Here is a 139,811-nt window from a genome sequence, read left to right as displayed (position 1 = left end):
GCCTGTCACTGCGGTAAATTGCAAGACAACAGTTAGAGATTAATATCTGGCGGATAAATTAGGCTTTTACCGTAAAAAACCCAGTTTGTTATTGTGGTGACCTATTACATAAGTGGGAACACAATCAAATGAGAAGAAAATATGGATGTTCCTGTCCACAAGTTAGTGTCTGCGGGGATGTCAGCTTAGATCCTTCATGGAAAGAATCCTCTCACTGGCAGACCTGATTATCCTGAAACCAGACAGACTTGGAGAGGTTTTTATGTCACTGAAAAATTGAAATTAGTAAGGAGGTTGGATTTTGGGTTGGATTGATCTGTCTACAGCATGCTGTTAAACCAAAAAGCCCTTGCTTTTTCACTTTCGCTGAAAAGAAGATTATGTATCAACTGTCAGTGACTGAAATTAAATAACCGAGAAACCATTAACGATAAATGAAAATTATCATTAGTGGGCAAAGTGACTTATAGTTGGTGCTATGTGCTGGATATGTTACATGCAACATCATATCCTGGATAAGTCCTTATCCACAAGCACTCTGATAGAGACCAGCGTACTGTGGCATGTAAACACCTGATCCAGGTTTCTGAACAGTTCCTGTTGGTAGAGATATCTGAAGCTGAGACGTTGGGGATTCAATGCACATCTGTCATACAGTTGGTAATAAATACAGGATAGTGGGGTTAGATCAGGGGGATATATATATTTTTTTGGATTTGATTATTTCTGTGTATTTGTGGGCCCAATGTTTTAATAAAGTAGGTTAAAGTGAAAAAATAACAAAGATACCAAGCATGGGCATTTTTCATGTGATAAAGTATTCAGACACGAAATAGGCTCAGGGTTAAATATAGTGTTTCTGTTATATAAAGCTCTGTAGTAGAAATGTAAAAAAAAATTAAGTAAAATGTTCTTTATAGGGCAACTGACTGTAATTTCCGAACCTTAGCAACAATAAGCTACTGGGTTTATAGAGCTGCAAAGTGGGAGGTTTTCAGTTTTCTCAACGCTGCAATCTTTCGCTCTCGCCCTGTGGTTAAGTGCGTCACATGAGTTTTAACCTCTGTGATTGGATGCTTCTTGTCAAAATGCACTTTAGAAGTCATAGCTAACTTCTTTTCACCCGGAAATGTTATGTCAACAATGTGCAGAATTCAAGGATGTATTTTTCCCCTTCGACTTCGCCAACATGTTGCCAAGGCAAAAAACAATAAGCTAATAGCTCTGCACAGGCTAACCAGCTTGAAATCCTACACTGTACTGTGTGATCCTCAGTGGGCTTTTTAAAACCATGCTGTGATAACACAGACACGTACTTACTGTTCTGCCGAGTCGGCTGCTGGGGACCAATTGGAACAGTTTACCCAGCGAGCAACAGCCAGAGAATAAGCTTGACATAACACAGTTAATTGCCGGCAGCCTCGCTTTAAACTAAACAGCAGTTGGTGCAGTGGGGAGTTTGAGGGGCTGAGGGGGTGGAGGGGGTGTGTGTGTGTTTGTGTGAACTGTGTGTGTGTCTATGTGCCTGTGTGTGGTAGTAATGGCCGGGCGTGTGTGTGTTGTCAGAGACTCGGGGCTCCGAGGGGTCATATCCCATTAAGTGAAAGTTACAGGGTTGAGCCTAATCAACCCCAAGGGAGAACCTATCACTTCCAACATTACCTCACACTACGCCTTTAAGACCCTGTTAAGAGGGGTTTGCCTCAGTTTCCCCCTCAATGACGACCGTAAACCGAGTCAGACTGTACAGCGAGGGCAAGGATTATCAAACCAAGTCCAATTCCTAATGAAATGACTTACAACTGTCTGAGCAGACTGTGCGCTGTGCTCCGTTAAGTTAAAAAACATCCCTGAACTATTCTGCGGCTCTGACATTCAATAGGGCTCTGTGAGTCTCTGCTGCTGCTACACGCTGCTTAAAATTTTAAGAAACACAAGAGCAGTGTCACCACTTCTGAAGCAAAAAACAGTCTCGTATGTCCTGAAGGATCCTCGTCGTTACTGACGGCAAACTTTCACATCGCCGCAATGTCCCCACATGTCAGACTTTGTTTAACACAGTGCATTGAGATGTTACCAAATGAAATCCATTCATTGTCGACAAACGTCTGACACATCTCTGCTAACTTATCTCAGGGTTCATCTTGTAATCATTATCTCACATCACAAGACATTCTGTATATCTGATCTTTATTGTCCACCTCCTAGCACACTGCTACCTATTAAGGCCTAGGGTTGGGATTCAATATTATTTTACCTAATTCAAAGTCAGAATCTGGTCCTTTCAAATCTCAAATTTAATTTTCATTATTTGCAAGTGACTAGGGTTTCAAATATCTGCATCTTAACAATTACGTTTATCTTTTATGATCACCTGTTGCTGGGTTAAGAAATATTACAGTTTTTTGTGCTAGAGTTTAAATTAATCTACATTAATATTTATTAAGCTGGCATGTGGGGATGATACAGATACTCATCAACTATGACTGACATCGGCTGACCGACAGGCAATAACAAAAACAGTTTTTATTAGTGGTAGGAAATCACCAGAGGTACATCATGCGATATGATGTTATCAAGATACTTGTGTCTCAACACAATATTATTGCGATATTAAAAATATTTCCATATGCTGCCATATACTGCGATTGATTCGTTTTTTTTCAACGGCAAATGATGACTTGAAAACTTGAAATAAAAACTTTGTTAAGATCTCTTTTCGCATTTGTATATTAATACAATATCACCATGCAAAATATTGTGACACTGTGCTGTATGGATTTATTCCCCCACCCCTCGTATTTATACATTGCAGATACCAACTCTTAGCACATAGCACACCACCCTCCCACTGCCCCTGCACTTGTGGCACTAATAAACATCTTCATGCTTGTACTAATACACAATACAAACAATACAATGAAAACATGCTCTCTAGTGACCACACACTCTACATGGTCACTTAAATGTCCAAGTCACATTCAGTTGAACACACTCTGTAACGTCCCGCCAACAACTTAGACCAGTTAAATAAATGTGACAAAAAAACAGCACGTCAAAGGGCACTTAGACACTTTATCATGTAAGTTATTATTAAACTGCAGGAGTTTGAAACAGCAGCAGAGCAATTTCCTCTAAAAGTCCGATAGCAAACATGAGAGATTAATTGTGACATCTGATTTACACTTTAATTTTCTGGTGTAAGATATTGGGGAAACTTTACAAGCTTAAAAAGTCAGTTACAGTGTAATGAATCATTCTGTGCCATGTCTGATTGAATTAGACATTGATTTAAATTTTACAGCACAAGTGGCCAATAAAACAAAATGACTGGCGGGAATTTATGTGAAGCATTTAAATGACTGAGTCCAACTGGTTTACATGACCTGGAGTGAGCTCGTAAACACTGGGGGTTTTGAAATATGAAGGGTGTGACGAGTCTCTACCTGTATTAAAATATGGACTGCATGATCAAAATGAAAACAATAACTACTATCTCCTATCCTTTTTATATATATAAAAAAAGTAGTGGCTTCTCCCCAGCTTTTTTATTCAGGAATACAGTATCATACAGAAGTGCCTCTGTTGTGTTTTCTTTACTCTTCAGACACTATGCAGTCATTCAGAAGTCGGGTAACTATGCAAACGGCACTCTTGCACATTTAATTAGACCTTAACAGTGTAGATATTGTTTACAGTAGGCAACGTTTATTTTCTGAGGCTTGGAACATCTATATTTAATGCAAAAGTACCTGAAACTTAAAATTATTTTAATATTACCCTTGGCTTTGACAGAACATACTTCCTGCATCGGTGCAGTTGCACAATATTGCAGCAATCTGTTGCCAGTTGTGTACGGCTGTTAATGACTATGGGCATTGTACAACTTGACCTAAACTGGCGGTGGGATAATTAGAAATAATAATCAGGATATTAAAAGTTTGAAGGTAAATTATTAATATTATTATGACTCGACTTTTTCTGAGTGAGTACAGACAGATGAAGTGCTGTTAGTAGCCGGGTGTTGTCGAGGTGAGCAGGGCCCGTGCAGGAGACCTCGGGGGAATCCTGACAGAGACAGAGCGCTCTTTGTGCGGCGGCGCCCCTGCCCCGGTGGCCTGAAATGGGCTGGGACCATCAGGGGACTCGCTTTCCACCAGGGCAGAAGTGTTCTGTCGACAGCTCATTGATCACAGCTCATCTTGTCATTTGATCGTTCCTTCAAGAAGCGACGTGCAAGAAACACACACGCACGCACACGCGCGTTCACACTTTCAAACATAATCAGATACTCTGCAGCGGCTAGTAAAACAATGTGGTCTTCCTCTTCTGGTCAAGGAATGTAAAACAGTGACAGTGTCCAGCAGTAGCTCTGCAGCAGGCGGAGAGGGAGCTGTGAGCTGTGAGCTGCTGCGAGTGCGGGGCCGTCGCTGCTACAGTTAAACACGGGGGCCGAGGGCCTTGCAGGCTCGGTTAACAGGCTCCCCGGACTCATGAAAAGTGAACAAAAGACCCAGTTCTGAGCCGACCGCACAAGACGCTGCCCGGGGTTTCACTGGCCATGTCCTCCAAGCTCTCCTGTCGCTGTTAAACTAAGTGGACTTTTATGGGCGAGCAGTAATACATGCCTCTGTGAGACGGCAGCGTAACTACGGGCTATAATACTTACACGGACACACAGGGGAACGTTCGGGATTGTATGCATCGCATCACGATAAGTCTACTTATAATTATAAAGTCTTCCTATGAGCAATGATGGGTTGAACTGGCCGACATATTCGACAGCAGCCAGAGCAGTGAACTGTGACATGGAAAAGAGTGCTCTGCTCATGACTGCCTGAGCAAACATCGACCGAGTTGAAAACCTGAAGCGAGAGGGAGCAGGGTGCAGAGGCGGTGACGTAATATTTCGCACCACAAAAAAAAGGAAAAAAAAGTAGATTTCGCAAAAAATAGTGGTTCTATGTTCATATTTCGCATACGTTTATAATATATGCCCGACGTGGATCCAGATCAATCGGTTATTTACCCAACCCTGTGTCAGCAAAGGCCCCTTCCAGGAATTCCTCCATATCAATGTTGTGGAGCAGCAGAGAAATATAAAGTACAGCCTGAGCATGATGAGGCTTCCAGGCTGCATTCAGGTCAGGTGGCTAAGCTGTGCTGTGCAACTCAAATGGCCCATGACTTACCACACAAGAAGGTATTCGAAGACTGATCATCTACTGCATGTGCAACAATATTTGCTTTATGGATGACTAAAATGAATGAGGACTTTCCATGTTTCGACAGGCATGAGAGTCAAGAGAGATGAGTGCAGCAGCCGTCGGAGCGAGCTGGGTCAAACAGTTGTTACAATTAAATCTAAGCATTTTTGTTCGTTTAGCATTTAGGAGCACCAGGTTTGGCGTCCGATGTGGTAAAGACCACCTATCAGCCACCTGGGCAGGCTTAAATAAACCCTTCAATGTATTTCTTAATCGCAGCTGGACACACGTGTCGGCATAGCAGCTGCAGATTTTTACAGTGACTTATCAGCCACAGTGTAATACAGCTGTAATTCCTCTTTCATCCCCTTTTATCCATTGTTGTAACCTGAATCTCCATTTCCCATCTTTTCCAGACTTTACAGAAAGACAGCAGGGCCACAGTCACTGCGGTTACCGAGACAATTTGATACACACGTCGAGGCTGACCCTTTACCTTAAATAAAAATGTGAAGAGAAACAGGAAACGCTGGATTTTGCTGTAAACTGTAAACATTCCTGGTCTTTACCCGACCATACACCGTGCCTTACTAGGTCTATATACTGTATATATAATGTTTAACAGTGTTGAACCTGTGGTCGCGCTACCCACAGTGCAACACAGACACTGCTGACGTGTTCATCTCTTCTATCTGGGGAGGGGTGAGGGTGCTGGGGTAAGAGTACTGGGCTTTTGTCCCACCACATGTCTATTGTGGCTAAACCTTTCCCTTGGGGGCAATTAGGACCTTTTAGTTTGTTGTAAGAGGACCTAAGTAGGAGTGGGTTGAGCCAGGAAAAACATTTTTGAGCTAAACCAAAAACAGAAGCACATTGAGCTCCTCTGCGCTCCTGGACTTCTGAGCATCTCTCTATTAAGAAATGTGCAGGCCTACACTGAACAGACAGGAACTGTGGCAGCTTTACAGGGGCAGGGAGGTGACGGGGGTGAGAGAGTGAGGGGAGGGGGGAGGAGGGGTGGAGAGGGCTTCAACTGCACCCGGGGCCTTGCCAAGAGGGCAAACAACTCAAGACCAACAATGTTGGTGGTAAAGACATGCTTCAGGAGAATCGAGAGTTAGGGGGAGATCCGTGTTTCGCTTTTAGCTTTCACATGGATGGATGGAAAACTGGGGAGAGAGAGAGAAGTGCGACGGGTAACGGTATGCGGCGAGATCTGCTGTAGCGTGCAGAAAGCAAACACACGCATGTTGTTTGACACAACAGGGACGCGGAGCCAATGAAAAGACATTACTGTAAGTAAAAGGCGGCTACAGCAGAAGTGTTAGTCTACACATGTGAGAGATAAGACTTAAGAGTCGGTGTAAGTGCGTGATTGAAAGAGTTAGTGTTTGCACAGGGATGAAAATGAATGCGCAAGTATGTTTGAGAGATGGTGCGAGAAGATAGGGCAAGGGAAGAAAAGAAAAAGGGGGGGACAAAACAGAGCAGAAGAGAAAAGGCAGGTAAGACATAATTAAGTGCACATAATGTCCCGATGCGGGGACCGTCCTTATCTCCCCCTGCTGAAGGAAACATTTCCCATGGCAGGCCTGAGTGGATCGGCAGTGAACGGTGTTGGAACCTCTAAAAAGCCATGAGTGATGAGGAGGGGTTAAGAGAACTGAACCCATTTAAGTCACCCAAATAAGGGCTGTACGAGCCCATGATGGATGCTCTGGAGTTCCTGAGGGAGAGAGCGCTGGAAACGGGGAAGGGTGATGGGTGGGGAGCAAGCAGGGGTCCTGCGATCTCCACTTAATAAAAACAAATTGGTTTGATAAACGACGCAGGCTTAATGTCTACTGAGAAATATGTGCGCTAATTTTCAAACGGTAATTTTAAAATGATGATGGTCCTGTTCAATCATAACACAAAGATTCAAAATAGGGATTGTAGCTGTTGCCAGTGTGCCATATTTTTCACATCAGCGTCTTAACACCATCACTAACAGGCCACATGCAGCTGTTGTTAGGCGAAGAGCAACAGAATTTATCGTTTGGATGTCTTTCAAAACACACATCACTTATTAGTCTACTAAAAATGAAACACTCGAGTGGTGGTGGAGGAGATGACTGCGCAACAAGCCAACATCTCTCTTGAGAGGTTCCTGTGTACCATACGGTGTTACACTGGGCTGCACTATAATAAACAGTTATAGTATGTTTAAACAGAGCAAGAGCTTAGCATTCTTCCATTACCCATGTGTTCCCAGAAACTCCACAAGTGTGTCACTTTACCTAAGTGCATGTTTCTGTGCACAGCTGTGAATGTCTGTGTGTGTGTGTGCATGCCGCTGCATAAATAATTGTGCGCACATATGTGTGTGTGCCCCTCAATAAAACATTTCATTGGCTTCCTCTCTGAATTGTTACAAGTGGTGCCATTATTTAACACAAGGCTCTGGGCAGCAGCGTGTAGAGGGCATTGGGGGTGCAGCACACTGGCGCTTAACAAGCACACTTAACCCCAGCCGGCCATGCAAAGCCAAAGAAAGGAAAGGTTGTTCCCCCGGCAGTGACATGGCACAGGAGGGCAGTCAGGGCAGAGTAAGTAAGGAGAGGAGGGGACAGCATCATTAATGAACCAGTCTGGTCCATAGGCTCAATTACACGTACACTGTGTAAAGAAGACAGTGTTCAAATTAATCTGGAAGGGAAGCACCGGGTAATTCAGGGAGGGGGGGGGGGCTCAATGCATGCAGCAGCACATGTACAGACCCACATGTTAAATCTACATCAAAAAGTACAAACCTACCTGCTCTGACCAGTATCTACAGCTACAGTTCTCACCTTAGATTTATCATAGTGGAAACACTAAACATTTTAAGTGGTGAAACACCACAACCTCCCCTAAGACGAGCCCTCACAGAGACATAAATCTGTAGTGTTTTTATAAGCTCCTTGTTATGTCTGTACTTCTATTTCGGTTGTCACAAACATGCTGCCTCACTCGGTCCGGCATCATGGGAACCATTTAAAAGAACTTCGCTCCCTGAAGAATGCAGTATATTCATGCATTCGACTTATTGTTATCGTGTGCCAAGTACTCATGGTGGAGGGGAAAAAAAAAAAGGAAAATACTATGATACTTAAAAAAGATAGAAACTCTAAACTGAAGCAAAAAAGAAAAAACTGCATGTGGAGACGAAAAAGTGAAACAAAATGTACGGTAGGTGTGGACATTTCTAACTAGATAGCTGGACTAACTTTCTTCAGCCTCCCTGTAAAAACGGAGTCAATGGGAGGGTCCTGGGATCCATAAAGTCTCACAAGGTAATTGATTGCTCCTCACGGGGCAATCTGTGTGGGATCCTGTTTTCTTTTTTTCAGCCTATAGGAACAGAAAAAACACACATGGGCCATTCTCAGCAATAGAGCCATTAGGGGGAGAGTGACTGTGTGAGTGTGGGGGTGAGGAGCCTGACAGCGGGATGTACACTACTTAAATATTACAGTACACACACTCACCCGCGCACCCAAAAAAACCTAGCCTAAATACAGAGGCGCCCACCGTTAAAGCCGGGGGCATTAGGAGAGATGCAACGGATGCGAAGACAAGAGAATCTGCTCTAGACAGGCGAATTAAATCGTGACCTATGGTCCCCGTTGAGTAACATTAGCGAGAGCTTCCTGTGTGCAGGCACCAGTCTGTTGACCGTTCATCATCGCCCAGGAAGGTGGACAGTCACCATTACACACACACACTCTGACGCCTCGCTTTACAATAACACGGCGGCGGCGGCGGCCATGACTCCACATCTGTCAAGGGGGATGTTTAAAAAGAGTCATCATTATTACTCTTTATTTTGGAGATGGGTGGATGGGTGCAGGCTGATAGGAGGAGAGCCGTCTGGTTAACGTCGAGCTCCTCTCCTTAACCAACGACTCTGGACAGGAGCACAGGCTCGGACTGGTTGGGAGGGGGGAGGGGGGCGGGGCAGACGGGTACTGACTGGGAGGGAGAGAGAGAGGGAGGGAGGGGGGGGCGCAGATAAGCAGTGCCCTGCGTCCACTGGCCCGGGGATCTTAAATCATCCTCCGTCACTCCCAAGAGTTCACAAACATCAGCTCTCCCATCGCTCCCAAACGCTCACCTCTTATCAACTGGCTTATCACGCAGATCAGTTATCTGGTGGTCCAACAAACACGTCTGCTACCATCAAACACTCACTCCCCCACACACATACACACACACATGCAAAAAGAAAAATGCTTAAAAGGTGAAATGAATAGAGGATAACACTCTACATTTGCTGCTACTCAGCAGAAATTGAGATAAAGTTCTTTCTAAACCTACTTTTTTTTTTTCAAAGTACAGCCCTGCTCCTTTCCTGCTGAAAAAGGAGCAACTTCTGTGTGTTTGTGTATTCATGTATTCATATTCTCTAACACGCTCCATCCCTCCTTTGCTGATTTTAAATGTATCGGGTCTTGATTTTTGTAGACTCTGCAATTGTTTTTCATTGTAATTGTATTTATACACTGTTGTTGCTGTTTGTAAACTCGTCATCCCTGTAAATGAGGGAAACCTCAGTGACCAACGAGTTAAAGCAAAGTTTTAAATAAAATGTACGTCTAATACTCACTTTTGTTCCCAACCAGGGAGACAACCGGCTGAGTGTCAGACTCCTCGTTGGCTTTCTTCAGCATGCTGAACCAATCCTCCAGATTCTCAAAGCTCTGGTAGTTGGTTATGTCGTACACCAGGAGGACACCCTACGGGACAAAAAGGGCCAGAGGGACAATGATTAAACGTCACCACACTCTTCATTTGAAAAGGGATGGATGTGAGTACACAGCTTAATTTCATACTCCCTCCCCTCATTTTCATTCATAGCAACATGAGTATTGAGTGAGCATGGGAACAGTAGGTGGCACTGCTCCTCTTTTTAGAGTAGGGGACAGACTCCTGTAGAAGGGGACACACGTACTTACTAACACATAACCTGGGTTAGGTTTAGTACTATTAAGATCTAAGTACGACTGTGAATCCACCATGGATCCGTCTTTAAATGAAAACAGCGGATTTGTGTATGAACAATTCCCAGTTTTTGTAGGCACGCTCCAATTTCATTGCAGAATAGAGGTCAGGTTTGGTTATCTACTGTCTGAGCTAATGAATGAACGTTGTCTGCCCAGAGACATTTTCCTCCTCCCTAAGTAATCCCCAGCACTGTATGCATGCACTGCAGGAACAGTCATGCAACAACCAGACCATGTTTGAGCAAACACTCGGACCAGAAGAAGCTGTTTACATGAACACATAAATTAATCAAAGAGTAAACACAGATAGATACAAGGACTGCTGGCATGATTCAAGACAAATCATCTCATAGCTCAACTATCTGCTATCGCTACTTTAAACTGCATGCTGCTCTTTTTCCTAAAGGGCTGGAAATGAGCGTGAGCCGTGGCGGTGAATGTCTCTACTTTTTACTGCATGATGCAACACGACTGGAGGGGTGTCTGTTGCTTTTTTTTTTTTTTTGTTCGTCAGACACGCACTGTCACAACACGCGAGGCCCCGGCGACGACAGCTTACGGCTCTGACAATTACCGCGAGTGTCTCCGAAGCGGCCCATGATTGATTACAGGACGCACAGTGGCGAACAATAGGTGTGAAAGTTCCTATACGGCGCTGATGAGAAACTCCCTGAGCAAAGTGTCGTAATGTGGCATTGATGTACGACATTTTGCTTGTGAGAGGAGAGAGAGAGAGACAGCGAGTAGAGGAAGTGCCGCAGACATGGATAATATACACACTACCAGGGCACAGTGAAGGAGCTGGGCACAGAAAACATGTCACTTTAACTATTTTTAAAGCCTCAAGTTTATTTGCGGAATGGAAAAGAACCTCCGACTAATGTCTGGTGAGCTCCTATAGACAAACATGACAAATGACTTGCATATAGCTCCTATATGGTGACGAGCCTCCTCCCTGCCTTGGGCTGCAGTATGAGGCTGCGGATTAGACAAACCGTGGTCGTTAAGTAGCCCTCTTCAATCGAGAGGCGTCCTGGAGGTGACAGATAGCACTCGTGTAGAGAAAGACAGCTACGTGTGGACGCTGATGTCGCTGGCACGTTCAGGAACTGGTCCGCACTGACAATAATTATAGTGTTTGCATAAAGCTCAGCTGTCACTTTAGTTCTGTTTTCCAAAGGACAAGCGTGAAATAAGAAGTGAGGGTAAATAGTCTTTTAGTAGGAATCTTTCAGTACCTATTTTATCCTTTTATAGTACGAGCTGAGACCTATCAAACTGTTTAAAGTTGAATTTATATAGGATGCATTTACAAATCAGAAATAAAAACACTGTATTGGCCTACGTTGTGCAGCAATATCAACATCTGTTCAGTCAGACGGTAGCAAGTCTGTAAAAAGTAGGAATGCACTGATTTTTTTTAAAGCTCCTTTTACCTTCTACACCCACTGTCAATCCAGATGACAGCCAGGTTATATTATTTGGCTCCATAGGTAAGGAGTGGCAGGCTCTGAATGAAGCTGCCAGAGCTGTAATAATAAGTCTGACCAGAGTCCTGTGACTTTTTCACCATAGTGACAAGCATCTGTAACATATGTCTGTACATTTGTTTCTTCCAATCATTCCTGAAGCTGATGAAGTCAGATACATTTGTCTTTGGGTTAAAGGAATCAAATACAAAGGAGATAAGAAAAATAAACAGTAGAATGATGTTTGAGTTTCTGTGAACTTACATGAGCTCCATATACGTATTTATCCAGCATTTTCCCTCCTAACGTTTGGCCTCCGATGTCCCACACCTGCAGGGTCACATTCAAATTGCCTACAGTGGAGGAAAAAGACAGAAATCCTTCTTTAATATCAAAAAGGACCAACACATAAATGTATAAATATCAGCATAAAGTGGCTGTGGATGTTTCGCAGTTTTCTTTCTTTTATAAATGACATTAAAATAATTTATAGAAGCAAAAAAGTGATAATGGGGCAATTTGTGGGTTTCCATTTCGGATGCTTTTGTCCTATTTAATCATGAACTCCTTCGTTTTTCCAAATCTTATAATCCCAATGGAAGAACTAGTCAAGCTGTAACTATTTAGGTGAGTTATTTTTATAATAAAAGCTCATGTTGTTGATATACATAATGGAAACAATAAATCAGCGATTAATCTTTAATGCTAGGCGCTTTTGCCTGGCATGTCACCCACACCTCACATCCAAGAATATCCCGCCTGGAGATTGTGTGTGGGAGAGGTGAATAGGTACGCTTACCCTCTAATTTAAACATCCTCAATACTCTGGCAGTTAAAAATGACTTCTTATTAGCCTGTGAAGAGCTGTTTGCATTGTGCCGTTTCCTGCCAAGTTAGGAAAGTGAGGAGAATTATGTGCTGTTAAGGAAAATAGCAATAATTAAACACAAAATAAGAGGAAAAGAAGACTCTTGTCCTCATGCCTATGGAAAGAGAAGTGAATGAGAAGGGGAGAGAGAGAGAGAAAGACAGGCACAAAAACCAAATCCAAATAAATATTTTCTTCCTCTGGAAAATGAAAGGGGTGGTTGAAAAAAAAAAAAAAAAGGCCAAAAAAGAGGAGGAGGAGGGAGGACCAGACAGCGAGGAGTTTATGTTGGTGTGATGAGGGCCCTGCGCTGGGCTGGAGCGGCGATGGGGAGCAGAGCGTACACTGTGGACACGGCTGGACGACTCAACCCCTTCATGAGTCCCCTCTTTTTTTTTTTTAAAGAAAGGAAAGGAAACGCTGAGGTTCACAGTCACTACATCTAGACTATACAGTGTCAATGTAAAGCTACGCTGAAGAGTGCGATGAATAACGGTCAAAGAGCCATCCCCACCCCACCCATCCTCAGACACTGGCTTTATTTATGTTTCGGAGATTCACGCTGACTCGACAGTACTGACATTTTTTTCTGCTTACGCTTCGTAAGACGCAGAAAGTGCACTTTCAGATGAACCTGAATGCTGATAATAAGGTCAGAAAAGGAGCGTACTGAGAAGATATTTGTCTTTTTTTTTGGTGGGGGGGGGGTGAAAGTTGATGCAGACACAGCTTCACAACTTCCGAAAGACAGAATTTATCAAGTAAATTTCACCTCTAGTCAGTTGCCTTCACCGCCTTTACCTCATTGGTTTGGCAGTGACATCTGGAAGAGGTATTGTTATAAAAAGCGCACACAGTGGAGACTGTTGTGTGCCAGTCGGCCTCGCCTCACCTCTCCGTGCGTTTGGAAAATGTACATTAACTTTGACAAGCTGGGCCTTCATGGAGAAAGAGGCCAAGGCTGGCTATAGGCTACTCTCCCCCCCGCTGCAATAGACCCTTACGGCCCCATAGAGACCCAGAGAGCCACACAACCTCTGCACTACAAGGCAGTGTGGTGGTGGTGGGGGGGGTCCTGACGAAGTTTGGGACCACCCAGCTCGCAGAGCCACCCTCCTCTTCATCAGCTCATCAACACCCAATTCCCCAGAAAATGGGCCATTTAACAACTCCAGCGTTTGGACCTTGTGTGTTGTTGCTGCTGCCCTGCCGGTGATGCAGACGTTATGTACAGGACCTTTTTTTAAAACAAAGCTTACAGTTTTACACTTGAGGGAGATCAATGATTATTTCAGGAAAAAGAAAGTTACTGGAAAAAGAAGTCAAACGATTAACAGCATTTGTTCAAGTTCGTTTCGAAGAGTTGAGCCCAGCCTGTGCTTTTAGTTGGCTCTTTCATTCTGACTTCACCACAACATTTTTGGGGGTTTAGTTCTCCTAAGTCTCATAAGCTGAAACTGACACAAAATCAAAATAGAATCCTTCAGCCAACTCACAAATCAGCATAACTTTTACTTTTAGCACTTAATTTGCCCTTGCTTAATGTTGTTTTATTAGTAATGAAAGAATGGAGCCACTTTGCAGATTTCTGGAGCTTAGGCTTTGGCAGAGTTTGAGAAATGCCATTTAAAATAGTGAAAATTCCCATTTCACATGGTAGGAAGTAAAAATGGAGCCTAAATATAGCATTAGTCAATAAACATTTATTTTACAGATCTAAGGGGGATACAGAGTGAGGCTTTATTTCTGTGGGTTCAACATAAACAAATAAGAACATGAATGTTTTATGTGGTACAGGACAAAGATCAGTTGAACTCGGCGATCAGCGATATGGATATAAAATGTTAATGTATTTACTCTGTACTGTGCCCACAGAATTATGAGCCAGGCTCGCCCTGTTTGGACATAAGCTGTCCATTGGCCTTGTGGAGTCCAAAAAAAAAAGAAGTGTACTGTTTGCTCTGGAGAGAAGAGCTTTCAGAGTGAATAACCCTGAGAAGTGGCAGACACTCTACAATGAGGAGCTACCAGAAAAGACACATTCAACTCTTTGCCTGGAAGTGGAGGGACAAGAAAATATGAGAAATAAAAATATGACAGAAAAAGTGATGGCGGGAAACAACAGCGCTCTTTGTTCGACTTTCAATGAATATTCTGGGCTTAACACCGATAATGTTAAGTACACACAAACATCCAAAACCTGAGGGTTGATATTACAGTATTACAAACAACCACTAACAGACAAGCCAGTCTGTCTGAAGACAACCCCTGCCAAAAACTTATCCTCTGTATTTTATTGAATTCACAAGCGTGCAGTCTTCCGCTACGTGCTTCTGCAACACGCGTGTCAGACGTGTCGAGTCTTCGAACAAGTGAACACTCCCTGAAGATTATGAAGGTGTCTCACCTGGAAGGCTTATTCTCTTCAGAAAGAAATCCAGGCCGATGGTTTGTTTGTACTGCTTCCCAAAGGCCTCCTGTGCAAACCTGGTGGCGAGTGATGTCTGAAACAGAGAGACAAAAGGGAGAGACGCAGAGAATGAGTGCCAGAAAACCTCCGCAGCAATCAACACGACTGGAGATGCCATTTAGAGTTAAAGTGTTTTGAAAAGAAAATGCTTTCGGGATAAAGGAGAGACCTCGATGCTTTGCATAGTATTGCACAGTAAAAACAATATCACATATTACTTAAAAACCAAATGAAAATCATAGCATGGCCCGGAGCAAAATGCAAGATGCAGCAAAACTACGTCCAGAGAAAATATACAGTATATTAAAGAACTTCCTGAAAAAGTGATATTTCAGTGGTGAGCAGAAGTAGAGAAACTTTGATTTCATTCACAGTGACCAAGTGCCAAACTAAGCTTTTTACAATAGTTCAATTTTTAATATTTCTAAAAATACAAGGGTATAATTTATCATATCACAACACTCCTATGTGATTCTTTCCCAGAACAGCGGACAGCCATAATTCCTTGGCAATGTAACCTTGAAGTCTGCTGCTCTGTCAGCCGGACGTTCGCTTCATTATTACAAATCCATTTTAAGCACCTTCAGGAACGATGTGATGGACTTGAAGGTATACGCTGAGGTAATTGTCTGCCTCCTCTGCTGTCTCACTGCTCCGCCACAGTTGTGACAGTGAAAATCAACGTGAATTACAAAAACAGGTGTCAGGGTATGTGTCATGTCTCCAGACTGCAGACCTAATAATTGCCACAAATTATAAAACCTCCATCACTGTCACTGTTGTGTGTGTGTGTGTGAGGAGTAAAGAAATAGCATGTTAGGGGCACTCCTGAAATCCATGGGAATTCATAGCACAGGCTTGACATGCCAAGTTTAATTCATTTTGATGGATGAGGATAGGAAAAAAGTGAAGTGCTGAACGTCTATTAGCTATCTTTAGAGCAGTGTGCTTACATAAACACAACAGAGAAGTGAAGCAATGGGATTCCCTAAGTGTTCATGTGGCAGCAAATGCATTTTAATGTGGTACTTGACAATCACTGAGGGTTAGAGGATTTAAAACTAAATTCTTTCTTTCAGTCCACTAAGCTTTCACTTGAGCCTGTGCCCTTATCTACCTCCATTCATGCTCACAAGTTTTAGCTTTAGCCAAATTATTTTTCAAATGTGATATAATTAGGAAACCCCTTTCCGACAGTTTATCCAAATCCTGTTCAAGTAAACAATCTGGTTAATATAAAATCACTTATGTTTATCCCAGCTGGGATTTTTAAATGTAATATTTAAGTTAAACCCTATTGAATGTGTAATCCTGACCTTTACCTATGCCCTTCTTGATTAACACGTCCCCTGAGGTTCAGAATAATGCTCTACCCACCTAATTCTTTTAAAAGTTCGCTAACCTGCAGATTTTTTTAATCACAGCCTGCGGAGCATGTCACGGGCTCAAGAGTGACTGAGAAATTACTAGAGGTGACTGACGCAACAAGGAGAAAATCGGCCATTTAAGTAGCCCAAACAATCACTGACAACACAGGAATAACAAGCTCGGACAGCAAAAATGTATTCCACATGCTCGCGTTGGCCTAGTCGGCCATTTGTCTTGGCATTCCAGTAGCTTGGCTCTCCTCCCTCAACGTAGACCTTTTTTTTCCACCGTACAACTGGAACTAACCAGCGAATGTAAAAGCTGGCGTAATCCTGACACTCCAACAGAGAACAGCACAGGGTCACCAATGATACCAGTGCCGGGAAATGGGGGAAGTTCTACTGAAACAAGAAACTGAGAGAGAGAGAGAGAGAGAGAGAGAAGGAAAAAATATGGCAAGCTGACTATGTCCATGTGATGCAACTCTTATGAGAGAGGCAGTGCATTTTTGCTGCATGGTATCAAAACTGGCCCTTTATTCTCCTTAAACAGTCAAGACAGATACTGTTGTTATTCGGATGAAGAACTCAAGTGGAGAGAAAATTGCTGGGATACAGTATCCGTTAATGTACAGGACATGTAGCCCACCTGAAGCTTTTTTTTCTTTTATCGTATCGGTCAGAGAAAAGGCAAATACTAAAAAAAAAAAAACAGCGGCTTATAAGTGAGGTTGAAAAATAGACCTGTGTATAAGTTAGGCCCAGTGCCTTAAGAGCCCGGCTAAATGTGAGCCTCCATATTTTAAAAACATCTCGCTCAGGTGGACAAGCCGTCCCACATCTCCCTATATTTCTGAATGGACAACCAACCACAAGCAAAAATACCACCGAAAACGCTGTCCAAGAAAAACTGATCCCATTGCAATTTGCTGAGCAAATTGACATTAATAAGGGGGGAAACGGCATTCAAGATGTCAGTCAGTGGTGCCTACTCAAAATGGGGGGCAGGGCTCCTGTTTTCTGCCCAAAACAGACAAGCAGGTAAGTCATTCAGACAGTGACGAGCTGACACCTGGCAGCAGTGTGAGGAGGGTTATTAATGTAGCGTATCTACTGGGAACTGAGTTGTGTGTGTTCTCTGCACCCCCCCGCCCCAAAAAGAAAATGTCGACTTTCCAGAATGAGAACATTCATTTTTCTCACTGGGTCTCACCATTACTGCTACATTCATTTTCTTTCTCCCAGAGGAAGGAGAGATTAGTTACGAAAGGGGATGTGTAGCTGAAAAGCACTTGACGTCTCTCCCTTACATTCACACTCATTCACTTGGGGATTTGAAATGCAGTGAAGAAGAAACGCGGCTGAATTGTCATGACAACCTCCTTGCTTTGCTGCAAATAATTGCTCGGTGCGACTAGGAAAAATTCCACTGTTGTGGATGTGAGTTAGACCTTTTTAATCTACATCTTTGAAATTATTTTAATGAACATACTGAACGATTCAGTGGTTTTGAAAAGGGAAGTGGGACGAACGCCGATCCATGAGACCACCCTAGGGCTTTGAGTGGATTTAGACAAACACAATGCACTAAAGAAAGGTGTATTTGCTTTCAGTTCAGACATTTACAAAAAAAAAAAAAAGGAGAAAAAAAAGCATTGCACAAGACTTCATTCCCAGTGTTAATTTACTCTAATTGCAACATGTCTTGAAAGTGTCCAGACATCATTTTCATGAATGTAGCCTCACTCTGGAGCCAAAACAGGGGTGGCCGGGAGAAGATAGGTGTACTGACAGAAAACAAAACCACCCACTGCAAGAGCCTGGCTGAGCAAACTGCTGCCTGCCTTCATCAACTATCATACTCTGTAATTCTGCACAGGGCTGTGTGTAACTTTCACCCCAGGTTCATTGAGCAGTAGCAGCAGTCACGAGGTGTAATATAAATTTAAGGGCCTGTGAAAATTCGTCATCCAGCTGTGCTTCCTATTCAAAACATTTAGAATGAGAATTTTTGCTTCAAACTAGATTTTCTAAGACAGAAAACTGAAGTTGATGTTGTTTCTCCTGTAAATGTGTTACTTATTATCTGCACAGTTTGTACACAGAAGGCATGGCTGTGTGGGAAGATATTGAAAATCATTAAGTTTACCTGTTATAATAAGCTTACCCAATACATACATGGGCCAAGCCAATAATTAAATTTTAATGAGTAACAAAAATTACTACAAAATCATCATATATCACTTCTTCACAGTAAGTGTGTGGGCTTAGTTACTATAAAACACGACACTACAGGCACGCAGCCTACAACTACATTCAATAGCACATGCAACGTGGATTAACGGCTGGGTAGACTTAATAGGTTTAGAACAACGGATTTGTGCCAGATTTAAATCCATTATGCTATCTTTGAGACTGAATCAAAACTGCAGATGTCCATCAACTTCTCTAAACAGGCCACTGAGTTTAAAGGACTAACTTTGAAAATGAGAAAGTTTTTAAGGTTTAACTTGTTCATACAATTGATATTACAGAATTAGAACTAAGGAGAAAATGTGAAATAAAATACCTAATTACGCTGCAACCACGACAAACACAAAATCAGTGTGGATGTGCAACCGCAGGAAATCTATATTATGTAATATTTACATAAATGTAAATCACTAGTTTCAGAAGACTTACCAGCAGCTCAGACATAATGTATGCCTTAGTGTCAATGGCACACATTATGACAATAAAGATTTTTGTAAATATGTCTCTCACTGTAAACATCTGATATCAAGTGAGCTGCAAATTTTTAAATGAAATCTTGTCATGTGGACTTTTACTCACAATCTTATTTCTTCAGTCTGTGTGTCTTCCTCTCATGAAAGTACAACTTAAACAATGTTAATTACAGCAGGAGGCCCTACAAAAGAAAGGTCTTTCGTACAACTAAGCACAGTTTGAATTACTATAATGATCCATAACTGACCTACTTAACAACTGTTAGGCTAATGAGTATTATAGGATTAAATTGCTGAGGAAGAAAATGTGAAATGTAGATGTTCAGAGGAAGAATGGTTTTCACTAAATATCATCTTCTTGATGCAGTTGAACAAAAAATACAATAACAACAGAACAATGAATTAATTTTAAGAAATTCAAGCTAAAGCTATTTAACCCTCAAGAAAACAAAATGATAGAAACTGAATTTCTCTTGTGTATGTCTGACACTGGAGTTAGCAGTCAATTTGTTGCCTAATTAACTGACAATTTAGTAATAATATGTAAAAATGACTACAGCAGAAGCTTGAACCTCCAGCTCCTAAATGATGGATAGACAACATTTGATTTCTGCTGGGTGAAAAGGAAAGGACGGCGTTGTACTTCATTGTTTACTGCTACAGAGTCTGTTTGAACTCTTTTCACCTCCAAAAAGCAACAAAAATGTGGAGCTATAGCTACATCAGTCACAGAGGCCAGTTTACTACAGGACGTGTACTGGCACTTTTTACAGGCGAACGCAAACAGTGAAGTAGTAGCTAGTGGACAGCAGTTTGGACCAAAATATATTCTAGATTTATTAAATCCATATGAAGCATCCAGACCCCTCAGATCGTCTGGGACAGGTCTACTGCCTGTTCCCAGAACCAGAACCAAACAAGGCGAAGCAGCATTGAGTTATTATGCTCCTCATCTGTGGAACAGTCTGCCTGCTGCACACCTGAGGTCTGCACAAACTGTCAATTCATTATTTGCTCCAGCTTTTAGCTGAATGCAATATAGCATTTTAATGATTTTAATCATTCTATCAGGCTTTTATTGTCTTATTTCTTTCTTTTCTTTTAAATTTATTTTTCTGTTTTTGATTTCAATGTATTACTATGCCTCTGTAAAGCACTTTGAATTGCCTGGTGTATGAATTGTGCTATAGCTACAAATACATTTACTTAGTGGGTTTTAATGCAGGTCTTCAAATGAAAAGTTCATGCAATGTCGTGTTTGTTTGTATTGACACAGATGTCCTGGTACATGTAGCTATTAAAGTGACGGCTCTGACAGTTTCCTCCACCACTAGGCTACTGTCTTGCTGTGTTGTTAGCACGTTAGCCAACTTAGCTGTATCAGCGTCGGTCGCCATGGTGACTGAGGAGAGGTTGCACGCGTCAGGACGGCGAGCACCGAGCAGGACAAATAAATAAATAAATGAATGAAACAGATAACACAACACTATCTGCTTTTACGTTGAAGCTTTATACTCGTCTCTTGTCTCTTCTTCAGTGGCATTGTGTTTATGGAAGCAGTGTGTGTGTGTGTGTGTGTGTGTGATGGTCTCACCTTCCCACTGGCTCCGTCTCCAATCACTACAATCTTCAGCTGCCTGTCCTGGCTGTCCTCCTCCGAGTCCGACATGACGCTAAATGTGTTGCTGGGTTGTAACCAAAAAGCAGGAAAGGACAGCAGGAAAAAAAAGTAGCCACCGGTTGCTGTTATCTGGTTATCAAGATAATCACAGATGGATTAAACGGGCGTTGAGTGGGCACACGGACGCCATTTTGACTCTGCTAACACAACAGGCTGCTGCTGCTGCTGCTGCTGCTCCGCTCGGCGTGATCCACTCACACAACCGCTGATAACCGCAACGTAGCGCTGATTTGTTTTCGGTTAAACACGAGGGTCCGACAGCTACCAAACTACGAGATGTGGGTCACGCGTTAGCATTTCAGTTCGTAAATGTGTTTCATTATCGCTCGCCCCCCCCGATCACGGTTCTGCTGCTAACGGGGGTTAAAAACAGCAGAACCGGAAACCCACCAGGCAGTCACCGCGGCTGTGTGGTGGTTGCGTCCTGTGTGTGACGCGCTGCAGTTGCCTTGGTAACGGAGGTCAGAGTTTGAGTCCATAAGAAAACCATAAGAGCAAAATAAAAACCTAAAAAATATATACATTTTATAGATAGGAGAAGAATAACCCTAAAAACTTTTTTTTTTCAAAGGGCAAAGTTTGAAATAATTATTTACTGTCAGGAAATGGATACTATGTCCTTCATGTTATTTTTGAATGGTCTCTCTTTTTAAGACCTGGCACTGTTATACTTTTTAATACTTTATTCAGAAGCTGGTTATGCCTCTCTCATGCTTGCCTTTTTTTAATGACTGTCTCCTGCTCTTCTCTAACTCTAACTGTTGCTGTTTCAGCCTGAATTTCCCTATGGAGATAAATAAAGGTTTTTTTTTTTAGTAGCCTATTTAACAGCTGTAGTCACATTGCTGTTTACATCTTAGACTACACAAAAAACAACAAGTATAGTGCATGCACAGTAGCTCCACATCAACCAGCTACAACATTATAATACCCTATATTTTTAATACAGCATTAACAACAACTTAATAAAAGGATATAGGCCTACGCCTACCAGCCAAACTTACATGTGCTAAAGGAGTTTTTTTTTTTTATATTTCATACTAAAGCCATATACCTTTTGCTAATTGCATGGCCGGACTTACCTCCTAAGCAGCCCCAGGGCAATAAATGTTTTGTTGGGCCCCTAAGGCCCCCCCTCCCCCCACATTGCATGACAGTTTGATTATTTACCCAGATACCCCAAAACATCCAGTACAGAGCAGAAATTAAATAAATAAATAAATGAGTCAACTGGAAGAAATAAAATGGCTATATATTTTTTATTCAGAATTAATTTCTACGTAATTTTGAAGGCAAAGATGCCAAAAGAAAATCAACCTCACTGGTTCCAAAAATGTAAATATTTGTTATTTTCCTGGCATGGGATAGAAAATTCTGTTATTTGTAGCTTAAGTTAACCTCGGCTTCAATAAATAATAATGTACATTTTGCTGTTTTATACACTGCATAATCAATTGATTATCAAAGAAAATAATTGTCATGTTAGTTTACATCATTTGATAGTGAAAGTAATGTTTGTTTGAAGCCTTAAAGTCTTACTACGATGTTTATAACTCTACCTTGTTCACACTTTATGTTAATTAACGACATAGAAATAGATGGAAACCTAAACGATGAGGGTCTTAAAGCAGGGTCCCTCTTCAAGACAAGACAGGGCATGGGGGACCAGTAACAGTTAATACTGGTTCTTCAGTGGAGCAAATTTTGTGTTCAGCGATATTATATGGAGCAAACGTGGGTCTTTAAGGGGGGCTCTGGTCAGTTGCCCGTTTAGCCTGGTTGGTTATCTGGCTTATGGTCCTATCCAAACAAAATCCTGAGCCCGGCATCTTCATATGTAATGGAGTATTTTTATAATGTGGTGTTACTACATTGGTCAGAATACCGCTTCTACAAATGTCCTGTTTAAAATTTAAAGGAACATTATTTGAGCTATTAAACTATCATCCTTCTCTCTGTCTGTTTTTCCTCTCGCTCTCTCTGTCTCCCATCCACACACAGACACACACTTGCACAGAACATCTTTTCATTTTAACCTAAATATAGGCGTATGTGTGTGCATGTGCACTGTCTGCCCATTGCAAGGAATCCTCTTTGAGTAGCCATGAAGAGACTAATAGCCTATAACTAAGTATACATATTTAATATATTAGTAGCCTGTGTGTTAATTTTGTATTAATATTGATTATTCTTATTTTTAGGAAACTCATTTTGACAATTATCATAGATATCAATGATATAAATAATGTTGTAATGTTGCTCTTTCAGTCCACACACATGCACATGTACACATAAAGGTTATTCTTTGACGATGATGACTATATGGCTTTGCTTCACCTAAATGAAACACAAATCTCAGCATGAAGCATCAAGCATGAATAGACACTGCTAAAAAATGTTGTGCATTAACGACTGTAAACCATCAGATGTAGAGAATTATTCAAATGTTAGCGTTATTCCAGAGGCTTCCTGTTCATAGATAGACTTATTTCTTTCTCCTTTTTTTCCACCACTTTGTTCACAGCTGAACTCAGTCCACCACAGTTTAGAGAAATACCTTTCCAGCTGTGTAATGTGATTGCTCTGGATGACACACTGATGTATTTACCAAATGAAGTATGACTATTATTGGCTAATTTAACACCAGACTTGGGTAAAGTGACAAAATAGAACATTTTAATACAATTATTTTGTGACATTTGTCCAGTATATTTGTAAATTACCCCCAAATTGGTTGACATCAGCAAAATGTATTTTGGTCTTAACTTTTTAAATGATCGAGCATGTGTTCATGAGGCTAAATGTAAATTGAACCAGAAATAAAAATGTAAATAAAATGATTAACAAGAAGGCATGTGTTATAGTCTAATTAAATGTGTATTTGTCAAAACGGATTTTATATATATAATTTACCATTAAAAAGCTGCAACCATGTGGATCTGGAAAGATATTTCCAAGGAGAGTATTCTCAGCTTTGTGGTGTATAACTTCAGTGTGATGTTATTGGCAGCTTATGAACACAGTATGATGTTGTCCACTCAGATCTACATGCTGTGTGCAGAAAAAAAAATATATAGCCTATATATTTCAAGTCCATTGATGCCCATGCAGATAAAGTTTGGTTTCAGACCTTTGGCACTAATTTAAGTCTTCATTTTCTATTTGTTGTCATATTTCCACAGAAAATGACCTGTAGTGTTTTATAAACCACAGGCTGAATCACGGTGCTCGTCTTTCACACTTGCTTTTCACTGCGGGGGAAGGATGGCGCACTAACATGGGGGACGAAGAGGAATTTGCACCTGGGCCACTTTGAAGCAGGTGGCAGCGACTGTCAGGTCGGTGTATAGCGACTGCAAAAAAAAAAAAAAAAAATGCGCATGAGGGTGTGATTGACAGCTTCCCAACCGGAAGCCTAATTGTTTAAAAAAAAAAATGTTATTATGAAGACAGGTGGGTTAGGGTTTGGGAGAGGGGAGAAGACTTTTGCACAGGTAGCCTGAAATACATTTGTGGAGTTAAATTCATTTTTGAGCTGTGATCAGTGAAGCCAGTGATCAGTTGTCGCCTGAATGCGTGAGTGTGGAGTGTGTTTGAGCTCTTCAACAGCAACGAGTCTTTAACATACAAGGCCAAATGGATAAAATACAAATGAATGAACTCAGAAGCACAGAGAGAAGGACGTGCCGGTCAATTAGGTTATACCCTGTGATAAATACATGCGTCCCGCTACATTTGCTTCACGGACATGCACCGAGAGGGAGAACATTAGGTGAAAAATCCAAGTGTGATTTATAACTTCCGTGATTGCTTTAATCTAGAGACAATAAAGTCATTAAAATGAACCGAGACCCAGTGGTTTTTCAGTTTGAAGAGCGGCGTCCTTGAAGAGTTGACACTCATGCGCATAAAAACAGGCCATGCTTCAACATGTAAATACGTAATGACAGTTATGCAAAATAGATAAGACACAAGTCAGATAGATATAACTTGGAGATATAACTTAAAACGTATTTATTATTATTATTACATACAACCAAGCTGATAAAACGTCACGTGACAGGACTTTAAATATTATGCTTTTTTGGGTCAGGCTACTACTTCCATAATAAAAAAAAATATTAAACTTAATGGTCCTGTTAGTTGTGTCCTGATTGTTTGATTATGGACATTGTTGGAGGCTCACTAACAAAAAGCCTCTGTGGAGCCTGTTGTGTCACCTGTTTACAGTTTGACTTGTTTAACAAAGTGCAGCTTCATCCACAAGTTGATTCGCAGCTTGTTAAAAACAGACTGTTTCCTAGAGGGGAAGAGATTTAAGACTTTTGTTAAGTGGATATTTATTCGCAGTGTAATTTGGTGGTAAACCGTCAACTCCCTCTCTATTGTGGCATTTAAAGGAAACATCAGGGCATTTTATAACTCCATTCACTCTCCCGCAGTTGCGTCTTTTTTGTGGTTTCTTTGCCACAAAAAAGACTACAATCCGACCTATTATGTGATAAAAGAGGAGCTGGGCAGGGAGCAGTGCTGCCTCACATCCAGACCTTTAATCCTAAATAGTCCCCAGTTAATTTCAGTCGAGCCAAATGAAGCGCAACGTGTGCAACGTGTCTAATAATGCCTATTAAAATGTATTAGAATCAATTTTCTATCACCAGTAGCTGTTGTAACTCGATATAAAGCAGCAGCTGCAGAGTCTCTGCAAAAGAAAAGAAAAGTAGAGCTCGGTCCAAAAGTCAAGAGCGAGCGGCTCATCTGTCCCTGACCGGCGACGTGTCGAAGCTCAGTTTAGACCACACCTCGTTTACACAGCAAAATAAATGTATAAATATTTACAAGAAAAAAAAAAGCAAATGACATAATTCTAAAATGGCAAAATGGCTTGTTTGGACTTTTGTCCAGTTAGGTCAAAGTCCAGATTTTAGCTATTGAAATTCCAGATTTTCCTTTTTCCAGAGCTGTTTTTTTTTAAGTCCAAAATTGCATCTTTTCATCCTCACACTGAAAAATTAATTTTCCTCTTTTGTGAATAATTTGAGAAAATGGTTCGTCCTACTTTATGTGTAAACTTCCTTGTATATGCGCAATGTAGTTTTTAAGCCAGTAGAAATACAACAGGCAACATACAGGTGATACTGGTCCCCATTCATTTTTCCAGTTAACAGAGCCTTTATAAAATCCCAATTAAGAAACACATGAAGTTGCCTATACGTTTCCCACGCAATACACGTAAACTATGAGGAAATAACGGGGAGACACTGAGGGGGGGGGTTAATGTACACCGATGGGGGTGTTTGCATTTCAACGATCGCAGGTTGAAAGGAAGAACAGCCGCGATATGTCCCTCTATATCAGATATCTTCACATGCAGGTATGAAAGGAAGCCATGTGGGACGGTCCACTCCTCTGTATCCCTCTCTGTCCTTTAAGCTCCGGAGCAGCCAATGAGGAGCATCATTGCCGCTGGAGATGAGATGGCCTCGGGTGGCGAATGTACCTGCATCAAGGAGATCAGATTTTAGGACATACAGGCGCCGTGACTGGTTTTTTTTTTTCCTTCTTCTTCTTTTCTTGATTTTTTTTTTTTTTTTACCATAGAGGGTTAAAGACGATGAGGCACTGATCAACCAAAACCGTGCGTTTACCCCGGCGTTGGTACGTGCGTAAAACTGTCCGTGCGTAAAAAGCACAGAGGGATTACGCATTGCTGTCAGCTTTGAGACAGAGATTTTCCTGTTCGTGTCCCAATAAGTGACACTTGTGTGACTCATGGTCTCGTGTCATCTTATTGAAGTGTCACATAAATCACTTATTAATCCGTGGGTGTGTTCAAGAAATCAGGAAATCTAGATTTGTTTGGCCTCGTCTTTAGCCTGACCATCAGTTAGAGAATAAACCCACACAGCTTTTTGTCCATGTTGCACAGTAGGCTATCATCTCTCTCTTACACACACACACACACACACACACACACACACACATTATGTAAGTGTGTGTGAGGGATGTAGGTGTTTTATCCTTTAAGGCCAGATGGATGGCTGATGTGCGGCAGCTCCCTACTGACCCCGACTTAACACCCAGGCTGCTACTGGAGACAAGAACCACTGCTTAAACCTCCTCCCGTATCATACCTCATCTCCATCTCCACATCTCCAGTGTGAGGCCGGAAATCATAAAGACGGGGTTTAAATATTTTCACGTTTGAATAAAGATCCCTGCTCTCTGCAAACAACCTAAAATGAACCTCCACTTTTTTTTCTTTTTTTTCTTTTTTTTTTACCCCTCTCCTCCTTCTTTGACTTAAATTTAGACGCAGTGACACGGGCCTTCTTAACCCCGGAATACTCCTCTCCATGTGTTGACATGCAGCCCTAAAGGTAGCTGTCAGTTCGCCCTGTCCGGGAATCACAGAGCTATTCATCATTGTTTGGCAGGTGTGTTTGGGAAGAAAGTCATGGTGGCCCACATTGACATCTATAGGTTCGAGGTCCCATGGTGAAGAAGATTGGAAGAGTAAAATTAAACACAGTCTTTCAGCCAAAATGAGACGTTTACACCGCGCAGGAAAAGATTAAAATGTAGAATAATTCTGTAGATGAACCAGTTTCCTGTTTATTGCTTGAGAGCCAATAAAGCTGTAATAGTCTGTTATTCCTGTTTAAAAAGGTGCGCGTGTGCTTTCAAAAATACTGGAAACTGTCCTGACGACGATAAAACGACACTTCAGTTTGAATATATTTTAAAATAAGAAGATTTTTAATCTGAAAAATTACGCAATATATAGGATTTATTATCAATTTCAGCCTGTAACCATCCGGGCTATAGGCTGTAATGTCGAGAATAAGTTATATTATTGGTAAGTGGGGTGTGTATTTGTGGACATTAAGTGGTCAAATAAAAGTTAATTTATAAACCAGCGCTGCCTGAGAAAATATCTGCGTTAAATTTGTTATAATCATCGATCAATTCTGAGTGTTTTATTCTGATTATCAAAAATATTCCTCTCTGTCCCAATGTTACACTTCCTAAAAAACGTATAATAAAATTGCATCCAAAGTGAAAGTAATGCCTGATATGTTTTAATGTTTTTTTTTTTTCGATCTAAACAGTCATTTAACACAAATAACACATGTACATTTCATTTGGAAGTCGGTGTGTTTTAGTCCTGCATGCTTCCTGCCACACCATCACTCTCAGGCCATGGGGACACAGCAAACCGCCTCCTTTTTCTGTACATGTCCACACTATAATGCATCCTTTTTTTTCTTACATTGAAATAATGTAACGTATATGCTCAAAAGTGCTGAAATATCTTACCTTTACAAACACAGCAAGAGAAAAAAAACAAAAAACAAAAAAACAACCTGTAACAGAGACAGTTATTTGAAAAGTCAATGGAATATGCCTATTTTTCCAATCACTGCAGAGGTAGGAAGGCGCATGTAAAATAGAAAACCAACATAAGGTGACATGTTCAGTCTGTTCAGGCCTCCGGGTCCCAAACTGGGGTCCGGGGGGCTTCAGAGGTCCTTGGGGGGCTCCCGAGCGAAGAGAGGAATACTTTAATGTCATTACAGTCAGTCCTCAGAGGTTAATATAGTGACATTTTATGAGGAGGTCCAGTCTCCCCGCTCTCCCCCCACACACACACTTCAGACACTTCTGGTTTTACCCTAAATCATTGGAAATGTCTTCGTTCCTCTGGACATAATCTTACAAATAAGATGGAGTCGTTTTAAAGTTTTTTTTTTTTTTTTTTTTTTGAGGAAGTGGCGGGGGGAAAGGACGTGGACAAAAGGTCTGGGAACCCCCCTGGTGAGGCCTGGACAACAACACGATGAGGCAGTTCGGTCAGAGACGCTGAGCTGACTGACTCTCCCCCTCAGGTCTCCTCCTCTTGTCAGGAAAAATAAAAAAAAGTTTAGATAGTTTGATTTCCTGGGAGCAAAAATAACAAAAAAAGGAATAAATACAGTCACTGAGCTCTCACTGGTTCCCCGCACACGCAGAGAGTGTCCAGGCGGGGAGGCAGTAGGCGTAGGGGTAGTAGTAGGACGGCTGCAGCGAGAGCAGCGGCGGCCGCAGGATCTCCCCCGGGCTGTACTGTCTCTGGTCGTCCCGCACCAAAACCTTCACCGCCACCTTCTTGGCCGCCGGGGTCGACGCCATCAGGTCGGCGGCCATCTGGCGGCGTTTCGTCTTGTAGCGGCGGTTCTGAAACCAGATCTTGACCTGGGTCTCTGTGAGCTTCAGGGAGGCCGCCAGGTCCGCGCGCTCCGGCCCGGACAGGTACCGCTGGTGGTTGAAGCGCCGCTCCAGCTCGAAGACCTGCGCGTGGGAAAAGGCGGCCCGGGAGCGCTTCTTCCTCTGCTTGGGCTGGTCCAGACTCTTCTCGTCCAGGGTGCTGGAGTCTGGGAGAAGGAGGAGGAGGAGGAGGAGAGGGGGGGGGGGGGGGGACCTGTCTGTTATTGTGATAGCTACAACTGATTGAACGCATCTGCTGATTAGATGGTGAGAAGAAGTTTTGGTTTGTGACTCGTTTATTACGCAAAAAAAAAAGCTAAATTGAAAGGAGTGTGCACACATGCAGGAGGGGGGATTTAAATGTTCACTTTACTTCCGTTGTCACAAATGAACTGTGTTTAATTTTTCCCCAGGTCGCAGGATGCTGTTTTCAGATGTAAACACTGTGAACCATGTCTGATCTGCTGTTGGCTCAGGCCCGAGTATGATAACGTTTTAACAAAGTTTACTCTGTGAAACCTTCCTGTGTTTATGATGTTTTCTAGCCAATGTGCACAGTTAAATTGTGCCAAAATAGCACGGATTAACAATGGCTATAGTAAAGGCCCATAAACACTGATGATATAGCGACAAAACGTGAAGATGGGCCACAGTGTCCACTTAGAATTGTGCGTAAAAGTTGGACAGTTTGTGCGTAAAAGTTGTCAGAATGAGGAGAAGTTTTGCAAACAGGCCTGATATCCTACAATAACACAATCACAGCGCTCGTTGTGAGTCCACACAAGTGTAACACCCGTACAAACATCGCTATTAAAGAATAAGAGGCTCTTTATAAATCAGACTTTGACCGGTTTCAGTCCGTCAGAGGTAAACACTTCATTTTTGTTCTGTGCACAGTTGTTTATACAGTTTTTGCTCTTTGTGTCCTTACTCACCCGTGGCGTTATTGGGCTCGCTGTCACTCTTTGCGTTTTCCGCAGCTGCAGACTCGTGGTCCGTCTCCTCCTGCAGGCTTTCCTCGGGCACATCCGACGCGGGGTCTACGTCCTTCTCCGACTTGCACACGGCCGGAGTTTTGCTGTCGTTGTCGTCGCTCAGTCCCGAGTCCGAGTCGTAGCCTTTCTGGTCCGTCGGCTCACAAGTCTCCCCATCCTCATCTCTCCTCGAGCCGCCGTTCATCTCCCCAAATATTTTCCAGCACGCCGTCTTGGAGAAGCACATGTCTAAATCTGGCAAGTGTCGACTGTCGTCCTTTTTGTTCAGGATGGCTTGGATTGAGAAAGGCATCAGCGAGTTGCCTCGAACGGCCATTTTCACAAAAGAGCACCAAAAAAAAAAAAAAAAAAAGAGAGAGAGAAAGAAAAGAAAAAGTTTGCTCGGTTGCTGCAAGTTGGATAATTAACCGGGCCGGAAAGTGTCGTAAATATCAGTTCATCCACATTTTAGGCTGCTCCCTCCGCGGAGCTGTGCTGTCGCTGGACGGTTTTCCCTCCTCTGTTGGTTCCTGGTCGCATCCCCGCGGGAGAAGCCGTGGAAACGTTTCTGCTACATCCGCAGGCACGATGCTGCTCCTCCGTATAGCTCTGCCATCAGCCCGCGCTGCCTCCAGTCTCTGGCTCTTTTCACCCAACTTTTTTACCATCCACCCTCACCTGTGACTGACAGGCACTCCTCGTCGCCTCCCATTGGTCCGGAGAGCAGGAAAGCTGCTCCACGATTGGCCACTGTAAACGACGTCATGCTGCTTTCAACCGGGGTGGGAAAAAAAGTTGCAGACAGTTTGGTCGACGCTTTTTGCACAGGAGCTAAAACTTGACATGAATGTTTCAGCTGCACTCTTGTTTCACCTGAAACTTCACCCAAAACACGAGAGAAAACTTTATTGATGCGTGGATTGTGGGGGGGGGGTAAAAATGTTTGTTAATTTTGTTTAATTAATCTTTAAGGATTCGGGGACTCATTTCGATGAAGTGCAGATTTATCTCTGGTTGTAATGTTGGAAATTCCTGCAGTCAGAAAAAGCAACGTCCCGTGCGTAAAAGTCAGAGATCACAGTGAAGCAGCAAATCACATCCGTTGAAAACAAAACAGAGAAAAGCCAATTCTCCCATTTCCTCTGCATCACCCAAATGCAGCATCAGGACAATAAATTTGCAGGATAAGTGTGTCAACCTTTTTTTTTTTTTCTTTTTTTTTTCAAACTTAACCCTTAATCATCCAAACATGTCTGTTGGAGTCCGGCGCGAGATGCGTATAACGTGAGTGTGTTGTTTGTTTTTCTTCTGTAACTTTTGCACTCTTGTATCAGCGCGTGTCACACTGTCACCGGTTCACCCAGCTTGTTGTGTTTTATTAAATCTTTAATAAACTCGTCCAAGTGCTCGTGCCTGTCGCTCCCCGGGCAGCCAGCCTGCACCACGGGTCGCCATGAGCAGGTAGGCCTCAGCTCGTGCGTAAACGTCCTGCCTGGGCATACCCATCAGACAAAAAATAATGAACCATTCATTACATGAAGGGTAAAACAGTGTTCAATTAAACGGGGACAAATGTTTGTTATAATAGATTAGAGGATATTTACATACAATTTCGTTTTCAGTGGCAGCAGCTCGTGCAACGTCCAATGAACACTGACATGGAAAATCCTGAATCAACTGACAAAAGAAAACTTGAATGAATCTCGTTACAAGCAGAAATAAATCCGAATAAATTCTCAGACCGACATTGTTTTGAGTGAATCTGGTTTGTTTTTCCTTCCTTCCCTGTGCTGATGCAGCTCCAGACTGCGTCGTTATCACGGCCGTTGTTCAGCAGCTGTATTGAACGTGAAGAAGACGCGTCTCTCTGCGGTTAAGTGGACAAACATCTGTCGCTGCAGATCCGGATCATGACCTCTGTCCTTCTTCACGTCTCCTGTCCACAAACAAAACAAACCTCACAGGCTCCTGTCAGTCAGTCAGTCAGTCAGTCACATTTCTGTACACTGCACAACAACAACTATCTGATTCTGATTTCCCCCCCTGTGTTTAAACAGGGAGTGGAGTGAAGCACACGCGGCGTTATATAACAGACTAATAAAGTTTTCATTTTTTGATTGATTGAATTTAGCAATGTCTCTGTCTGCTCTATTGACCTTATTAATTTCACCAGCCTTAACAAACAGACCAAAGCTTAGTTAAACAGAACAGGCTGCTATAGTAATGAATGAATGAATGAATGAATGAATGAATGACTCTACTGCTGCATCAAAACTATATTATATTTATATTCTCTAATAAGATAAGGAAACAAATTAGCTATTATTATTATTATTATTAAGCTATTATTATTATTATTAAATAGATATTAAAAACTGACATGAAAAATGTATCTGTGCTTATTTATGATTTTCAGAATTTAAAACTAGTGATGGCGCAGACAGTACGTGAGCTGCTACGACGCGCTTTCCTTTTGTTTGTAAGGGATATTTGTAAATTGCTTATTATAACTCCTTTGCGTCCTGGTGTATATACTGTAGGTGTGTTTACTTGTTGTATGTTTTCGCGCAGAGTTGATGAGTTTTTATAGACGTGATGGAAATGTCTTGACTGACCTTCAGATTAAATTAGTTTGGAAAACATCAAATAAATTCGTCTTTTTTTCCCTCTTTGCACATCTTTTGGTGAACTGCTTGTTTTTTTTTTATTATTATTTAAAGAGAATTAAATCACTGTGCGTTTCAGATATTCTGCAGTGGCTCTCGATCTTTATTTTTGAAATGTGCTGAAAACACCTTATGTAGATCTAAAAAAAAAAAAATAATAATAATAATAAAAACGCGCGCAGCTCTGCAGCGTGGTGTGAATAATGAAAAGGATCAAACTGGCTGTAAGTCCAGTCTTTACTCCTCAGCAGGCTGGTTCAGGAGGAGAGTGGATCGGTGCTGCTGCTGTCACCTCGTGAAAAAGCCTTTGCGTGCATATATTATACCATCTAGTGGCCGCTGGAAATACTCTTCATCTTGACTTTTTGACATCTGCTGCCTCAGGGGTCAGATCAGTGAGAGGCGCGTTGAACTTCACCCTGCGCAGCGGTGCTTCTGTTTCCGCTTCAACTCTTATTATGTCAGGATATTTCATTGTAAAAATAAATAAATAAAATAAAATAATAATAATAATGGTAATATTCATAAAATTTGGATTTAAAACATTTTCCTCCAACAACACAGTCCGGTGCTTCTGCTGCAACATGTGACCGTGTCGTGTCCCGCTGCGTGGAAACGAGCCTAAATGCTGCAGAGTGAAATTACGCGGCATTGTCTCGTGGGCTGGATGTGACCTTGAGGATAAAAGTCCGTATCACCGCAAGCAATGAAAACACAACTGGAAAAGGGGAGAAAGGCACAAACCGCTGACACCGTCTGGATATTTTCACACACCCTGCCCTTGTTCTTTTAGAAACTGCTCATTTCACCCAAGGCCAGTTAGTACACAAGTGGTGCAGGCTGCATCACATAGTTTTTATTGTATAGTAGAACAAGATGGAGGTTTTTTTTTTCTGCCTCAGTGTCCTTCGCGCATTTTTGTTGGCGTTTCTCCTAAAACCAGCCCCGCTGACCCGTACACAGGGCTTTACCCTGGGAAAATGGAAAATAAATAGAAGCGTCTGCCAATTCTCCAACAGAGAGAGCCAGTGTGCGCCTATCAGTGTGATGTCCAGCAGAGCTCCGTGGGTTACACTGCGCTTTGGTAGCCACGCTGCGAGCAGCAGTAATAAGCAGTAAGTAGCTGTAAGTGGCAGGAAATGTAAACAGCAGCAGCAGCGTCACGGTTTTTCATTCAGGACGATCTGCAGAAGATGCTGCAGCTGCTTTGTTGTGATTCACAGATGAGCATGGGAGCGACTGAAGCTGCATTAGTGGCACGAAAGAACAACTCACAAATACTAAAGACGAGCCGTGGTGGAAGATGTATTGGGAAAAAAAAAATAATCTAAATTCCACTTCTGTAAAATGGTTTTCAATTAAGCCAAATTAGTCTTATCCAAATTCCCTTTAGGCTTTATATTATTTAATTATTAATAACCACAATTTGGCTATTATAATTAACATCTACAGTACATGTTATATTTTATATAATAATACTGTTGGTTATGTGACTCTGTAATAATGAAATCGTGTCAGCAGACATGAGATATAAAGTAGTATAAAATGGAAACACTCAAGTAAAAGTACTGTGCTTAAGAGCAGCACTTGAGTCAGTGTATTAAGTTACTTTCCATCATTGTAAATAAATAAATGAAGAACAGGTTTGAACAGGAATCACTGAATGAATTGTACTGAATGTAAATTCGAAAATGAGACTGATGTGGCACATTAACAGGCTGTGTGTGGTCTGTTCAGTTTATAACAAAGATCAGATATTAGTAACAAACAAAGTCGGGCAGGTGACATAAAAAAAACATGCACTGGAGACAAGTTGTGGATGAAGAACATGAGGAATAATTTGGTGAATGTAAATGTAACAGCACCACATCATGAAAGTACTAGAAAGATACAGAATGAATAAGTCCTGCATTTTAAATCAACTGTGTTAAAGTACAGAATGTGTCCCTCATCATGTTGATCAAATATGATATTATTCAGTTATTCCTAAAGAGATCTATTTATTTGAATCTAATCATGAGATGCAACATTTCCATCTGAAATGTAACTAGGAGCTACAGGTGTTTTTTAATGCAGTGTAACAGAAGCATAACAAGTAGGCTAAATGTTAAAATATCAAAAAGTACAAACTCCTAAAAAAACAAAAACAAAAAGTGCAGTTAACAGCAGCACAGCTCAACTGAGTGAGGTGTCGAGTGGTACACATGATGTATTGTTTTCATTATGAATTGAATTATTAATATGATTATTATTAGCAGGGGGAGGAGTAACATGAGGAAGGACAGTGTCCAAGAGAAGAAAAATAATTGTATCGCCATTTTTTTTGTGTGTCTGTGTCAAATCATATCTGCCAAAAACATTACAGTACTGCATATTAATGGGGGGAAAAAAGTGAAATGGAAAACTATTGATTACAGAACATGGAAGGATAAAGAGAAGATGCTCAGTTTGACATTTTTGGAAGATGTTTTTACACAGACTCTGGATGCTGTCCTTCATCTCCTACAATGAAAACACATCAACAGTGGATCTGAGTTTATTAAAGTGTCGCAACATGGTGAGAAATAATCTGTTTATACCTCGAGCTCTAGGTGACATCATCCTGTTTCCTCTTCTGTCCAACCAACAGTCTGACAGCCAAAGATTTGCTAGTTTACAAAGAAAAAAAACCAAAGAAAAAGCCTCAAATCTTGACAGTGAAGAAGCTGAAATCAGTTTTCTGGTCATATTTGTATCAATAAATGTTTCAAACTCATCAATCAGTTATGAAAACAACTCACATGTCTTGGGAATATCTAAATAAAATAAGTAAGAAGTTGACATTAAAAAAAAGACATTTTGCCTACCTGTGTGTTTAAACTCAACCTGAGGCTGGATGTGTGTGTGTGTGTGTGTGTGTGTGTGTGTGTGTGTGTGTGTGTGAACAGGACGGCTCCCTCTGCTGGTGCAGACGCGCTGCTGCTGCTGCTGCTGCTGCTCCCAGACGGAGAGAGCAGAGCAGAGCAGAGCAGAGCTGATATGGAAAGATGAGATGTTCAGTGTGTAATCGTGGTGCCGGGAAGAGGTCGGCCTGCGTGTTGGGCCTCTTTTTCTATTTAGTCTGACATGATTCCTTAATGTGCCCAGACTCTTTGTCTGCTCTCCTCCACTGTAACACCACCGTTCCAGTAAAGAAATAAACTTTAATGGCACATTAGGCTGTTACATTTGCCTCCACCCTGCAGCCCCCTGACCCCCCCCCCCCTCCACTGCCTCTTCTTGTGACTTTAATCTGGTGCTTTACACAGAAATCTCGCTTGATGCAGCAACACGCCAGTAACCAGGGCAACATCTCTGTTTCCCCTCCTCTCCAGGGTGTGTTTATGACAGGTCTTGGATTTTTTTTTAACTTTCCTTCTTCTTGCGTGCTGGTATGAAGAAGGAGGCTCACAGCACGCCATGCCACCCCCTTCACCCCCTCCCTCTCTCTCTCTCTAGCCGTCTTCCTCCTCCTTATGTGAGAATAGCTGCCAAATTGTGTTCAGGTGGAGCAACACATGAGAGGGCACTGCCAAGAGTCATTTGCAGTAAATGCTCCCAAAACGCCCTGTAGATTTCTCACCAAATATCAGATCCACCATGATAGCAGCCTTAATCAACCTCAACACTGGAAAGTGGAAGGAGAGGGACGTGACGGGGGGGTTTACTGCCAGCTTTAAGTATGCTTTTAGTCGCCTCAGTTACAACTGAACCCTCTTTCCCTAGGAGAAATTATCCTTGCATGCGATGGAGCACTAAATGGAAGAGCCCTTGGGACACAATACTTAATACAGTAAATGGAACCAAGAGACGAGCAGAGAGAAGTTCCTCCGTCTCTTGGAAGAAATTCAAAACATCTCAGCAGCGGCGGCGGCTACATTACTGCAGACACAGGAGCAGAAGTAGAGACAGGGGTGGGTGGTGGTGGGGGGGGGCAGCCCGCTGTTACAGTCCAATTAATGTGTGTAGATAGTGCAGACGTGATTTATAGTTTATTTTCGGGCTCTGCTGTGCTGACAAACGAGCTTCCATCCGCTTCTGGCACGCAACAGATAATGCATCAGCTCAAGCACATCATGAAAGGCTTCTCAGGTCTAAAGGGGGCTGTGACCGACTCCTTTCTCCTCCAGCTCACGCCTAAATAAAGACGTCCTTCAAAAAAAGCAGCACAGGGCCTTTCACTGGTTTCGTGTCACATGTAAAAAATACCACTTTTGAACACGGGAGTTGATCTAGTTATGAAAACTTTAAGGACCATTGAGAAATTCTTGAGATATTATGGGGCCTTTTCTTTTCAGACAGTGAAGTGGGTGTCAGGCTGCTGCAGCTGCAGACGACTCTGGCTGCTGGAGACAAGCTCTGCACTTTGGGTATGTGGAGATAACAGACCGGCCTCTGTGACAGGTGTTTTAAGTTGAGAGAGGAGAAGCAGGTCTTTGTCAACTATTAATCTGTTGATCAGTTTTTGGGCGAATCGCTAAAGTTTTCAAATCCTCAGGTCTGAGAAACTGGAACCAACTTTTTTTAGTTGATAAAGTGCTCTAATAGATCAATTAATCAACTAATCCTTCATCACTGAGGTGTAGTATAAGGCTGCCATTATATGCTATTCTTTTGTCGCAACCAAATTAACCAACTACTCATTCTGTCTACATCCAATATACAAGCCAGTATCATTTCCTTTAACAGGTGACAACTGTAGTTTTTTACCAAATGCTCCTAAAAAGTGATGTATAAATTAGTTTGGGACTATTCTAATTGGTGGATTAATAGGAGACTTGGCTCTGTAGCAGCGCAGCAGTAACTTTGAATAAAATGAGCTACAGAGCCCGTGTTTATTAATCCCATTTCAGGAACATGTGACTTAGTGGTTTAATGACTAATTCATATGTTTTTGTACAATTGTCAAAGACAAGGAAAAATTAAATTACGTTCTGAGACGACAAAAATAAACATGGAGTTTTATCTATAGAAATTTGCTTAAACAAGGTCCAACATGAGCATTTAAAAGAAAAAATTACATCCAAAGTCTTTGAATCTTAAATTTCCTCGTATTGTGTTTTTGTTTGTTACTTCTCACTCATTTGAAGTCATTGGAGTAAAACGCTGATGTCTCATGTCCGATTTTGGTCATTGTTGTCAATCAAATGTGACCAAACCACAAACACACTTAGAACTGAAACTAAGCATTATTAACCATTTATCATTAATTATCTTTTTTTTAAAATTTTTTATGTAATGTCATAACAGTGAAAAATGCCTGTTTTAATGTTTGGCAGTAACAGGTGACATTTTCATATATTTTAAATGTTTAGTTTTTCAGCTTTACACATCATGTCTTTACATTTAGATTTAATATTAATGTTTGACTTTTCTGTAACTTCTGTCAGTCAAACTAATTGATTAATTGACAAATAGCTGCAGCTTTATACTGACAGTCTGGATAAAGTGTGAGTTTTTGAGAACTTGACAGAAGCTCAGGCAGCAGAAACGCACTGTTAAACGCCTACAACTGATAAAAAATGACTCTGAGAATCAGTTTAGAAAGCTTCTTCTTTAAAAGTCCAAACATATGGTACGCTGTTTTCATAATTGAGGAATATTTCTCCACTCTGGTGTGTATTTGTTGCAGCGTCGGATGCCAGGAATTGATGCAAATCTTGACTCAACTGCAGAACTATTTCAATACTGCAGAAGAATGAAAAAAAAAAAATCTTTAAGACTGTAAGCCTCCGCCCCTCCCTGCTGCCTGTCACTGGTTATTTCTATGACTCTCATATGAAGCACTTCTGACGTTAAACACCTGTTAACTTTTATGGCTTGAGAGAGGAGTGGCTGAATGGGAGAGCATTATATTCAGTGCCAGTCGGCCTGGCCAAATCCCCAGTAGAGGAAAGACCACTCCCAGTGCAGGGAGGCAGCAGCAGGAGTGAGTGAGTGAGTGAGTGAGCCCCCTTATCCCTGCAGCAGCCCACGAGGATCCCCTCCGCTCACAACCAACAGTTACCTCTATTCCAGTTGACAGCTGCGTGAAACCACCATCTTTCCTCAGCTCTCTGCCGGATAAACGGCACCGCACGACCCGACCCGACCAGCTCAGCTCAGCTCAGCTCGCAACCCAAAGAAGGAGCTGTAGGGCTCTCGTCTAGATGTTAACTTGTCGGTGTCTTGTATCACAGTCAAAAAGATGCCAGAGCTGTCGAAGTTAAAGTGGTGCAGTGCCAGAAGCCAAATAAGCAGACCCGCCCGCCCGTCGTGAGGGTTTCTGGAGGTCTGAGAAGTGTTAAAAAGATCTGAATCCACTTTCCTGAAACAAAAAAAAGCCTGAGATGGCGTCAAATAAACTTCTTGTGTTGCTTACAAAATGTTTCTTGTATCTGATAACAGGCTGTATCCGATGGCACGTGATAACACAACATGTGGGATTGTTGCAAAAGTGGATTCTGCACTTTTCTTCTGTGAGGATTCATCAGACCTGCAGCAAACACTCAATAATAATTAACCCCTGAACGCCCTGAAATACATCGTCAATATGAGTTACTGTACATGCTTCAGGTCACATACATAGGAAGAGACACAAACAAGTACAAAGATATGGAGGTTAAAGTCAGATAAACATGGTTGTATTGATAAAAACTATTCCACTGCCAGTAGAGCTGACTAATATTTAAGGTGGTGTTAAGGTGGTATGACAGGGCTGATCGTTTCAGAGAACCATGTAGATGTGGAGAGGGGTTTGGGTTTCCTCGTCATGACTATGCACTTTATAGCAAAATGTAAAATATAGTCAACTAGAAAAAGCATTTCCAAGAATGGAAATGGTGTGACTGCTGATAGCAACTGAACGCTGTTGCAGAATTAGCAAATAGTGCAAGCTGTGATCACCATACAAATGTTTGACCAAGGTCAGAATCGAACCCACATCCTCATGGTCATTAGACTTCCACTCTGCCTCTAGGCCACAGTGCACACACAGTTGCAGAGACTGTTGTCTGTTAATGATCTGCACACTGTCAACATCAAGAAAGCTTGAGAGTCAAGCTTGAATGACTTAGAATGAAAATGTCTGTGAATTTCAGGCTGAGCACTAACCATATGGCCACAGAGAACCTGAGTTACAATGAGCTTTATACTATGAGGAATCAAAGACTGTCCAATGACAGCTGAATAATTGGAATCAAAAGTCAAGCAATGAAGTGAAAAGACTGAGGCGGGAATCGAACCCATGACCATAAGATCACTAAACCTTTACTCTGCCACTCGGCTACAGAGAGCACACTGCTTTCAAAACTGTTGTCATTCATTGTAATGTGATGATGTGCTGCAAACTGGTATGAGTAATCAAGGAGATAACAAACACCTGTAACCAATTGAAGGCGGGGGAGGAGAGCAGAATTCAACATAACATAACAAGAGTTCTTCCCTTGGATTCGAACCAGTGACCTTAGGGTTGGCAAGCATCCACCCTAACCCCTACACTACAATGGAGTTGTGAAGAAGAGAGGTTGAGACTTTGATGAATGTGAGATTTTTTGTGAAAAAGTTAAATATTTTAAAAAGTATAAATAGTTAAAAAGAGAAAAGTAATGCCGATAAAGTTCAAAAAAAGCTGCACGTTTTGATATATGAATTGTTGAAATAGCACAAAGTATGAAGGACTAGAAGAAGACCGTAAAAAGGCGGAAGAAAATGGCCAAACAGAAGAACAATAGTGTGACTGCTTCAGCAGTCACACTAATTATTAATTCCTGTGGTTTTTGTCCTTGTTGTGTGTTGCAGATATTCTCATGTCAGAGTCTGGACTTTCATCAGTGGTGGAAGGAGGTGAGTTCTTGTACTTTTAGAGTTTTTTTTTCCATCTTAACTATGTCTTTAACTGTGATAATAATTTCAGTCATTTTTTAATGTAAAAACAAAATCTAACACAAATGTTCAGGTTTTCCTCTAGTTGTTTTTTTCAATTGTAACACTTTTTCTTTAAAAAAAAAAAAAATTTCATTTGGACTAAACAAAGCTTAGTGGGGGTGTCACTTTGTGCGCTGTCTAATCCAACATAACGGACATTTTTTCTTAGTTTTCTGAATTTTAGAAAATAAAACAATAAATGTATTCATTCATAGTGCTTGATTAATATACAGTACATGTAGATATATATTTTTAAAGGGATCAATAAGTCCTTGGTCTTTCAGATCTGGGATGAATAAATCTATAAATGATCATAATGTCTACAGTAATAATGTATATTTAAGCGTCACAGTTACAGGAGCCACTGTGTACTAACAGTGTGGTATTAGTACTGAAGTACAGGCGCTGACTACTTCCTCCACCACTGACTTTTTAAACACACAACCAAGATCAGTTTGTCGACGGTGCCACATGTGAACCACATCTCTTATAATCCAGGTGGGGGGTTCTGTAACTGATGAGGGAAGCTGTAATGTAGCCTACACGTCTGCATCTAGTTATTAGTAACAGCTGACACAGTGTCCTGACACAGGCCTGGCTGGAGTAACATAAACCCAGAGGGAGAGGGAAACCTCTATTAGAAAAATATATTTGATGTAGATTTATATTTGAATGACTTTAAAAGCTAATTTTAGGTCCCAGGATCGTTCAAAGGCAACAAACCTCAATGTTACGTTTTTGTTAAAACAGTATTTTGTGTGTTGTGTTTTGCATTTCTTTTCTTTTTTTTTAATGGATAATCTGAAGTAATTTCTGAGTCAGAGAGCTCTTTTATTTAAAACTGCAGATGGTAACTTGTTTTTCTTTTGACAGTAATGATATTTTGTTAAACTGGTATCTATGGTGATCTATAAATATGGATTAATAGGACTGAGGGAAGTTCACACACCACTCGTCATATATATGCGAGTTATTGAGTTTACTTGGTGAAATAAGTCCAGGTGCAGTTGTTTGAAAACACCTTGAGGTTTTGTGGAGCAGGAGTTAAATAAGCAGATGTATATTTTTGTCATTAGTGTGACTGCTGAAGCAGTCACACTATTGTTCTTCTGTTTGGCCATTTTCTTCCGCCTTTTTACGGTCTTCTTCTAGTCCTTCATACTTTGTGCTATTTCAACAATTCATATATCAAAACGTGCAGCTTTTTTTGAACTTTATCGGCATTACTTTTCTCTTTTTAACTATTTATACTTTTTCAAATATTTAACTTTTTCACAAAAAATCTCACATTCATCAAAGTCTCAACCTCTCTTCTTCACAACTCCACTGTAGTGTAGGGGTTAGGGTAACTGCCTGCCAACCCTAAGGTCACTGGTTCGAATCCAAGGGAAGAATTCTTGTTATGTTATGTTCAATTCTGCTCTCCTCCCCCGCCTTCAATTGGTTACAGGTGTTTGTTATCTCCTTGATTACTCATACCAGTTTGCAGCACATCATCACATTACAATGAATGACAACAGATTTGAAAGCAGTGTGCTCTCTGTAGCCGAGTGGCAGAGTAAAGGTTTAGTGATCATATGGTCATGGGTTCGATTCCTGCCTCAGTCTTTTCACTTCATTGCTTGACTTTTGATTCCAATTATTCAGCTGTCATTGGACAGTCTTTGATTCCTCATAGTATAAAGCTCATTGTAACTCAGGTTATCTGTGGCCATATGGTTAGTGTGTTAGGTGTTGTGCTATTTCAACAATTCATATATCAAAACGTGCAGCTTTTTTTGAACTTTATCGGCATTACTTTTCTCTTTTTAACTATTTATACTTTTTCAAATATTTAACTTTTTCTGCAAATTAAACTCTAGACAAATTATTTTCTCCAGTTTTGTAGCCACACTTGTCTTCTGGCTAAAATTCTGGTCAAAAATGCAAAGAGACTTAGATAATAATTTTAAATATTTTTTAAATGCAGCCAGGGAGCTCTCTGCTCTCATTCAGCCCAATGCTGAGAATTCTCCACAACTCTGTCTGAAACATGCTTATGTCTGTGCTCTCTGTGGCGAAGTGGCAGAGTAAAGGTTTATTGATCATGAGGTCATGGGTTCGATTCCTTACTTTTTTTTTTAAGCAGAAGCCAGTGATCCTCTTATCAAAGGTTTTCTTTACCCCTCACATACTGTCTCTGTCTGTAGCCTAGTGGTTAGCTTGCTGGTCTGGAGACCTGAAGGTTGCTGGTTCAAATCTTGCCTCAACAACAATTATAGTGAATTATTTTCCCAGTTGTCCTCTGTTGACTTCTGATAACTTGCTTCATGTTGAAACTGCTGCTCTCAGCCTGAAATTCACAGAAATTTTCATTCTAAGTCATTCAAGCTTGACTCTCAAGCTTTCTTGATGTCAGAGTGAGACAGTGTGCAGATCATTAACAGACAACAGTCTCTGCAACTGTGTGTGCACTGTGGCCTAGAGGCAGAGTGGAAGTCTAATGACCATGAGGTTGTGGGTTCGATTCTGACCTTGGTCAAACATTTGTATGGTGATCACTGCTTGCACTATTTGCTAATTCTGCAACAGCGTTCAGTTGCTATCAGCAGTCACACCATTTCCATTCTTGGAAATGCTTTTTCTAGTTTTGTTTGCTGCCTTCTTCACCTTTTCAAAAAATCTTGATGTGAGGTCCCTGCTGAGCTGAACTCGGCACCCCTCCCTCTCACATACAATAAAACCTGCTGCCTGTAAATCTGTCTAACGTGACTCAAACCACTGATGCTCAGAGGTGGAGTCCTGCTCGGCAAATTGAGGAATCATTTTCGACTACAATGCAAACGACTATAATAAAAATGACGTCTCGAGTCGCTCCAGTGGCATCGGCGAGTGAAAGGAGCGCTGTTTGTCTGCCAGGCCTGGTGGCTAAATGTAAGCTAATCCAAACCTTTAAATGAGACGTGCTGGGCTAATATTTTAAGGCTTGGATTGCAGCACCAGGAAATACCTGAGAGAGGTACACCTTGAAGGAATCAAATTTAGCAATCCGCAGGAATGGTTGGAAAACTTGAGCCGGAGAAGTCAGGCTTTCCGTAACCTCTCCCCATGCTCTCTGAATCCCGCAACGTTCAGGTGCAGCGATTAAAGCCTCCTAACGTGTTAATGATGGGGGAATATTTCATTCTCAGTTTGTCAGTTTTATCCCCCATTAGCAGGCAGGAATGTCCTCTCCTCTTCTCCACACGGAGGCGATTGGTTAATGTCTTTGGCTATTTACACGTTACAGACAGCACATCCATTCAGGAAACAGAGGAGATAACGGTTGAGACATAATATGGGTGAATTAACACAAATCTGTATATTCTGCTCTGTGCACTGTTTTATCTTTTCATAAACACAGATCTCCTCTTTCCAAAAGTGCTAAATTTTTGAAAAACAGAAGCAGCACCAGCAGCAGGTTATGTCAAAGAAAAGCTTAAAACTAGTCTACGTTTGTTGTAAAGAAAGGAATATATTTCAATCACAAGAGATGCACAAAAAACTTCCATTATGAGTTTTTAGTATAAAAAATAAAAACTTATAAAAATAGAGGGTGAAAGGCAAAATTAGAGATCATGACTGTCGAGCACAAGTAAGAATCTGAAGTGATTTATACTTGAACCAATGAAAAAAAAAAAAAGGAAGCAGTTTTCTGTATATTTACATTCATGAAACAACTGACAGGTCGGCCAGATCTCTAATGCTGTTAAGGTTGATATTCATTGAAGTCTGAAGCAGTAGAAACATCTAGATAACCTCTATAAGATACAGTACTTTGCAGTGGGTGTTGTTACAAATATGTATGAAGAGTAACAGTTCATGTTCTGTCATGTTCTTTCTGTCCGTGACTAATACTGCTGTTATTTCCACAGTGAAATACACATTCAAAAAGAAAGAAAGAAAAACTCACCTTACCTGCTAAATTTTATGTGTAAAAATTACTTAAAAAAAAAGATGGAGAAAATCTTCTCCTTTCATTCACAGAATGAATATAAAATAATAAAATTCACAGGGAATACTAGACGCTTCACTGTGGTTTCCATCTCTACAGGTGTTTGGATGAACAAATCAGAAACAACATGAATGTGTAACGGTGATGTCTGTCGAAGTCTCTGACTGGCGGCTACTTTCACTTCACCCTCTTTATCTCAAAGCGCGCTTCAGCTGCACATTAAGGCCTTTGATTGGCCTGAAATACTCTGGTTTACTGGGCATTACTGAATAAACGCAGGAATGATGAAGTCTGATCCAAACCATATGGGCGTAGTGCGGTAGAAAGTATTCTAAGGGATTCCTACACAGATCCTCAGGTTTACACTCGACCATCAGAAGAAGAGTGTATAATACTATCCAGAGCTTTTCAATATCTACAGTCAATGAAGCAGAAACAGCTTTATGTGCTAACTGAGTGTAGAGGCTCTCTGACCCCCAACAGTAAAACTGACTTGAGTGTGGAGTGCAGAGAAAACACTGCTGGGGCAAACGGGTCCACCGCTGTCAGAGGTTTCAGCGTTTGGCTCTCTTGGAAGGGGGCTCCTCTGATTTCTGTCCTCCCCGCGTTCGCACCGCAGGAGGGCTGGCCTCCCGTTTACGGCCCCCCTTCACTGCTGCTGCTGCCGCCGCCGCCGCTGCTGCCTGGCCCCTCGTTCCGCTGCAGGAGGGAAACAAGCAGCAAGTCAGCGCGTTTGTCTACAGTGTCATATTAAGTGCTGTAAAAGTTTGTCTTTGTGAATTCATAAGTTATTCGGTATTACAGTGTTGCAATAACAGCTACGTGCACAAAGACCCGAGCCTGGCGTGTCCGCACAACCCCTGCTGAGGAAAAACTGTGCGGGAGACAGATTTCAAAAGGACTTTTGTGACGTGAAGTTTAATTCAGAGTTCAAAAGAGGTGAACATTTCAGACTGCTCTGAAACAGATTTAAAATAAACAGAACTCATGAAAATGAACAATGCAGTCTCCCGAGGAGGACGTACGTTTGTTTAGGGAGACGCTCAGACAGAAGAGGGAAGCTGGATAAAAACTGAGAGGGTTAAATAATACTAACAACAATAAACTTGAAGCGCAGTGATCAATTCATAAATAGAATAATTGCCACACTAGTCAATATTAGAAATAATACGTATTAATAGCACATTTGACTCACCTGAGAGTATATATTGGGGTAAGACTTTATAATAAGTACACACTATTAAGCATTAGTTAAGGATTAAATACTGAATTCATCATTTATATCACATAAATACTCATTAGTACCGTATGTAGTTTATAAACACAGTTTAAAATGTTTTACTCCTCATTGATAAGCACTAACTGTATTAATAAACTATATACTAATGAGTATTCATGCGTTATGAATGAAGAATTCAGTATTTATTAATGCTTAATAGTGTGTATTTATTATAAAGTGTTGTACTGGGACCTGCTGCAGTATTAAACCTGCTTTGTTGACAGAGCGGTGCATTTAAACCAGGATGAAACCCCCCCCCACCACTTTTAATGTAGCAAATGATGGTAATTTATTATTATTTATTGTAAAATGAATTAATCTGTCAAGTTTTCTGAAGTCCCTGGATATGTAATGAAATTAGAGACAAATGCATTGTCTTCCACCTAAGATATAATAATAAATAATAAAGACATGAAAATGAAATGAGTCACATTTTAATTTTGTTGATCCTGTACTTGTAGTGCATGTCAAGATATTTAAAGTCCCTTCCTTTCATAGCTCGGGCCATATAAAATGATTTCTTATTTTCACTTTGGGTGCTAATAACTCATAAACATTTTGAAATTCCGGGAAAACCTTTGGTCAGAGACCCAGCAGTCAGATTTGGTCGGATTCCCCTTTAAGCTCGTTCGTTCTGCTCAACCTCAGTGAAACAAACTCACCGTGTGCCAGCTGCGGTCTCCTCTTTACCACTCTGTCGACTTGCCCGGGTGGATGGTTTACTTGGCTTGTTTCTGAGAAGCAATAAAAACAAATATGAAACAACAGTTGTTACTTTAGTACTAAATCTCACCAGCTTTCCCTTAATAGGAAGAGACAGTGATGATGCCCTCTGGGTGCTTCAGCATGTAAACACTCAGCGCTAAAACAATTAGAGGCTCATTCACCCTCACTGACTTTAGAGGATGACACAGCGAGGACGGAGATGATCTGTGACACAATACAACATAGAGAGTTGTCGTGGTGCTTTCAGCAGGTGCTCTGACAGTTTGTTGTGCTGCATAAGTTTCTGACTCTCTCCCTTTATTGGAGGTTTTTACTATGAATCCTGTTGAAATACTGTTTAGGGACCTTGTTGCTGTTGTTGTGAACGTTGTTCATTGGTCATTTGTCCACGAGCTGTTAAATTACCTTTCAGCCTCCAGGCGAGAGGCCGACCGTGTGGTTGCTCTGGTTGCAGTCCCTTTTCCGTCCTCACCCTCCTCCTCTTCCTCCTCTTCATCGTTCTGTTCAGTTTCTTCTGTCATTTTCTCCTTTTTATCTGTGCGGAAGATGAAAAAATGTTGTGAAACACTGGGGGTTTATTCTGCTAAATTAGTTTCCTTACAACAGAAGTAAAAATGTATTCTTACTGTGGATTTTAAAGTTACTTGTGCAATACCTATTTTTAACCTTTTTTTTTCTTTAACTTGTATTCCACTTCTTTCTAACTTCTTGAGTATATGATTATATATCCAGTGCACCACGCAAACAGCTCTGCAAAATATACCCTGAGTAACTGTGTGAATGAGATGTCATGTGTTAGTCGGTCTGTGGAAACTAAATTGCTCTCCGGGGATAAATAAACTATTCTGAATCTGAATCTGAAAACATTTTTAGATTTGACACAACCTTTTTTTCAAATATTACTTTAGCTGTAATATTACAAGCTGCAAGTTTCCCTACCTGAATCCTCTGTGGCTGTTGTTGTTGCTGCTGCTGCCGCCTTCGGGGGCCGTCCTCTCCGAGTGTTTTTCTTTGGAGTCATTTCTTGATCCTCTTGCTGTTGCTCCTCCTCAGCCTGGGAACATTAAAAAACATGGTTTTATTATGATATATGAGTACCTATGAGTTATGCCTCCCTGAAGTTTTAAAAGGAAATGCCTAAAATTAATATTAATATTATTTTGCAATCCAAATCAATGGATGCATCATATTTAAATATCTTTTACACCAACTTACATCGTCTGGCTTGTTCTCACTGCAGCTCTCCTCATTCAGCTCCTCTTGTCCCTCTGACTGACTCACTGAGGGGGATCCAGCTGGAAAAAGATAAACAGTACAATAGAGACTGTAACAATCGGGGTATGTCCTTTTTTTTTGAGTGTTTGTTTGCCCGTCCTCTCACCAGTGTCATTTTCAGGCTGTTCGGGCTTGCTTTGCTCCTGCTGACTGTTGTCCTCCTTCTCCTCATCAGCCTGAGTTTCCTGTGGAGTATTTTAACGAACAGGAGGATACTCAAATAGTAGCTTTAAAAAAGGTAAGCACATCTGTCATAAAGAGGGTAAAGGAAGTGAATACAGACGAGATGAAGGAAGATCAAACGAGGATTCAGAGGGTATTTGATTCCATAGAAACAACAAATATCACCTGCACAGATTCGTCCATCTCTTCTGACCTCTTTCTCTTTATTTCTGGTTCATCTGGAGAGCAAGTACCTGGTTAAATAAAGGTTAAATAAAAAATAAAATGAAGTATGAGCGATCACAAACTGATTTAAAATGTATTGCTTCATGTTATGTGAAAAACAAATGTACCTGTGTCAGTGATCTCTTGTGAGTCCGTCGTCCCTGCAGCTTCAGATTCCTCAGGACCAGGAGTCGGCAGCAGATCGACCGGACTTTCCTTCGCTGCAGCTTCATGCTCAGTTTTCTAAAACAAGAGGAAAAATATTAGTCACTCTGAGTTTTTGTTTCACCTGGACAGAAATAATTTCATACTTGGTGCAGTTTTCTTAACATACCTCCTCCTCCTGCTGCTCTGCTGGTTCCTCTGGTGAGGTTTTACCAGCGCTCCCCTCGTCTTTATTCTCATCTTTCTTTTGATCATCTGACGTTAAAAACATAAAAAACTTTAGACTCTCAGATTTTGACACTTGTGATACATGGTTTTATCATCCGTGGCACTTTGTCAGTCTGTTCAGCAGCGTGTTCAGTGAGTAGTTCTTAATCAAAACTGTTTTTTCTTTTTCATATTGTTCATTTAGAGAACACTTTACCAGCGGTGGCGTCTTTGGGTGCAGCTCCTGAGCGTCTTCCTCTGCGGGTGGGGGTTTCCTCCGACTTTTCTGGTTCTGTAGTTTGGTCCTTCTCTGTTTCCTCAGCTGATCTGGATGATCGACCCCTGCGAGGTGTCCTGACTTCGACAACCTTCTCCTGCTCCGGATCCTGAAGTCAAAGAGCAAAAACATGCAAAAGGTGATTTTCTCCAAGAGTGTTTGCCACAATACTGTTGTGTGTGTGTATATTTTAACTGGTTTCAAAGCAAGAACACACAAAGCACCACTGTTACAATCACACCGTTGCTCTGTTTTATTTACCTGATCAGAAAGTTGCTCCTTTCCTTCCTTTTCATCCCTCTCATCACCTGATCAGTGACAAAAATATAAATAATTATTCAGAATGTGTTCAAACTGCAGGCAGCTGCTGAGGGAGGGGGAGAGCTTTTCAGTGGGATCAGTTCATTCATAAATAATTAATATGTTGTTTATCAACCGTAAAGAAAGGTTCATTCAATTTCAAATTTAATGACAGTGTCAAATCGTCTAAAGGAAGGTGTCACAAACCTGGATAAAATAAATTCTTATTGTTTCTTATAATCTTTGAATCTCAGCTACTTTACCAGATTCTTTCACTGCTGCGATCTTCTGGCTGGATAGTTTTCGTTTACGTCTTCCTCTTCCTTCTGTCTTCTGGTCCTACAAAAAAAAAAGTGGTAGCACACATGGTTTTATATCAATACCTTCATTTGCTGCATATACAAAGGGCTGAGTTTTATACCAACTGTTCTAAGAAAAAGAAAAGATTACCTTCTCCGACAGGTCTGATTCCTTCTCATCTTCCTGGCCGTCTGTGCTGGAGACATTACCTGATAAAAACAAACAAAAAGCAGAAACTGAGATTAAAAAGAACCAGTTTTTATGGAGGAAGAATGAAGACATAGAGCAGGATAGAAAAGGATAAAGAGCATGAAAATCTATATTTAGTTGGAGTTTCAGTGTCATCCCCTGTAGGCAGTGTAACATTTTTCCAACTGTAAATATCTAATTTTATTACATATATCTATATCTATATAAAGCCTTCACTCTTCTGAGACGTTGAATGAAAAATGTAGATAAAGAAAATAAAAGATGCAGATTTTCTTTTTTTTAAGTCACATGACTCACTGATTTGTTTGACCAGCTTGGACTGACACTCTGGTTCACTCTCTCTGACCTCCTCTGTCGTCTCTGGGACGCTGGTTTCCATCTGAACAAAAAGCACAAGAGCCACAGGTCAACAAGGGAAAACAGACAAAAACATGATGGAGCACTGATTTGTGAAGTGTGAGCAAAAAGGTTGAACACTAACAGTTTGTGGATCACTCTGCTCTGCTGCAACAGTTTCCTCCTCCTGTGTCTTACTCTCAGCCTCACCTAGTGGTGAAAAGAAGTAGGTTGAAAACGCAGCCCAGTGTACAGCTCTTGATTCATTCTGGATACAATTAAATAGATTTAATGTCAGGATTTGTAATAAATAAATAAATAAATAAAAGATTTACTGTTATCTGTGTCCATCACAGCTGGACTCTCTTCAGCCAACACTTCCTCTGCCTGTTGATGGAGAGAGATGACTTTAAATTTTAGTCTCAGTTGAACACCAAAGAGGTCAAACAATTGAAATGAGTGCAGCATGAATAGTCCCTCACCTCGGGGCTCGTCTTTGTGTCTGCAACATCTGGCTCGCTTTGCTCTGAAGTGAAGACAGCATGTTAAATTAATAGTCAGACAAAGAAAGCACAACAACATCAACAGCTCTCCAAGCACTTACCTTGTTTACTGGACATTTCTGAGATTTGCTCAGACGCATTAGAAACAACAGCCGCTGTGTTTTCCTCTGTGTTTCCTCTGACCTCCTCCTCGGTTTCACCCACAACAGCATCGACCGCTGAAATGTTAGAAAGAAAAAGTGAAAGGAGGATCAAACACAGGAGAAGTGAATTAGAATTTAAACTAAAGTAGGAAACGAGGCGGTTTACCTTCTTCGTCAGCTGCTGGTGATGCTGTTTTCTCATCTGTCTGCGTTTCAAGAGTCATTTCTGCCGCCTTGGCTTCTTCCACATTCAACGAGGCCTGAGGTTCACTTGAGGTAGCATCGTCCTCCTGTGCAGAGGCAAATGGGCCAGTTTAAGTTACATGAGGTGAGTAAAATGTCAAAATAAAAGCCAGTGTAGTGACATAATTTCCTTAAAGAGATTTTTTGTTTTTACCTGTGGAGCAGCCGTTTCTACAGTTTCATCCTTTGGCGCTTCCATTCCTCTCTCTGTGTTTTCAGGCTCATCTATAAGAGAGATTCATTCTGAGGTTAATCTTTATGGAAACAAACAACAACCATTTATGATTTTGATTATTTTTCATGTACCTGCAGCTTTTGGTTTTTCATCAACAGGCTCAGAAGTTTGTTGAGACGGAGCTGGTGACACCTCAGTGGCTGTGAACTCGGTCTCAGCAGCTGTTTGCACCTCCATGGGAGGAGGCTGCTGCTCTTCCTCTTCTGCTGCGGTCGTCTCCATGGGTTGTTGTTGTTGTTGTTGTTGTTGTTGTTGTTGTTGTTCAGCCGGCGGCTTCACCTCCGGCTCTGGCTCTTCGCTCGTCTCGTGACTTATTAAGCCAGAGGACACGGTGCTGTCGGGATCCATAGAGAGCAGAGTCAGAGCCGCCTCTTTCATTTTCATATCGGCATCCAACTCCGCAGTCACGTCCTCTCTGATGCTCTCGGGTGGGAGTCTGGCCTCCGCCGAGGTGCAGACGTCCATCAGAGCCAGCAGAGCGTCGGCCTCGGCCGGCACGGCGGGCACCTCGCCGAGTCGTGACTCGGTTTCTCCTTCGGGCGGCTCGGGCGTGATGTCACTTAAAGCGTCGCAGGTGTCGTCCGAGAAGGAGGTGGTGACGGTGGTGGTGATGTGGTCAGAGTCCGTGCTCGTGTCTTGGAAAATAGACGGTTTCTTCGATGACTCGTCCGTTTCGAGGCTCACCGAGGAAACGGAGGATTTTGAAGATTTATCTGACTTCTCCAGTTTCTCTTCTATTGGTGTTTTCCTCTCTTCTTGACCGTCGTCTGTCTTTTCTGGAGCTTTGTCCTTCTTCTCTAGTTTTTTCTTTGCGCTCTTAATTTCTGTTTTCTCGTGTGAAGGTTCTTCAGAGACTTTACACTGTTCCTTTGTATTTCCCTCTTTTTTCTTCTCCTTTGTCGCCTCAGGTTTGCTGACAGCTGCACTTTTGATTTCTGAACTCTGAACTTTCTTATCAGTCTTTGATGACAATGGAGTCTTTGCTTCCTCTTTTGATTTTGACTTTGGTTTTTCAAGGATTTTTCCTTTGTCTGTTGTCTTGACTCTTTTTGGATCTTTGTCTGTTTCAGAGCTGGACCTGTTGGGTTTCTGTCCGTCTTGATCTGGTTTAGTCTTCTCCTTCTCACTGTCTTTACTGTCTGTAGTAGATTTGGCTTTTTCTCCTTGTCTGTCCTCAGAGTGGCTCTTTGACCTTTTCAAAACCTCCTTGGAGTGTTTATCTTTCTTCTTGTTGCCGTCTGGCGCAGGCTCCATGTCAGTCCGATCCTCAGACGACCCGGCGGAGTCGGGGCGGAGCAGCTGCTTGGAATCACTTTTCACTGAAGCTTTGTCTCCTTTGGCCTTTTCCTTGTCTTTGCTCTTGTCTTTATCTTTGTCCTTTTCTCTAATTTTGTCCTTCTGCTTGTCCTTGTCCTTCTCGGCCTTGACAGCCTCTGTGGATGGAGCTTTCACCTTCTTAGCATCTTTTGGACCCTCATCAGTAACGCCTTCAGACACAGACGTCTTTCCTTCTCTTGTGTTTCCTGTCGTTTTCTTCTCGCTTTTAATCTTCGGCTTCTTGTCGCCCTTCTCCTCAGACGACACTTTAACACCTTCCTTATGCTGAGCTTCATCTCCCTGATGGTCGGATTTCTTCTCCTGCTTTTGTTTGAGTTTAGCACGTTCATCCGACAGGCTGCGTTCTTTCTCCTTGCGTTCTTTAGAGTGAAGCTCTTTACGAGACAGACGGTCAAATTTTCCCACTGAGCGTTGCTTGAGAGCCTCCTGGGAACCTTGCTCCAACTCCAGGATGAAGGAGTGGGTTCGGTTTTTGTCGGACAGCTTTTTGTTTTCATTTGAATCCTCCGAAACGCTGCCGCTCGTCCTCCTGAGCCTCTCGTCAGATGATGCAGACTCTGACAAATGTCTTATCAATTTTGGTTGTGGGGGCTTCGGGGTGGTAGATTTCACTTCCTAATTTTAATACAACAAAACATAAATGTCATTACAGTTCTTGGACAAACATGTTGCTTATACAGTAGTTACCGGTAAATGTGCTTTAGTCCATGCAGCTTTTACACACCACTTTCTTGGATGCCTCTCCTCCTGTGTCTCCTTTCCTCTTGGTTGCAGCATCTACCTCTTTCCTAAAAACATTAAATTCATTAATTTACAGAGTGAACGGTGAAAACAATTTAAAGGGATACTTCACCCAAAATCGATAATTCACCAATTTTCTACCCACCATCATGCCAAGGAAGGGTTTGGAGAACTTTCGGAGTTATCAAAAAGCTTTTCGAGTTCCAGGGGGGGGTCGGGCTGGCAACGGATTTTCATATAATGGCGGTGGATAGAGCTCACTTTTGAATCGTCCAAAACACACACTATGAAACATTCAAATACCTCCATACTGCTCGTCTGTACTGACCCAAGTGTCCTGAAGCCCCACTGGGAGCTACTGCTACACCAAGGCTAAAAACAGAGATCTAATTCATTTTTTCCGAACAACTTTTTCATGTGGCAGCTTCAGGACACTTGGGTCAGTACAGACGAGCAGTATGGAGGTATCTGGATGTTTCATAGTGTGTGTTTTCGATTCAAAATTGAGCACAATCCGCCGCCATTATATGAAAATCCGTTGCCAGCCGGACCCCCTCTGGAACTCCAAAAGCGTTTTGATGACTCCAAAAGTTCTCCAAACCCTTCCTTGGCATGACGGTTGGTAGAAAATTGGTGAATTGTCGATTTTGGGTGAAGTATCCCTTTAAACATGTGATCGTGTTTAGGAGCAGCTATATGTATTTCGGCTTGAGATTGTAACAGCGTACCTTGAGTCTAGTTTCCTCTTCCTGTTGAGGGCCATTTTTTTCTCCAGAACTTTCTTCTCTTTTCGCGCCTCTTTAGCTCTGGGGCGCTCCACCGTGTCTCCGCTCTTTTGTTTCTTGTCTGTATGAGAAATTAAACCTATGTGTGAGTACACAAAAATATTCTGGAGATTTGTTTGAGTATCAAAGATGGAGACGATGGGAAGACTCAGCATGACGAAACAAACTGAACATCACACTGACTGCACACTGCAATTTATAGATAACGTGACATAAAGTGGAAGCAAATTTGAAGAAAAATGTTTAGACACAATAATGTAACAAACAACAAGCAACTCCAGCTGTTGTGCAATTCCAACATGAAATGAAAACAGCTGGAACATATTACAAACAATCTTTTCCCTTCGTTCGCAAACACCTCTTTATTGGCACCAAATTCCAAAAAGGCCAGATGATAAAGAGCACGAGATGCCAAGAAACTGAAGCCAAATATGAACCCACAGCTGTGAAAGCACTCGACAGCAGACAGTAAACACACGTGAGACAGAAGTACCTTGTTCTTCGGCCTGCACTGCTTTCTGTTTGCGCTTCTCTTCCATTCGTTCTCTGTTCTGCTGTCTCTTGAGCAGCCTCTCCTCTTTGTCCTTCGCCTGTTTGATCACAGTTGATACAGAGACACAGCAATGACAGAATTACAGAGGCTAAGAATGACTGAATGATGAAGGATGTAATTATAGGATTAGGATTCATAATGCTGGTCTGACGTTGACATCAACTTACTGCAGATCTGCGACGCTCCTCCACAGTGATTTCATCATCCGAGTCGCTATAGTAACGGGAGTAGAGGAAGGGCTTGTGGACGTAGGCCTTGCGACGAGGCTTGCGCTCTTCTTCTCCTGCATCATTTTTCTTTTCTGCGCTCTCACTTTGATCTGGTTACAGAAACACACAACAATATAGTTTTTGACTTTTAACATCTTTAGTAGAGGCCATATTTCACAGTTTCTATTCAAAATGTGTTTTAAAAAAAACTCTGAAGCAATTAGTTCAGACCATCGGGTGGCAGCTCCCCCTCTTCAGAAGAATCAGTCATCAGGGCCTCGTCTTCACTTTCCTCCTCGAATGACGACAGGTCACTAGTGTGGACGGAGCTCACCGTGATGTCGCTCAGGCCGTCCAGGTCAGAGTCCTCCAAAGAGTATTCTGCACGGCAAAAACAGGCCAGTGTTTTAATCACTAAGACACATTGTGATACAGACAAAAGGCAACACAGAATTGGTGGATGAGATACTCAAAATGTGGTGACAGAAATTAATATCCTGCTTTCACAAATCAAGGAACTTTATTAGCTGAATATTTATTCTATCTGAATAACATCAGTTTTCTCCAAAACCCACTAGTTATACATTTTAAAAGTATGTAAAGAAAGACAAGAAGCAAATCCTCACGTTTAATAAGCTAGAAATGGTGAAGAAGCCACAAAGTTTGCTGAATAAATGATCTATAAATGCTGATAAATCTACACAAAATTTAACCACACTCTAAAACTAAACACACATGCAGATGTTGCAGCTGCTCACCTTCCTTAATCCTCTCTCTGGCCTTCTGCTTGGCCTGACTTGTAGATTTCACTTGCTCATCCTCCTGTTTTTCTTCTGAAGGTTTTCCAGTGGTTCGGCTGGTAGCGTTATCTTTCTCCTCCTCCGTCTGCTCCTGACCCGCTGACTCTTCATCCTCCATCTTCACCTCCTCTATAAAACTTTCCTTTCCCACATCCATTGATTCCTGGGTGTCCTCCGTCTTCACTTCGAGCGCCTGGATCTCCGATGTCACCCTCGCCTCCTCAGCCTCTTCCAGCGTCCTCCCTTCGTCTCCTTCCTCCACAATGCACATGTCCTGCTCGCCCTCCTCCGCCAGCTGCATGGGCTCGTCCGACGCTTGGCCTTTACGTCCTCGCTCTGTTCCCGTGCTGGCCCTGACGCTGGCCTCCTGGTTCAGAGAAGTTATTGTGTCCAGGATAGACATGGCGTCGCTGGCTGCAGTGGTGGTCGGTGCAGACGAGGATGCTGTGAACGTGAACGTGTAATTACAGGTGTTAAAAGGATATTTCACCCAATTTTCTACTCACCCTCATGCCAAGGAAGGTTTCGGAGAACTTTCTGAGTCATCAAAACGCTTTTGGAGTCCCAGGGGGGGTCCGGCTGGCAACAGATTTTCATATAATGGCGGCGGATAGAGCGACATGAAAAAGCAGTTTGGAAAAGATTTATTTGATCTCTGTTTTTAGCCTTGTTGTAGCAGTATCTCCCAGTGGCTCTGTTGATGTTTGTGCACATGCACGAGATGTTCGTTTGTCGTTGTAAACCATTGGATGTATGATGTAAACACGTCTCGCAGCAAATGTCGCGCATCTCGTGCAGCCACTGGGAGCTACTATTACAACAAGGCTAAAAACAGAGATCTAATTCATTTTTTCCAAACAACTCTTTCATGTGGAGGCTTCAGGACACTTGGGTCAGTACGGACGAGCAGTATGGAGGTATTTGGATGTTTCATAGTGTGTGTTTTGGACGATTCAAAAGAGAGCTTTATCCGCCGCCATTATATGAAAATCCGTTGCCGGCCGGACCCCCCCCTGGAACTCCAAAAGTGTTTTAATAACACTGAAAGTTCTCCAAACCCTTCCTTGGCAGGACCGTGAGTAGAAAATTGGTGAATTATCTATTTTGGGTGAAGTATCCCTTAAAAAGTCTGAATGTAATCAGGCTCTGTTTTCTCTTGTTTTTTTTAAACCTCATTTCATGGTCGTGTAATGACTGAATATCAACTTTACTGTAAGAGGCAGCCTCCATGTAATATACAGAGGAGTAAAATTGGAGAAATTCAAACAAGGACATGACTGTCTGGGAAAACAATTCTTCTCCGGGTGTGACAACAAGTAAGCAGTCAAACATAACATGCATGGCTTATAAAGACAATATAAAACTGCTACGTACCCTGCTCAGGAATACAGCTGTCTGGTTTGATCTCTACTGTCGGCAGCGGGGCCAGCGGCTCCTCAGAGCAGCTGCCGGGCGACAGAAATTCACGGACCACCCTCTCAACCTGCGGTCTGAAGATGTGGTTGATTTTGGGATCCACCACCTGGGCCACGATCCTGTCCACTCCCTGCTCCAGCATCCCAGATCTAAGGGGAACAAGCCTCATTTAACTCAAGGTAACATCAAAAAGACGACAGCGCTTCTCTGTTACAGCTCCTGTTCTCACTTACTGGAGCACGAGCTGTCGGATGTTGTTTCTCAGCTGGTTCTTGTTCAAGTGTGGACTCCATGTGTGATTAGAGAGGTGATTGGAGACAAAGTTGTCCACTCTTTGTTTCAGGTTCAAGTAAGCTGGCTGCAAGAGAAAATGGCATTGAGGTCATCACTGTTCAAAAGTTATTATAAAACAACTGTTGTATAGTGTTACTTGCAAAGTACCCAAACTAAAAGCTGTCATGGAATCAAAACATTGACTAATCGCGTTGCAGGACTCGAGACCACATTTTCATGGTCTTCAACTTGTCTCGGTCGAGCTGGACTCAGGATTTTTTCTTAAGACCAATCAAGACCACAGCTGCAGTGAGATCTTTTTTTAAACTCACAAGGCCATCTTCATTTTTTTAGCTTGACTTTACAGACTTGTAGCTATGTTAGATTAAAAATGTTATTGCACAGTAGTTGAATATATTGAACATGGCATTCATCATTGATAATTCATTATTGTGTGCACAAATGATCAGAATTCAATAATGTGTTATGTCAAATTCAACAAGGCAATGTCATAGACTGCACATTTTGGACTGCAGACACACACAAAATATTGTATTGATGCTGTTGATCAATCCTGGACTCAGTGCTGTGAGATACCAGTCAGCCATGTGGAAACACCGGTATGACTGTCTCTTTTAAATTTGTATGTGTGTTTGTTTTTTTAATGGACCTTGAGTCTAATAATAAAGCCTATCTATCTATCTTTAGACATGTATCCACAGTGGTCTTGTTGTGTCAGTCATGGGTTAGGTGGTCTTGACAACAACACCATGAGAATGAATGAAAGCCAAGAGAGGAGAAACTAAAGCTAACTCTGATCTTCCTGCTAAAATATTAGTTGACATTAAATCGTTTAATGTTGCCGCTGCTCTTTTACAATGAACTCTGTGTTTACACTCGAGCAATGTAGCTTTAGTTAAGTTAGCCGACGCGGGGCTATTGTGTCTAACATGCTCCCATAGCACAGACCCAGCTGTCACATAAAAGCTTTCACACAGCTGTTAGACAGTCAAGAACTTTACGTAATAATAAGACGTTTTGAGCCGTTACCTTTGTGTCAACGTCTGCCAGGCAGTCCCTCCTGAACTGGTCGAAGAGCCCCTGTGTTTTCAAATGATTCACGATCATTGAGACCAGCTGCGGGTCTCCCGGCGGCAGTCCAGCCATGTCCCGACGACGCGGTTTGTAAAGGTTTTTTTTTTTAGTGGTTAAAAGTGATAATACTGCTCACACATCGGGGTTTTTATCGGACGTGAACCGCCACAGCTTTCTCCTCTCTCTCTTTCTATCTCTCTGTTGTGGTCCGTGAAGTTCGAAGCAGATTTGTAACGGAAGTAAAAAAGAAACGTCGTCACGTAAACCGGAAGCACTTTGGAAGCGGGTTTTTGGTTTTTCCCAAAATAAAAGTTCAGTACACGAGGGGGAAATGAAACGAGTTGTTTTTACCAGGTTTTTACAAGGGATTAAGATTTATAAACTCACTGTATTCAAAATATCCTATGTACACTAATATTTACTAGCTGTTTTTATACTAATTGTGATAATTTTATTTAGTTTCTCGATCAACTCTGACAGTAAAATGTCATAAATCAACTTTTAGTTGAGTTAAATTGTATTCATAGAAACAACATGAAACACATGGTGGTGGTATTGTCACATTTTTGCTGGTGAAACATAGATTAAATCCTAAACTCGGTGTGAAATGATCATTAAGCGACCTCTAGCGTTGTTTCAATTTACGACCACATTTGCGTCCCGCGTGGAAAGGAAATGTACCAGTATGTAATGTTAATGTTTTTTTCACTGACATGAAGGTGGCACATAGAGACAGATAAACAAACATAAAACCCTCAGACCAAAAGGACTCTGGCAGCGGTGGGATTCGAACCCACGCCCCCGAAGAGACTGGAGCCTTAATCCAGCGCCTTAGACCGCTCGGCCACGCTACCACATGGGCGTCCGTCTAACAAATACGATACTGAACATAAAGTATGATGAAAGTATGTCATTTGTTCTGACTACTAATAATAATAATAATGATAACAAATAAGGTGAATAAAACATTCTTACTTCAGTCATGAGGCGTGGTGAGCAGCGGACACCTCCTCTTAGCTTACCGGTGTATTAAGTTACTGTGTTGGCTCATGTAATAATCATAGACTGTAGGTAATAATACATCCATATTAATATAGCATTTAAAAAAGGCCTGTAACTTACATATGCCGCCAGAACAGAGAAATGTGTTCCTCTCTCCCAGGGCTGCAAGGAAAGAATGGCGTCATTCTCTTCTTCCAGCTTGTTCTTGACACATCACCTGGACAAAACTTTTTTTCTTGTATGGCGTCCAACTTATAAAAAGTAATTAGTTATAGTTATTAGTTACTTTCCCCCCACAATAACGGAGTAAGTAAATAAATTACATTATAAAAGTTAACTAATTACCAGGAAAAGTAACTATTGCGTTATCTCATCTAGCAGTGACTTTTATGTAATAGACATTTACGCACTACAGCTTTAATGAGCAAGTTGGATAAACTGATAAAAACATAAATATTTTAACTTTACAAACTGAACTGCAGCCTCCAAAATTACTATATGTGAACAAACACCTTTTTTTTTTTTTTTAAACTTCTCCAAAAAAAGAGAAGAAATTAATATAACCTTCATAAAATAAGGATAAATTTCAGGTTTCCATTTTGGTCTGCAATGTTTATCCTTTCCATTATAAATTAATCATTAGATGCCCACAGTTGCTTTTATACATTTTATTAGAAATTTTAAGTACAGCTTGAGGGAAAATGAAACATGTGTTTCAACCCCATCCCTCAAACACGTCATCTTAAACTATTTGAAAATATATTCAGCTTGAGAAAATCTAATAGTAGTACTTTGGAATCAACACCATCAGGTACAGAAATACGGAGTTTTGTCCGTTTAAAAAATGTTTCAGAAAAGAACAGTGACAACACCTCTAAGGCAAATGACTAGACATAGATAATGACACCACACTGTACAATACATAAAAGTGGGTTTGCAAGTATACCATCATTAAATGTGCCAGAATAATGGCACATTGATGCCACTGGCAGTGAAACCAAAACATGCTGGTCCAGAGTCTCTTGTGGAGGAAATAAAAAACCCTTCAGAAGGCAGTGAGGAGGCCAACTAGGTGGACTCAGGATTTCTGGGAGGGTAGGATGGGGGCAGAAGCCTGTGAGAGTTACTCCGCACCCACGGGTGATCGATAACATGCTGTAGTGACAGGCGATCTACGGGGTTGTGGCGAAGCAGCTTGGATACCAGGTCCCGTGCACCATCTGAGACGACCTTGGGGAACTTCAGATCCACCTGCAAATAACAAGACAGTATTTACTAATCGGATCAACGACTGACTATTGCAGTAAAAATATTGAAATATTTATTAAAATGTCAACTGACTACTCAGAAAAAAACACTACATGAATAATACTGATGAATAATACTGCAGAATGAAAATGGCTGAGGTACTTCCAGACTTTATTTTACAAAATCCGATAAAGTAATTTCTTCAGATTTGCCCCAAATAAAAACACCAACCTTCATAATTCTTTTGTACGTCTCTGAATGGCTGGCCGTTTCAAAAGGTGGGTTGCCAACGAGGCATTCATAGCAGAGGACACCAATGCACCACAGGTCCACCTTCTCACTGTGGGTGTGGCCCTCAATCATCTCTGGAGGGAGGTAATCCAGTGTCCCGCACATGGTGCGACGTCTGGGTAGGTTTAAAAACAAAGAGGTGAGTAGGGAAGGCAGAGCAATGAACAGACTCATGTCCCGGCTTGCAGCAGCACAGAGCAACACATAGTAGGGAGTTGACTCCATGGTTCCTCACCTGAGAGAAGGTGCATGAACAGACCAACCAAAGTCAGCGATTTTCAGTTCTCCGCGATAACCGAGGAGCAGATTCTCTGGCTTGATGTCACGATGAATCACTTTCTTCTCGTGGCAGTACAATAAGGCATCAGATATCTCTTCCATGTACTGTAAATTTAAAGATTTAACAATGAATTACAAAATATTCAACACACACTACACTGCAAGCAATAAAAGATAAATTGCCTCAGAAAAAGGACATACAAATTACTCTCCAACAATAAACAGATTAATCTCTTACTGTGGCAGTGCGCTGGTCATCAAATCTTCCACATCTCTGTAACTCTTTGTACATTTCACCACGTGGTGCATACTCGAGCACTAAGAACACCCTTTTGCGGTCATGGAAGTAGTTGTAGAAGCGCAGAATATTGGGGTGTCTGAGGAGAAAAGAGAGTATATTTTGAGGATGTGCTCTTCCCACATTTCAGAAGCAAACTATGTGATACTCCGAGGAAGCAGTGCTGACAGTATTTTTCTAGTCATTTTGTGATAAACTGCAGTGAATGTTTATTAAATGCCAATACTAATGTATATTTAAAGAGCACAGACAACAATCATGTTACACGAGAAGGAACACGAATGTTGTTTCAAAGTTTTACATGCATCTAACAGGTTAACCTGCCATTAAAAACAAACAAAAAAACTTAGTAATTCTAATTGAAGAAAGTGCAAAGTATCACAAATAATTTGGAGTTGGGTTTAATTTGTGTCAGTTGATGTGATCATAGAATCAGTAATTCATGGAGAAACTGTTCTGTGCTACACATAGTTCAACACCAACACACAACAGAGGATAAAAAAATGCTGTTTCAGGATACTAACTTGAGATGGGACTGGATCTCAATCTCCCTCCTGAGTTGATGCTCCACGCCCTCCTTCTCTATCTGTGACTTGAACAACACTTTCAGTGCAACGATGGCCTCCAGCTTCTTGACTCTTGCCAGGTAAACGTTACCAAACTTGCCCTTCCCTAGCGGTCGACCAATGTCAAAGTCATCGATGGTGATTTTCCTATAGACAAGTGCAGAGACGATATAGTATTAATTGTTGAATAAATAGATACCATCAAGCTTTAAAATCAGAAAAGGACAGCTGTCCAAAACTAAAGAGGTATCTGTGAGTATACTTACTTTGGAGCTAAGGAGGATGAGGCAACACACTCTCTCCCGGGTCCTAAAATGATAATACGATCAGAACAGGCATATTTTCCTCAAGGTTTTAATTATGTCTGTATGTGAGGAAGTACAGGTTACCTGTGATGGCACTTTTGTCTGCCTCTGCCCGCTGTTTCACCTGAACTCGCTGCGGCCCTGCCACCATGTTTGGGGTTGCAAACTGATAATCAAAGGCAAAACACAAAAAGTCAGACGGTAAACATGCAGACATTAATCCTCAGTTAGCTTGCAAACAATTATGATTATTAATATTTTCACAATACATCAACAGGTAGAGAATTTAATATGGAATATTCATTAACAAAAGGATAAATCTAGACATCTTTAAAAAAAAAAAAACTATTAGGCTACTACTTACCGGTCTTGTGAAGCCCCTGGGCTCATAATTTTCCTTATTCTGTAAAGAAATACATACACACAGCTCACATTAACCTACAGTACACTGGGGCAACTGTGTGTCTCTTTTCAGCCTGATTTACTTTTAATTTGGACAATACCCAATGTGTTTACATGGAGTAGGTTGTTCACTGTTCACACATTCTTGTGGCTTTTCCTGCATAGACTGAGGCTGGCTGATAAGCTCAAATACTTAACCTGTTCACTAGTGATTTTAGACAAATCAGCTGCTGCTTCTGGTGCCAGGAAGAGGGAGGGAGGACATTTTGGTCTTTAGGAATTAGGATTTCCCTCTCATAATAGTTTCACACTTTAGACAAAACTCCCCTGCAATACATTTGACTATACAGACGGCAATATTATCTGGCATTTCAAGTTTACATGTATTTATTGTATTAGTTGTCGCATCAGATTTGTGTGTATTACGGTAACTTAAGTAGAACATTTATCCAATGTTAAAGGTTCAACCGCATTACAATGAGGCAACACAACCCAATTTATGTGTATTATAAAACATGATATATCACTACATAATACGATTTTGGTTCCCATAGACACAATGAATGTGTTGACACGTTTCTGTAGTTAAACAATGAAACGGAATCAGTACGTTAACGTTAGGCCACAGTGGAAAAAAAAAACAACAAAACTGTGTCTCTGTTGTAGGATAGCGACGGAAACATTGACATAATAGTTTGGTTTACTTCAAATAAAGCCACTCGCGTTCATCTTTTATCATGTATATACTTTATAAACGGTTTGTTATCATTTTCGCTGCGGTTAACGAGGCTGTAACTTATGCTAACATGTAGGCTACCGGACAAGGTAAGTTAGCTGACGAATCCTAACGTTAGCTGCCCAGCTAAAGTCTGCGACAACGGAGAGAAGCTGCTTGATCAGATCCCGGTCCGATATCGCTACTCAAATAGTAACAAATACATAAATACATAAATAATAACTCAATTACCTGCATCGTAATGAGAATACGGAGTTGCTACTTCCCAACGTGTAGAGTCCAGTCAGTGTTGAGTGCTAATATTTTCGAACCTCTTCCTCCGCCGCCAACGTTTTCAAAAAGCAGCCGTTCATGCACGCGATTGGTCGAGACGCTCCACACCGGCGGCTCCCATTGGCCAGCAGTGGAGCACAAGGACGTTTGTGATTGGACGATACCAACGCTACTCAGATATGGACCCGCCCACGTTTCCTCTCGATTTTTTTTTTTTTTTTTACAGTAGCTGAGAGTGTGGAGAATCCAATGTTATTGTTTCAAATTAATGAAATGATTGACATCCTATCCATTTTTTCTGCCCATCTATTATTTGAATAATCAACTAGTCGCTTCAGACCACAGACGTGTGAACAAGCTAAACTCAACTACAGCTTTACAACATTTCTCCATTAGAATACATACTTTTGTTCTTTTTTTATTTGTCAAGTTGATGTACATCATGATCAGCCCCTGGATTTTAGAAAAAAGTTGTTCTGCCATTCAAAAACATGAAAATTATGTTTTAAGATAATTATTTTATTGAATGAAATGCCATCATACGAAGACAAATGGCACCACAAAATGTATTTGTTCAAAATAGATTTATTCAAAACAGTTTCTCATTTAAATTTTCAAACATCTATCTCTGTGCTTTAAATGACCATTTATATCAAGGATGCACATCTTCCATGTTTTTTCCCTGTTACACAATCAACAGACATTTACAACAAACATTCTTATTTTAAAATATCTATTAAAAAAAAGGATATAGGTAGAGAAAATGGGAAAATGAACATTGGAGTTTGACTATGATGAATTTAATTATGGTATGCTCTCTATAACACCAGAACCAGACACCTGTTTGTAACAGACATTTTGTCTGAATGTATACATTTCTTAACAGGACTTAAACAGGAAACAGGTGGATTGCCAGCAGCATGTTTCAGTTCTCAGCCTTTGTAGCCAACACCTGCTTAATCTTTACAGACTGACAGCGCCATATTCTGGGTCATATTGTGACTAGGTTTAAAACATTATGCTTAAACTTGTTCAGTTTTGCTCACATGCTTGTTTTTGACATGTGACCAACCAGTTTGGAAGTGAGACTGTCTACTAATTCACCTTGAGGACAGTGAGTGACAATGCTGACAACACAGACAATACAAACAATACAATACATATTAACTTGTCATCATCAGAGATTTTTCCAAAGCATTTTTAACTTTAGGGTGTCTGAGGCAAAGAACAAGGCTGCTTCATCAAGGCAATGTAGTACCTTTTAGTTACTTTATCCCTAGAAAATGTGTCATTTGATTTTCTGTTAAATTGCTTTATCACAACATATAGCTACAACAAAAGTAAGTTTATATTCAAGTGAAAGAAGTCTCTTACATTCCAGCCCCTACACTTATGGAGATCAGTGTTTATCTTTAGCTTGTATTCAATCCAAAGATATCCTATCACCCTAACTCTAGCCCCTAACTCTAACCTTTAGGTTGCAAAGTTGACACCTGATATTCCTCGTCTGGCTGTGGAGGTTGGCAGATTCACAAATATTCAGGAATAAACCGTCTCAAAATCCTCGACAGGAAGACAGGTTTGACTATTGATTACTGTTTGCTCTGATTTCTCCCAGTATTACAAATTAGTTGATCCTTCTCTGATGTTTTTATTTTAACACGGTGGTCAGAAAATCTGTTTATCAGAAAACAGATATGCAGACGCTGGCTATTAAGATTATGATATTTTTGTAAAACAATGGTCATACTTACAAGCATGACACATCAAAAAAAAAAAAAAGTCAATCAATTTATCCATAATGCTATATTATAAAAGATGACACATGCCTGCATGGAATTATTTTTTAACCATTTTGGCTGTTTGTATTCAGCAGTAGTGGCGACTTCATTTAGTCTACATTAACCTGAACGGAGCAGTTGGTGAAAACTAGTGTGCAGGATGGCAGCAGGACGGCCAGTGAGCGGCGCACACTTGGAATAGGGTCGTTCACATCCGCCGTCTTGTTCTCATCATTACTGCCATCACCAGCTGCAGCCTCCTCGTTGCCCTGCTCTTCTTCACCACCACCTCCACCCTCCCCCTCTAACACCGGGGGACACTGCCGAGGCTGGAAGCTCACGTCCAAAAACTCCAGCCGTCTGAGTCCACGGAGCATACGGCAGCTCCGCACGATCTGCATCTCGCTGAGCGTGCAGGCCCACAAGCGCAGACGCTTCAGGTCCTTCAGACGGCTGGCACAGAGCAGACCAGGCCCCACCTCTTTCCCGCCCAGGCTCAGCTCCTCCAGACCGAGCCATCCTGCCCCGAGGCCCAGGGAGGCCATCTGTGATTGGTAGCCCTGCCGCCCGGTGATTCCTATTTCCAGGAACTTGAGCCTGGAAAGCCCTTCCACGCCACAGATGCCGTCCTTGGCAGCACAGCTCCTGAGTCCGTTGGCCGTTACTCGAAAGGTGTCACGCAGCTCCAGCCGACTGAGTCTCTCCCATGACGTCAGACTCTGAAGGTGCTGGTCCGTGAAAGAGGGCACATTGTTAAGGACTAACGTTTCTATAGTGATCCCTGATGGAGCGCCTCGCTGCTTTCCTTTCTTATCTTTCCCCTGCTGTTGAGCAGCACCACTGGATGTGGCTTCTGCTCCTTCTTGGACAGATGAAGTGGGCAGAGTCTGGTTGAAAAAGCTGCGAGGCAGCTCACAACCGCGCAGCTCCAGCACGTGTAACGACAGAGGTAGAAGCTGGCAACTGGGAAGGCTTCTCAGGTCTGCATGCAGCAGATAGAGCTTAGTCAGGCGAGGGCACTTAGTAGCCAAAGCTTTGAGCCAAGACTCAGAGAGAAAGCTGCCACCTCGGGCAGAGAGCAGCAAACCACGCAGCCGCAGACACCTGAGTCCACAGCCTAGGAACTGACGCAGCAGGACCCAAAGTATCCGGGATGTCACCTTACACACCGTGGACAATCCATGAACATGTGTGTGCATTGAGAGTGGGGGATAGGAAGCAAAAGAGAGAGTGTCTGTCAATGATTGCAGAAAATCACACAACCAATATGTAATCAACTTCAACAGAAGTTAATGGGACACAAACATTTCAAAGTGCTTCACATAATCCATCAAAGAGAAAATATTGTACAATACACTACACTCCATATAAAAACATTGAAAAGTATACCTTTAAAAGAATTCATACAAGTGCATAAAGATGAGTGTTTAATATTTTTCCTCTGGATGTTTAACTCTGTGCATTCATCCTTTTAAACTACAACCCACTCAAATCCACACAGAGATCTGAGAACTGCAGTAATATTCCCTGCCTTTCATTTCAGGTTCCTCATAATGAGACTCACACAGCAAAACAAAACAAATGCTGTGTGTAGGCTACAAACATAATATTAAATACATTTGTATTTGGGGTTTTCTACCAAAAAAAACCCAACAACAACCAGATTGATTATTTTAGTAGGCAGCTTTCAGGAAGAGTAAAGTTTCCTTTGTTTAGTGAAAACCAGAGCTGAGACATAAACCTGATGGAAATGAAAACATGGACATTCAGTTTTCTCTAAATAATGGTTTGACGCAAGTCCTCTGATTTTTCTGTGTATTTATAAGATATTAGGTACAGGCTTTGTCACTGACTTGATGTGACAGTCAAAGATCCTTGACTTGGTCTTTTGGTTTTCAAAGCCTCATATTTCCTCTTTATTAAGAAAGTGGTGAAGTTGTTGCTACTAAGACATATGACCTCAAGTCCGATCTGTATGTTTTTTTGTTTTGTTTGAATTATTACTATTGTATTCATTATTGTGGACGTGATGTGTGGCTTTGTTAACCACACTGTGTGAAGGCATAAATGACAAGGGGCAGGGTAAAGACACAGTGTAAATAACTTACCCCTTTCCATGTAGTCAGATCGACGTGTCTCCACAGTCTCTGATCTTTGACAAGACGTTTCCATCTCTTACACACCCTGAATAAACACCACAACACACAACAAAACAAATTAATCATGTGACGGGAGTGGGAACAAAGGCAAAGCAGGCTCTTTTTGTTTGTTTGTTACACAAAAACGAATAACTGGTCAAAACACTGGTCCGCAAAGTTACATGTCTCTTACCTTCCGGCTCTCACGAGCTCCCGCACGTTCAGAAACGACAGGATATCAATTAAAATGTTTTCGGGGAAGTAGTCCAGATTACAGCATTTAAATTCTTCCATTTTGTAAACAAAACTCTTTAAAACCTTGGACACGGACTGATATCCCGGCGCACACAGGTTGCGCCCCAGTCAGCGATCCCCAGGAAACAGCTGCTCGTCGACAGTAGGACCGAGCGGATATTTCCTGGTTAAAGCAAATACGATCATTTAGGCGCAGAACAGAAGTGGTCGTACAAAATATACAAACTTGGTTAAATTTATGAGGATAATTATGTTGTAGCGCTTATTAAAAATCGAAATGTGGCGACGTTGCCGCCTCTAAAGCTGAAGCCACACTTGCGCGACGATATCGCCGAATGCCGCGCCGCTCACATTGAAATTACATTGGGCCACCGCGGCGCGAAGGCGATAACTTCGCAGCGCTAAGCATGCTGGGATACATTTCCGCGCGGCCCAATGTAATCTCATTGTGAGCGACGCGGCGCTCCGCGACATTGCCGCGTATGGTGGAGCGTCCACCTCAACGTTCGTTAGGTGGACGCTCCACTGCGCATGCGCGGTCTACCGGACAAGATGGCGACCAGCAATGGTGGAGGAATGGAAGTGGATGGGGCAGGCGAGTATTTCTCACTTATTTCACAATTTCTGCCCGATATCAGCATTGAACTTTGTGCAGATTATGGTCTATGTTGTATATATGTGCCATAGGAGACCGATAGAGATAGCCTCGTGTTTCTCTAAAGGCGGCAGGCAGCGGGCTCGCCGATATAAGCGGGTTAATGGAAAGTACATCTGCTGTAAAAAGCTGTCAACAAATCCATCACTTTGGATGGTTGGCCACTTCTCGTCGCGGCTCTTTGTGTAGTTTGCATTGCTGATCCACAGTTAAATCCACCAGCACATGCAGCTTTGGTTAAAAACTCTCATTACGTAGCTATAACAACAACCCCAGTCTCAAAACAGGGCAGGTCTTGGACGCCCTGTGCCCATGAGATGGACCGACACACCGGCCTATCCGCAGCATTCATCCTGATTAAAGATCCTCCAGACACATGCAATGCACTGCCATGGATAATAACCACAAAAAGTCTGACCATCCAATTGCACATATCCCTCCTCTACATTAAAAAAATATACCATCTATTCAAATAATAATAATAATTTGAATAGTTAAATCTAATAGACAGAAAACATCTTCTTCAACTGTGTGTTTGTGTATGTATGCACAAGGGCTTCAGGTGGTAGAAACATACTGCATTAATCTGGGATGTCAGCCAATGAATCAAATGACACCCAGTTGTGTACCTAGTTAAAATCAATACAAGGCTCTGCAATAAATACTCCTTCATGGATGTTCAGTCTTTATTGAAACTGAGATGTGTTGATCAAACCTGATTAATGACATTAAATGAAGTTCTTTATCTGTATCACTATACCACATCCGTCGGTCCTTGAATTGAATGAAGTAAACCCATAGCTTGGGGAACAAATGGATAAAACAATTACAAAAATACTCTAAATATTCACAAGGGATATGATCTTGGAGGACAGACCGACAGACCTGAGCCAAACTCCCTCATACAGTATAGCCCTGTGACTTGGAAAGCCAGCGCAGATACACACGAGGCAAAATCAAAACAATATTTGTAGATATTCAAATCAAGAGAGTCGGGGAGAGGGAGACAAAGGAAGTGGCTGAATCTCCAGAAGGATGAAAATTCAGATCCAAAACATCTGCAACGAGGCGCCGACTGCCAGAGGACGAGAGGGAGAGAGAGAGAGGTCCCTGAACGGCTGATGGGCCAATACAAAGAAAGAAACGAGGACAGGAAGAAGAAAGAGGGGATTTAGATGGAGCACAGAGAAGCATTCCTCCCTCAGCAACTGAACGTGAAAACAGTTTTCTGGTGTCATCGTTATCCACAGTGAGAGTCAAACATCACGACTGAATGAACAAGAAGGAAAACACATTTCTGACTGGAGGGAATAGGAGGGAGAATTAAAATAGATCTTGTTATCTGGGATTATAATGCTTATTATTCTTGGTGTAGCCTTTTCCAGCAGCATGTCACATAACAGCAGATTAAAGGAAAACCATTACTTTTATCATTATTTGTTATCATGTTATAATTATAAGCTCTTAGGTGGCTCCACTCAGGATCTATGAAACCTGTATTAATGATGTTGATGTTGATATTATATCAGTCTGTATTTGTGTATTTGGATTTGAATAACAATAACTTTTTTTCATTTATTATTGTTAAAGAACTGTGACTTAATCAGTAACAATTTAACCTGTTTCATGCAGCGAAACATTGTTTCCAAAAACCTTGAACGTATCATCAGCAGTTCCCCATCATTACTGTTTTTACTGCTGATCTGCTGATGCACATGGCAAAAGCTCACTGGTTCATTAATTTGACTGTTAATTTATTGTTGTTGCTAAGGAATCTGGTTATTTCTTTCAAGTAACTAGTTCATTAATTGTCTATAAAATTGGATGTTGTAGTAAGATGTGGTGGGTTCCTCCTCACCTGTCCTCATCTGTTTGACCAAAGGTCCAGAATCCAACATTAATCAAGTTGCAGAAAGAAAAAGCTGCAAATCCTCATAGGTGCTGTGGTGTTAACGCCTCTCCTTGTTTGTGTGTGTGTGTGTGTGTGTGTGTGTGACTGCAGCCAGCCCCAGTGTTATGGCCTCAGGGGTCACCGGCAGCGTCTCTGTGGCCTTACACCCTCTGGTCATCCTCAACATATCTGACCACTGGATTCGCATCCGCTCACAGGAGGGACGACCGATGCAGGGTACGTAACAGAACGTCTCTGCCTGAGAAACATCTTTATTATTTTACTATTATATTATATTGTTGTTGTTGAGTGTCATCACTGAACAGATATTTACAGCAGAAACTGTTGGTTTGTTTTTTCTCTCTGCTCAGTGATCGGAGCCCTGATCGGGAAGCAGGAGGGTAGAAACATTGAGGTGATGAACTCCTTTGAGCTACTGTCTCACACCATCGACGAACGAGTGCATATTGACAAGGAGTATTATTACACCAAGGAAGAACAATGTAAGTTGTATTTTTAGCATGTGTGTTTACCTCATTTTAGGACAAACTTTTATGAAAGACAGTTTAGCAAATGTGTTGTCAATTGTTGTCAGAAAAGTTACTTGTCTTTGTCACGTTATGTGTTATTAGTTTTGTGTAATTAAAGGGACTGTATGAAGATGATTTTTTTTACTTTAAAGGTTTGAAGGTTACTAAAATAAATATAAAGTGTGATTTGAAGTGAAATCTCCTTTTAAGCAACATCTGTGTCACTTTGCCTTATCAAGAAATGTTATTGATAGAGCCAATTAGTTCTAAATAAGTAATAGCTAAAGATTTTTAGTTTTTTTATTTTATCTTATCTCTCAGTCAAACAGGTTTTCAAAGACATGGAGTTCTTGGGTTGGTACACCACTGGCGGCCCCCCCGACCAATCAGACATCCACATTCACAAACAGGTAGGCAAAAGTTAAAGATGAAATATGTACAACGAATCTTGACTGATCATATAACATGAAAATAAAAGCAGTGGCTTTAGACGTTTGTTGTTAATCATGTATTTCTAGCTAATATGTATGTTTTTTTAGTTTAATTTCAACGCAATATTGAGTTAAAATCAGCATGCAGTGGCAGAATCATATCTAAAAGAGATCATTTATGCTCTTTTTATTTTATTGTGAATAATAATAGAAACATCTGGTCTCTTCTGATAGTTATTTAAAGTTGTGCTCACAATCTGTTCTCACCTTTGTGTCCCTCTCCTCCTCCTCCTCCAGGTGTGTGAGATCATTGAGAGTCCTCTCTTTCTCAAGCTCAACCCGATGACCAAACACACTGACGTGAGTTAATCAGATTTTATTTCCCCCCTCTTCAACAATGAGACAGTATCACAGACCTGTGTTAGACGCTGCTGCTCCTAACAACACGTCCTCTCTTCTTTCAGCTTCCCGTTAGTGTTTATGAATCTGTGATCGACATCATCAATGGCGAGGTAATGTCTGTACGTAATATCATCTATCTACATACTTTATTCCTGCACATTCCCCACTTTCCCTGAGAGAACAGTTTTACGTGATGTGCCTTTTTTTTTTGCTGCGTTGTTCTCCAGGCCACCATGTTGTTTGCTGAGCTGACCTACACTCTGGCCACAGAGGAAGCAGAGAGAATCGGTGTCGACCACGTAGCTCGAATGACGGCCACCGGCACGGGAGAAAACTCAACAGGTTTGTTATCTGAACTCTCACCACTGCTTTACTGCTTTTAGTTGTTTTTAAAAGTCAATTTAAAGGGATAGTTCACCCAAAATTCAAATTGCACTCATTATCAACTCACCCTCATGTCGACTAAGGGCTGGGAGAAGTTTCAGAGTCCTATAACGGTTGCAAATGGATACCACTTTTCTTCGTAACAAAAAGACCCACCAAAAAACATCCAAATACCTCCATGCTGCTCATATGTAATGTCCGTCTTGTATTGAAGCCCCGAAAAGCGAAATTGTTCCGAAAAAAATTAAATAAGTCTATATTTCAAGCTTGTTTGTAACGGAAGCTCCTCCTCCTGGTCCATCTCTGTGGCTTTACCCTGCCCCTTGTCAAATCTCGCGTGATTTGCGCTGGCGTCAGTGCGATTACTGACGCGCGAGATTTGGCTTCAATATAAGACGGACATTACGTACGAGCAGCATGGAGGTATTTGGATGTTTTTTGGTGTGTCTTTTTGTTACGAAGAAAAGTGGTCTCCATTTGCAACCGTTATATGGACATGCACTGCTACGCCGAGACCCCCTGTAACACAGAGAAGCCACGGATAACTCTGAAACTTCTCCCAGCCCTTAGTCGACATGAGGGTGAGTAGACAATGAGTGCAATTTGAATTTTGGCTGAACTATCCTTTTAATAAACACACTTTATGTGAAAGTGATCAATAAAAGCCCCCTCCCTGCTCATCTTAGCTTAGATACTGGTGGAGTTTCTTGAAGCTATGATTCATTACATTTCAGAAGTCGTGCTCTGAATATGGTTGAATTGAACATGTTATATAGTCTCTGTATTCAAATTAAAGGCAAAAACCCATGTTTGGTGAAGCAGCAGTGCATTAGTCCAGGCTCTGAGCTCTAATATGATGCATTCAGTTACATAAGCCGCTGCACCCAGAGGACTCTTTGCTGCAGGCTGTTTTGTAACAACAACTTTAAATGAATTTCTTTCTGGACAGACAGAGTGGGAGATTCTGACATCTCTTATATATGAGGTCTGATTTCTTTCTATGCATATTCAGTGGATTTTCTGTCATAAACCAGGATCAGTTCTTAAAGGGGTAGTTCAACATTTTGGCAAATTAGGTTTGTTACCTTTAATTGTCGGTGCAAGGGTTTTTTAGTACGGGGGAGCCGAGCCGCGAGCTGTTCAGAGCTACGCTACGAAGGCTCGTGGGATTTCTTGGTTTCTCTATAAAAACGCCCCAATTTACATTAATAATAGGCAACAAAATACCCAAATCTCTTGAGTTAATGTGTAACAAGTGAATGCGTCATTTGAATTTTATGATTTTGAAGCATATTACACACTCACTTACTCTATGTAAATTAGTCATTGGAATTACAGAGATGTGATTACTGCCACATTTACAGCAGTCTGGTCTTAAATCAATTCAACCTCCATAAATCAGTGCAAGATAAACAAATGAATGAATTGTTGAAGTGTGATGGAAGCAGCTCTCCTGGGGTCTGACTCATATCAGACCCTGTACGAGGAAATGAACCCTTTTTCTCTGATATCTGTCTCTGATATTTTGTGTCTCTGTTAGTTGCTGAACATCTCATAGCGCAGCACAGTGCGATAAAGATGCTCCACAGCCGGGTGAAGATCATCCTAGAGTATGTCAAAGCCGTGGAAGCAGGTGAGAGGACGGACGGACGGACGGGGCCTCTTGATGAGGCAGCGAGAGCAAAGAATGTGGAAATAAGTCTGGAAAACAGCTGTTTTTTTTAAATGGGATGTTTCCTTTACTCACTTTTACACCATTAAGGGGGAGGCCCCTCAAAACAGGCCCCCCATAATTACAAGGGCCGGTTTGATAGCATCTTGACAGCATTATCTGACACTGCTTTATGAGTTTTGTTTTTTTCTCTCCTAACTCTCGTCTGTCTGTTTCCACATTTTACAGGAGAGGTCCCATTTAACCACGAGATCCTTCGAGAAGCGAACGCCCTGTGCCACAGACTGCCGGTCCTCAGCACCATCAAATTCAAAACTGACTTCTACGATGTAAGGGAACTTCTTTTAAATCCCACTTACAAATTTAAAACGTAGCATTAAAATAACTGGAAATGTTTTCATCGTAATACCTGATGCCAAAGAATCGAGCTGTTGTTATTCTATGTTTTTCTTTATCAAAAAACAAAAACACCCAAACCATCAATGCAACACTACAAAGGGTGGCGCTGGTGCGTTCACTGATGCCTCTGAAATCAGAGTACTTACAGTATGATGGGGTTTATAAGAGATGATAAATGGTACATTAATAATGAATAACGATTCTTATCATGTCAGTTTCAAAAAATGTTTACTTCTTCTTTTCTGAATATTCAGGGAAGCAAAAAAAAAAGAAAATCACATCCCTCAACTTCTACATATAGTTAAACATTTTTTGGAAGTGGCTCAGTAAATTATTATTGTTGTTATAACCTTTATTTAAACTCAGAAATATATTGAGGAGCAACCTCATTTACAATATAGCCGAGACAAAACACAAAACATTTGAGGACAACACATAACACAAAACGTTTGAAACATACAAGCATATCCGAAATACCAAAAAGTAAAATCCAAATCCTTAAACTAACAAGGCTCTGTAGTTTTCAGGAAACACCACTCAAACAAAAGTTCTCTCTTACATGTTGGGGACTATTTTCACATATTTTATGACCTTAGTGTGCATTTACAGTAACAAGAGGGTTATATGTTATTAACTCAAAATGAACTACATGTGAGCTTTTTAAATGTTCCAACTTGAGGTCTTCAATACACTGAAGAGTTTTTATCAAAATTATAATGAGAAAAATACAGAACATCATCAGAGCCTCTACAACTGTAACAGGAAACCAGACTGAACAAAGCCAACTCTCTCCTTAATCCCTTGTGTTAATATTCGTTTGCTATTCATAGAGACATTGTTGTGTCACGAACGCTGTTTGTGTCCTCAAACAAATGCTTCCCGTGACTCTGCGTCTGGTTTTCTCCCCTGCAGCAATGTAACGACGTGGGCCTCATGGCCTATTTAGGCACCATCACCAAGACCTGCAACAGTATGAACCAGTTCATCAACAAGTTCAACGTCCTGTACGACAGACAGGGCATCGGCCGGAGGATGAGAGGACTCTTCTTTTGAGCTGGCCGTTAGCCGAGGCAGAGACAAACAAAGCACTGCAGTTTTTTTTTTCTCTGTTTTGTCTTTGGGTTTTTTTTTTTTTTTCTTTTTCTTTTTTCAGTTTGTTTGAGTTTGGGTTAGCTAAGACAAATTCTTAAACACACAGTAGCTTTTCAAACCAGTTGACCATTTACAACCACAAGTGTATCTAAAAGCACTTAACTACACCAATCAGTAAGAGATATGTACAAAACGGCTCCACTCTCGGGTATGCACATAAAAAGAATCCACTGTACATGGACATTATATTATTTTACCCTGTTTGTTTTATTGTTTCATGTTTCTGTATGTAATAAATGATCTGCTGATTTTTTTTTTCATGGGACTTTGACTCTTCTTCTTCCTAAAGCTTTACTTTTATTCTGTAGATGTTACAGTAACTACACAGAGCACACAGCTCATAAAAACGTCAGCGCTGCACTTTTTTTTTTTTTTTTTTTTAAATGAGCCTTATTATGAGAGTGGGCTACGTGGAGAGGTGGTTTAGCAGCAGGTTTATAGTCGGGTTTATTGTGTTTGCAGTCAGCTCGTCTTTTGAAGTTGTGTTCCTGCTGTTTCAGTTGCCTTTGGAGGTTTTGGAGAGAAGGGGGTACGCGGCAGGAAAAGGGGGCAGGGTGAGAGTTATTATGGCTGCAGAGCTGGAGGTCTGATAGTCAGCATTTATATGAACGAGACATAATGACCCACCCCTCCTCCTCCTCCTCCTCCAGCCTGGAGCTTGGCTTTACTAGTCTGCTGCTACCTGCCATGTGGCACCAGAAGGAGCATGTTTTTTTTTTTCTTTTCTCCTTTGTGTAAAGTATAGAAAGTGAAAGTGATGAGAAAACTGGTTCGTCACATTTTATTAGCCTCAAAAATCATCATCTGCATTACATACTAGTGTTGACTGCTTTTGTACATGCTGACAGTGAAGGTAAATAATAATACACACTACAAAACTTATCAATGCTTTGGCCCAGGCTGCTGCTCTCTGGGGTGGGAGACGTGCAGGGAGGAAGCTACAAGGTCAAAATGGAAATTGTGCAACTTAGATGTTGTCAATTAAAAGTCTCGTGTGTTCAGAGAGAAACAATATTTGTCCTGGATGTTTTTCTTTTTTACTGCCCCTCCTCTGCGGGCTCATCAGCAGCTGCATCGGCGGGCTCGGGGTACTTGAAGCGGGCGGGGTCGTACAGATCATCCCTGGGGTCGTAGGGCATGGGGTAGTAGTACGGGTAGGGGTAAGGGTAGGTTATCTTCTTGACGAGTGCAGGAGGCGCCGGCTCCTCCACGGGCTCCTCCTCCTCCTTCTCCTCCACCACGGGAGGAGGAGGCGGGGGCGGCGGCAGAGCCACGACCTTCCCTTTGATGGGCCGGGGCGGGTGCTCGATCAGGCAGTCGGGGTCCCAGTAGGGGTCGCAGTCGTACTCCATGCCCTTGAAGGTGCGGATGGGGGCCGGGGGCGGAGACTTCTTGACGAGGATGGGCGGAGGTGGAGGAGGGAACGACTTCTTTGGAGGAGGAGGAGGAGGGGGCTGTGGCATGGCCTTGGGGGCCGGCGCGGCCTTCTGCGGGGCGCAGTGGGGGTGGTAGCGGGGGTCGCACAGCACGGGCACGGCGCCGGTGGGCATGTAGACGATGTGGGGCTTGCAGAGGGGGTCCTTCTTGTTGCACAGGTAGAGCAGGTCGGCCTGGGAGATGGACGGAGCTGCGGGGAGAAGAGGAGGAGGGGTCGCCGGGGGGTCCGTGGACTTCGGGACCCCCTTCATCGGGGGCGGAGGCGGGACCGGTTTGCACTTCTTGTCCGTACGCGGGTCGCACATGATCATGGGCACGCCGAGTTTGTTCTGGTAGTAGGAGGCGTCGGGGCCGTAGGTGTGCTCCAGGTACCTCATCTGCTGGTAGAGCATCCGCAGCTTGTCGATCTCGTAGAGCTGAGACGAAGAACAAACAGAGAGAGAAGTGAAACTAAAGGAAAAGAATATTGATTTCTAAACAACACACAACAATCAATGCACCTCCTTTATATTCTTAGACAATATTCACATTTTGGGCAAAATTAAATGATTATAAAGAAGAAACCTTTTCTTCTTTAACAGGGAATTTGAAATAGGAGCCATAAAAGTCTGTTTTTCAATTCACGGTGACACAAAGAAAAAGAAACTTTCACAGGTTTCTGAGTTATTGGCTTTTTTGTCCATTAATAAAGTAAAAATGTTTATTTTTGTAGGAAGTTTCTCCTTTTCTGCTCATTACAAATGTCAGATGACCAGAATAAAGCATAAAGCACTTTGTGTTACATGGCTATGTAGGAAAAGTGCTCTATAAATAAAGTTTTGATTGATTGATTGATTGAGAATAAGAGGTGTAGAGTTTAACGCAGTGTTTTTCAACCTTGGGGTCGGGACCCCATGTGGGGCCGCCTGAAATTCAAATGGGGTCGCCTGAAATGTCTAGTAATTGATTTAAAAAATCACTAATAAAAATATTTTTTAAACAAATTATTATTCTTTTTTCAATTCTGATTAATAACACCACACACAATCTTAAACAACTGTATTCTATACTTTCACTTTTTCGAATATAAATCGAGTTCAGATAAAATGCAGCATATAGAAATATCTGAGCTGGCGCATCTTGATTGATGGGGGTCGCCAGAAATTTGTGATGTGGAAATGGGGTCACAAGCCAAAAAATGTTGGGAACCATGTCTCTTATTTACTGTGTGCTGGTGTCTCACCCCCTCAGTGTGTCCGATGCTGCTGTAGTATCTGTAGTACGACTGGAAGTCTGGGTTTCCTCTGTACCACCGAGGGTCCACGTTACGCTTTGGTCTGGAGTGAGTCAGGAAGTCGTTTGCCGTCTCTGAGTTGATGTTGAGGTGACTGAGAGGAACCATCTCTGTTGAAACAAGAGTCAGTAACTTAAATAATAATAAATAATAGACTTAATCTGTATAGCAACTTCCCTAATAAAGTTACAAGGTGCTTGTAAAGATAAACTCTAATAAAATGCATTAAAGACCAGAGGAGGAAACAGAAATCAATCAACAAAAGCACAGAAAGAATAAAATCCTACTATATAAAGCAATAAGTTGGTATAAAAAGCCCAACAGAGAACAAAATAAAATGTAAAATAGTTGCATCACTGGTGACCTGAGGGGGTAAAAAGGCCTTTTTATAAAGGTGAGTATTTAAAAAGAGATTTAAAGTTTAAATTTCTTAACAGTGGCTACAACAGCTGGACTGAGTTAAAAAAGGGAAAGGTCTGCAGTTACCGTCCTGCTGGATGGCGCTCAGTAATGATTTGGCCTCCAGCAGCCCTGGAGGAGGAAAAAAAAACAAATTGATTACAGATTGTTAATTTCCCAAAAGCTTGAGACGTTTGTGTTTCAGCAGTTGATCAAACATGTAGGAAACAGAACCGACCTGGGAGCAAAGTGAGAAAGCAGAGAGCCGCCCCCAGCCATAATGTAGAAATCATCTTGAACCCCTGCAACATGCAAAGAAAACAACTCAAAGTTATGTTTTGTTTTTAAATTGAAATATAAAATGTTCAGCTTTGAAAAACGAATTTTACAATATCCATACACCAAGATTCAAAAAGAACATTTTAAAAGGACTAAAAAGCCAAATTCTCAGTTAACTTCAATATTTTATAGTAGCTTTTATAAAAAAAAACAGAAAACAAAACCACATTTTTACATGAGTGTACATTTCTACTAACTACAATACAAAGCAGCAACGACACATGGTGGAGTTGTACCACGCCACTCACCTGGCTCAGGAGGCCGTCTTCACTGGACCAACAGGGCCGAGTGGGTTAAATACTGAACTCTGGGTGGGTCAGGGTGAAACATGATCTCCTGTCCAATAGGATCTCACCCACTCTGACACCAAAAACCTTGTCTACTCCTCTCCCTTTAATACCGTTTAATATGAGGCCGTTGGCGCCAATTAAGAATAAAAAAGCCCCCGGACTTCAGCAGTGAAGCCATAAAGGGAACAGACTTCAAATGGAAACTCCCCATTAAGTCTGGGAGGAAAGCATCACCTGCTGGGACGACTGCAACGGTGGGGGAAAATGCTGCCGACTAACACAATATCTCAGCCAAAAAAAAAAAAAAAATCTGTAAAAAATCATAGATGACAACCTGCACAGCCTCAAATGTGCCTTTATAATGAGTTGTTACAAGATTTCTAAAATGCTCTCAGCTCCTGAAGGTGGTCATTTATGAACACCTGCTTTTCTAACTGCTCTCTGGCTATAAGGGCGACTATCATCTCAGCAGAGAAAAAGGAAGCTGCTGTTTTTTCTACATTCTTACAGGATGCAGTCATATACGAAACACAACATCAACATGTTTGTGAGTCGTTGCACATCAAACTCTTGGAGCCCATCCAACTCCAAAAACAAAAAAATCACAATGTTGACTGTGATGATCACAAAATTAAGGCCCATCTCGGATTTTTAGGGTCGATACCAATATTAGGGAGTAAAAAAATCCAATAATTGATCAGTTATTTGATATTTTAAACACATCTTTTGCAATAATCCATCAAATATGGTTCAAACACTTGGGGCAGATGTGAATCAGAGCTACATCAATGTTCTGTTTAACAATAAGAAACATATTCGAAATGGCATCAGAGCAAATAAAATATATAAAGGGGCAAAAGCCTACAATGAATAAATACACTGTTTCTTTTCAGAAGTCTCTGTCAGACCTACAAGATGAACACATGAAACATCTTTCCCTTGTGGACAAATAACGCCCAGAAATTTCATAATTAAACTCAAATACAGTTTCAGTTTAAGGCACAGTGAAGTGTTTCCATCTTTTCTTTGCGGCCAACACAGGCTCAGATCAGACAATTTAATCAGTGGAGCCCTTGTTGATAGTCTGCAACAGTGAACTGCTTAACCCATTAATGCATTAGCAATAATCAAACAATTTAAATAAACAGTGACTGGTGCTTCTTCTCATTGGCTTTGATGCTTCATATACTGCAAAATTAAACCTTCATACTTTCACTGAACCTTTTTAGTTTGACACAAGACCAGAACAGAGGACGTGTTCATACCAAGGAGAGGAAATGTTAGGCTGTAAAAACCCAACATCAAACAAATGACTTAAAGATGCGACTTTGGGCTAAAAGCAGCTGCGAAGGGTATTATTCGTCATTTTTTACAGACTAAAACGACAATGAAAATAATAGTGCGTTGCAACCCTACACGTTAGCTTGTTTTACGAGCACGTCATGTAATAGGTGCCACTGAAGGCAGCAATTACGTCAAAGCTGATCCAGCAACAAACCAGGTGTTCAGAGGCGACTGCGACACTTTTTTCATGTGGAAACAAAATGAACCAAATACAGCACAGTATTGAACCATCAATTTATTATAACTATAGTAACAATACAAGGCTCAATGTTAATTTATCCTGCCTGATTACAAAGTATAAAATGTACAGAAATGTTCAATTTCATCTGGAAGCGTTCAGCTCGAAACTGCAGATAGCACATCAACAACAACAACACCAGTTCTGACATATTTACAAGCGATTTATTGGTGAATAGGAATCTTAAGCATAAAACTCTATGGATCTCCAACAGCAGGAAGTCTTGCAAAAATAGTCATGCTCAAAAAAAAGTCCAGGTTCTGCTTGACTCTTGTGGAAAATGCTGGAGGAAGAAAAATGAAGAGCCCCGATACAAGTCTTTAGAAAACCCACGACAAAGAGTTTTCTCCCCTCAGGCGGCCGAAACGTGTCCCCGGTTCTTCAGACGAAGGTGACGCGGGTTCGGGCCTGGTTGACCTGCCAGACGTTCAGCTCCTCGTACTCCTCCAACGCCTCCTGGAACTGGGCGGGGGTGAAGCCGCGGGAGACGCAGCGCTGCTCCGCCTCGGCCATGCGAACGACGCCGCCGGCTCCACCGCGGCCGGCCACGCCCTCCGTGGCGAGCTCGCGAACCAGAGAGAAGATGACGTCGGCTGGACGCTGAGCCCTGTACACAGAGAGGGAGAGAGTTCAGACGTTTAGAGCCAAGAAACACAAAACTGAATTGTTTTTTTTGCTTAAAATGAAGTGAATATTCGTCTCTTTTCTTTTTTTAAATCTTATATTATAGTTTGCAGAATTGGACGAGACAAATGTAGCAAGATGCATGTTAATTAGTGATATTTTGAGGAGCTGGGGGAGGTGGGATAGATCATGAACATGCTGCAAATAGTTGTTACATAATTAAAGAGCAAAAGAGAAGTTCAACCGCAAGGTACTTCGTCCATCTCTTTAGATTTCACTCATGGTGTAAATAAATGTTGGATTTGGAAGAAAGAGTTGGACAAAGACTGCCACACATCCAACAAGTTGTGTGGTTGAACAGTTACAGATGTTAAAAGAAGTATCTGATGCCGTATTTCAAGTAAACTCAAGGCTCTTTTCTCCTCCTATTGTTATAAAAAAAAGCCTCCTGGAGGTTTTCTAGCGCTGCCTGGAGAACAGTTTGTAGCGAAGGGGTGTGAACACGTCACTGGCCTCGACGCCTGCTTCGGTGAGCATGCTGCCGTGTGAACAGAGCTCCATAAAAACCCTGAAGTTTTACAGCTTCCTCCAGGATATGCAGCTACTGTTATGGGCATGCGAGAGGCTCATAAAGAGGATTTTTTAGACGCAACGACATCCGGTCACTGATTATGAGGAGCTGGTGCTGACTCTGTGCAGAGGTCACGGTGTTAACACCAACCTCGTGCTGCCGGATTTGTCTGCCTGCAGCGAGTCCTTTGACATCTCCATCAGTCTCATCGCCTCGTTGACGTCCTCCTTCTCCACTGTGTCCATCATGCGAAGACGAGCCTGGAGGAGGAGGAGGAGGAGGAGAGCGGTTTGTTATTGACAATGTGAAGAAAACTCATCCACAGAAGAATTTAGCTCGACAGCAGATCCATCTTGATGACGTAAGGCTGCGCTGTGCCGGCACTGTCAGACCGAGACAAGTGCAATGCCCTCTGGGATGGTCGGCAATTGCCCAAGTCTCCGCCTCTCAACACCAGCTAGTCTCTCTACAGATGGAAATTTGAACCTCAGATAGAAACGCTAAAAAAAAAAAGGTTTTAATACAGATGATGGACTCTGGCCATGGTCAGTTTTGCATGGGTTTGCACAGCTGCACCAAACGCACACAGGCTGACTGCCCACCCTGCAAAGCTGACCAGGAACAGAAAGAAACCCTCCTGTAGCATCTCACTTAGCAGTGATGCTCTCAAATCTACAGTTCGATCAGTTTCTTTCACTCAGGGTGGGGGTGGGGGGGTTGCGGCAGCAGCGGTGGTTTGCCCCCTGGTGGAAATCAGCGTGGAGCACATTGCCGACCTGTCTGCATGAAGTGCTGGTTTTGCAGTAGGTGGATGACTGCTACCTGCACAAACAGCACTTTTGGCAACCAGAGGCCCGAGACACCAGATAGCAGACCCCCTCCCTCCCTCAGGAAGTATCGGGTTATCATGTTCAATTCTGCAATGAGGTCTGACGCTCTAATCCAGTTTACAATCCATGTACACAATGATGCATCCGATTTGATAATGAAGAGTCATTTGGAAAAAAAAAACAAAAAAAAACACGAGCGGCTCTTCAGTGATGGAGAGCTTTTTGTCCAGCGTGGGAAAGAAGTGCTCACACTGCAGTAGGCCAGGTTAACATCACTACCTGCACTGTAAGCACTTTATCTCACACTGGACTGTAGATGGAGGCGCAGAGGAGGACAGAATCAACCTCACTACCAAAACCAACGTGTTTTTTTGACTTTTCAAATGTCGTTGTATAAGCGGAGGCTCTCAATCTTGAATCAAACAAATATAAATCAGACAAAATGGAGCCGTTTGAACTGCAGCTGACTTGCAGCGGTGTGATTCTCACCAGGGCAGTGGACAGACGCAGGATGGAGAGGAGGGTACGGGCCGAAGTGAAGGTGGTGTCTTTGCTGACTCGGGCCTCTTTCCTCATCTCCACGTAGGCGGCGGTGATGTAATCGGCCAGCGTCTCGGGCACCACAGGCTGCCGCTTCTTACAGAAAGCGATGTAACGTCTGAAGGGGAATTATTTATAAGTCAGTTGTTACGTCATTTATCACACTGACCTTTTTAATGTAGCAGTGAATGAAAACACAATGCAGATCGTCACCTCATCAGCTTCATGTCGATGGGGGTGAAGTGAGTGGGGGGCTGGCGGCAGTGCTGGTGGACATAGGTGATGTGCTGGGCCAGACGCAGGTCGGCTTCGGCGTCCGGCTTGTCCTGGATCAGCCAGAGGAGGTCGAAACGGGAGAGCAGAGCGGCGGGCAGCTGGATGTTCTGCTCGATGCTCTTTTTGGGGTTGTAGCGGCCGTAGGCGGGGTTGGCGGCGGCCAGAATGGAGCACCGGGCGTTGAGGGAGGTCATGATGCCGGCCTGCGGAGGAGAGAGAGACGGTCAATGTGTTGTTTCATAGAGACATTTAAGAATCAGAAATGTTTTTATTGGCAAGAGCAGTAAAGGTCAGTTTACACAGGTACAGACACAAAGGTTAAAAAAAAAGGAAAATGTAATAAAAATGTAAATAATACAAGATAAAATAGAAAAAATTGAAATATTCTAGTGCAAAAATATACTATACACACTGTTCAATGTATCAACAGTGAAGTCTTATTAAAAACACCAGTTGAGGTTGTGCTTCTCTTCACCTTTGCGATGGAGATGGTCTGCTGCTCCATCACCTCGTGGATGGCTGTGCGGTCAGCGTCGGCCATCTTGTCAAACTCATCAATGCAGCAGATTCCCTGGTCGGCGAGCACCAGGGCTCCTCCCTCCAGGGTCATTTCTCCGGTCACGGGGTCACGCATCACTGCTGCAGTCAGACCGACGCCTGATGATCCACGGCCTGTTGTGTACTGGCCTGAAAGAGGAGAGGGGAGAAAGTTAATTCAATGAAACCTGGATGAAACAAAATATATTCTATTTTCAAAAAGTGCACACAAAGCTATTATGTTTTTATCAAACTCATCTCCATTTATAATGTTGTCGACATCTGTTGTGCCGACTTTGTGGTTTCCTGATCATTCAAGTGTCCAAAACAAGGCAAAAAAAGAAAGATAAAACCCCCCACACTGCTCTTCTCCAGTCAGACCATCACATCTAAAAGTTAATATTTTACCATCCAAGCCCTAATGGGGAAAAAATGCCTCACCAGATAAAATATTAAACCAGATAAAAAAAGGCCTTTTCCTCCAACAAACAGGACTGTACTCACTTCGAGGAGCCAGACGGTCAATGTAGGACAGCAGCTGGGACTTGGCGACTCCTGGGTCTCCCATCAGGCAGATGTTTATGTTGCCTGAAAGAAGAGGCCAAAACAGAGTTGCGGTTATTACAAAATTTCATCAGGGCAAATACTTGTCTAAGCCCTCTCATCGTTATCTGTACAATATTTGGTAAACAGCTTGAAAGCATTAAGTGGAAAGTCTGTTTATCCCATTTAATATTTATATAATATATGTTTTGCTCAATTAATAAACCCATTTTTTTTAGGCATTTAAGATAATTCACTGTTGACAGATTTTGTTGAAAGCTTAAAAACTTGTCTCACTACGACAACCTACTGTTAAGACACACAAATTGTTTCCATGATACAATTAAGTGGAGAGGGACTGACAATCATTACTGCAGCAGAGTAATGGAATAAGCCTGGGAGCAATCAACAGTGTTACCTGGTTTTGATAGGTAATGATTTGCAACTCCGACAACTTTTATTTTCTTTCAAGACAAAGTCTGCAATCGACCGTTGATCGCTTAAAAGGAGTTGGTTAATGTGCTCACCTCTGATCTTCATGCCTTTAGGTGCCTGCTGCACTCCTCCAACCAGCAGCAGCAGAAGAGCTTTTTTCACATCCTCGTGTCCGTAGATCTCTGGTGCGATCGAGCCGGCGAGTTTCTCATAAAATCCTTCATCTGCAACAGAGAATACAAAGTCACTTCAGTAACTTAATGATGAGGGTTTTAGCGTCTGCGTTGTCAGGCTTCTGTTCTGTTGCCCACACTGACCCCCCCCCCCCCTTCCTACCTGTGATGCTGCGCAGCTCCTCGTCAGTCAAATCTTCGTTACCGAGCTCATCATCCTCCGTCTTGTTCATGAGCGTGATGCAGTGGGCCTCCAGGTACGTTTCTGACAGAAGACCCTGAAATGACAAAAACTAAATATTTAAATGGAGACAGGGAGATGATACATTTCTACAGTTTTAGCCTATTATACTTCATGGAAACTGTGACCCCTGACGTCATTTTCTGACATGGTATTATTCCTTTTATGACTATTTATTGCAGCCTGGATTGAAAACAAAAATACAAAACTCAGATCAAACTCACCTGAACAGCTTGTCTGAAACCTGAGCGGAGAAGAGGGAGGAAAACTCCAGTGATGGCGACGTGGTCTCCGGGCTGGGCGAGACGTGTGTTTTCTCCACGGGCGTACACCGACATGCTCCTTGGAATATTTCCAACAGGCACCTGATCGCTCTGTAAAAAAAAAAGACAACAAAATAAACGGATGAGAAAACAAACTTGCGACAATTCATGGCAACAAGTGAGGATTTCATTGTGATTGGTTCCTCACATGTTCCTGAATGCGCAGCTCCTGGAATTTGACAAACTTGGAGCCTCTGGTCTGCAGGTAGAGACGGCCGCCAGATTTGTTGGTGACGCACTCTTGGCTGGGACACATGATGAGCGGCATGAAGGAGGGAGACTGAATCTGAAGGACAAGGAGAAGGACATTATGAGGGATTCCTGATTATTTCACAACTCATCCTAGGATAGAATCGATTACAACAAATCAAAAACAAATCTTACTGGCTGGTAGGTCTCAGCGCCGCACTGGTCACATGTGTAAGTAGCTACAGACATCATCGGTTTGACCTCAGTGGCGCGGGTCACGATGCCTCGGACCGTCACCAGGTGCCCGATGCTTTCGGCTCGTACGTCACGCACGACTTTAGGTTTGGCAGCAGTGGAAGGCTTGAAGTACATCTCACTGTGGATAGAGGATAAAGTTCATGAGAGATGTATTCATACACATTTTCAACAAACATGTCAGATTCCCAACTAGCATAATAACAAAAATCCAGAATGATTCAACTCACAATCGCCTCATGAGTTCAGGCGGGTACTGGTTGCGTGGATCTCGCGTGTCTGCAGGGTCGCGGCCTCTCTGCTCCATCATCAGCCTGTGCTCGATGTACACATCCAGGGAATCTTTGGCCACAATCTGGATTCAAAAGCAAATGCATTGTTATTTTAATAGAAAAAAAATGAATGAATACTTTTTAGGTCACCCATATAACACATTCATGAAAAACTAAAAACATTTTGATTGTGTTTAAACCGTGCACAGGACCGTGTTTAAACCGTGCACAGGACCAAATGCGCAAATGAACGTACATCTCTTTCTTTGTATTCTGGTAACAGCTCGTGGATGGCGTCGGCAAACAGGCCCGTGTAGCGTTTGGCGTTCTCGCAGACGCTCTCGACCAGCTCGGGGTCTTCCTCTGCCACATCGTCCAGATCCACAAAGAGAGACACCTGCTCCCTGTGGGCCAGCGCCACCTGTACACACAGACGAGCAATTAGATGAGCCACTTAACAATTACATGACCTTGTCTGCAGATACAGATACTGCTCAATAAAACAATGACACCTCTACACTTCAGACTTGGGCAGGCGTCCATATTGCATCCAGATACAACTGTACAGCCCAACCTGATAATGCTGGTTTGCATGCTGTACAGATACATTTGTGATTTTAGCTTAAATACAGAATTTATATTATATATATATTAATAATAGTCAGATTAATGTTGCTGTCTTGTCATGTTTCTTTTTTTTTTTTCTTAATTGCACAGTCACTGGAGCATTGCACATATCATTTCACTGCAATTATCTTGTATTATTGTATGTGACAAATAAATTCTCTTGAATCTTGAGTCTATTAAGTAATATTTAGCTTATAGTTGCACCAGTTGATAGTGTGAACCCTGATAAAAAAACTGAGGTTTTAAAGCCAAAAGTAATTTACCTAAAATAAACATTGCAGCCTCTTTAATTGAAACCAATAGCTGTAAACTGTACTGTTTAACTCTAGGTTAAGACAATGAGTAGCCAACAATACAATTTGAAAAAAAAAGGACAAAAGAAAACTCAACACCTACTACATCAGCATGTTATTCCAAGTATATTGATTACTTTTTAGCATTGTAAACCTGTTTGGTGAGGCTCTGAAAGCTACGCCCATTTTTAATCATATGTTTACTATACTTACAAGCTGAGCTCCATATTTGAACACCTTCTTCCCATTGTCATCCTCAGAGTAAAACTCCTGCAGGAACCTTTTGCATTTGTCTGCAAAAAAAACCAAAAAAAAAAAACACCTTTAGCTTTATTTCAATTCACAGCAGGAAGAAGACAGAAAAAAACAAACAAACAAAAAAACACACAGGCCACATCCAGCAGACATTAGGTGGGGATTGTTAGCTATATGTGCACACAAAGACATCATTGTGTATTGATTATTATTGATAGCATTAAAGAAGCTTTCTGAGTTTAAAAGCTGCAGGGAATGAGCAACACCACCACCACCAGTGGGCCTATACACTGGGAGCTGATTTGCTGTCCTGCGACGACCCCCTTTGTTGAGTAACATGGCATCCTGTAATCTCGATGAGTCACTATTGCCTACAGTAAAAAGCACAAACTGCCACTGATGTGCGGCGTGAACCCAATCCCCCCTCCAGTGTATCTTCCTAACGTAGTTCTGGAGTGAAATAAGTGACGCAAGGCGACACATCGCTGCAGGTTGAGAATGTAAATACAACAAAAACAAAAACAACAACAGGCGCCCGCTCAGTTCAGTGTCCATTTTTTTTTTAAAGGGAAAAATATCCCTCACTTCTCGAAAGAACCACAACTACTAACAATATTCAATTCTACGCCGCGAGAAACGATTAACTAGTACGACCGCGACGGTTCATCAAAATGCCCCCACTTACTTTGACGCCGTAGCGGTAAAATCCGAAGCTTGCTGGTTTATAAATTTCGCTGTTCGAGGATGTTATTGTAAACAAAGCAGCACATGGCTTTTGTGCCTCGTCACTCGGCCGATATCCCTCCGCAACCCCATCCGCTCTTAGAAATAGTCCCGGGCTGTTGTTTTCGAACCGTGGCCAGCCATCTTCGAACGTTACCCTGAGGTTGTGTGGAACGCTGACAGCTCCATCGATTTTAGCCATTGATTGTTACCAACGCAACCACCGAGCGTTCTAAGGTCGACTGTTAACGGTTAACGTTCCTGGCTGTTAACACACTCAATGAAAAAACAAAACTTCTAAAAGCAGGTACTTTGATTTGAGCTATTGAATATCCAAAACAGAGCAATAGCAAGTCATATTAAAGTTTACATTTTAAATAAGAGACGAAATAAATATCCAAATTGTTTTACCAGTGACTGAAAATAAAAGCAAAAGCACAGTAGCACTTGGTTGCAATTTTTTATTCCATACGTAGCCTGTGAATGACGCCTAATAGTTATAATTTTACAGGGCTCCAGACTGCCCCTAAATGACAGAATTTTGCACATATAATTTTAATGTGTGCAAGTATTATTATTATTTTAAACACTGGTGAAACGAGGAAGTGGCGACTCAAATAATCTGGAATTTATCATTACATGGGACAGGCCAAAGTGTGTGAGGATCATAAATTTAAAGCCAATTTGAATATTTGCTTTGCAAGTCGACTGTGTGCACTGTGCTCCTAAAATTGTAAGTGGGGGGGCCACTGTGCTCCTTGTAAGAAAAAGTTAGTCTGGAGCCCTGTATTGCTTTCATTAGTTACGTGTTGAAACCGTTATTAAACTTAACACTAAGCAACGATTTAAAGTGTCTTTAAGAAGTGGTGGTGAGTCACCAAATGATTATCTATGTATTTAAACCGTCCTAACATCCAAATGCAAAAGGGCACGTTAACCTGTGTGACAGCCAGATGAGCTAACATGCTAACATGCTAAGGCAGCATTACCGTTGACTGGGAGCAGCTAACTTGTTGGTGGTTGATGATTAGTGGAGCACTTACTATCTTGGATTGGAGACGATTTAAAGACCTGAAACAAGTGAATGAAACCGGGCATGCCAGGTACGTTTAAATAAGCTTTTAAAACAAGGTCTAACTTATTAATGTTGTACAGGTTTTCTTTTTTTTAGAAACTAAAGAAGAGATTCAAGCATTTAAACTTACAGTTACACAACGCAGCTCCATGTAAACAATTTAAACAGAATGGCGGTTTGAAGTAACTCCCGACTTTTCTACGGTTTCGCTTTATCTTACACTTTTGTTTCACGGATGAAGATGTTACAGGCTTCAATGAGATAAAAAACGAGCACCCGAAGTCCACTCTCTATCGTTAATACAGCATAATAACTCTAGAAATCTCTCCCATCCGCTTCCATCAACTTACTAGCTGGAGTGGTGCAAGTTATTGTTGGACATGTGCTTGCACACTGGCGCCTGCTCCCTTTGTTTAAGCGGATCCATCCGGGTCACTGTGTGTGTATGTGTGTGTAGTCAACAGGCGAACACAGACAATGCCCAACTAGTTCCTACCGAGTTATCATGCGATCGGGAAAGTTTGTGCAACTTCAAAAAAGGTGAACAACCCCTCATCTAACTTAAATCACGGTTTTAATGAACAAATACACATGCAAGCTAACGTGCACACGTTTAAACGTAGAGGTCTGAGGATAAGAAGTTAGTGCAGAGTAAAAAAAGGGGGGGAGATAATGTTATAGTAGTGGCTGAATTAACTTACACTAATTATTGACTGCACCAACACAATAAGTTGGCCGACTTTATAACCAGTGCACCCCGTTGTTAAACTATCCCTGCCTCAGGAGCATTTTACTCAACGCGTTCAGTTAAAAGTTCAGTCATTTAGGCCAGCCAGTTGCTGCCATGCCGTTATTGAAAAAGTTAACCCATTACCTTTCTCTGCCGCGTAATCCTTACGAGACATGGCTGTAAATGTTGATCCTCCTCCGGTGATATAACGTGATTACCAAAACCTTCAAGGCACCGATGAACAACGATGATTCCTTTTAAATGCGCGGTTTTATTTTTTACTTCTCTATCAACCGGAGACCAGTGTTCATTCACTTTGCAGCTTGAGTTTCTTCCCCGGTCGCGGTTGCAAGAACTGGCGCGAGTGTGACGTATCCTGCAGCCAATCAGGTCGCTCCTTTCCGCGGGGAGAGGCGGGATTTCGGGATGGCGCGAAAGTTGCGGGCGATGGCGCGTCACGTGATCCAACAGACTTCCGCCCCGTTTGTCAGGAATGGCGCGAAAAGCGATGATTGGATTTCACACAACTGTATGAAGTGACCCGGGATGAAAGCTGGAGAGAAAGATACCCTGACCCGACCATCACGGACATAAAATCATAAAATACTGTTATATATATCTTTGTGCACTCCACAACAATGGATGTATGTTGTTGATTTGAGGTGAGGTAAAATAAAATATGACCAAAATGTTAACACAGTATATTACTTATTATTTATCTATTGAAAAACACAAATATTCATTTAGATCTGCTAAGTTTAGACACCCTTATATGCAACCCCACAGCTTGCCAGCTATCTGTCTATTTCCTCTATGTGCTATGCCCCTACTGCCATTTTGTGATGTAGTGCTTCACCTCATCCCCAAGATGCAACTGAAAAGCAAACAAAACAAAAACATTAAGCTTTCTCAGTAAAGTATGTTTTAATTACCTTTAAATTAACAAGGATCAATCACAAAAAGTGCCATGAACAGACATACAAGATATGAAACTGAATTCAAAATGCGCAGCATGGAAGATGAGGCATTCAGCTTGGTGCAAGCAAACAGATTTAACTTTTACATAACATTTCAGCATCTTCAACCATTTGGAATATTTCTCAAACTTCAGCATCAGAGCAGTTTTGCTGTGTAATTAAAACACAAAAGCTCCTAACAATGAATTATTTTAGTTTTTATCTCCAGACTTCATAATCATCATTTTCAGCCTTTTCTCTCCATCAAAACAAATGCAAATGACCTAAAATTGATCTGATAACTGAGCTCAGAAGGAGGGCATTCAGAAGAACAGATGGCCCTAATACCTAATACATTCAAATGGGAAGGAAACTACTGAAAAAACAAGTAGAGATGAGATGTGTTAACTAAAAAGAACCACTGAACTGTTGTTCCCAAGATGATCCAGGTCTCTGTGCCCTCAGTCAAAGAGTTCATCGAGGACGCTGACTGAGGTGCGTCGTGTGGAGGGCTGCAGAGACCAAAACAGTGAGAAAGGCTGAGCTTGCTAGGAATGTTGTCCTTAAAGCAGAAGTAAGTGATATATTTGTGTTAATATAAGTCTTAAATAGTTATATCTTCCGACAGCAATCACTTACATAGAGTGTTTGGTCTGAAACACGGGTCTGTCAGTCACTCTGCTCTGCTCTGAGCCGAGGAGAAAACATTTCTCTTATCCTACAGTTTTTATCCAATGAGGAGAGAGAACGGCATGCAGGGCTGTGTGTGCAGCCAAGGGACGCCGTGAATGTGGCGACGTAGGGACGAGGACTGTTATGGTGCGTTCAAGGCAGCCCGTAACTCGTGTTTTTCCGACCTGTGAAGTCGTACCAGTTCGATCTGGTACGAGTTCACGGGTTGGAAGTTACGAGTGGCCGTTATAGTGACTTTCACCGGTAAAACAGGTCGGAAAAACACGAGTGGGTTGCCTGGAACGCTACAAAGTCGTAAATCGTGACTTGAAGCTGTAATTTACGGTTTCAAAAGCCTGCCTGGAACGCAGCATTAGCGAAAACGACTGGATCGCTTACTTCTGCTTTAATCTTGATAGATAAAAAAAAATGTATGTCAAGCAAAGAAAACCCACACAAACTATATGAATAAACCACAAGAGACACTATGCCAACTTCACGTCTATACTTGATACCTACCTTAACATCAGAAATGGACAGATTCTGAATATGCTTTATTCATTATACTATGGTGGTTCAAGAGCTGCTGCTGCTCTACTGTACAATTAATGAATCCATAGTCAGCACAACAAATAGCAAGCATATAAAGGTATTTTCATAGGTACTGATTCGGTTGTAGCACAGCTGACCTGGTTTAAGACAGTGGCGCAGCAGGGTAATGCATGTTTCAGTGATAACAGATTTGAGAAAATGCACAAAAACACATGAAGGCAATCAAGTGATATATCATATTAAAATTACATACCGGGAGATAAATATAGGATTGAAAGGGGGCGCATTGGTATTATTCTTCTTTGCTCTTGCTTTATGCTGTTTTGTTTTTTTTTAAAGCAGAAGTAAGGGATCCGGTCGTTTTGGCTAACTTCTTGTCAACCGATGGAGTTAGCAGTCCCCGCCCTCGTCCCTATATACGTCACCACATTCACGCGCATCCCTTGGCTGCACACACAGAGAGGACCGCCCCTTTTTGCCGTTCTCTCTCCTCATTGGATAAAGGTTGTTAGGATACAAGGAAAGTTTTCTCCTCGGCTTACAGCAGAGCGACTGACAGACCCGTGTTTCGGACCAAACACTCTATACAAGTGATTGCAGTCGGAAGATATAACTATTTAAGACTTATATTAACACAAACATTCGCTTACTTCTGCTTTAAATGTTTTGTCTTTATGTAAAGCACATTGAGTTGCCTTGGTATGAAACACGTTATATAAATAAAGATGCCTTGCCTTGCTATTGGGGATAAGTACACCACATTAGTTAATTAGCTGTAAACAGTTTTTGTTTTACCAGTGTGTATGACGATTCATGCTCGGAGTCACTCTCATATTCCTCCACCTCAGCCTCCTCGTCTTCCACCTCAGCCTCCTCCTCCTCCTCTCTTTCTGAAATGTCATCCTCGATCAGAGACAACCTGTGGATCACACACACATTCTTGGCATGAGATGAGACACATGTTCACGTTTGCTGAATATTAAAAATATATATATATGTCATGTAATTGTTGATATCCATTTTTTTTTTTTAGATCAGCCTGACAAGGTGAGGTGGGAGCTCAGTTCTTGGTGATCCACACCGGAGCCACTCTGGCTGGAGTGCAGCTGGCGTCGTTTCATGGGCTTCACCTTTCGCATCTGGGGCCTGGAGAACAGCAGCAGGTTACAGTAAATGTCGGCAACCACACAGCGTCTGTCTCATGCTAATACAAATGCTAGCTGGCTGGTGAAATGTTCAAAGCCCGTTTTAAGCCCTCTGTTTATCTCTCCATGTACATCTACCTCATGTGTCTGCATCTATTCGAGCATGTGTTAAAACTGTAGTTGAGGAAAAATTTACTGTATATAACTTTTAATTCAATAGACAAAAAACTCCAAATCAAAAAAGTTTCTGCAGGTGCAACATGCCCAGTGAGATTATCCTTCGCCTCTAGTGGCCAGAGTGACCTGTTTTTGCCCAGTAACACTGCACAAGTCGTTCATTTAGGACAGAACAGAGAGTGGCTGGCTTCTGGCTGATAACACTGACAGAAGGTAATTGACCGTTGGCAATTTCCCGTATTTGGCAGGTGCCTGGTTGTAATTTCCATCCCCTGAAATAGAGATGGTAGATACTGCAGACGTGTTGATGATAAAACTCAATTTACCCGGAGGAGAACTCATCCTCAGACTCCGGCTCAGTTAAGCCGCTGCCAGTATCAGGCGCTGTTTCTGTGGGTTTCCTTGAGGCCATCTGTTTGGCTGGCTGTCTCTGGGCAGTGGAGGTGAGGGCTGGGGTGTCAGGGCTGCTCTGGAAAATGCTGCTGTCCAACAAGGATCCTCTGGCAGTGCTGGTTACTGAACCTGGAGGAGACAGAAGTCACTGCAGAACTGTGGCATCTTATTCACTGTACGGATTCTACAAACTCAACACAAATTGATAAATAAGATATAACTACTCATGTTGCACCTTTTTAAAACGTGACTGGTAGTCGTGTGTGTTGTAAAGTATTGTAAATTTCCCCACAAGAGGATTACCAAAGGATTATCTTATCTTATCCATAGCCACAGGGCTTTTGTGTGGCATGTGTGTCCATCTCACCGAGAGCAGTAGTGGTCTTCCTGCGTTTAGCTACAGGAGTCTTGTGTGAATCTCCTCCCTGCTCCTGCTCTCTGGCTCTGGTGGAGCTGCGAGACTCCAGGGAGCGCTGATACATTCTCACCGACGGCCTGGAGAGGGCAGCACTGGGACACTCTGACTTCAGCACAGCAGCCCTGGGAGGAGACGACCGACACCACCACAGAGGGATGAGGACAAAGACCAAGGAAACCTTTGTTCATGTTCAGTGGTTCAGTTTTTACAGGTTTCCTGAAATAACCGTAAATACCGGTAGATTTAATCCATTTCAACCACCAACACACAAACTGTTGTGGCATTTAATTAATTAATGCATTCATATAAACTGTTTATTACGGCCTATGTTTAATGAATTCACTACATCAACATTTTTATTCAACAGCTTTATATCACAGTTTAGAAAACGAATGCTTTAATTCTGCTTTTGTACTTGTGATACTAAGCTACATTTTCAAATACATTTATTTTGCTGTGTTTGTAAATATATTTGCATAAGGAAGACTATAAAATAAAAGTCCTTAAATCAGTTAAGTGATTTTCCTACATGTTATCGAAAGGGTGGAAATCACTAGTGTAGGAATAACTTAAACATTTAATGAATAAGATATCTACTAAAACATTGGTACTAGAATCAGCCCCCCCACACCTTCAACAATAAACATATTTGACCGTTTTAGTTCCTCACAGTTTGGTACTGTCCGGTTTCAGCAGCTTAAAACTGAACTCGCTGAGGATCTCCAGGAAGGTGACATTTGGGAGCTGCTCATTTCCCTCCTGTGACTCCAAAAATGCAAAATGCATACCGTCCCTAAGAGCAAACACAACACGAACAATGAATCTAACGTAAAAAACACAAAAAAAAACTCATTTATAATACACAACCAACTTCAAGAGTAAAAAACAACCTATGAGTGTGGCAGTTCATTATAAACTGTAAGTGGAAGTGTGTGTTGGAGGAGTCCCATCTGTCTCTTTTAATGAGTTACTGCTGCTTCAATGAGCCAAGAAACTACATTTAGTTTTACGAAAGTATAATAAATTCAAAACTGACGACCTGACACATCTGGTCTGTATGTGTTTGTCATTGACATGCGTTTCACTGACGTGTGCAGGGCCACCACTGGTTTACGGACACGATGAAGATCGATGCCAAAGCTCATGGCGAGCCTCTTGGCCAAGTCTCTAATCTCATCGAGATCCTCCCTGCTGTGGAGCTCCGTCAGCATCTCCGAGAACAGCTGAGTACACATCAACACAACTTCATGTAAACATCAACATGCAAAAATGTTCCTTTATATGTAAATGGCACACAATCGACATCACACCACCGTGATGGTATTTCTCAGATGGTGAAGAGAAAAAAAAAACACCGTCAGCTGTCACATGTTTGATCATCAAAAGATATAAAACAAAATAAAACTGTCAAAAGGGAAACAGCTGATGAAAAAACGTCTTGTATAATGCAGAATTAGTATTAGTATTATTATTACAATTTATGGCAACTTTCAAACAACAACTCCCCTGTAAAATGTCATGTATAAATTAAACCATCCCATTTCATTAAAAAAAATTCTCACACAGCCTATTTATTAACAGTGAAATTGTTATTTAGGTGTTAACAAGTGCGCACCTGCTGCAGGCTCAGACACACCATCTTGGCGCTCTGCACAGGACTGATGAGCTTGGTCTTGCTCAGAGTCTCTTTTATGATGTCACCAAAGTCTTTCAAGTACTGCAGCAAAACCGGAAAGGAGAAAAAAAAAAAACTGAGTTAAGATCATTAGTCCATTTAATTAACATCACAGGCTAAATGTCTAAAAATGTAAAAATAATTCCCGTCTGCGCTGTCGTCTGTGCTGCTTTTAGCCGCCGCTCCTCTGACTCATTCTTAGCACCTCGCTGGTTGTAAAACAGATTCTCTCACCCTCCTCCACTCTCTTCAACATCCTCTCCATTATTCATTTTCTCTGTTTAACAAACTTTGATTAACAACCTATTAATTCAGTGTCACTGCTATTATCAGTGTTACCATTTCTAAACTCGCTCATTTGACCGTTTTGCTTATACGTGCAGTGCACACAACTGTGACACATGGAGAGTGAATGAAAATCAATGTGTGCTCATAATGTATATGTACGCCTTCATCTCCATCCCACCTTGCTGTAGTGCTTGAGGACGTCGGTGGCGGCCGTGAGGTCCAGCACGCCGTAGATGACCAGCTTACAGTAGCCAGCCAGCTGGTTGCGCTTGCGCAGAAGAGTGATCTTCCTCTCCTCACCTTCGACTAAACAGGAGTGGAAAAATGGGAAGGTGGAGGAGGGAAGAGGAGAACAGACCAAGAGCAAGAGAAATGAAGGCAAGGGAGCCAGTGAAGACCAAACACATAAAAATAGAACATGTGATGGACAGACTCGTGTTTTGCTGCTTGGGAATCTGCAGTACAGTGTGAAATACTGGAAAAAAAAGATAAAAGACATAAAACACTACGTCCAATCGTCCATGGGCATAAACTGGAGCAGAGCCCCCCAGGAGAACTCATATACTGTTGAAACTGACACTATTCTGTGGAAGGAAGGGAAATAAAAACCTTGTCTGAACGTCACTACTGAAAATGACATCTGTAACCAAGTTGTCACTTTGTCAACACTGACTCAAAGTGCTTCTGGAAAACTACCATAACCCAGGCAAACATTTACTGGAGTGGGCGTTATTTCTTCAGTTGGTGTCGGGGTAACATTGAGTAAGACTGGACGATAAAAATGATCATGAAACAGACTTCCAATACAATGATGAGAAACTGTCAACTGATGATATTAAAGGTGCATCTCAAAAAATTAGAATATCATGGAAAAGTAAATTTATGTCAGTAATTCAATTCAAAAAGTGAAAATAATACATTATGTAGATCCATTACACACAGAATGAAACATTTCATGTCCTTATTTGTTTGATTTCTTTTAATTGTAATGATTATGGCTTTCATTTAGTGAAGACCTAAAATTCAGCATCTCAAATAATTTGAATATTACAAAAGGCCAATTTAAAAAAAAGCATTTTTAATATGGAAATGTTGGCCGTCTGAAAAGTATGTCAATAGATATGCATTCACTACCTGGTTGGGGCTATCTGACTTAAATTTCTGGAAACTGACTTTTCCATGATATTCTAATGTATTGAGATGCATCTTTATAACAACAATACATTTCCATGACTGATCAGTGGAATTGAATGAATATACAGTATATAACTATTTCAGTCAATATGAAAAAGACTGCGACAGTATTTCTGGCCCTACCATCAGGCTCGGGATCTTCAGAGAAGATGTAGTCCAGGAGGAACGCAGCCAACTCAGAGCGCAGGGAGTCAGAGGGGAGGTAGACCAGTGTCTGGAGGTCGGGCTGAGAGCGGACGGAGCCGACACCGTACAACAGCAGCAAGTCACACAGCAGCTCAAATGCCTGTGAACGCAAGGACACACAAATCTTAAAGAGACCTTACTGACTCTCAATATCAAAATACAGATGTGTAAAACCACCATCTGGAACATTAAACTATATGTGCTCTTATGGGTAGAGAGCTGCTGTATGAACAAGTGATAAATAAATAGATAAATGACACAATGGTGGAGTGATAGCAGCGTTACTATTGCAACCAGGCTCGTACCTGATCTCTGATCTCAGTCTGGTTCAGAGACAGACATGTCTGACAGACTCTGCAGAACGAACGCACCTCCTTCTTCAGTCGCTTCAGTTCTGCCTGGAACAGAAGGTGACGGAGGTATAGAGACATCTTGTCATTCTGTCAATGTGTACATTTTATATGTGTAGGGTAAGGATGAGGCGCAGTGTAGGTTACATTCATCCAACAGGCAGTATCAATCTAAATTCAGCTCCTCCTTACAAACATAGTAGCAAGCCGCATGAAATATTACTTTCACCACTGTTCAACAGATCGAAAGAGTGAAGAAAGTTAAAGATATAAAAGAGTCAGAGTCAGACACAACAAATCACAAAGAGAAAGAATAAGAAATGGTGGGAACCAGCAGGAAATGCATATCTGGGTGTCACTGCAGGTTTGGATACACACTAACAGATTGCTGTGTTAATTGCCTGCTGTCTGCTCAGCTGGTGTATTGTTGAACAACACAGACAACAAGAGTTTCACAAACAAGCAGGAAGGACACCGACATAGCTGCCATGAGCTGGCTGTGGTGTGACAGCAATCATGAAAGCATTACTCATGTAGGTTGGTGACTCACGCAGGTAGCCCGAGTGAAAATGTGTGAAAGACTGAGAGAAGGTCAAAGCAGATTCAAACAGCGAATGGAGACAAAACTTGAGCGGAGTTGTATGACGAGCACCTCGGCAGGTTTGGAGTTCATCACATTCACTTTGGCCCACATCAGGTGGAAGGCTGCACACCTCAGAGCCGACACCATCAGCTGAAATCATACAGAAATATATGATTTCTATAGCTCAAATTCCTTCAGTTGTACAATGTGGACTAGAGCTATATATATATACTGTATATATATATATATATTTATATATAAGGTGTCTCAACACGGCTGTGACACATTTAAACTTTATCAAGAAAAAAAAAAGATGTAGCTCCTGGATATCGTACAATTTTGTGATTAACTGTGCAACCCAGTGGCTTGTCACACTTGCATTCTTGATTATCACAGAAAACTCTCAGAGGTCTCAGGGGTTAGAGCCACTTAAGGCTGAAGCCTCTGTTTTCACAATGCACCACTCAAATATCATCATAAACCTCCTTGTCGAGCTCTCTGGACTCCATCCTGTTCTTCAGCAGTTCAAGACAGCAATCAAACAGCTTCCAGCTTGTCGGGTCTTTGGCACTGGAGAACCAACAGACACAAACTACATAACCTTTCTGCATAGAAATATATTGAATAGTCTGTACAAAGACTGTGTCTATCACAGGAACACACACTTACTTGCTCAAAGCAGAAATCCTTTTCAAAGCAGTGGCTGCACAGTATGTGTCATCCTCATCTGCAGTACCCTGTTACACAAACACACGTCACACACCGTAAACTCACCCAGTACATATCTATTTTTTTTATGTTTTAACATAAGAAACAACATATTCCTTAGAAAAAGACATGTTGGTTTCAAACATCTGTCCAGTCCATTCATTTTTTCCATGTTTTTTAATATATAGTTAAGAGTGCAGTGCATGTCTTCATGTAGAAAGATTATCAAACTGCTTACTTGATACTTTATGAACTGACATCAACATGGTAAATAGTTTTGAGACAAACAATTTGGAGTCGAGCAAAACCACAGAAACAATAATTCGTACTGTTGATGAAGCATTGATGCATGAACTGTCAGACTTCAGCCGCTAACTGTCTCTGTGTATATATGGACTTAAATTCGTGCCATATTTTCTTGTATGAAGACTTCACTGCCACGCTCACCCACCTGCAGCAGGTCATTTAAGTATGTGCTGAAGCACTCGGTCAGGCCGTCCAACAGCTGGCTGAACGCCAGGTGTGCGCGGGAGGAGAAGGTGTAAGAGTCAGAACAGAGAGCGCAGGCCAGGTGGGTGCAGGCGTCCAACACGGTGGCCTCAGTGTGCTTCTCCACAATGCCACACACCTGGGACAGCAGCAGGTCCAGATGCTGAAAGAAGGAGATGAAAGCAAAAAGAAGAAACCAAAAAGTAGAATATGTATTTCTTGGGAGAATTTCATTTAGTTTTTTTTTAGGTTTCAGTCACAAAGCAGCATCAACAAAAAAAAGGATAGTTGGAGGTTTTATTCAGGTGTATAAGAAAGACACTTACTGAAACACCTGACTCTCTTATATTGTGTCCTAAAGTCGCTTGATTGCCCACTTGTATTTTATTTACACGCCTGCTGTTGTCTATTGCCCCCCCGCCCCGCCCCGCTTTGCTCTCTGTGGGCTGAGGCAATCAGCAGCAGGCAAACTCATTACCTCAAAATCCCCACAGTCGCTGACCACCAGGTTGGTTTTGGTTCAGATTTGTTCTGTCTGACCTGGCAGTTTTTCAATTGTGTGTTTGTGTTCTGTTTATTTCCCCCAAAATGTGTTTTCAATAACCACTCCTCATTTATTGTTCCCTTTTGTTATTACACAATACAATGATGCCAAGTCATCAGACCAGATTTACTCTGAAACCCTAAATAGGACAGAAAATGTCTGAGCACCAGCTTCTATTTTTTCCCCTGTTGTTCTCATTTTTCTCCCTCGACATATTAGATTACTGTCTCAGCAATATACTTCAGAAAGAGAGCATATTAAAGTGTGTATAAGATCACATTATGAAAAGGGGCATGAAGCCTCAGAAGGAAGGAATTTCAATAATCTATTCAAGTAAAATGTTGTTGCTCTTCAACATCTCACGTCCTCCTCCTACCTTCTCCAGCCACTGGGCGCTGCTGTACATCTCCAGGTTGAAGTAGAGGGGAGCTTTGAGCAGGAGACTCACCTTCCCCGCATCTGCTGAGTACTGCAGGTCAGCGAGGGCGAGAGGACGAAGGGCATAAACTCAGTATTTCAAAATAAAACTAAAAATTACATAGATACATGACAGAGTAATGCGAGTGTGATTCTTAGCGTAATATATGGTACATCACTGAATTAACGCAGTATGACTTTTAAACATTTTTACCCCTTTTGTGTACACTATACTGGATTAAACAATGTGATATCAACTGTACCTTGGACAGTATCTGAGGCAGTAAAGGGATGAAATGAGTGGTGATACGTCTCTTGTCTTGCATCTGGATCTTCTTGTCCTTCATACTCAAAAGCTAATCACAATCAAACAGTCAAATATGTAAGGTTCATGACAGTTAAAGGGATAGTTCAACATTTTGGCAAATTGGCCCATTGCCATAATCCCTAGTCATAGCAGTAGGTTCGTTACCTTGTCGGTGCAAGCTATTTTTAGAACGGCAGAGCAGAGCCGCGAGCTGCTCAGAGCTATGCTACGGAGGCTCATGGATTTCTTGGTTTCCCTCATCAAGTTGTTGGATTGTGTATTTGATGAGTTTGATGAGGGAAACCAAGAAATCCCATGAGCCTCCGTAGCGTAGCTCTGAGCAGCTCACGGCGCTGCTCCGCCGATCTAAAAATAGCTTGAACCGACAATTAAAGGTAGCGAATCTACTGCTATGACTATAGGGATTATGGAAATGTTGAACTATCCCTTTAACACAGCTGCAAAAGGAAACCGTATATGTTTTTTTTTGTGAATTATGTGGTTGGATATTTTCAGGGAATCGTATTATTTCAAAGAGATCAATATACTGCACTAACAGATGTTGTTGGTCAAACATATTGGAAAACTGGGTTTTTCATTTTGAGTAACCCAAACATTCTCTGTAATAAAACAACTCTTTAATAAACCATCAAATAAAACAAAATGGGATCTAAACAAAATCAAGAATTAATCAGTGAAAACGCATATAAACTTGGCCAGAAAGTTTCATATTGCAGCTTTAGAAGAATGAGTTTTGCTGTGACAGCTGAGTAGTCAGGTAGAAACAAAGAATGATACTTCCCTCGCCCCCGAGCTCCTCTGTTGCATAAACCACAAAACTACAGAGGGTTATGTATTTGTGTCTGTGTGTGTCATCACCTTCTTGCCCTGAGTTCTCCCAACAGGTGGGGTTGCCTGTGCCGCCTGTCTGATGGCACACATCATCAGCTCTATGAGAGCCCCCTCCTCCTCATACATCAGACCTGACAACAGGGAGCAGAGCTGAGTGGGAGATAGTTGAGACAACAAAAAGCAGCGAGCAGAGACGGAGCAAGACGAGTTGGAGTTGGAAGATGGAGAAGACTTGATGGTTTTATTTGCCCTTGTGATGAAACATGAGATTTATATCTACTGTATTATCTGAGGCTGGGTTGTTAGCACTGAGTCCAGAGTCCGAACTGAGCTGTGAATGCTACTGAGACGGCTCATCATGTCTGCACGGTCCACGTTTGTATTTTTCTCACCAGAATCCTGCAGCAAGAACCCGGTCATAGTCTCCCAGTCTCTCAGCTCAGATCCTGCAGCGCCCCACAGACTGTCCATCAGGTACGCCCCGTGCTCATGAAACTGTCAAAGAGTGGACAAGTTGTTTCACCTCAGGTGTGCAGCATTAGTGCAGTATTATTAGCACTATTTATTTACTCCTTAATATAATGAATTAAGTATGGTTTTAACTATACTAATGCTTAACTTCCTTTGGCTTTTGCTGTGGTTTGAGGCATTTAATAGCGAACCCACGATAAACCATAGTTTGAAGAGTTCAGTGGTTCCCAACCTTTTTTGGCTTGTGACCCCATTTTGACATCACAAATTTCTGGCGACCCCGCGATTACGTGACTGCACGTGATTTGCAGCTGTCAATCAAGATGCGCCAGCTCAGATATTTTATTATGCTGCATTTTATTCGAGCTCGATTTTATTCGAGAAAGTAAAAGTATAGAATACAGTTGTTTAAGATTGTGTGTGGTGAATAATTAGTTAAAAATATATATTTTTATCAGTAAATAATCAATTATTAGACATTTCAGGCAACTCCATTTGAATTCCATGCGCCCCCTTGTGGGGTCCCAACCCCAAGGTTGAAAAACACTGACAATATATTGTCATGGATAGTCTACTATTCTTCATGAAAATTACCTGCAGGAAACATTGGTGAGAATCTATCTATCTATCTATCTATCTATCTATCTATCTATCTATCTATCTATCTATCTATCTATCTATCTATCTATCTATCTATCTATCTATCTATCTATCTATCTATCTATCTATCTATCTATCTATCTATCCATCTATCTACTAACATTACTGAATTTTAGTTCCATGCTAAAATATAGAAATGAAAGAAGTTGACGCAAATTATCTACATACACAAATTTGTCATACTATTCTAATTTCAAACAGAGGGGGAGACAGAGAGGAGGGGAAGACAGACTACCTCACTCTGGATGTAGAAGGAGATGAGGATTTGAAGGAAGGCTGCATTTCCACTTTGTTCATTCTCCTGGTCATCACTGGCAATCACACTTTTCAGCCTGACACACACACAAGCCAATACACAGAAAATAACTCAAACTGCTGAACTGACAGAAAAAACAAAAACAACCACATAGACACAATTTACACTACCTGTAAATGAAAAAGCTAAAGTACTGGTACTTTTATTGGTTTGTTTTATTTACAACATTATCACGCCACAGATCGCAGTGGAAAGTATCAAATAAAGGTGTCACACAAACAAAAAAGCACCTGGACAACATGAGAGAGAAATAATGTAGGGGGGGAGAGAGGGTGAAAGAATACTTGTTGTAGAGGAAGACGCCGGCTGCAGACGATAGACCTCGGTGAGATGCGTAAACCAGAGGATAGATGTGGGCGCACTCTTGTTCGGACAGGCCTTCCTCCGTTCCCCTGCATCGTGAACACAAACAGTCAAGATATGTAGTGTCACATTAAATACACAATGTGAAAACATCTCTATTACAAGCACTGGATCTATTCTAGTGATTTGTATTGGTATTTGACTGAAATTTTCTGGCATCGTATGATTTAAAAAAAAAAAAAACAATATGAATATTTTTTCATATAATTAAACAGAGAGCTTAAATAACCAGCAGTTGCAGTTCTTGAATTTCATTACCACACTGTCATCTCTCTTGTTTCACGATCTTGAGTCAGTCGTGTGAGATTTCAGCCAATGTGAGAAATCACAGCTTATGAATTATTAACAATCACGACAACGACTTTTACCACAGTTATGAGTAATTATTTCACCTCTGTTGTTTAGAGAGTAAACGACTGGTGCGCAACTCAAATGCGAACAACCAAACATATATACTATATTTGTCATTTTAGGAGAATTTTGTTTGGGTGAGTGAGAAGTTTCACTCTGGTGCTTTCAAAAGCAAAAGCTTCAGACCTTTAGACAAGCACTGCTCATATGAAAAAATGCATTCAAAGGCTAAAGACTAACTGAATACAGTGACATATTTAGTTAAGCTTCATATCTGCTACTCTGCATTTCAGCCTCATATATCTGTTCTGTAAATAACGTTTAAAAATATCTATGCAGAAAAGATGAAACAGCACTTGAACATTGCATTAGTTAAATTCACATTCATATTTGGCACGTCTTGATCTCTAGACTGAAATGCCTGCACTGTACAAAGCAGATAGTGGCACTGAGAAGCCACCAGAGACAGAGAAACCCCTCACTGTTGGATCAGCAGCAACAGATTGACCACTTCCACTGCCACGTCTGAGTCCTTGTCCAACACCATGCTGAGCATCCTCTCCTAAACAAACACACACAAACCCACAAACACACACAAATGTAAAACCATGCAAGCAGACAAACAGGCACAAATAGGACATTCTCAGACTTGCATAAATATACCCACCACCACAGACATATGTGCACGTGCACAAACCCAATGATTAGACACAAAGCCGTGGCATGAAAACCATTTATCTGCTGCAGCACATGTGGCTTAGGAGGGTTTTTTTGTGTGTTTGAGAGGAGCTTATTAACCATCAGTAACCAGCAGTAATTAACACAACCAGACAAAGGAGGGGAGCAGAAACAACACAACAAACAGGAATGGTGGAGGGAAAAAAAAAAAGGAAAGGAAATAAGGGGGAGGCGGCACAAAATACTGGCAAGGGAGACATAGGCAGGCAACAAAACAAAAACAATACAATAAACTGAAACAATAGATTAAAGAGAGATGCTGAGACAGACAGAAAGAAAGACAGACAGAGTGAAAAAGGAGGGAGAGAAAAGGAATTAAATGAGGTGTGAGCCCAATCCAGAGGGATGCCTCACTTTAAATCTGCTGGTGAAAAGCTCCAGGCGGCCAATGAATTCCTTCTCCTGGTACAGACCCTGCAGGGCACGCACACACTGCATGCGCACTGGACTTTGCTGAGGGGAAAGAAGTAGAGAACAGTAACACACTTTCTCTGACCTGCATACAGACTGATTCCCAAGTCTGCTCATGGGCGAACACTTTTCTTTGTGCAAGCGTGTGTGTGTGTGTGTGTGTCTGTGATCCTTCTTCTCGTGTCCATGTGCAGACGCTCTTCCGCTGTGTCTGGGATGAGAGGCTGTCAAAGCTTGTTACGAATGAAAATAAAATAGGAAGAGGCGCAGTCTGTGCTGCCCAATTCCCCGTGCACTCCAGTCCTTGTCACTGTGTTATTTTCAGTGCAGGCCTAAAGACAGCTGTAGACAAACTGGTACTACCACTGTCAGACATTTTATTACCGCAAAATAAACCAATGCCTTCACACTTCATTTTGTAATGTGTGTTTAATTGTCTGGTCCAGTGTGTGTGTGTGTAAAACCTTATCATGCAGGGTCCAGCCCAGGTATTTGAGACATCCATCATTCAGGAAGCCTTCAGGGTTGGTTTTCAGCCACATGCCCAACTCCTCAATGCACGCCACCCTGATGTCAGGCAGCCGATCCCGGTAGCGGTGCACAAACACGCCACGAAAGGTGCCGTTCATCATGGAGTTGAGCTCCTCTCTTTTCTCTTGCAGCTAGAGACAGACGCATGAAACAAATGCATATAGACATGTACAAGCAAGACTGGTGAATAAAACAGGAGCCTAGTCACTCAGGCACCTGTCTAAGTGTTTTATCTGTTTTTGTTTTTTTTCCACTGTATATAAAGTCTGTGGCTCAGCAGGTAATCACCCATTACTGCTTTGAGGACCAATCATCAGTCTATAGAGATACTATTGTGACAGATAACACTGTGGACAGACGTAATGCTGCCTTATCAGTTTCAATAATAATACTTAAGAGTATGCACAGCTGTTGTTGATATAAAAACACCTGGGCTTATTTTATTAGTTTAAAAAAATTACATTATAATACAGCTAGTGAGAAATGTTAGTCCAATGTGCATGTTGCCAAGGACCAGACAAGTGTATTTCTGTTTTTATTCCTGTTAACAAAATATTTGTCCAATGAAAATAAACTTCCAAGATTTTCCTCTAAGGGTAAAAGTCAAATTAATGTCCTGACCTGCTTGTTTATGAAAGAGCGACTGTGTCTGCAAACATGCCAGCGTGTTGGTGTGTATATGTGTCACCTCACTGATAGTGGCCTGCAGCTCCTCCAGTCTGTCAGTGGCTCTGTCATGCGCCCTCTTGCTGTTCTCCACGTCGTATAACCGCTTGGTGGTCGTCAGCTGAACAGACACGGTCACAGCTACCGCCACCAGACCAGTCATCAGCTTCATGGCTAGATGGAAAAAGAAAACAGAGGTTAACAAGGTCAGTCTGGGAGGTTTGACTGAAACGGGGTAACTATTTCTACTTTATTGAAGTAGATAAAAAACTAAATTAATCCTTAATCAACAATGAAAACCTTCATCTCCTGCCCTTTGAAGTCACATCCAAAATTATTTTCAATTTAGAAGCATGTAGTATCAAAGAGGTAAATTCAAAGTCCATGTTTATTGAGTAGGTTATTCAGTATGTGTCGTGTACTGTGAGTCATACAGTTTAATTTCCATACGACTGGTGACTGAAGTCTTCTTACCAACACCATAGGAAAAACATTTTTAACAGTAAAGTCAGGTACAAATCTTTCATGGATAAGCTGTTGATTTTTATTTAGTGATTTAGTTGTAGAAAAAAAAGGGGTTCAGTAAGTTACACGGTTAAGCAGGGGTGCAAAAGAAAACAGTAAGAATCTGTTTTCTACAGTAAGAAACAAGCTGAACAGGAGAGGTTTATATTCTGGAAACACAAAAGAACTTGTCAAATAGATGTCAGCTGAATGGAGCAATTTGCCTGCAGAATAATACCTTTTCTATTCTTATACACCTGTATTGTACCTATATGCTGCCTGCCTCATACAGTACATGCTTACCAAGCAGGGTGCTGGTGTGTCTGAAGGCTCGGACCTGGGAGTCGGACAGGCCGGTGAGCATGGCCAGCAGGGAGGGGAAGAGGTACTCATCATAAATGAGGCTGTTCTGACAGGAGCGCACCAGAACCTTAGCAAACTCGCACAAGCCGGCTCTGAAACGCCTCTGCTGGGGGCCGGGGGCCGACAGAGGGTAGTTCACTGAATCCTGGAGGAAGGAAAGGAAACAAAGGAAATAGTAGAAACTGACACCGTGCTTGGTATAATACTGTAGTTATTTGAGGCAGGCATCTGCTCTGCTAATGACGATTGTGTCGGCTGCAAAAGTGATTAACTCATTAATGTGTCCATTTATCTGTATTAAGAGTTTAATTAGTGTGTTCCATCATACTGTACTGCATCCTTCAGATCATAATCTCACGGGATATGGAGGTCATTTGGATTTCGCAACTAATTCCAGCAGGATTATCCATGCTGAGAAGGGATGGCAAAGACTTTGGACTAAATTCAATTGCTGATTCATAAGAAAAGTCTTAAATTTTAGGATGTATATATCTGAACCAGTGCCTTTCTTGTCTCACCTCACTGAACTCTTTAGTTAAAGTGCTGATGATCTCAGCGTTCTGCATGCTGTGCAACATTTCTCTCGTGACCACACCTGCACAGAAAAAATAAAAGGTTAACACCATAATCCACATTAGGATTTACAATGAAAAAAAGAGCAGTATCGGGTTAATGCTTCTTCTTTTACTTGAAATTAAATACATGATATGGTTTTATTTTCATTGCACCTTCAGAAAATATTGATGTTGTGTCAATAGACGGAGGATTAGCACTACACACTGCATCGTTAGAACACCAGGAATCAATAGTAGACTGCTGATCATTGCCTGGGCTGAAATTGAAAAGATAATCTGTTCAACTTTGACCCACACCCCCAACCTCTCATCTCCTGGCCTCCCTTCTTGACCTCTGACCTTTGCATCCGCAGGACTGAACAATGAAGTTGATGAGCGCCAGCAGCCCCACCTCTCGGTTTCGCTTGTAGCTGTCCAGCCACTCGTCCACCACCACCTTAAGATCGACAGAGAGACGAAAATGTCACACTCATCAATACGATAATATATCATTTCAATAACATATTGAGTTCAGCTTTCACCTTTATTTCGACCGGTGGTGTTTTCTGTTTTAATTTGTGACATTATGTGAGCGTGTATTCCCCATCTTTTTCTTCCCCCTTATATTTTCTGTCCGCTCCATTTTTAGTCACCAACTCCTTTGCATAATCATTTTTGTCAAGCGTAGCACCATTATACACACAAAGACCCTCCTTCAGAGCATCTGTTGTGTTGATAATAATAACAGCGTAAAATGGAAATCCAGAAAATGCAATGTAGAAAACGTGGCTGGTGAAGGTGAAGCCACAAGCTGACAAACCATTAAGAAGCGGTTCAATTTATTTTGCTATTAGCAGACTTATTCAACACGCTGTATGAGTTCAGGCCTTCACCTAGAATCGCCACCTGCATGGTGTGGCTGCTGTATTCTGGTGTGACAGACTCTTTTTATTACCAATCACCACAGTTTTTTTGTCTTTCTATTGTTACATGGTTCCTTTTTTCTGGTCTTAACCCAGTAGAGACTGGGGCATAGGACAACAATAGCTGGGAAGGACGCATGCTGTCAATCATTGACTACACTACTCCTTCCTTTTTTGCGTATCAAAGGCAATTCTGTAGGGTCACATCAGTCAGCCACACTGACAGCACGTGATAATCTCTCTCGTGGCCAGCTTGTTTTCCCCTATTCATTACACAAACCTCCTTCGGTACCTCCCTCCCTTCATGTGTTTATCTCTACAAACCATTTCCCCCTTCCCTCCATGTCTTCAGCAGAGAGACTGCTGCTCACCACCATGGCACTCTTTCCAGAGCGGACTGCATCATATAAATCCTCCGCACTGATGGCCTGGTTCCCCTCATCCACTCTTCTGACAGATCGGGGAGAGACCTGCTTGGATGTCCCCCGGGACGGCTGCTGCTGCTGCTGCTGCTGGGAGGGGTCTGGAGGAGAAGGGCTGGGGCTGCTGCTGGGGTTGGATGTCGCCCTCAATGCAGCTTTACGCCTGGGTCTCTTGGGTGGCTTGAGATGAAAGAGAGTTGGAGGGGCGGCTCAGCGGGGGATTTAAAGTGAATTGATGTAGTCAACTGAATTAGCGGTAGCAGTAACAGCAATATAAGATGTGAGCTTTACGCAAACGACTATCTCAGTGTTGCATGAGTCCAGTTAAGTGTTTTTGATCGTTATTTAATTACCATAAAAATACAAAAGGTTTGACAAAACCATAAGTTACTCTGATCTAAAAAAGAAAAGAAAAAAGAAGGAACTCGTGAAACTAAATAGGATAATACACCTGAGGTCTAGGAAGAGGCTGTTTCCTCCGCTTCGTGGGTTTTACTGTGGCCTCATAATCGCTGCCAGAGTCCTGGAAATCTTCCAGTTCCTCAAGACTAATTGACAAGGAAGAAGACCAAATCAATAAAAGTTCAAGCATCACTAAATCAGTCAAACATCCAGTCTCTGAGGCTCAGGTAGTTAGGGAGAGGCACCGGTTTTATTGACAGAAGAGAATCGTTTAAAAATGGAGGCATCCAGATATTAATTTGTTTATCACTGGGTATTGTTTCTGTGCAGCTTTACTTTTGACCACTGTAGATGGGTAACTTATGCTGCTAATGTTGTATGAACACCTGCAATCCAAAATGTGCAATCTATGACATGTCCTTGTTGAACTTTAGAAACACATTATTTTAATGCAGTTCATTTATGCACACAATTTTGAATGATCAATAATAAATGCCATGTTCAATATGTTCAACCACCGTGAATTAACATTTTAATCTAACATTGAAGTCTGAAGAGTCATGCTAAAAAAAAAATCAAGATGGCCTCTTAACTTTATATGATTAACTTCGTAGGATTTGACTAACTTTACCTGTCGATAAAGTCTCCAGTAGCCATTTTCTGGGCGAAGAGGCTCCAGTGACAGCTGCTTATAATCGATTATCTGCTCTTCGCCAATTCATGTTCAGGAGAAACAGAGGGAGGAAATGTAGTTAGTTAGCTACAAGAGCTAACGTTAATGTAAGTTGGCTATCACCTCAAATAAATCCACAGCTTCTGCTACTCTATTTTAAACTTTAATTCATAGTTCATAGTTACTCGACGAGCAGAAACATTACATTATGGATTTGTTGACATAAAAACACAAACAAACATGACCAAATTAGCATAGCATTAGCATACGATCCCTAGAACAAAATTACTTATAAGCTAACGTTAACCGTATCCGTTGGGGCTACATCAAAGAAAGTAATAATTAATTGTGCCCGGTCACGTATTTACATAATTTTACCACCTTATAGCACAGTTACTGGTTGGTATCGTTCCTTTCTTGATAAGTTTTGTCGATTTAGCGTTATTTTTTTAAATTATTTTTTTTCTCCCTCGTCACTGTCGACGACGAGTCGGCGTTACGGCGCGGAAAAGTATTGCGCAGTTTTCTTGGATGCTGATTGGCCGGCCCCCTCGTCAAGTCAGAAGCTGATTGGTCCATCCAGAGAATCACTTGATTATCATTGGTGCTTCACGATACATATTTAAACTACTCCTAAATAGGGCACAAGTGTGAGATATGTAATTGCCAGGGTAGGGCCACGGACGGTATGGACATTTCTTCTATACATTTCTCTATCTACTGTCTGTCATATATATAATAGGCTACTGTATCAGTGTGTAATCTCTGTGTCTGTCTGCTCTGTGTCTGTCTGTCCAGTTTTTAGGACCCTGAGGTGTTTGGCTGAGCTGCTCCCCGCCCCGCCACAGCAGGCTCCTCTCCTCTCTCTCCTCTGTCGGCCCTCGGCACGGTCCATTGTTCTGTGTTTGATGGGCTCTCTGACCGAAGTCAAACCAGCCAGGGTGAAGCACACTACTTCTGGTCCGATACTTCAAAATAAAACAGCTATTGCCCTTTCTTCACAATACCCATTAGCAATGAAAGACATGCAGAACAACTACTGTATATAGCCTAGTTATGTATTGAATGGTTATTATTTGGGTAGCCAAATAATACATCCTAGTTATGTATTGATGATTATTATTTGGGTAGTGCCCATCCATCTGTAGTCATTTTGTGCCTTTTTGTCGATTTCTGGGTCTCTTTTGATATCTGATTGACTTACTAAACAAGAAAGTTATTTCAAACTGGAGCCCCTCTATAGCTACCCATTGACCCTCTGCAGGCCTGTAGGCCATTCAGTAATCCATCAATGCACAGGATAATCCCTCAATAGGATTAAACCTGATTTATGTAAATAAATCTGTCCATTTTATGCATTTCATATACAGTATGAGAATGATGCAAACTAACTTTAATGGGGGCTTTATCTGAAAGTTGTTCATCTAGAAAATGAAATGACAGGGGATTACCTTAAATGTTTTTTTTTTTTTTTAAACTATAAGAGTAGGGGAAAACTTGGAAAACACACAGGATTAAGGCTGATTTACCTATTGAAATATACTGTATATTGTATTAACTACAAATTGAGCACACACCTTTTAAAATTCATTTTTGACAATTTCTTCTACCTTGTCAGATATGGCTTCAACTTGGCTTTTCCCCAAACTATCTCTGGTTTTATTTTGAAACGAACCGAGTTTCAGGTGTTTCCGGTCTAACTCCCGCGAGTTTGACAGTTTGTTGAAGATGCTGAGGAGGATCGGGAGTGCCCCACTCACTCACACTCACCCGTTTCACTTTACGCACAACAGCGGATCTCCAAAGCCGGACGGACAAATTAACTGGACTCGCTGGATGGAAACGGGTGTGGGTGTTGTGTGATGTACAGAACCCAGCCTGGATGTGTCCGTTCATTGCACTTACCGAGGAAATAATGACCGTTTTTAAAGACTGACGGATCTGGGACACCTACCTACTCTCTTTTACTTTTGCGTCCAATCCAAACCAGCCATCCATCCATTCATTCAATCATTTATAAGCTGCTGCTGCACCCTGTTTGTAGACTGTATAAACCCCCATCCCCTCCTCTGGTGTGTGTTTGTCTCTGAGTCCTGCGGTGAGGAGGATGGATACCCGGATATCTTTGCCCAGGTGCCCGCTGCTGGTGCTGCTCTGCGCGGTGGCTGCGCTGTCGGGGATCCGGAGCCCCGTGGCTGCTGCGGGGAGGAGCTGCGCCGACAGCCGGCAGGTGTACGCGGAGAAGGGGTACGGCACAGACACCGCTCCGCTGACTCAAATCTCCGGTAAGAAGACTCTGCACCCCAAGTCCGCGGTTGGGACAAAAACACACTAGACTAGTTTTTGTGACTCAGTTTTTTTTAAGCAATTTAAGTCAAGTTTACATCAAAATATAGGCTACTATGCATGTCGCAGCAGAGGTGTGGGCGCATGCTCTAGTTTGTCTGGACATGGATGGACCATACATGCACCATACATTCTCTGGCCAGCACCACAAAGCATTATAGTGATATTATAACTATATTTAAGCAGAAAAAAAGCCTCGGACACTCCACCAAAGTGATTTTAGAAAGTGCAGGGTGGCTCAAAACTCACTAAGCACCAGAGACACGCTGTAGGAATATCATGGTGAGTTTTCCTCCAGAGAAACGATGCAGGGTGGTTTAAAACAAATTACACCCGCCCCCTCCTCCCCTCTGTGCTGTTTAAATAGGATGATTAATGGGATGAGCAAATTGCCAACACCGGTGCAACAAAGAACCTCGCCCCTAATTAGTCTTTGCCTACTGGCCCACTGCTAAATCCCTGTATATACCCATAGGCTCTGCTCACTGGTGATAATCTTATCTGCCGAATGAAAAGATATAATGTGGATTACAAACAGTTGGATTTTGGATATTTTGAAGTTGTGCTGAGGGGATGTGGGGGTGGGATGGATGAGAGGAGAGGAGGAGACAGTAGAGTACACTGTAGGCGGAAAATTTGTTAAAATATGAATGTCTGACCATGTGAGCAAATGATGGAGTCACTTGAGTGGCTGGAGATGTAACCTACTTCTGGGAGGTTTAGCATGTAAAAGGCAACGGTGCTGTGTGTCTATGTGTGTGCACGTATGTGTGTGTGTGTGTGTGTGTGTGTTCAGGCCTGGCACTTTCACTATAAAGACTAATATTTATGAGTCAAATGTATGTTAATTCAGATAATTTACTCTGAGGCAATTCAGCTGTGTGTGTGTGAGTGAGAAAACTGCAATATTGATTGATTTTCTGTGTGTGTGTGTGTGTGTGTGTGTGTGTGTGTGTGTGTGTGTGTGTGTGTGTGTGTGTGTGTGTGTTGGGCTATCACTGCCTGAGTCTTGGCTCACTGTCCCGTGGGCCAGGGGAGCAGATGGCTGGGAGAGCAAAGGATGAAGCGAGGCAGTTTAGAAATGGAAATAGAGGGATGAGAGAGGGCTAATAGTGAGACACACAGAGAGAACAAAAGAGACAGTGAGGAACATCAGCGAGGGTGGAGTTGGGACTGAGACTTTCCACTGCATTAATTGCCATAATATTCGTGCTGGATGTAAAACATTTTAGAGACAAAGAATTTTAAACCTGTACCACATTTTGAATGCTCTGTGCTATTTCCCCCTCCTGGTTGTCATTTGCATTTCATTACCTCTGACATATCAAAGACCCAACCTGAGCAGACAAAGAAAGACAGATTGAAGCTGAATAATTCATGCAGGGAAATTACAATTTTCTATCAAAAGCTTATCTTTGGTGAGATTTCCCTATGGTCACAAAAAAGACTGATAAGTGGAGGAATTGACTCTTTCACTAGAAACATCTGTTTAGATCTGGGAATGAACCCACTGACATAATGGAGAGCAGGTCTCTGTTATTGTTCAGGTATCAATAATGAACTTATGTGTTGCATTACAGCACCATTTAATATGGAAACAGCACCAAGTGTTTTCATGCAATTTCACTGTCGAACAATATATCATTATATATTATGGTTAAACCAAAATAACCAAATGTATCCACGTAATAAATCCCAGTTTGTGTTCAGCCCTGACCTTTCTTTCTCTGCTGGCCTGGTTTTATTTTTCCAGGTGAGCACCTGCGGCTCTGTCCTCAGGACTACACCTGCTGCTCCAGTCAGATGGAGGAGACGCTGGCCCTGCAGAGCGATCGGGACTTCCTCAGAGCCGTCGAAGACAACAGCCAGTTCCTCTTGACCACTTTCACCCAGAGACACCGCAGATTTGATGGTGAGAATTGTGTCCAGTTATTATATTTAATGGGATCATAACCTCCTCTCCTCTTCCTCTTGAAGCCACATGATAGAAGGAAACTGCACTCAGCTTGTCTGCACCTCTCCCTCCCGCTATCGCCCAAGTTTCTGCAGCCATGAGTGACAGCTGATTAAAAAACTTATTTAAGATCTCGCACTGCACAGTTTCTCTCAGATGGTCAGATATCTGTGCAACAAAATTGACTTTGGCAGCTAAAAGCGCTGCACTGCATACATATTGCAGAGATCCTAGTATGATTCATATCTGTTTAATCAATTGCATGAGAACTGCTGACATTAAAGGAATATTCCAGACTGCAACAGCTTTTTTTTTTTTTTTACAGTTTCATGCAGCGTGGGGACTCACAAGGGACGGATAACAAAAATTAGGGTCACAGTGAAAGCAGCAGAGGCTGAGATATCCTAACACTAGTTCCCTAAACTGCTGAAGCACTGCATCCTACATTTCCTATGCCACTTAATTACGTCTTTATTTAGACCTTTCCTTCCCACATTTTATATTCTCCACACCTCCAGTTTTTTGTAATCACAGGCTTTGTTAAAAACGTGTAGCCCTGAAGCTGAGATAATCCTGATGACCTCACTATGACACAGTCAGGTTTTTTTTTGACTGGCCATCACAGTAAGTATCTCCATAGACGGTGAACTCACCTTAATGTGTAAAATAAGTGGAGAGCTCCTTTAAGCAATTGTCAGAGTGGGTGCTTCGAGCACTAATTTAATCCACATTGTCTCACTCTGTGTATGTGTATGGCTGCAGGTCTGTAGCAGCCACATCACAGAGCTGAATGTACACTTCCTCCTCCTACCTGCTGTGGACTGCTAAGACCTTTTTTTCCCTCCTCATCCTTTTATATAATGCATGTGATGAATCATTTAAAAGCGCCGAAGGAGTGGGAGACTGCATATGAGCCTATAAGATGGATTTAAATAAAGTACATGTTGTTATACTCATTTACCGGAGTGTGCAATCTGATGTAACTGTCCCTGTGAGCTGTTAATCTGAGAGGGGAGGGGGGATAGATGGTGACTGAGTGCTTACATAGAAACCTGGCTGAGATAAGATGAGAAGGTGGGTGAAAGACTCATATCAAATCTGCCTTTTCTGTCTCTTTTCTCTACAGAGTTCTTCAGAGAGCTCATAGACCTGTCAGAGAAGTCCATGAACCAGATGTTCACAAAGACCTACGGTCGTCTCTTCACCCAGAACGCACACGTCTTCCAGGAGCTGTTTGTGGAGCTGCGCAGATATTATTCTGGTTAGTTCACTGGCCTAATCCACCTCAGGCCCAGAAGAGCCTTAAATTATTAGGTTTTGGTTTTGGGTTGGATTTGCTGCATAAATCATAAAATTAGGGGCATCCTGGTTGTTTTGTGGTTTATACTGTGCAATTTCTAGTGTCCACATTACCAGAAGTGGTTCCTCTTTTTTACATGTCCTCAATTCACTTCTCTCTTCTGCTCTCTTGCCATATTTTCCATCCATCTTCACTCTGAAACGTCAAATTGTGAAAACAACGAAACAAGGACATTTAAGTTAAATAATGGACAGTATGTTTACCTCAAGTTAATTAACTCAAACCAAACACACTCTGAATTATTATGATGGAATAAACATCCTCTATATTGCATCAACCAACTTCTTTTTTTTTTTTTTTTACTCCTGTGCTGCACTACATGAATCTGAACGAATAAATGTACACACACATTTTTAAAGATCTGATCACAGATCTGGTCACAGATACAGCTGTGATGATTCCTAGTTGCATTGTCAGTATAGGAGAACTGAAATGCTGAAATGCCAAACTGGAGAAACCTGGAATCCCACGGACGCCAGACTGTTTCTATTTCTGCTCCGGATCGCTCTGTTTTGGCAATGACAGCCGCTCGCTGGCAAGTCTTATGTGCAGGCTGTTGCTGCTTAGTCAACCTGTCTTTGTCTGCCAAACAGCATGGACGGCTAATTTGAGGCTGTATAGTAGACTACAGATTGGAGAATCGCATATTCAGGATCTGTCTACCAGTTGTTAAATGTACAGACGGACAAACAACAAAGCACATTTACAAGAGGAAAAAAAATAATGCAACTATAAAGACTTATTATTGTTATCATTGTTACATTGTGTCGTTTTTAATCAAAATAGCATAAACTGACAAAGCAGTGACTAGATAAGGACTGACTTTTTAGTTTTAGCTTTAACTTGGTGTTCTCATATGTGGTTTAGATGAAAAGTCCTGTACATCCACTCTGCTGAAATGCCAGACCTAATAAGATTTTATAGTTATTGTTGCTCACAGTTGCTCTTTTGTCCACAGGGGGCAGCGTAAGCCTGGCGGAGGTTCTGTCAGACTTCTGGTCCAGACTGGTGGAGCGGGTCTTCTCTCTGGTCAACCCCCAGTATCAGTTCAGCGAGGACTACCTGGAGTGTGTCAGCAAACATGCTGAACAGCTGCAGCCGTTTGGAGATGTGCCCCGCAAACTGCGCGTACAAGTTCGTATTCATCTGAAGAAATAGCAACAGCATTGATGTAGACACATTCGAAAAAAACCCATTACCTCAGTATAACCTTCCAGTAGAGCTGAACTTCCATTGACATTGAAGTGTGACTGATCTTTACTCTGTTCTCTGTGGTTTCACATTCAGGTGTCCAGGGCTTTCATTGCTGCCAGAGCACTGTCGCAAGGTTTGGCTACTGGTCGGGATATTGTTAACAAAGCAACAAAGGTAACTGGTTCTATTCAGTGTGTATGTTTTTTTTCTGCACTACATCAGAGCTACATTGTACTCACATTAATAGGTTCAATCCAGAATGACATTTTTGTGTAAATGAAATACATAAATTCAGTTTTTCTAAATCAAAAATGATGCTGCAACAGTGTGTAATAATGTTCATTTTTAATTAGAGAACACTTAAAAAAGATTTTTTTTTTTTTGTGCCTAAAATCTCAAATTGAACCTTGAGAGCAAAAAAAAAAAAAAAGTGGAAAAAAGAGAAAGCTGCACATTTTATTAAATTTTGAAATGAAGTCCCCTTCTGCAGTATGGTAATATTCATAATGTTGTGCTCTGTTATTTATTCCCTGTGCTGTAACGCCCACTGCTTTGTGTTTCAGCTGACTGCAGACTCAGAGTGTGTGCGTGGCCTGATGCGTCAGTGGTACTGCCCGCTGTGTCGGGGCATGCCCTCCCTGCGGCCCTGCCACTCCCTGTGCCTTAACGTGATGAAGGGCTGCTTAGCCAATCAGGCCGACCTGGACACCGAATGGAACAATTTCATTGGTGGGTGAGAGTAGGATGAATATATTTGATACAATAGTATGTTTTAAATTTAGATTTAGAGACAGGTGGATGACATTTCTTTTGGTATCAGGTATATTATGTTCTTCAAAGTGCCCCGGTGCTTTTGCTTTCATTGATTTTTAGATCCTTAAGAGAAAAGATGTTATGACCTAAATGACAATTAACTGCACTCTGAATTATTATCATTATTAAATTGAGCATACCTAAAAGTAGAATCCTTTTATTGCTCCACTGTCACTCATTTACTTTCCACTTCCTTTTCCCCTAATGAATTCCTCCTCCATTAATCATTCATGCTTCTCTGCTCCTTCTCAATTGATCTGTCTTCCTGTGTTTCCTTTCCCCTTTCATCAAACCCACACATTCCCTGCATTTTCTTTCTTTTCATGTGCACTTCTTCCGCACACCTTTCATCGCTCCATCCATGTCTCCTGCACTCCAACCCATTTTACCTTCATGCACTCCTCTCTCCAACCACCATCCCTTTCTCCCTCTCTCTGCATAAAATGTTGGCTTGCTTCCTGATCTCCCTGAACGCCCCATAAACAGATGTTAATCAAATCTCTTCAGCTGGTGCACCAGTGAGTGATTCCAGACACAGGGAACCATTGTCTCGATGTTTATCAGGTTCTACAGAGCGCCACCAACAGAGTTTTCTTTCGCTTGTATAACCCTGACAGTGAGGAGTTGGATGAATGTGGTCGTAGCAGGGTTCATCACCCTGCCGTCTCTATTTCTGTCTCCTCCTCGCGCCTCTTTCAGATGCGCTGTACCAGGTTTCAGAGAAGTTGGAGGGCCCATTCAATATGGAGCTTGCAGCCGACTCCATCTCTGTGAAAGTGTCAGAGGCCATCATGCACATGCAGGAAAACAGTGTCACCATCTCCACGAAGGTAAGAACCAGGGCACAAGCAGAAGGGAAAAATTGCTTTCCTTGAATTTTCAATTTGGCTGTAGAAATAGAAAGTCAATAGAAAGTCTTGTATTTACTGAACCTTTTGTGCCTGCCTGAAAATCATCATCCAGCGTTTTCAAAATACCACTCTTGCAAATCAAAGCTATTTTGATTATTGTTTAATTCTGATTTTAATCTTCTTAATGAGATAACACGCAGTGTAAAAAACCAAAAAAAAAGTAAGGAATTATACACGAGGCGCACGACAGCCTGACGGTATGATTAAAACATGGCAGCCATCCCAGGAGCTAATCCACCAGAGAGACGCACACACAACATCTCGATGGAAACAGAGAAGCTCTGGTTTTGTGGCGGTTGTGCTGTAATAAACGGGATCTCTCTCTTTTACAGCTCAGCATTCTGTGTTTGCTTGTTTTTTATTAACGGAGAAAGATTCTTGAAGCCTGTAGAGAATCCTTTTATATATGTTGCTAGTTTCAGTTCACATCAGTTTATTTCTTAGGGTAGACACTGACTCATAGAGCTCCTCTCCCAGCTTTCATTTACCACTATCACAGTAACATTAAATTAAAGTCAGGCCCTTGAGCAACAACTTCTTTGCAGACTCGAGAAGATGTCAGGATCATCTGACGCTGGATATTTTATTATATTGTTACATAACAGGGAAGAATTCATTATTAAAGTCAAGGTGGATTGTAAAAATGCTCTTGTAACACCGCTGTTCACACTGGTGTTGCTTTTGCTCTTTTGTTTACCTCAGGTGTTCCAGGGCTGTGGAAATCCCAGGCCTACTCCAGGACGGTCTAAACGCTCTCCGAAAGAGTCGGGGGGAAACAGGAGGCCTTTCCGCACCTACAGCCCCGAGGAGAAACCCACCACTGCTGCAGGAACCAACCTGGATCGTCTGGTGAGGAAGACGCATGCACAGACTTAGCAAGATTGAGTAACTACCCTAAAAAAGACATAAAACCAACACAACATTGGAATATAATTGCTTTTTAAAGTTGTTGTGTTGACTTTGTATGTGTCTATTTGTACATCCATTTAATACAGACCAATGTTAGCATTGATCCAAAGCTTTCTGGCCCTGTGGCAAAGTTAAGTTCAATATGCACTTCTCTCCTCTCCAATTTAACTCCAAAGGGAAATATCTGGCTCTTCAGCAGCTACAGTGGGTTCAGAAAGTATCCAGACCTTTTCTTTTCTAAAGGCTCCCTCGGCAGCAATTACAGTTCACAGCAGACGTCTGAGTACTTTTGTAAATGAGACAAATAAGTTATATAAAATAAAAGATTGAGTGGGTTATTGAGAATTGATTGATGTGCAAAGTCGTTTTTATCCATTTATAATTAACTCTGCAACACAGAGTGTGTCAGGATTTTCTGATGTAAATGAGCTAGAGCAAGTTCATCACAGCTGATGTGTCTGGAAACAAGGCGGATTATAGAAAAACCAAAAGAATTAAAGCGTGGGCAAGAAAACCAAACAACAGCGAACTTCAAACATCTGTACATCTGTAGTCAGGTGATGATTATCTGGTGGTTTGTTCCTGCACACACGATTATCTGTGAATTTGTCTTTAGCGACTTTACAAGAAAAAAAACTGACTGTTGCAGTTAAAATTTTCTAGAAGAAAGTAGTAGAAATGTTTTGATTTTGTTCAGGTCAAATTTCTCAGTTGAGTGTGATTTAACTGTTGAACTGTTGAACCTGTAAATAATAATATGAGATGTATTTGTATTGTGCCTGCATTAGTATTCAGTCAGTGCACTGAGAGTAAAATAAGCCTGATACAAGCAGCTAATAATACAGAGAGCCCAGACAGCATCGATGTGACCACACAGTGATCTGGGCAAGACAGAAGCACGAGAATATAAATAAAACCAAGTGCAGAGGAGAGAGGGGAGGGACGGCAGTTATTTACTGTATATCAATTTATACAACATAAAAGACATTTGGTTTAAGACCTGCCCCAGAGGCAGTGTCAGGTCAAGTTTTCTGACTTTGTCCAACGTCAGCACTGCGGCTTCCATATGCTTCCCTCGGCCAGCCATACCAAACAAGGAGACTTTAAAACCAGGTCTGACTCATAAGCAGTTTTCTTTCCGCCTCCGCGCAGGTTACCGAGCTGAAGGAGCGACTGCGGCCTATGCGGGGCTTCTGGGTGTCCCTCCCACACACCATCTGCAACGATGAGAAGATGGCTGCCGACGTCACTAATGAGGACCGCTGCTGGAATGGGCAGACCCGGGGGAGGTGAGCAAGATCAGAGGGGAGGAGTGGAGCGAGGGAGGGAGGGAGGGAAGGGAGGGAGGGAGAGAGGGAGGGAGGTAGGGGTCCGACAGAGGCGGAGGAGTGAGTGAGTGAGTGATGGTACAGAGGTGGCAGGATGCAACAGATGGAAGTGAGTTTGTTTTAATTTTGCCACCATCAGTCACCCACATGCTCGCTGTGTGGGTCTGCTTACTTTTATGTCCACGGATGCAGTCGAACAGCGTGTATCCAGGCTGATTTAGAGAGAGAGAGTGTGTGTGTGTGTGTGTGTGTGTGTGTTTTGAAACAGGTTCACAGGTAGGAAAAACAAGTCTGCATAATGGATGACTTTGTGTCTAAGATGTTCAGGCTGCATTAGGCAGCAGCTTTATGTAGAAGTACACCCACCTCGGCAGCTTCAGTCACAAACTGGGACTGCAGCCAGGCAGGTAGAGCTGGAGCCGCTGCTATTAAGGGTTTTACTACTATTATTAAGGGTTTAGAGTTCATATTATTGTATAAATTAGTAGTAAAGATATAGTTTTTTCATTCCTTTTTATATTGTTTTTACAAAATCCTGTGCAGTTTATCAGGTACCAACCAGGTTACAATTACTGAAATTCAACTTTCATAGTAGTGGTTACTCAGATATAATCACATTTTTCTCTTTTTGGTTTGTAATGTATATTAGGACCCCCTCGAAAACGAGAGGATTCCTCTCAAGGGGTTTATCCTATTAAATAAAATTTCTGAATGAAACATTTCTGTTTTGTGTGTATGTATAAACATCCAGTGCATGATAATAGATACTAGATACTGTGACAGTGTTAACATGCCTCTGTTTAGCAGGAGCAATGTGCACCACGATCACTGCCTCAGTTTATTGTGCAGCAGTGAGTAATTATTACTTTGTAAGAAATTGGTCACAAAGAAATTGTTGGACAATTCAGCAGTCTGACACAAACATGCACCTGCAATTCAAGAACTCCATGTCTATTCACAAAAACACATAAACAAGTCAAGGATGTTCACATCACTGCTGTTGAATGGCAGATGGTGAGTCGTTCCCCCTCATGAACAACACAGCCAGTTATTGCAGTGAAGATCGTGACTGCACAAACATACCATGTGCACTTGTGGATACTCATTAATTTGGTTTTTAATCCAGACCACTGCTCAGCCAGCTTTGTGTGTTGTTTTCATACATGAAAACCTGCTTGCGTCCCTCGCTCAGGTACCTCCCGGACGTGACGGGCGACGGGCTGGTCAGCCAGATCAACAACCCCGAGGTAGAGGTGGACATCGCCCGGCCCGATGTTCGGACCAGACAGCTGATCATGGAGCTGAGGGTGGTGACCAACAAGCTGAGACACGCTCAGAGCGGACAAGACATGGACTTCATGGACAGTGAGTGTTCCTGATGGTCAATATAGCTGTATCTGTGGATATTATATGATAATTAATGTAGTGCATGTTTTTTTTTTAGTACTTTATGTATTACTGATTATTAGGATTTGGAGCAATGACAGTGGAATTTAAATCCTATAGTTGGATGTGATCGTAGCATTTTCATAAGTCGGTCTCATCTCCCTTGTTCCAGGTGAGGAAGGCAGTGGCTCAGGGGGTGGAGATCACGGTGAGAGGTACAATGATGATTGGCCAGGCTATGGGCCTTACTCTCCCCCCTACAAACCCCCTCGTAACCCCGTCTCCAACCCCGCAAAGCCACCACGAGCCCGAGACAGAAACGGGTCCAAGTGGAACAGAAACAACGGCCACGGACGGGATCGATCGGCCTCCACCAGGCTCAGCTTCTCCCTGGTGTCTTTGTTGTCTTTGCCTTTCATGGTTACTGTTGCCCCCATGTGGAGATAGCTGGTTATTACGGTCTGGAGGTGGAGGGTTTCTGTCTTGCTCAAGTCTGAAGCACATTATGAAGAAAAGAAGAAATATCATTCCATTTGGTTACACCAGCAGAAAAACAACAACAAAAAAACAGGCTAATTTAGCAATAATCAGGAACCTGTTTACAGCACAAAATAAAGTAAGTGAATATTTTTCCTACTGCACAAGCCTCAAAGGAGGTATTATCAGGCATTGATGACGACCAACACAACTTAATTAATAGCTACTGCCCTTTTTTGTATTGGATTCTTGATGCTGGAGCATCTTTGAGAAAGAGAGAAGTAATTGAACCAGCCACGTGTTTGGGTGAGGGAGCTGATGGTCTCATGGCTTGGTGCTCTGTGAGATAGAGATTAGCTGTGCCAGTTAATTACTGTGTTGTTTCAGTGAGCAGCTGATACGATCTGAGTGCGTTAATGTGCTGCCATTCTCATGAAATTAAGCTGATTAATGTAATTGATTTGATTTCAGTCTGGGTGTGGTTCATTTAGGATTTTTTCCATCTCATGGAAGTAGTCAGATTTGATTTTTTTTTTTTTTTTTTTTTGATTGAACCTCCATAATTTGGGGATTTGGGAACTTAAAAAGTCAGGATGACTCTTGAAACCAAATGGGGCTTATTTTGAATGTACCTAAAAGCTCACTTTAATTTGGGTTGCTTGTGATGACAAGAGGTTAATTAATATATTGATGTTTTTAATTTATTTGTAATATTATATTTCATTTTTCTTATTATGAGTTTTGTTTTTTACTTTGAAAAGAATCGTTTGTATCTAACCTTTTCTGGTAAAGGAAAAAAACAACAACAAAAAGTCATCTTTTATTTGATCAGTTACGACTTAAATTATGTGAAATTTATCCTTTTTTTGTTTTGGTCCTAACCAGAGATTGTTTAGGAGCAACATGTATGATTGTGTGTGTGTGTGTGTGTGTGTGTGTGTGTGTGTCTGTTTGTGTGGTGGTTGTATTGTTTGTTGTTATGTGTCCTGGTTACAATTGATGATTCTGAGATTATGCTGAGATGTTGGGATGTTTCATAGTGTGATTTTCTACTTATTTTTCCTAAAAGCAACAACAGATGATGACGCAGTGAGTGAGCTCTTGATGTGACGCAAAATTAGACTGAATGTGGACTCGGAGACAAGAAGTGAGAGTGGACAGTGGTTCCTAATTTTCTTATGCTGAATGTGTTTTAACAAAGATAAAATCAAAGATTTTTCATGGGGATGATAAAATAAGGTTGTGAGGAGTTGGTCATCCATATACAGCAAGGAAAACGAGGATGAAGTAATAATTTGACATTTTGGCAAATTGGCGAAGAGTATGATGTATGCTAAAGATGAAGCCACTGCCAACAGCTGGTTAGCTTAGTATAAAGGCTCAAAATGGGGGGAAATATCCTACCAGCACCTTTTTTTAAGTTAACAAACTAAATTAACTTTTTAGTTTTTTTTAATCTGTGCAAAAACTTAGCCTCGCGCATAACCCCTGTAAAATTGTGAAAATCAGTTTTTACTCTTTTTTGTGCATTTTTAACAAAGACATTTAAGACATTTCTAAGTATCTAAAATAAGGTAGTTAATGATCTTACCTGTGGACAGACGAGCAGCTTCCTCCCTGTTTTGAGTCTTCACTCTTAGCTAAGCGAGTTGGCTGCAGTTCCAATATTGGAGGATTCCAATATTTTTTAAATTAAGCCTTTTTCGTAAAATGTAAAACATTTTTTAAAGTTGAAATACAATTGATAGGATCCCAAATGAAAAGCAGATGGAGAAAGAAGAATGTATTGATGCTGTAAAAGGACACTTTTCCTTTGAATGAGGAAACCAGTTGGTCGTAACAGACGTTCACTTGCAGTCAAATGGGCTATTGCACCTGTACAAATACAAAACATAGCAAGAGAAGGGTTTCATTCTGAATCGTGTCCATTTCTGTCAGAAAAAGGAGTATTTTATTACTCATTATGAGGATCCCATGATCAAAAAAGGCACTCCTTTGTAAATAATCAATTAAATATTACTGACCAGCAATCAAAAGTCAATGTCTTATTTTGGAATGAAACTCTTTCAAGACAGTAGGGACCACGTTCAAGACTTCACCACAAACACAGTATTATGTTGCACAACAACAAATGAAAAAAAAAGTGTTTCACTGTATTTCAAAGGCAACAGTATTGTAATTGTATGTGCTTTCGATGATCAGCAGTCAGATGAGGATGTGGTGGCTGCAATATTTCCATTGAATTTCAGGAAAATATTTTTTTTGTTTTTACCTCTCATCCATTAGCCACTACTCGCACATTAATTCTTTCATTGTGAAAGTATAACACAACTTTTTTTTCATGTTGTCGTAACAATTTTTTTTGGAATCAAACAAGTGATATTTTCTGCTTCATTAAAAAATTGAAAGAAAATGTGTCTTGTTTCTTTTTCAGCTCTTTATTTTGTCATTCTTCCAAAAGCTATCAGTAAAAAAAGGATCCATATTTCAAGTATTACCTTTGCAATGAGTTAAAATGCACAACAGTTCTGTATCAAGTATGTGTACATACATATCATCAATTATCACCATAATGCAGCAGTTTTAATACTAGCCAGAATCAGACCCTTGTGATCTCAGCTGTGTCAAACCACTGAAGTATCAGGGCGCCCTTGGTTTCTTCTTTTAGCCTTTTAGAGCAGAACTCTCTGGATCTTTATCATCTGAAAGCTTCTTGTGTGGGAGACAGTTGAGATATTCATGCTGGCAAGGATAGAAAATAAAGTATGATCAGTTCATGCTGTGGCTTGTAAAGAAATTCATAATGAAAAGTCTCAGATAAAAATCATATCTACAAATTATCTCTTTGAAGAAAACCCATTATTACATTAAAAACCGACAATAATTAAAGGGGGTATTTGCAAGTTTGTTTTTGCCACAGACGTTTGATCCTGATTTCATTTAGACAGACTGAGCTCCTAATATCAATGCTGGCTATGTAGCATTATCAGACTATATTAAATCTTTGCATATGTGGAATATAGCAGAACTATTTTACCAGTTACTTTTGCACAGTCAACAAAGAAACAGAGCTACGGGGCGCAGAGTGGAGCAGTGGGTTGAGCAGGCGCCCCCATATGCAGAGGCTACAGTCCTCACTGCAGTCGGCCCTGGTTGGAATCCCGCATCAGGCAGCCCTTCCTGTTTCTCTCAACTATACTGTCAAATAAAGGTAAAAGATGCCCAAAAAAATACTTAAAAACAAAAAAAAAGAGAAAGAAACAGAGCTGTGTCAGGTAAGTGAATTTGTTACCTTCCACATGAAGTAGCCGAAGAGTGCCAATATCAGGAGCAAAGCTATGACTGTTAAAAGGATGATCCACCAGGCCACTTTGTTGAGAGTTTTGGTCTTTTTCTCAAGAAACACTGTCAGTCTTACCTGTGGATATTTTAAAGCACATTAACAACATCTTCCTTTGGTTAAATGTGAAGTCATTTTTTGTAATTTCATGCAAATTGTCATTGTCTGAACCCAATTTGGAGAAAAAAGTAAAAGAAAAAAAAAAGTCTGCAATGCTCATAATTTACCTTGGTCACAGGCTTCTCTGGTTTAAGTCCAATATTCTCTGGAGAGTTGTTTAAACTGAGGGCAGCGTCCACAACAATGTGAAGATAATTTAAAGAGCTGTAATCCTAAACGGGAGAAACAAAATAAATGAGTGAGTGGTCTCATGCTTTGTAGTTCTGAGTAATAATGATTTACAGGTTGCAGCCAACAACAAAACACACACACACACACACAAATCCAAATTGTGTAACCTCAGTAAAAGTGGTGTTCCAGAGTCGTGTGTGCAGAACCACCCTAGCAGTACTGTCCAAGCCCAGCAGAGGGCAGCGTATCTCCACGCACTTCAGTCCATCTGAACAGGTCTGAGGAGGAGAGAGCAACAGGCCGAAGGTCACATTCAACTTGGTATGGTCATGTACAGACATTAACGTTCCCCAGAGGATAAATCGAAATGACTTAATGATCTGCTTTACCATAACTGTTTAGTTTCTGTGTGGGTCTCTGATTAATTAAAACCTTACCAATGTTTTGAATTTTCGTCTCGATGGGAGAAATGACAGAAACCCGTCAGTGGAAAGGGGTTCATATTCAGCTTCACGTCTTTTCCTCGAGGAGCCATGCCAACCCTTCACATAAAACATTATCATGTTACAGGGCGTTATGTCTAATTACAACAATAAAACTAAAGGTGCAGACGTGTTTTATTACCTTCATGTGTTTAAGTGGATTGATTTCATGCACAGGCGAGCAGGAGACAGACTGTACACTTTCACTGGTGATCTGAGTCAGGTACAGCAGCCATTTTCCCACTGAATTCTCCTTTGGCCAGTAGATGTTCAGTGAGGCGTTGGCGAAAGATTTCAATGATCTGCCCAGACTCATTATCTGAAAAATATTAAATGATCAGTTTTCATGAATTGTCTCGTGTTGAAAAGAAATTCTAGGGTTTTTTTTTAGCTGTCGTGGTGCCTCTCACCCTGAATTCATATTGAACCGGCGTTCCGATTTCATCCACTGATTTTATGGCACTTTCACCAATCAAGGTTTCACCAAGTGACACTTGGGAAGGTTTGGCTTGTCTAAGAAGCAACCCAACAAAGAAACAAACAAACAAACAAACAAACACAGACCATTATATACTATATCTGACATTCTCATCTATCAATGAGAAGCATTAATTACAGTCAGTACCTACCCATATATTTGCATCTCCAGCTCAAAAACCACTCTGGCTAATGCCTCAACTGGTTGTATGGTCTGCACACTTGTCCTACATAAATTAAATAACAAATTGTGTTTATTCATAATCATGTGCAGACTGTCAGCTGGTCAATACCTGGTGCCAGTTTTCTCCACAATCTCCTCACTCCACTCACGTTTGAAGTTGCATGGTCACATTGACGTTTTTTGTACTCAGCGAGATTCTGGACGTTGTGAGCATCACATAAAACGTAACCTAGAGGGAACGATAGAGTCTCGTAACAGAGTGTTCAGGTGATGATATGAATACGAGGTAAAGTGATGTCTGATACTCACTTCAGCATCTCTTTCTAAGGGGTTTCCCAGTTCACAGTCTATAAATGTTCCATTTTTATTGCTTGTACAAGTCAATTGTGTTTCCTGTGGATACAAATAAACATACGGTGCATGCACATGTATCAATATACAAATAAATAAATAAATATAAACAAAGAAATTTAACTGTACTGGAAAAAAATAGAGAAAATGTTTAGGTGATCTTGCAAAAAAAAGTCTGTATGTAAACCACCATTCCCCCTCTTTGTAGTTTTTATTTTGTAATAGCTTTGTCATCCCCAATTATTATTTTTTTGAGTATATATATATATATTTTTTTTTTAAATAATGATTTTATTCTTTAATGGACAAATAAATAAAAAAAGAAAACACAGGCTGACAGCAACCACAAAAAATGAAAAAGTTTTCACTAGATCTGTCAAAGTTATTTTGGTCTTTAAGGGGATCTGTCAGTATTTATCATTGTTTTGGTGAATGTATCATAAAGTTACATTTACTCAAAGAAAGACGCATATTTTCCAATTATCAAATACTTGAAAATATCTTATAAGGTATATTTTTAATAAACAAAAATGTGTTATTAATTTGTGATTAATTGTGATTAGACAGTCACTAATTAATTAATTGACAGCCCTTGTTACACACTTGTCATTTTTATATACTCACTGCTGCTGTGTTGTGGACTATAGAGGAGTAATGAAGAGTTTCTGGGAGCGTGATGATTATGTGACTCTGGTGAGCATCGTCACCGTTTCTGTTGGTCACCGTGATCTCTAAGGCGACGTCTTCCATAGAGGGAGTGATGACTGCTACACCATCTTCTCTAGAGACAAAACCCAGGATGAGAGTGGATGCTGAGGTAACTGTCATTCATGTTGCTCTGTTTGTCTGGTTACTGTTGGTTTACCTTGTTTGCCTTACCTGGCCAGTGATGTGCAAACATCTGGATTTTTTTGTGTTTTTTTGGAGCAGAACTTGTGCTGTAACTCCAGATTACTTTGGCAAATGTTGTCACTGCCACAGCCCTTGTTTATTAGGATGATCTGTGAAACACAACAGAGCAGGAGTAATCTATTTAGACTATGTGGATTATAACTTTAAAAAAAAACAAAAAAAACATAGCTTGGCCTGGTCTCCAACACAAATAGACACATTTCTAAAAGAGTTAAATTGACAAACACTAACAAATGGACACACACACACACACATTGGTACCTCTGAGACACTGGTGTCGTTTTGGTAGAGGTTGAGGACAGGACCTGCCCCACTTCTCGCATTCGACAGAGACATTGAGACAGAGATTGGGATTCTGGACAGCTTATCTATGATATCACGCTGGAACAGAAGAGATTTATTTTGGTTTAATATGTGCTGCTTGATGTTTAATGGGTTCACTTAATGGACACTTGGACAAGAGGCCACAAAACACTTTTTTCTCAGGCATCCCAATAACAGTGACACAACATACGCAGAACCAGGATTCATTACTTTTACTCATTATTATTGAGACAGTACCAGAAGTCGGAGCTCAGCGTCAGTGCAGATTTTCCTTCCTTGTCCTGACAGCTCCAGTTTCCCATGAGTCAAACCACGAATGTCGATTCTGGGAGGAAGCCCGGCTTTCCTCTTGTCAGCGTCAGCCTCAAAGGTGTAGTTGAGCACTACAGAGGAAACATGAAAGACTGATTATTACCACAACTGCTGTTATAAACAAGTTAAGTTCCCAAACACGCAAAAAAACGTAGACTACAGTATAGCAAAAAGAGACGTGAACTGACAATTAGGAAACTTACTGAGTTTGGGGTTGAATGATGCTTGATGTGCTGTATAGGTGAAACATGCCCGAGCTGCAAAAACACTTGACAGAAATGTGTGCAAAGAGACGTCAGGGTCAGAAGCCAATAAGCCTGCAATTACACAATGTCATACTTAGTGTTAGAGTTGATCCTACCATGTGCTTTTATCACATGGTTCCTTTGTGATGTGTATTTCTTTCGGTCTCACCACCAGAGAGATGCTGACACTGACCACTGGCCTCGCTCTGCAAGAGAGGCAACAAAGGAAGGACAGGGCTTCATAAATGACTTGGTTTGGGATCTGAGATAGTAAAACAGTTGTAAAAAGCAACAAAGGAAATGAAACTTGAAAAAAAAAAACATTTAATCATCTTCCAGGTCTGATAAAGCACCATGAAACTTAGACTTTAGATTTAATTAAAAAAGCTGTATATTATTTCAAAACTCAATAAGCAAGTACAAATTGTGAAAAAACGTCTAGGAAAAGACATGACAAACAAACCAGAACATGTAAACGGTGAGCAAAATGATAAAACAAAGCTAATAAACAGGCTTTTAATCTGCGAGTCTCTTCTGGGCAATGTTTAACTTGAACACTTAATATGAGAGCATTTCATTTTGTGAAATTACCTGTAAACAAAAACTGAATCGGAGAGGGATCCCACAGCCAAATCAGGATACTGATTATCGTCCACATCCAAGTTGCCGGACAGAGAATATCCAAACAGTTTCATTTTGTCAGATCCAGATGTTAGTACCTATAAAGAAGACAGAATATCAGATCTGTTCTTTCACATATCTTAAACAAAATTGAAATTGTGACAGACGAACCCGACAAACCTCACCTGTGCTGGCTTTTGGTGGATACCATTTGATGAGCCACAGTAGATATATACCCGGCCATCACCATCATATGGCGCCCCCACAGCAATGTCTGTCAGCAAAGAACAACATTTAGTGTGATGACAACAAAAATTGCAGTTTAGCACTTAGTCACTGGTCCCAAAATGCTAAAAGTTTGTTTGCAGTTGAGTCTCTTTTGGATGCAGAAGTTTGGATTTAACTATATGTGGCAAGGTGAAGAGGGCCTGGGTGAGGATTGAACCCACACCTCCCAGGTAATAGTCATGTGCGCTTGCCAGTCACCCATAGGGAGGCAAAGTGACAAGAACCTCAACTGTCACATATATAACTGCACTACAAATGTAGAATATGTAGCATTTGTGTGGTTTGAACTTGCATCATTGCTAAGAGCTTTCTTTCTCTTATCAATCAAATTATAAACAGTCAAGTTTTCCTACTTGGCAACACTTATGATTTTGTTATTGTGTAATTACCAGACACAAAGAATTTACATTACTTTCGAATAAGCCCTTCATATATTTAACATTAAAATGACACAACCTCCATAGCCGTCTTGATTGATATCTCCTATATTTTCCACTGCAAGGCCGAACATCGAGTCTCTGTGTCCAAGAAGCTTCGTTGGGACAACATGCTCCCAGTTTTTTCCCTTGTTGTTGATGTAGACGTAGACGGCTCCTCCAACTGTACCATTTTTGAAAAATAACTGTGGTGCTCCTACAGCAAGGTCCTCCCACCTGCAGTAACACGACAGAAACAATGAGCTAGTTTGTTTTGGCACACCACTTGAGTAATGAGCTATTAAACTATTTACTAAAGGTTTTGTCTTGTAGATTGTGTTACTGTGTATAGAAACCGGAACGGCACTCAGTTGAGCACATACTTCCACCGAAGCTGAACATTTTCACTGACACATCTGGATTATAATCTGGATCTGAGCTAAATTTCACTAACCTAAAGATGTCAGTGTTATATATATATTTTCAAAATATATATAACCTTGTCAGAGTGTCCTTGGGCAAGACACTGAACCCACACTTGCCTTCCGATGTATCACCGGATGTATGAATGTGTGTGATTGATTAGCCCCCAAAAAGCCTGTCTGCAAACAGAGGTGTATGAATGTGTTTGCGAAAGGGTGGATGCGACAAAAACAGTGCAAAGTGCTTTGAGTGACTAGAAAAGTGCAAGTCCATTTACGCTAATAAGTGCAAGTCCATTTACCTTTACAAAGGATCTCCCAAAAAAATCCTACGATGGTCATATTGGTGCTAATTAAAGGCCATGATGTCAGATATGAAGATATTATCCAAGAAACAAGATTTTCTTTGAGAGTCTACAGAGTGCCATAAAATAGGTTACCTGAACAATTTTCTAAGTCTTCATCAAAATGGGGTTCTTCTGTAAAACCTACCCATCACCATTAAAATCTACCACTGCCACGTCGTAGCCAAAGGAGGAGGCCAGGCATGGACCGGAGAGTACAACCTCCACAGACAAACTTCTCTTTGCCACAGGATCCTTCTTCAGAAACGCCACCTGGCCGCTGTAGCCCCCTCGAGGCGCTCCTGATACGATCGTCAGCTCACCCTTCCTGATCAGGGCCATACCGGAGTCAGTGGAGAAACCTGGACAGCAAAGAAATTAAGTTAGTTTTATGGTATTCTCCTGAATTTGGCTGAAATCACAATAAAGCTCATCAACTTTATAATGTTTCATTAATCATCAGATTTATGAAGAAAAGTGCAACTTTAAATACCATAATTAACTAAGACTAAGACTAGACTCAGGGCCGTTGTATAGGGGAGAAAGGTGATGATAATTCTAGGGGCCCAGTGCCCAGTAGGGCCCACAAAAAACCCCAGTAGTCTAATCTTTGTATGACTAAATTATTCTGCATAAGACCCTGACTAATGATCATAGTAATGCTGCATTAGCAAGAAAACAAAGTAGGCTAAATAAAAAATGATAACACATACGCAGTCTAAGAAAAAAAGTGGAAAAGTTAGGGGGTAGGGGCCCACTTTAGTATTCTTTCAGGGGCCCAGAATTCTTAGCAACGGCCCTGCTAGACTAGAAACTGACCCAGGTAGCTGTTGTCCTTGAGAGGAATGAGCTTTGTGTCGAACAGGTCGATGTCCCCAGTTTCACGTGGGTCTTCATCCAAGTTGTCGAAGTCCTGGTTGTCCAAGTCCTCCAGTCGCACAATCCCTGTAAGCACATCGCAAAATGAAATACAAGATGGTGAAATTTAAAAAAGTACTGCAGAAAACACCCGATTCATATCACTGTATGTGTTATTTCTACCTTTCCACTGGTAAGCCCCAGGTGCTCCGAACACCAGGGATCTGTTGTCCTTTGCAAAAGACGCTCCGTGGCCTTGTTGGCAGTATCCAAACCACTGGTGGTCATTGTGACGTCTGCCGAGGTGGTCAGAATCACAAACTACCCTTCTCCACGACCTGTGTTCATTCCCCACCTTCAGGTCATCTCCTAGGAGGTAGCACTGACCCGTCAGCACCAGGTGAGGGTCACTGCTGCTCGGACGCGGGCTCCACTGCTTGTACCGATGAGCGCAAGTCTTCAGAGGAGGGGGATGAAACACAAAAAAATTACAAAATCTGTCGATCATTTCATTCTAATCTGCGTTTGTCCTATCAAAGTGGAGTGTTTCACTTACCATTACATTTTGACCAGGGCCTTGGCTCGTCACACTGATTCCCATCCACTGGCCGTCTACGCCTTTACTATCGAGGAACGCTAGTGAAATAAACAAGCTGAGCTCACTGTGTGTCTCCAATATGTAATTATAGTAAAATTACAATAATTAAAAGAAACCAGCTTTCAAACACCTACTTGAGAAAATGCACATATTTGGACAAACGTCTTTAAAGTATCAAATTATAGCTGTAAAATGCACCTTTTGCTTGGTGTCATTATATATGTAGGTTATAACATAGTTAATACTGATACATTAGTCTATAAGCAGCATGTCAACCAGTTTTAAGTACTTTATATAAAGTTTGATCCAGAGGGTCCCAGTCGATGTGTCACAAAATAAATCTGAAGGGTGATGAATGCGACGAAAAAATAAAAATGACTAAATTATGCAGCATGAAATGTGGATTAATTGTTTGAACCTCTGTGGCTCAGACATTTTAATTAAACAAGAAGAGAAAATAAAACCAAAAGTATGGGAGCCGGTGATTTAATCTATGATGACAATTTTAATTTTTTCATTTTTACCACAAATTGTGTTATAGGTAAAGTCTTAATTTGACAAGAAACAGAGAAACATCAAAATAAAATAAAGGATGATATTTTCCTCTGAATTGTAGTTGAGTAAAGAGCATTAAATGACTGAAAATAAATAAAGTACCTGGAAGTTACGGAGTATGTACTTTACTCATGATATGAATGTATGGCTTTAAACATACCAAGATAACTCTTGTGATTTCAGTTAGAATAAGCAAACAAACCTTCATTATCAAACTCAATGGGCTGACAGCGCTCGGATGTTGTGGTCAGATCACACCGGTAAACGACACCTGTAACATTCACCTGGTTGAGGTGTTTCGATCGTGGAGCTCCAACCAGTAATCTGAGGGCAAATACCTCAAACAGTGAGACAGATACAGAATCCTACTGAATTTACTTACATTTAAATCGAGTATAGCTCATTTCTACTCACAGTGTCTTTCTGGTCGGACTCAGCTGCTGGTGAAAGGCAACAGAAAAACCAAACAAGCTTCCTGGATCTCCACTCCACCGCAGCACATTCCCAGTGTCCAGGTTAAAAGCTGAAACTTTAAAGTAGCAAACACTCCACAGGTAGACCAAGAACCAGAGCTTCGCCATGATTAAAATATGTAATAAGCTATTTCACAGAGGGGATGTAGACACTTATCAAACAGGGAATGCTGACAGGTGCTAACTGGCTCATTGTAGACACACACAAGTAAGGTGTGGTGGTGAGAAATGTATCGCGACAGTGACAACGCTGGGCAGTTCAACTTTATGAGCTGATAAGTGTAGTTAATATTAACCAATCCTGCTTTGATGGAAGTCAAACAGAGGGGCACACCCATGAGCAACAGCCCTCTCTGCTGCTGAGTGAGCACTGATTGAGCAGTAATCATAGCTGGATATTTAGAAAAACTACACAATACTGCTTGTTATTGTCTCTGCAAAAAGCAATGAAGATGAGTAAACATGCACGTGACTGAACATCATGGGAACTTCTTTGACGGTAATATACTGAGCACTCGTGATTATCTGTTCTGAAACAACCTGCTGCTCATTCACTCACACCCTCTTCGCTGTAGAGAAGCTGTGTTTACTATGTAATTGTGAATCATTTTTCTTTTAGAATAGAATAGAAAGACTTTATTGTCCACCATAGTGGAAATTTGTCTTCTGCCTCCTCAAGACAGCAAAGCATAAAACAATCAAAGCACTCCGCAGCATACACATAAAAGACACAGAAACATGTCTTTTTATGATGTTGTAATCTAATGTAATTTTCTTTCACACAAAAGCTCTACAGGTAGCCTATTCATGGTGATCTGGCGTTAAAGTGGATCAGCTAATCCTGCACTCGGACATTACAGTTTCGCTAAAAGGATATACGAAGCCAATCATGCGTGTATGTCATGAGGGCCTTGCACATACAGATCTACAAACCTGCTGCACTCAGTGCAACACCTCCAAAATAAGTGTTGCTCAATCAGGCCTATTTGGCCTCACTGAGCTAACCAATCATTGTAACAATTGCAATTGTAGTATCATGGTTATTTTGTCACTAAAACTCAGAGAGTAGCTGTAAAAAGTATCAAACACCAGTTGTGACCAGGTGTCCCACTTTGTGCAGGACTGCACAGCAATTTCTTCCCTTGTCCCCACATCACACATTGAGACAATGTCCTGCATTCTGATTAGCTCTAAGTTTGTTTGCATTTTTAAAACCTGCTCTAGTTTTCAAGACACTGCACTGCAAGACTGACGTTTTTTTTGTTGTTGTAAAATATCACTCTAAATACTGTGTCATCATGTCATCAGTCAGTCAGGGCATGCAGGTGAAATGCAGGTTAGCCTGCCACTCTCTTCATCTGTGCTTCCTTGCTGTTTTTGGAAACCTGACAAATTGATGGAGGCCACGACGAAGTAAAATAGACGCTACAGCTACATCGAAATACCAGAGGATAGTCACAGAGAGTTTTTTGTTTGTCTTCTCGGTCACTCTGCTTTCTCTGCACTCTCAAAATCCCTGTGAGTGAACTGTCCTACTTTGTGATGCAGTCTTGCATTTGCAGGATGAAAAGCCCCAGCAGTATAATCGAAACCTACCGTCTTTGTTTTTATTTTAGAAACTATCATCATTGTTGACTCCTCGCATTGGTAATGATTGTCCCACATTGTCGCACATAAAAACAGTCTTTGTCTCACATTTGGTTGTTGGGGGGGGATCTGGTACGAGGACTGTGAGAATCCACTGACACCACTGACCCTCAGAGGAACTGGTGGACTAAAACTTCATGACACATACAAAGATGATGGTTTGAGTTTGGCTCACACGCTCTACAGCATCACAACCACTCACTGTATGACTTCCTGTCTCAGAGATGGATGTGTGAAAATAGAGAGAGCACCCTGTCTTTACTTATGTTACAATAACGTAATCTATATGAGATTGTTTGGCCAATGCTTTCACCTGCCGACAGTACACACACACACACACACACACACACACACACAAAGCTGCACTATGATGCAACATGTATGAGCAGTTATTAACAGTGTTTGCACAGCGGCGTCAGGGGAGTGGTTCTGACCTTCACTGGTTGAGACAGTGGGAGAGTTTCTCAGTCACCGGTCTCACGTACGTCTCTGTAAAAAGGTGTGAGGGACTGATTTCCGCTAACTTGCCTGTTTTTACGACACCGGGGTTGATAGTCATGCACCACCTTCATCTTTCTGTCCGCAGACACCACACTTGCAAACTGCAGGTTATATGTGTATGTTAAAACTAATATTATGGTGTTTTTAGTTTTAATCTATCAACTTGTGAAAGCAACATGCATTATGTAATTGCATTACTGTTCTTGCATTGAATTAAAGTATCAGTGATGATCTTAGGAAGTTAAAGAAATAAATTAAACAGGACAATATCAAATAATCTCTCTATTGCAGTTATCTTAGTTTAGCACAATGATTAGAAGCAGTGGGAGGCAGCTACAATGGCTGTGTCGGAAAGCAGGTAAGGAATAGGTATTGTTGTAGGCTATATTGATTTGCGATAAACAGGTGCTTATCCAGGAAGGCAGCATTCAAAACTAGGCGGTTTCGCTAAATTTAGCTCGCAGGGGTTTCTTGTAACTAGCTCCATTTCCTGTTGATGCCCAGAGACTTGTACGTTTTGAGTAAACATGCATGGTGGTCTGTCGGAGGCTGCGAAAATAGCCAGCCACAGCCTGCGTATCACAGCTCAGCTACTGTGTGTGGTTTCGCTGGTTGCTTCACATGCATGGACTTGCACATACCACAGAGCTGTGAAACTGAATAAAAAGGAAAAAACATTTGCTGACTCAAACAAACTATTTTAATGTCAGCAGTTGCACATTTAATGTCTATTGTTAGCCTCAATGGACAGAAACAACGTCCATGGGTCTTTTGTTTGTCAATAAACAATTGCTCTTTGTAGCACTGTAACAAATGTCATGTTCATACCCAGTGACGCTTTGTTGCTAGTACACACAGTGAAGCGCAGACCACTGCTCCACGCCCACTCAGGCCGACTGACACATTTCACTCAAGTGGCAACTTATTTAAGATTCTTCCTCATTTATTTTACATTTATCTAAGTGTATATAACACAATCATTGAAGTGCAATTTGAAACTGAAGGATAAACACACTTTGATCTTTCTTTGTCTCCATATAAATCGGTGTTGGCTGTTGATTGTAGTTTCAGAGAGAAGACGGAGTAAAATCTGATACTTTAGCAGAGCTCTATTTATGTAACACGTAGGTGCAGACTGTGGCATGCTCTCCTAGTTTCTGAGATGAGAAGATGACGTGTTTGCTCTGAAGTGGTAAAAGTACACCGGTTGACTTGTGTACAGCGAACTTTTATCATCAAAGCACATTGTTGGCTACTACTGCTTTCAAGGAGGAAGGAGCTTCATAGACCTATGCATTCATTTCTTACTCTCTATTTCATTCTATTTGTTGTCCTATGTTTCATTGAGTGATTGAGTCGAACAAGGACACATATTTAAGAATTCAACAGCTTTTAGCATTTCTTTTTGTTTTTGCGGGTAACACACTTCCTGGTATAGTAGTGGTTTTAGTAACCATAACTGAGGATGCTGAAAACAAGATAACGACTTAAAAAGGTGGAAAACAGGAAATCAGCTCATCTTAAATAACACAATCGTTGAAGGCTTTTTTAAAAGTCACACTGATAGTTTTTGTTTCTGTTTCTGTTACAGATTTTTCCAAATCAGCGATGGGCTAGTGTTGCAGTTGAAACCAAACTTTTTAAAAAAAATAAAGGATTGACATCAAATTTGTCAGACTTGTATTTCTGTCTTTCATGTTTCCTCAGCACATACAGTTTAATAGCTGAGTGGTGTGAATGCCACAGATGTCACGTACTAAATGGCCGAACAGTTGATGCTTGTGCACGTTGACCTGGTTAGCAAGCGCGTGTGGTGAAATTAGGCAAGCTAGGCAGTTCATGGCCATGTCAGTGCACAGGCAATCGGTGTCAGCTCAAAACCTCACATACGTACAAAAAGAGAAAGGGCAGCTGACTCTGGTACAGAATTTTACATTTGTTCTTCAATACATGCTTTTAGTACACCCTGAATGGAAGTGGAAGTTTTTTTCTTCCAGACCGCCAACTAAAACAAGAGTATGAGTCTACAGTCTTTCCAGCAGCTCTGTAAGACAATGTACAATAGCATTTTTAACTAAATGCCAATGACAAACCTGCTACCTTGGCCAGGATTAGGTTAAGATTAGAAGCTTTATTGTCATCATATTGACACAGTGCATCAACATGACGAAATTCAAGGTGCTACTCCAGTCATTGCAATAAAAGAAACACTTCTATAAAAATAAATTACATATAAAAGAATAAAATTAGGACACATGTACCACACAATATAAATAAAAGCTTAGAGGGTGGACAGAGGGAGTAGAGTTCAGTGGGTGGGGTATCACACATGGGAGGTGGCAGTCGAGGTTTTTCAGGTTATTGGTTGTTAAGTGTGTGTATTGCCCAGGGAAAGAAACGGTTTGTCAGTCTGGTGGTGCGGGATTTCATTGACCTGTAGCGCCTGCCCCGAGGGCAGCTGGTTGAACAGGTGAAGAGCTGGAGATGATGGCTGAAGGGCTGTGTTGATGACCCTCTGAAGAGCTTTCTTGTCTGCTGCTGTTTTCTGATCTCAATGGGACTTTGGGGTTAAATAAAAAATTAAATAAATAGATAATAACACGCTAACATGCTCATATTGACATAGTAGCTAGTATGTAGACATGAAGCACCATCTCAGTTGTTAGCGGTGGACTGACCGACAGTCCTAACTCCGTATTTGTGACATGAAAGCAGTTGCTCTTCTCCAGACTTTATCTGATTGAACTCAAATACTGTAAACCATAGAAAAATCACTTCTATCTCAGGCTGTTATGTGTTATGAAATGTATAGCACAACGTTTTCATCAGCATTACCAAGCTGTGATCAACATAGAAACATAAAAGCTTAGGTCTGCAACACTTCGTGCAATCTGTGCAGTTTTGCGGTGGACTGTTTTTTTTTCT

At 41.5% G+C, this 139,811-nt stretch overlaps 11 protein-coding genes, 1 long non-coding RNA gene and 1 other non-coding gene across 17 annotated transcripts in view; 3 read left to right on the top strand and 10 right to left on the bottom strand.

Annotated features, from left to right (window-relative positions):
- Positions 1-21,249, bottom strand: part of rab28 (RAB28, member RAS oncogene family) — a 30,151-nt gene extending 8,902 nt beyond the window's left edge. Inside the window, exons 1-4 of one of the 2 annotated variants that reach the window (XM_085789304.1) lie at positions 20,726-21,249; positions 14,976-15,072; positions 11,965-12,053; positions 9,835-9,964 (exon numbers count right to left, since the gene is read on the bottom strand). In XM_085789304.1, the coding sequence (XP_085645430.1) occupies positions 9,835-9,964; positions 11,965-12,053; positions 14,976-15,072; positions 20,726-20,800 (391 nt within the window). In that variant the 5' untranslated portion in view covers positions 20,801-21,249. The remainder of the gene's footprint in view (positions 1-9,834; positions 9,965-11,964; positions 12,054-14,975; positions 15,073-20,725) is intronic. The other variant, XM_085789305.1, reaches the window with a different exon arrangement.
- LOC146979475 (uncharacterized) lies at positions 9,941-40,541 on the top strand. The gene is made up of 3 exons (XR_015036875.1): positions 9,941-10,035; positions 23,995-24,150; positions 40,497-40,541. It is a non-coding gene; the product is annotated as an uncharacterized LOC146979475 (long non-coding RNA).
- nkx3-2 (NK3 homeobox 2) lies at positions 27,879-30,696 on the bottom strand. The gene is made up of 2 exons (XM_085789303.1): positions 29,995-30,696; positions 27,879-29,226 (listed from the first exon to the last, which is right to left on the bottom strand). The coding sequence occupies exons 1-2, from the start codon at positions 30,368-30,370 to the stop codon at positions 28,802-28,804; spliced, it is 801 nt and encodes a 266-aa protein (XP_085645429.1). The 5' UTR covers positions 30,371-30,696; the 3' UTR covers positions 27,879-28,801.
- Positions 40,542-44,549: 4,008 nt separating the features above from the next.
- On the bottom strand, positions 44,550-58,628 carry bod1l1 (biorientation of chromosomes in cell division 1-like 1). Its single transcript, XM_085789302.1, has 30 exons — positions 58,347-58,628; positions 57,257-57,381; positions 56,982-57,172; positions 55,566-56,051; positions 55,039-55,188; positions 54,766-54,917; positions 54,539-54,635; positions 53,989-54,106; positions 53,244-53,307; positions 51,253-53,134; positions 51,101-51,171; positions 50,870-50,993; positions 50,662-50,778; positions 50,540-50,583; positions 50,393-50,444; positions 50,203-50,267; positions 50,019-50,100; positions 49,662-49,720; positions 49,475-49,550; positions 49,173-49,219; positions 48,852-49,020; positions 48,597-48,682; positions 48,391-48,505; positions 48,224-48,276; positions 47,982-48,060; positions 47,816-47,895; positions 47,540-47,654; positions 47,006-47,135; positions 46,537-46,608; positions 44,550-45,294 (listed from the first exon to the last, which is right to left on the bottom strand). The coding sequence occupies exons 1-30, from the start codon at positions 58,461-58,463 to the stop codon at positions 45,150-45,152; spliced, it is 5,163 nt and encodes a 1,720-aa protein (XP_085645428.1). The 5' UTR covers positions 58,464-58,628; the 3' UTR covers positions 44,550-45,149.
- Positions 58,629-59,163: 535 nt separating this feature from the next.
- Positions 59,164-59,245, bottom strand: trnal-aag (transfer RNA leucine (anticodon AAG)). The gene has a single exon. It is a non-coding gene; the product is annotated as a tRNA-Leu (tRNA).
- An 801-nt stretch (positions 59,246-60,046) lies between these two features.
- aurkb (aurora kinase B) lies at positions 60,047-63,881 on the bottom strand. Its single transcript, XM_085789301.1, has 9 exons — positions 63,750-63,881; positions 62,745-62,783; positions 62,465-62,546; positions 62,342-62,384; positions 62,034-62,222; positions 61,450-61,588; positions 61,168-61,316; positions 60,873-61,047; positions 60,047-60,644 (listed from the first exon to the last, which is right to left on the bottom strand). The coding sequence occupies exons 1-9, from the start codon at positions 63,753-63,755 to the stop codon at positions 60,462-60,464; spliced, it is 1,005 nt and encodes a 334-aa protein (XP_085645427.1). The 5' UTR covers positions 63,756-63,881; the 3' UTR covers positions 60,047-60,461.
- A 477-nt stretch (positions 63,882-64,358) lies between these two features.
- On the bottom strand, positions 64,359-68,257 carry LOC146979471 (uncharacterized). The gene is made up of 3 exons (XM_085789297.1): positions 67,904-68,257; positions 67,681-67,756; positions 64,359-66,732 (listed from the first exon to the last, which is right to left on the bottom strand). Exons 1-3 carry the CDS (start codon positions 68,002-68,004, stop codon positions 65,683-65,685), a joined length of 1,227 nt encoding a protein of 408 aa, XP_085645423.1. The 5' UTR covers positions 68,005-68,257; the 3' UTR covers positions 64,359-65,682.
- Positions 68,258-68,450: 193 nt separating this feature from the next.
- On the top strand, positions 68,451-75,746 carry cops6 (COP9 signalosome subunit 6). 2 transcript variants are annotated; one of them, XM_085789299.1, is made up of 10 exons: positions 68,451-68,560; positions 70,623-70,748; positions 70,883-71,014; positions 71,363-71,451; positions 71,770-71,832; positions 71,937-71,993; positions 72,102-72,216; positions 73,799-73,891; positions 74,159-74,259; positions 75,242-75,746. In XM_085789299.1, exons 1-10 carry the CDS (start codon positions 68,497-68,499, stop codon positions 75,380-75,382), a joined length of 981 nt encoding a protein of 326 aa, XP_085645425.1. In that variant the 5' UTR covers positions 68,451-68,496; the 3' UTR covers positions 75,383-75,746. The 2 variants fall into 2 exon arrangements, with proteins under 2 accessions (XP_085645425.1, XP_085645426.1); XM_085789300.1 differs by having other exon boundaries at positions 68,503-68,560; positions 71,937-71,984.
- and4 (actinodin4) lies at positions 75,482-79,307 on the bottom strand. Its single transcript, XM_085789298.1, has 5 exons — positions 79,178-79,307; positions 78,829-78,892; positions 78,678-78,722; positions 78,141-78,301; positions 75,482-77,334 (listed from the first exon to the last, which is right to left on the bottom strand). Exons 2-5 carry the CDS (start codon positions 78,881-78,883, stop codon positions 76,519-76,521), a joined length of 1,077 nt encoding a protein of 358 aa, XP_085645424.1. The 5' UTR covers positions 78,884-78,892; positions 79,178-79,307; the 3' UTR covers positions 75,482-76,518.
- Positions 79,308-80,781: 1,474 nt separating this feature from the next.
- mcm7 (minichromosome maintenance complex component 7) lies at positions 80,782-90,655 on the bottom strand. 2 transcript variants are annotated; one of them, XM_085789295.1, is made up of 15 exons: positions 90,458-90,655; positions 87,744-87,823; positions 86,867-87,031; positions 86,569-86,693; positions 86,279-86,459; positions 86,043-86,180; positions 85,796-85,945; positions 85,494-85,608; positions 85,250-85,381; positions 84,684-84,767; positions 84,118-84,329; positions 83,580-83,845; positions 83,316-83,484; positions 82,147-82,256; positions 80,782-81,408 (listed from the first exon to the last, which is right to left on the bottom strand). In XM_085789295.1, exons 1-15 carry the CDS (start codon positions 90,486-90,488, stop codon positions 81,183-81,185), a joined length of 2,184 nt encoding a protein of 727 aa, XP_085645421.1. In that variant the 5' UTR covers positions 90,489-90,655; the 3' UTR covers positions 80,782-81,182. The 2 variants fall into 2 exon arrangements, with proteins under 2 accessions (XP_085645421.1, XP_085645422.1); XM_085789296.1 differs by lacking the exon at positions 90,458-90,655 and adding an exon at positions 88,471-88,674.
- An 819-nt stretch (positions 90,656-91,474) lies between these two features.
- On the bottom strand, positions 91,475-110,635 carry stag3 (STAG3 cohesin complex component). Its single transcript, XM_085789294.1, has 31 exons — positions 110,526-110,635; positions 109,944-110,040; positions 109,442-109,672; positions 108,508-108,604; positions 108,112-108,188; positions 107,534-107,738; positions 106,749-106,900; positions 105,994-106,191; positions 105,473-105,571; positions 104,863-104,942; positions 103,951-104,058; positions 103,586-103,682; positions 102,612-102,714; positions 102,247-102,350; positions 101,324-101,416; positions 101,020-101,112; positions 100,062-100,262; positions 99,572-99,639; positions 99,385-99,472; positions 98,972-99,052; positions 98,275-98,367; positions 97,907-98,069; positions 96,768-96,895; positions 96,242-96,343; positions 95,716-95,849; positions 95,297-95,419; positions 94,576-94,748; positions 94,142-94,337; positions 93,538-93,639; positions 93,289-93,412; positions 91,475-91,781 (listed from the first exon to the last, which is right to left on the bottom strand). Exons 1-31 carry the CDS (start codon positions 110,549-110,551, stop codon positions 91,731-91,733), a joined length of 3,687 nt encoding a protein of 1,228 aa, XP_085645420.1. The 5' UTR covers positions 110,552-110,635; the 3' UTR covers positions 91,475-91,730.
- A 1,677-nt stretch (positions 110,636-112,312) lies between these two features.
- gpc2 (glypican 2) lies at positions 112,313-123,222 on the top strand. 2 transcript variants are annotated; one of them, XM_085789291.1, is made up of 11 exons: positions 112,313-112,852; positions 114,667-114,825; positions 115,994-116,128; positions 117,186-117,361; positions 117,515-117,595; positions 117,985-118,150; positions 118,934-119,064; positions 119,848-119,994; positions 121,207-121,343; positions 122,575-122,747; positions 122,941-123,222. In XM_085789291.1, exons 1-11 carry the CDS (start codon positions 112,675-112,677, stop codon positions 123,213-123,215), a joined length of 1,758 nt encoding a protein of 585 aa, XP_085645417.1. In that variant the 5' UTR covers positions 112,313-112,674; the 3' UTR covers positions 123,216-123,222. The 2 variants fall into 2 exon arrangements, with proteins under 2 accessions (XP_085645417.1, XP_085645418.1); XM_085789292.1 differs by lacking the exon at positions 112,313-112,852 and adding an exon at positions 113,239-113,450.
- Positions 123,223-125,683: 2,461 nt separating this feature from the next.
- LOC146979465 (integrin alpha-6-like) lies at positions 125,684-134,961 on the bottom strand. Its single transcript, XM_085789290.1, has 25 exons — positions 134,680-134,961; positions 134,468-134,589; positions 133,669-133,748; positions 133,296-133,569; positions 133,074-133,199; positions 132,403-132,616; positions 131,529-131,725; positions 130,970-131,058; positions 130,755-130,882; positions 130,280-130,369; positions 130,122-130,186; positions 129,844-129,989; positions 129,544-129,663; positions 129,250-129,371; positions 128,995-129,151; positions 128,329-128,412; positions 128,169-128,248; positions 127,988-128,062; positions 127,769-127,871; positions 127,501-127,677; positions 127,314-127,418; positions 127,044-127,154; positions 126,813-126,917; positions 126,538-126,663; positions 125,684-125,987 (listed from the first exon to the last, which is right to left on the bottom strand). The coding sequence occupies exons 1-25, from the start codon at positions 134,844-134,846 to the stop codon at positions 125,910-125,912; spliced, it is 3,141 nt and encodes a 1,046-aa protein (XP_085645416.1). The 5' UTR covers positions 134,847-134,961; the 3' UTR covers positions 125,684-125,909.
- Between the last annotated feature and the right edge of the window lie 4,850 nt (positions 134,962-139,811).

Source organism: Trachurus japonicus, chromosome 10 (genome assembly GCF_045865225.1).
Source record: "Trachurus japonicus isolate A0001 chromosome 10, Traja_1.0".
Taxonomy (NCBI): Eukaryota; Metazoa; Chordata; class Actinopteri; order Carangiformes; family Carangidae; genus Trachurus; species Trachurus japonicus.
This window is presented reverse-complemented; position numbering and strand designations above follow the sequence as displayed.

Bases quoted from the DNA above. Each gene is read 5' to 3' on its own strand.
- nkx3-2 (XM_085789303.1), bottom strand. From the start codon at position 30,370: ATGGCCGTTCGAGGCAACTCGCTGATGCCTTTCTCAATCCAAGCCATC. The intron at 29,227-29,994 runs GTGAGTAAGGAC...TCCTTCTCCCAG, and splicing joins CGAGCCCAATAACGCCACGG to ACTCCAGCACCCTGGACGAG.
- bod1l1 (XM_085789302.1), bottom strand. From the start codon at position 58,463: ATGGCTGGACTGCCGCCGGGAGACCCGCAGCTGGTCTCAATGATCGTG. The intron at 49,220-49,474 runs GTAAAGTAGCTG...GTCACTGATCAG, and splicing joins CGCAGCAGTGAAAGAATCTG to GTGATGAGAGGGATGAAAAG. The intron at 47,136-47,539 runs GTAGGGAAACTT...TCTTCCGCACAG, and splicing joins AACAGCCACAGAGGATTCAG to ATAAAAAGGAGAAAATGACA.
- aurkb (XM_085789301.1), bottom strand. The intron at 62,547-62,744 runs GTAAGTAGTAGC...TTTGATTATCAG, and splicing joins CCAGGGGCTTCACAAGACCG to TTTGCAACCCCAAACATGGT. The intron at 61,048-61,167 runs GTGAGGAACCAT...AAACCTACCCAG, and splicing joins GTTCATGCACCTTCTCTCAG to ACGTCGCACCATGTGCGGGA.
- LOC146979471 (XM_085789297.1), bottom strand. From the start codon at position 68,004: ATGGAAGAATTTAAATGCTGTAATCTGGACTACTTCCCCGAAAACATT. The intron at 67,757-67,903 runs GTAAGAGACATG...GTGTTTATTCAG, and splicing joins GAGCTCGTGAGAGCCGGAAG to GGTGTGTAAGAGATGGAAAC. The intron at 66,733-67,680 runs GTAAGTTATTTA...ACGGTGTGTAAG, and splicing joins ATCTGACTACATGGAAAGGG to GTGACATCCCGGATACTTTG.
- cops6 (XM_085789299.1), top strand. From the start codon at position 68,497: ATGCGCGGTCTACCGGACAAGATGGCGACCAGCAATGGTGGAGGAATG. The intron at 70,749-70,882 runs GTACGTAACAGA...CTCTCTGCTCAG, and splicing joins GGAGGGACGACCGATGCAGG to TGATCGGAGCCCTGATCGGG. The intron at 71,015-71,362 runs GTAAGTTGTATT...CTTATCTCTCAG, and splicing joins TTACACCAAGGAAGAACAAT to TCAAACAGGTTTTCAAAGAC.
- and4 (XM_085789298.1), bottom strand. From the start codon at position 78,883: ATGATTTCTACATTATGGCTGGGGGCGGCTCTCTGCTTTCTCACTTTG. The intron at 78,723-78,828 runs GTCGGTTCTGTT...TTCCTCCTCCAG, and splicing joins CTTTCTCACTTTGCTCCCAG to GGCTGCTGGAGGCCAAATCA. The intron at 78,302-78,677 runs GTAACTGCAGAC...TTGTTTCAACAG, and splicing joins GAGCGCCATCCAGCAGGACG to AGATGGTTCCTCTCAGTCAC.
- mcm7 (XM_085789295.1), bottom strand. From the start codon at position 90,488: ATGTCTCGTAAGGATTACGCGGCAGAGAAAG. The intron at 87,032-87,743 runs GTAAGTATAGTA...CTGTGTGTACAG, and splicing joins TCAAATATGGAGCTCAGCTT to GTGGCGCTGGCCCACAGGGA. The intron at 85,609-85,795 runs GTGAGTTTGATC...TTGTCATTTCAG, and splicing joins GTTTCAGACAAGCTGTTCAG to GGTCTTCTGTCAGAAACGTA.
- stag3 (XM_085789294.1), bottom strand. From the start codon at position 110,551: ATGGCTACTGGAGACTTTATCGACAG. The intron at 108,189-108,507 runs GTCAGAGGTCAA...TTTTCTGTGCAG, and splicing joins TCAGTCCTGCGGATGCAAAG to GTGTGGTCACGAGAGAAATG. The intron at 107,739-108,111 runs GTGAGACAAGAA...TCCTTCCTCCAG, and splicing joins TAACTAAAGAGTTCAGTGAG to GATTCAGTGAACTACCCTCT.
- gpc2 (XM_085789291.1), top strand. From the start codon at position 112,675: ATGGATACCCGGATATCTTTGCCCAGGTGCCCGCTGCTGGTGCTGCTC. The intron at 117,596-117,984 runs GTAACTGGTTCT...TTTGTGTTTCAG, and splicing joins TTGTTAACAAAGCAACAAAG to CTGACTGCAGACTCAGAGTG. The intron at 119,995-121,206 runs GTGAGGAAGACG...GCCTCCGCGCAG, and splicing joins GAACCAACCTGGATCGTCTG to GTTACCGAGCTGAAGGAGCG.
- LOC146979465 (XM_085789290.1), bottom strand. From the start codon at position 134,846: ATGGCGAAGCTCTGGTTCTTGGTCTACCTGTGGAGTGTTTGCTACTTT. The intron at 128,063-128,168 runs GTGAGTGGAGTG...TAATTTATGTAG, and splicing joins GTGACCATGCAACTTCAAAC to GACAAGTGTGCAGACCATAC. The intron at 127,872-127,987 runs GTAGGTACTGAC...GTTGCTTCTTAG, and splicing joins CTGGAGATGCAAATATATGG to ACAAGCCAAACCTTCCCAAG.